The following is a 139,756-nucleotide window of genomic DNA, read 5'->3' on the forward strand; positions in this document are numbered from 1 at the left end:
AGCCATGTGGATTCTGGATCCTCCTGAAACCAGTCTCGAATATATCTGCACTGACATGCCAATTGGTATAACTTAATGTCGGGAACAGCTAATCCACCCTTCCCTACTGGGAGTTGTAATCTTGCCAATTTCAATCTTGAGCCTTTGTTGCGCCATAAAAAAGATATGAGTGCACTATTTAACTCTTTATAGGATGTGCGTGTCAGTAGTATTGGAACCATTTGGAAGGGGTATAATAGACGTGGGAGTATGTTCATTTTGAATAGGTACACCCAACCAAATAGTGACAGTGGGAGACCAGACCAGCGAGCAAGGTCTTGTTTAATACGGCGAATAAGGGGAACAAAATTAGCCTTGTACAGATCGGGTAAGAGAGGAGTGATGTGAATGCCTAAATATGTAAGCCCTGAGGGGGACCATCTAAACGGGGAGGCATCAGCAGATACACAGGGATTCTGCCTGGAAAGAGACATTGCCTCTGATTTGAGGTAGTTGATCTTTTATCCAGAAAATGTAGAAAACAAATCGATGAGTTCAATAATGTGACGGATGGAGTTTACAGGTTTGCTTATATATAATAAAATGTTATCAGCATAGAGTGAAATTGTATGCTGTTTCATTTGTGTCTGGATACCTTTAATGCAATCGTCTGTGCGGATAGCCTCTGCTAATGGCTCTATGGCTAGTGCGAAGAGGAGGGGAGGCAATGGGCATCCTTGAGCAGTACCAGCCCAAGTGGAAAGACATTAGAACGTTTGCCGTTAGTTAGCACACATGCTTTTGGCGCAGCATACAATACTTTTACCCATTGTATAAAATTATTACCAAGCCCAAAACTCTCTAGAATATGAAATAAATAAGGCATTTCTATTCTGTCGAAGGCCTTTTCTGCGTCTAGTGACACTACCAATGCTTTGTCAGTCATCCTACTACCATACTGTATTAAATTTAAAAGCCTCCTCACATTATTACAAGAGTTGCGACCCTTTATAAACCCTGTCTGGTCAGCAGACACTAGCTGTGGCATCACAGTCTCAAGTCGCATTGCTAATATTTTAGCTAACAGTTTCCTATCTAAATTTAGCAGGGAAATTGGGCGGAAAGATGCACATTCATCTGCTGGTCTACCCCTTCTTGTGAATCAGAGAGATGCAAGCCTCATATGCAGAGCTTGGCAAAGTACCATCTTCAAAGGACTGTCCCAGTGCAGAGAGTAGTGGCTCCACCAAGCAGTCTTTAAATTCTTTATACAATTCTGCTGTTAGGCCATCAGGCCCTGGAGCCTTATTATTATTGAGCTGGCCTATTGCAATAAGGAGTTCTTCCTTACTAATTGGGTCGTTGAGTGATTTGCTCTCGTCTGAGGAAAGACAGGGCAACTCAATGGTAGACAGAAAGCGCAGCATATGTTGTCTGGACTCGTGTGTTGTCTCTGATTTATATAAATTCTTGTAAAAGGACTAGAAGATAGCATTAATGTCCTTGTTATGATATTGTCTATTGCCGTGTTTGTCTTTTATAGCTGGTATAGCCTGCGTTTGTCTTTTTTCTCGTACTAAGTTTGCAAGGTATCTACTAGGCTTGTTCCTATGCTCATACATCCTCTGCTTACAAAAAAGTAAAGATTTCTCAGCTTCTGAAGTAAGAAGGGTCTCAAGGGCTGTTTTAGTTGCATCAAGCTGTAACCGTATTTCAGGTGATGGACTGACATTGAACTTCCTCTGTAAATCTGATAACTGATTTTCCAGCTCCAATCGCTTATTGGCTTGAGTCTTTTTTTGGTGTGCCATGTATGAGATAATGCCCCGTATGAACGCTTTAGCTGTGTCCCATAACAGTTGAGGTCTTACCTCAGGTGTTTTATTGACTGCCATAAAATATTGGAACTGTGCCCTGACAAATATTTTGAAATAAGGGTCTTTCAACAGATAATTTTTAAATCTCCATTCACCATATTGTCTCTCAGCAGAACATGAAATTTCAAGAAATATTGGTGCATGGTCAGATATCAAAATATTTCCAATTGAGCATGAAATAACATTCCCCATTGACACTTTGGGTGTAAAGAAATAATCAATTCTAGAGGAGGTCTTGTGTACATTTTAATAAAATGTATACTCTTTAGCATTGGGGTGTAATGTTCTCCAGGTGTCAAGCAGACCTAATTCAGAAAGGCATTGCAAGATAGATTGACTGAAGCTAGAATTAAGTTGCAGCTTATGGGACTTATCTAGGCGATGTAGACAGCAGTTGAAGTCTCCACCCAGTAAAAAGGATTTGTGAACCCGTAGCCCCTATTTTGTGTTAACAAAAAAAAATATGTAGGCTACAACTTCAACTTTACTGTTACACATTTATGACTTTACTGTTACACATTTATGACTTTAGTGTGCACATGCAAAATCTGCAGTTAAATGTGCTCGCCACTTTTGCACCCAATATACCTTCATAGAAGTGTCGCTTTCCGTGATTGACACAGCTGCGCTAGTGCGTGGATATCTCAATTGCAAAATTAAACAATATTTCTATCGGGCGCCTACAATGGACTAGGCTGGGTGAACTCAGCCTGATCTGCCGGCGATTCCTTTTCGATTTCTTAAAAGATTGAGCTTGGTCTGGCGAAAGCCAGACTAACCATGGACCTCATAGTTGCAAAATGCAAGGGAACATGAATCAGCATATTATTTGCACAAACAATAACGGACAGTAGCTCTTCAACTTGGCCCGTTAAAATGTGTATGAACAGTCTAGCACATACCTGTCAACATTTAGCTTTCCAAAAACGGGAGATTTTTTTTCGGGGGGGGGGGTCAGTGTTTATACCGGATCTGTGTTTGCATATTTAATACGTTTCATACACGTGTTTCAACACTGCATTTCGGTCGTTGCTTTTACCTTACGCATGCCAGTTATCACCAGCTGCCTGCCTGTGCAGCCTACTTCCAAAACTCCAAAGCTGCTTGCTGTCAGATTTGGTTCCGAGGGCACAAGTTCCGTGTATCAACAACACTCAATAACAGTTTATGTGATGTGTTAATCAATTAAATTAACAACAGCTAGTTCTGGAGTAGGCCATTCAACTATAGCCTGACGTAGTCATACTCAATTCTAGTCAGAATTTGAGTCTGATACTGCTCCATAGAGCTGTGATTATGGGGCGTGTTTCAAACGAACCAGGAAAAAAAATGCCTCTGCACTCAATTGGATAGACCTACAACCAATCAGAGCAACGGAGTGTGTGACGTATGTTAAGCGACGCATAGTTGATGTCAACAGAACTCAACTGCACGCTAGAAGAAGAAAATGTGAGCGATTTTCGCAGGTGTTGTAAAAATAATGTAAGGATACACGGAGTTCTTCAACACACGAACCTCATTTTTGAGAGAAACAGTAAAGGTGAATGCATATACGATCAAGTTATCCGTTTAGGATTACAACTCCACAACACTGCAAACAAATCGCATCGCATTTGTCGGTCCTGTCAGAACTTTATAACACGGTTGGAACGCGACATGCCCGTGTTTAAAAAATGGACAGAAGACGAAGGAGACCAGCCTGAAGAACCGTGTTCATCTGAGGCATCAGAGACGCCCCGGACTCTGAAGACGTTCTGCCCCAATCCGTCAACTCCAACCGGTACAAAAACGCGAAGAAGCATTACAGAGGTAAGCTTGTTAATACATTTCTACTTCTTATGATATGACTATGAGAATAACCTCCATTGCCACGTTTCACATGAGTTAATAGTGAGTCGTGATTATTGTCCAATGTGATAAACACTGTGCATTCCCACACTCCTCATTTCCGTGAAATCTATCTATGATTAAATCATCTAGTCATATTTTGACATGCCTAGTATTCTGGAAGCCAGCCCGAATTTCAGTGTAGTGTGAGCAAATGTTACCAGGATAAACTTGTACCTGATGTGTAAGTTGGCCTCTGTCACTTTGTCAATATGTAGAAACTTCATTTTGTAATGGACTAGCATGTTATCCAACCCCCACTTCTGTGCTCTGCACCTCTGTGGGGGGTGGGCAGTGTTTCTCTGACCTGCTCAGCAATTGCATCTGGTGTCACCATATTTAACAGTCTGTATTTTCCAATGTATTGTCAATGCACGTTATACTTATTAGGCTATACTGTAATTCTTCACACTGATGTGTTCACTTATATTTCAGGTTGTCACCCATTTTCCATCCACTTGACCTCCACCTGGAACACCTAAACAATTTACTCAAATCATTTATGAGAGGATTGGGACCAAACATGTCAGAAATGTCAGCAGCCAGAATCAGTAGGTCCATTGGCATCGTCAAAGAGCTAATGGACAAAACGGACACAGAGCTGGAGCTGACAAGGCCGGCTGGCATTCATCATGTGGCCCGAGAACAGGACATTTTAACACTGGTAAACGTTTTCACAACTTTCCCAGCAAAAATCACCCAGGCAGGCAGTCTCATGCATTCCCGAATTTCAAGAGAAACTTATTGGCAAAGCTGAATTACCAGGAGAAAATAATGGACTGGCAAAATGTGCCTATTTAAATAATTAAGTAAATGTGAAATGTAAATGGTGATGGTAATTTGTAAATATTGTTTTCGTAAATGACAATGTAAATAATTGTTTTCATATAATAGTTTAGTAGTATCCACATTCTTGAAAACATTTTTGTGTTTTCTTATTGGTTGTATGTTCAAAGTTCAGCGTATATCTTCAAACATTACCTATTTTGTGTAGATATTAAAAATCTTTATTGACATGTCTTATTGTTTGTCTTTAAATGCAGAAACATCACCAACCAGTAGAGAAGTATAAACCATTTTAATTTTATTCAAAAATATTAATGTAACAGAGGTAAAAAAAAAAGGCATTTGCACAACAACAGGACCCTGAAGCTACAAATTTGAGCCTGAATTTGAAGCTAGCCTGAGATCTTCAACATTGACAAGCCTGATTCCAAGTTACTTGGGGATGATTGTATCTTATCATCCTCATCCTCGTCATCAAAGTAACCAGTGTAATCCATGTCAACCTGAACACGGTCATCCTGAACAACACAGTCATCAAACAAATTAGTTTGACTCTGTTCGATGTCATCAAAAACCTCATGCATAATTCATAGTATCTCTTTTGCATGTTCCAGCTTGTATGTAGGGAGATTATGGATAATGAAGTCCAGGTCAAATATCTGTGTGCACTGTTCTAAAACTGATCAATGAGTTCATCTCCAAAACCAGTGCAGGCTGTGTCGACTGTGTAAAGTGGTATGTTTTTATGGTCCTGAAGTAAACTACTCCTGTAAGTTTGTAACAGTTCCCTGATCAAAAGTGTGCCCTTAGGTGTGACTATTCTGTGTTTGTGGTGTGATGAAACCTCCCCTTGAAAGTGTTCATATTTGGGGATTAGCTCCCCACAACCTTCAGGTTCACAAGAACAAACAGAATGGCAGTGAGTGCAGCACAGATGTCCTAGATCAACAGATGTGGTGTGTTCCTCAAAATGGCAGTACAAAGCTTTCCGCAGACAACTAGTGACTCCATTAAAGTACCGTCTTAACTGCTGGGTCAAGCTTTGTACTAACATCCCTCACAATCCAGTGTAGGCACTCCAGTGTATAGCCAGGTACTTTAATCAGACCCACTCTGATGTTTGTTCTGATTGGGCTCAGGGCCAAATTTATTGGATTGTCCATCTGAAGCTGTTTCATAACCCTGGCTCTGGATTCCCGATCAGCAGAAGCGGTCAATGTCAGCACAGGTGTACCTGGAATATATAGCAGTACAAAAAGCAACCAATAAGTAACAGTAAAAATAAGAAATTATGAGTAGTATCATTTAGTACTTTTTAATGACTGTACTGACATCTAAAAAGAATACATCACTTATAAGGGGTACAGTGACTAGCCTACCAATATGGATATGGTGCTTGAGTACATAAAGCAACACCCAAATGCCCTTCTGCCCTTTTGCAGCCTGACCACTGATAGAAATAAAACAGTAACCTACATTAGAATGTTTTAACAGCTAGTTCGCTACAATCACACTAACGTTATGATTGTACCAAGTCTGAGTTAGCGAACGTACAACGATACCTAGGCTACTATGTTTACAACATGGGATTCATATCACGACATTGGGAGTTATTTACTAAGTCAGACAGTTAGACTCTCTTACCATTTGTAAGTTAGATGAACTTCGTCCACGACGATACCCATTGCGTTGGCTTAAAAACATCGGAGCCTAGCATGTCCCTCCACTTGTTGTTCAGCAGCCAGGATTCCGGGCTTCAAAAAAGGATCTGGCAACGACCGCTGGCTATATCCACCTCGTCGTGCACGCCGAGTTGCATCGCCGTGATGCCCATTTCAGTTGCTTCGGCAAAAAACATCTTTCTTATCAACAAATGCCTTGATCCCGTTACTCTGTTCCTCTTTTAAAATTAATTCGCTGTCGATATCTTCTAGAACAGACCTGATAGCAGAATCTACACATCTCAATTCTCCAGCAGCAGCCATCGTTGTTGTAAACGAATTCAACCCAAGCGCTCTTTGGTGACGTGGTGGATTACGTTACTGTTGAGCATCTGTCCATCATCGTATAAAGCCCGCCCTGACAATTTGATTGGCCCGCCAGTATTTGGGCGAGCATACTCGCGCCACTATTGATCAATGCCAGACCGAACTTCCCGACCTCAAACGTTGTGGGCGGGACTAAGTTCGGAATGGCACCCAGGCTAATTCAACTAGCCCGCTTGCTTACGATGAGACTCAGGCTGCGCATGATCAGTCGGCACCCGCTTCCTTATTTGGGTTTTGGGTTGCCAGGTTTTAGCCTATGACAAAACGGTTGAAATTGAAACTAAGTGATCGTGTATGTGTAAGGTGCATTTCATACACAATCTGGCAACCTGAATGGATCAATGATTTTAAAATGAAGTTTGCTGGCCATGCAAATTACGGGAGTTTCCCGGGAGAAATAACAAAACGGGAGGGTGCTGGGAGATGACCTTGAAATACGGGAGAAACCCGGGAAAAACGGGAGTGTTGACAGGTATGGTCTAGCAACGCATTTCATGAAGGCCCTTTTGGACATGTCAGTTATTTGCACAACTGGGTAAAACGGCATTTTGTTTTAGACTACTGATATTTACATTGTGCATTGACAATAAAGCTGAATATCATATGAACTAGACTAAACTAACTGACTAAACTTATGCATATGTAGAAGAAGAAACATTCACAAAAATCCATGACATGACCTCTCTTCTTGATAGCTGTTGAAAAGTGCATGGAACTGACAGGGATTGTTTTGTTTAATAATAAATAAATAAATACATTATGCTGCTACCTTCTGCTTTTCCCAAATACAATGTAGCCTACAGGTGTACCTTTCATCAGTCCAGTTGCAATGGATGGACTGTGATGAACTGCCCTTGTGATTGTTTAGATATTTTAAAGGTTTTATAACAATGCTACAATTTTTTTTTGGCAAGTGCTACAAATCTATTCACCTTTGCAGCGCCAGTAGGCTACTTTGTGTGCGGCCCGCAAACACACATTCCAAACAAGCATACACAAAAGTTTCAAGAGTGGGGGATGGAGTAGAAGATGGAGACAAATTAATTTATATGATTTATTTTCGCGGAATGGATGTACAGGACTGAGCGGGGGTCATATTTTGTACCGCTTTGCCTATAGCAAAGTCCTTTTAGGCAAGTCCCTCCACTCGGCAGCCATATTTGCAACGCATTTTGGGCACTTATTTTGGGCATCTATTTCCGGGAAGAACTGTGCGTGCGCAAGGCTTCACCAACCACCGACACAAACTTGGCTTCAGCTGTAAGATCACAACACACGATTGGCATAACGTATTCAGGACATAGGCCTACCACATGATTGGCACGATGTATTCACATGTCAACTTTTGGCGGCGGAAGGGGTGCAATATAATAATATTATATATATTTATTACACGGCTCTTCACAATGCTAGTAGAACGCTCCATTGACTTGAATGGGATTTCCCAAAGTTCTATAGAACGCCGGTCATTATCCCAATGGAGCGTTCTACTAGCATTGTGAAGAGCCGTATAATCACTGGCGCCTTAATGCAGGGGCTTACCTGGGATTCAGCCCAGGGGCCTCGACCAATGAGGGGCCTCCTAATAATAATAATGATAATCAATAATAATAAACGGCGTGTCCGTATTCGCGGCGTCATAAGCCTATGGAGCTAGCCTAAATAATTGAGCACATCGTACTGCTCTTACATCCATGCAGAGGCCCCCTTTGTCTTCTCCAATTCTAAAGTGTAACAAAATGTAACAAAACGTAATAGAGGGGCTAGAGGAGAGGCTGAAACTGACTGACAAACTTATCAAACAAACTCTGGAGATAACGTGGGTAGGATTGAAGCAACGATAAACGAATGACGTGGATTCCTGTAACTGTCCATGAAAACAGAAGGCATAGCAGGTAAATATCGTAGCAAATAGCCTGGAAATGAAATGACTTTAAAGGGACACCAGGCAAGCCCGGTGCTTTTTCTCTACAAAACTCTCCCTCGTTTGGTCTGAAGCTCTTTTCCTTTTCTTTGCGTCTTCTGGTTTTCGCTGCTTCTTCGCCGACTCTGCCATTATACACACGTTTGCAACAATCTCTAGCGTGTCGTTAGCCTGCCTCTGTGCTGTAAACTGATCCTGCTTCGGTCGGCGGGTAGGATACACCGAACTTGCAAGTGGTATTCTTCCTACAGGCAGTTGGGGCGGGCGAGAGAGCCTTCATTCGCCCCGTAATGAGTCATTTAACCATATACCGACTTACGAAGATGATTAATTAACACGAAAACGTTGCCTGGTGTCCCTTTAAAAACATGTATTTCACTTGTCTCATTGGAGTGAACGCAGAACATGGGCTGTGGCGCAAAGACATGAATTAGTGATCTGCATCTCCGTTCACCAACAGCTAAGTTTGTGCTAACCCATTCGCACATATAATAGTCTATGTAATGTTTTCTCCCTTGTTAACGTGAGATATGTCTCCATGTAGTGTAGTGATAATGCATAAGGTAGCCATGTTCACGTCACATGAGCCAGCTTGTTATAGGCTAAAAGTATTTCTGTCCCTCCCAAACTGTGTTAAACTGGTGTGTTAAGTAGACAGCATTTAAAAAAAAAAAGTCCTGGGGAAATATTATTAACCAAAAGCGCACGCTATGTGTCGGGTCAGATCGCGGGCCGGGTATAATTTAATCATAATTAATATTTGCGGTTGGGGGGGGGCTTAAAAAACATATAGCCCAGGGGCCTCGGGTCGTATTAAGGCGCCCCTGCCTATAATAAGGGGAAAATAAGTCCCGACAGGGCGAACCGGACCCCGACGCGCCAGCGAAGGGGTCTTGTTTCGCCCTGAAGGCATTTTTTTTTCCCATAATGACCGGCGTTCTATACTTTATCACGCTTATTACACTGTAAAAAATAACATTACATCTTACTGCAGTAACACAAGTATACTTTACTTACTATAGGCTGACCTAGTGTTCTTACTAGAGTAACATTAGTAATGTGCCGAACTTCCATCAATGGGGTCTAAAACTTGAGATACACGAGTAAGCTTCACAACTCAGACCTGAGTAAACTGGACTCACGCAGTGCACACGCGCACAGTCAGCAGAGGGAGCGTTCTGGATTCCACAGCCAACGGTCGGCAGTGTTACGGTGTGGCTGACTTTTGGGATGGGAGTGTAACGCAGCTTCGCCAGTGACTTGCTCTGTCCGGTAAGTTTACAGTATGTATTAATGTGTCAAATGTTTACAGTATAGGTTGAACTAACAGCATTTGTGCAAAACTGTACATTCGGTTTCATTAACAGCTGGGGTAATGTTAAGTTCAACTTGCTAAGTGGCCGATATATGCGCTAGCTGCTAACAGTTTGCAGCTAACTGATAGCAGCTATGCGAGTTAACATTGCCTCAGACCATGCAGAGCAGAAAACAAATATTCTAGGTATTCAAGCCCTTTGATATTTTTTGTTATCGAAGTTATGAGGAAGTGGTGGCGCCTGGGGTCTAGAACTAGGCTGTATAAATTTGCCAATAGCAGTTGTCTTCATGAGCTCTTAATGAAGTTTAGTTCTAACGCTTGCTAGCATGCTAAGTTGATTTAAAACGTGTAAAGATTAAACTGTGTAGCTGCTATGGTTTACGTCGATATTCCTACTGTATTGATAAAACATTGATAATTGGACTCATAACCTTACTGACTGAGAAAGCCATGGTCTTTTATCTAAAATCTTTCGTTGTGATTTAGCAAGAGGACTTAGGTTGCAGTGTGTGGAATTTAAACGAATGTGCCGTTATTGAGGTGCAAAATGGCGTCATATAATTCCAACGTATGATTGACATTTTAAATTATATTGTGATAAATGTACTAGGCCTGAAGCAATAGAGAAAATTCAGTTGCCAAATCATAATATTTTTAGCTTAACAGTATTAATTAGGTCTCTGGAGAAATAATTTAAATGAACATTTAATGTGATAAACTTAATCAGCTGTTTTAGTTAAACATGGCCAATAGATGCATATTGATAATAATTTTGCCCTCTTTTTCTTTTTGCAGTTGGAAAACTGAAAATGCAGAGCAATGAACTGGACATGTAAGTTGTGCTTGTTTGGATGTGAAGTCAGAGGTCAGTTGCTCAAACACTACAGATTGAAACATGGAGGTTACACCAGAATACGACCGAAAAAAATTGCAGAGGGTGGTGAAAACTGGCCAACGCATCACCGGTTCCTCACTCCCCTCCATCAAGGTAATCCAGGGCAAGTGATGCTTGCGTAAGGCGCGCAGCATCATCAAAGACTGTTCTCACCTCAACCACAGACTGTTCACCCCACTCCCCTCTAGGAAGCGTTACAGGTCTCTCTGCACCCGAACCAGCAGGTTCAGAGGAAGCTTCTTCCCTGCGGCTGTCACCCTACTGAACTCTAGCTCTGCATCCCGGTGACAACCAACCAACTAAGCCCCCGCCCGATGCCTCCTTGCCTGTGCCTGTTGAGGTGTCCACCATGACCATGGAAACCTTGACGGGGGACACCCACCCCCGCGGACAATTGCACTACTCTATCCCACCCATAGTGTTCTATTTATTTACAAATGTACATACTGTAATTACACTTATACATGGCATTTTCTACTGCTCTTCATACTATTCATCCTGCACATACACATATTCTTACTACTCTTATAATGTTACTGTTTCTGCACTACAATGTTACCCCACTGCACATAGCTGTATACTGTACATATATGTCTATATGGTTCATACCGAATATCCATATTTATTCTGCTAATACACTGCACATATTTATACCTAATTTATATTACTCTAAACCACCTTCTGTAAACCAACTGTATACTACTGTTTATACCGCATATTTCTTATCCTGTCTATGCACCACCTGTCTTTGTATATCACATTGCATTTTTCTGCTTTTTTTGCACTTCTAGTTAGACGCAAACTGCATTTTGTTGTCTTTGTACTTGTACTCTGCAAAATGACAATAAAGTTATCTAATCTAATAGTGCCAACTATTTGTGTACATTCTGCAAGTAAACTTTACTATCCAACATAAAGTACCCTTTACAACTCAAAGTAAGGGTAACTCATTTAACAGTAGTAAATACAACTTTGTTTTTAAGTAAGCTTTACTCGAGGGCATGAAGTAAACTTTACTAGTTGGAAGTAAGTAACCAGAACTTTAAAGTCTTAAGTAAGGATAACTTCTTCTAAGTAAGCATTACTTGTAGACATCAAGTAAACATAACTTGGAAGAGAAAAGTTTTGTTTACTTAACTTATTTAAGGCAACGAGTTTCCACCCTTTTTTCAAGTAACCATTACTTATTATTTTTTACAGTGTATATGGCTACTTGCCAAAACGAAAAAATAAACTCCACGATATGTCTCTTTACACTTAATTGTTACCGTTTCCTCATGGATTTTGCTGAGAAACAAATAGTTCGCAACACACGCTGAACTTGATTCAAACATTCTTTAGAACACAGCTGATCAACCGTCTGCTTTCACTTTTGAACGAAGTTCCAATGCAAGAAGTGCCCGGAATACTTGCAGAGTGATATGATCAGCAGCACAAAACCCGTTGCCATTGACAGCGGTAATTATATGTTTGCAGCGGTAATTACATGAATTTATTTTACTGTAGAACGTTGGGAAATCCCATTCAAGTCAATGGAGCGTTCTACTAGCATTGTAAAGAGCCGTATAATAAGTAAGGGATAATGTATAGAACGCCGGTCATTACTGGGAAAATAAGTCCCGACAGGGCGAACCGGACTTGTTCCGCCCTGAAGGGACTTATTTTCACAGTAATGACCGGCGTTCTATACATTATCCCGCTTATTATACGGCTACTTGCCAAAACGAAATAATAAACTCCCCACGATATGACTTTAGCCTACATAACCTAGCCTATTTGTTACCGTTCATCGTGGCATTTGCTGTGAAACAAATAATTCGCAACAACACACGCTGCTGAACTTGAATCAAACATTCTTTAGAACACAGCTGATCAACCGTCTGCTTTCACGTTTGAATGAAGTTCCAGTCCTTGCGTAGTGATATGAAAGACGTATCAGAAGCACAAAACCCGTTGCCATTGACAGCGGTAATTACATTAATTTATTTACCGCTAGAACTTTGGGAAATCCCATTCAAGTCAATGGAGCGTTCTACTAGCATTGTGAAGAGCCGTATAATATATATATATATATATATATATATATATATATATTCCAGGTTCTCAAGATTGAGATCAGGGGATGATGGCGGCCACACCATTATTTTTTCTCCCTTTATGCTCACAGTAGCCAAGGCTTCAATGGTATTTTTTGCAGCATGGGATGGTGCGTTGTCTTGCATTAAAAAATGATTTACTCCGGAAGGCACGGTTCTTCTTTTTATACCATGGCAGGAAATTGGCAATTAGGAATTCCACATATTTTGCCGAGGTCATTTTCACACCTTCAGACACGCTAAAGGGGCCTACCAACTCGCTTCCCATGATTCCAGCTCTGAACATCACTCCGCCACCTCCTTGCTGACGTCACAGCCTTGTTATAGAAATACAGCTTTATGCACATCAGCAAGCCTCTGGAGGATGCTGCATCGAGAGGATTTTCTGGCTCTAGAGGCACCACCAGCTTCAAATACCTGTTTACTACTCATCAGTTGTTTTTTTACAGCTGCTCTCTTAATACGATGAATTTGCTTACTTTCCTTAATACGTCGGGGCGGAATCTCTTGGAATTTTCGTTTATGTTTTGAACAATTAATTCTAGAATAGCGTATTAATAATGGGCTAGCCCTATTTGGTTTGCCAAATTAGCAAAGGCCAACTGTCAACAGCTGTCAGTTGTAGTCATGAACGCCTACGAGAGGCAGGCAAATTTCCAAAATGAAAACAAGAAACAAATTAAGTGGACATCGGAGGAGCTTCCTGAGATGGTGACGTCTGACGCAGAGCTGGCCATTACTCCACAACAGGTAGCCTAGGCTAAACTTCATCTGCATCGCTAACTTCAGCTAAATAAGTTACGTTGGTTAGAGAGGTATTTTTTGTTTTCACTGTTTCCGTAATGTGTAGCTGGGTCATGGTTGGAGAAACGTTAAAGCAGCTGCAGGTCAACTAACGTTAGCTAAGTCTTCATTACATCTGGCAACCCAGAAGAGGCTCGCGTCTGGTAGTCTTGAGAACATTCACCAGTGTTTTGATTTTGGCCTACAGAACGTTCGGTAACAATCCTACAAATCGCACCTTTAATTTTTCATGAAATATTTAATGTTTTCATACCCAGTATGTTCCCTATTCTAAAGTTGGGTCTAAAATCGATTGCTTCTTGTGTGCGCTGTAATACACTTAAAACGTGTGAATAGGAGGCAACTTTAGTTTAGGGAACACATGGGGGTTAATAAGTGCCAAATTAATTGTGAATTAAATGGGAACAAAGACCCAACTTTAGAATAGGGAACATATTCTGCATTACGAAGACTTAATTATGAGTTATTTGTACACAATAGCACTTGTGGTTTAGTGCCTAGTTCCATTTCCAAAAGAGCATCTTTGATAAGTATTAATAGGAGTGAATAACTGTTCTTGTGGTACTACTACCTTACAAGCCCCATACTGTGCCAGGCATATTTAGGTCATAATTCATATGCAACAACTTATTTAATAACTATTAATAAGGGGTAATTAGGAGCTTACATAGGGGAAATTCTTAATTAAGGGTCTAGTAAGGGTAGAATAAGGTCTTGCAGAATAAGGTATTAATTAGTGACTTATAATGACTAACAAATGGCTATGCTACTAATATACATGTTAGTAAGCAGCTAATTAATGGTGAATATGCATGTCTTAATATAAAGTGTTACCGTTTGTGTTTAATTGAAATCATATTTGCATAATAATTTGGAACACAGTGTATTGCAATGCAATGCAAAGGTAGTTTTATTTCTAACATTATTCTTTCAACACAGACATTTACATCGATAGTCTGGCGTTATAATTTATTTGCCTCGGGTGTACTGTGGAGTGGGTAAGACATTCATTTCTTTAAGAAATTAATATTCTACAATTTGCACTCAACTGTAGCCTAGGCCTGCTATTGGTGAGTCCATTATAGCCTATTTACTAGCATATGCAACGCTATGTATATGTACTGTATACTTGAATTTCCCCTTGGGGATCAATAAAGTAGCTATCTATCTATCTATCTATCTATGTATTCTATTAACTGCTGTGTGCTATTATGTAGGCCTTGTCTATTAAACGCTATGTTAGGCTATGACTGCTATCACTACGAAACGTAATGTACTCAAATTTACCTTATATTACCCCTGAAAAAATACCAAAATCAATGAATTTAAATTAAAGTGTAAGTTCAGTGTAAATTGACCCATAGCCATGTTGTATAAGCTCACCACATGCGCCAATAGGCCAAGTTATGGACAGGCAGCTTAAAGCAGACCCATGGGGGCATCAAAACTGAAACTGAAAGTAACACCCCACTGCCCCCATGGGTCTGTTTTAAAGTGCGTATGTCAGGTTAAAAAATATTTTTGACAAATGAAGGGACATGAAGCAAGATAGTAGTGAGTAGTGATTTTTCTTGAAAAATCAACTTTAAATACAATAGAACAATATTTACAGTTATTTTTATAACTGAATTTATGAACATTCCAGACACAGTGATGACCTCATAAGAGGGAGTCCAGCAAAGTTGAGCATAGGGGAGAATGGGTTTTAACTGCATTTTCTTTTACATAAGGCCAAAAATGCTCTCTATGACATACCAGTGGTTCATAAGCATGAGCCTGACTGGCAGGGACAAAGTAAAGATGAATAGGCTACAACATTTTGGTAAATCATGGCCATCAAATCATCAGTGAGAAATTGATTAGGGGTGTGAGTAGGATCGGATCACTATTAGTATATATCATGGCTGTTGTGTCATTTGCCATCACATAGGCTTTCATATACAACAAGTTAAGTACAATCAGTAAGCAAATTAATAGTCTGTCTATAGCTAACATTAGTTGATAAGCAGATGTATATAAAGAGCAAATGAGTGGTAGCACATATACACTGATGGTTTCATAGTCAGGTCTCTAAAGAAAAGCATATATGCCCATGGTTGGCGGAACATAGACTAATGAGTTGCTTACTGATTCTACTTAGTTTAGGCTATATAATGGCCTATATGTGATGGCAAGTGACACAACTGGCATTTTCAAGCATTGCTACTTACCCATATCCTCTTCATCAATAATGGTTGCCAGTAAAGATAAAAAAGTATCAGGATATTTTTACGTCAGGCAGGTAGTAGACTCTAGCATGACATACTGGAATGAAGTCATGTTTTTGGCCTCACCAGTGTAAAAAAACCTACTGTATGATCCCTTATCCCATGTGTTTTAATTGACCAACTTTGCTGGACTCCCTCTTATGAGGTCATCATTGTGTCTGGAATGTTTCCTGGAATGTTCATAAATTCAGTTATTAAAATAACTGTAAATATTGTTCTATTGTATTTATAGTTGATTATTCAAGAAAAATCACTACTCACTACTATCTTGCTTCATGTCCCTTCATTTGTCAAAATTGTTTTTTAACCTGACATACGCACTTTGAGCTGCCTGTCCATAACTTGGCCTATGTGGTCCCAAATTGTCTCATTCTTTTTCCTATGGGCTGCATGTGATGAGCTTGAACAACATGACTATGGGTCAATTTATACTGAACTTACACTTTAAGGGGCCCTTAATTTGTAAAAAAAAAAAGACCATTCATTTTACCTTAAAATGCCACTTTAAAGCGTAAAACCCCTTAATCTTACATTTAAGGTGTCAAGGGGTTCTCTTTATTTGCTGTGATTAAGGGGGTAATTAAGGACAATACTTAATTGTATTTAAGGTGTTAATTCAGGGATTCTTTGATTAAGGAGGGAAATTAAGGGGAAATCGAAAAAGTAAGGGAAAAATTCAGTAGGCTTTTCTCTTTAATTAACCTTAATCTATGCACATTTCTACTTAAAAATTACTTAATTAAAGAAGGGCTTTAAGGTCAAAAGTAAGGCATTTATAAGGGGTGAAATGAAGGGGTTTTGTTTCATAGTGTACTTGCACTTGTGTACTTGCACTTTTTCTCCCATGATCTTAATGCTTCAGTTATGTCATGAGCTCTGAAGCCATGACAAAAATAATAGGATGCAGTTTTAACCCACCAAAAAGTAATTTATTATACTAAAAAACAACACCAGTAAAGAAAACCAATGTAACATAACAACCATGAAGTGTGGAAAGCAGTAAAGTAAGCAGGGTGAGGTGCGTAACAGACGGTCGTAATTCGTCCACTGCTCGCGGCCCTCCAACCCGCCACCTCAACACACACCGGCATTAGAGTCGAACGCTCTAACCACTGAGCTAAAAGCCCAGGCTCCCAACTCAGCGGTTAGAAGCGTTCTTAAGGTTAGGGGTGTGAGGCTTTACACGTGCAACTAGCACGTGTTCGCCTCCGTTACACTTGCATGGTTGAATGAAATGTATGCTGTTGCATGGACAAAGCAATTAATCCGTGGGAGAGAAAGGCTCCCTTGGAACGAAGGGAACGGCAGATTTATGAAGAGGTAGGCGTTGACAAGCTGCGGCCATGCCCACTGCAACTGCAATGTGCTTTATAGGGCTGGGGAATATAGGCCCCTGGAAACATAGGTACACTCCTGCTATTTTCAGTCGCACAGCAGAGAAGTTACTGTATTTGGATAAGACACCAACTTACATGAAAAAGAGCTGTTGGGATAGGTGTAACTTTCAACAAAGTGAAATAATTATTGAAGTTACACATATAAAACTCACGAAATCACAAGCAGCTACACTCAGATGTCAGTTGTTTGTCCGTCTGAAGAATTTTTGGGGCGCTACTACCAGATGAATTACATCTTTCCTGCATAGGATTTTAGCCATCTCTACTCCAGTTGCATCTGTAAAAGGGGAAAAAGTGAACCTTTAACTGACACCATTTCATAACTGAAGAATGATAAAGAACCCACTGCTTGTATACTGTACACTCATTGTTCATCTGATTGTGGACCCAGCTGGTTCTAATGAAATCTCAGATATGAAAAAGATTATAATAAAAAAAAATGCCAAAGGCACAGTGATAAGCAGTGTGGTAGTGTTGAGGCCAGATGGGGGGAAAAGCCAAAGTTGTCAGGAGTTGTCGGCACCTTGGAAAAAAAAGGACCAAACAAATATTATCATGTCTAAAACAAATAATTGTCATTAAACACTGCATAGCACATTTAACCTTAAACTCTGTGTGACCTCCCTTATTTTATGACATCGGGCCTAGGAAAGAAATTAGGTAATATGTAATACACCCTCTTATGTAAACTGCAAGATACTAGCACAGTACTGCAATAGCCAAGAGATAAAGTAGGGCAGGGCTTACATAGCTGAGCAGGTTTCTTGGAAAATGAAACTAAAGACAGGGCATTCACAAGCTGCCACAACCAAAGAGCCTCATCACTTTCCCCATGGCTGACCAACTGAAGGCCAACCTTACCTGCCCAATATGCTGCGACATCTTCAGGGACCCTGTGACATTGAAGTGTAGTCACAGCTTCTGTCAGGAGTGCTTGCAGAAGTACTGGAAGGTTCTGGAAGTTACTGTGTCCCGTCTGCAGGAAGGAGTGTTCGTCTGAGGAGCCAACACTGAGTCTGGCCTTTAAGAGTCTCTGTGAGTCTTTCAAAAGAATAAACAGGGCTGTTCAACCTGACCAGCTATGCCCCTTGCATGAGGAGAAGCTTAAATTGTTCTGTTTCGAAGACAAGCAGCCTATTTGTATCATCTGCCACACATCAAAAAAACATAACAATCATGTGTGTTCCCCCATCGAGGAAGCTGTGGGGAACATAAAGGTGAGGCTTTTTTCTGTGTCACACAATTTGCCACTGAAATGTGTTCTTTGTGAATTATTTAAATTTTTCAGTTAATGTATATCAGGTAAAGTCACAGTGTTTGTCTGAGATGTTGTCACGAAAATGGGCATGGCACTGTGGGACTGTGATTAACTCGTAATCGTAAGCTTAGTGTATAGCTGCCTGATGCTAACATTCTTTTCCAGTCAATCCCATGATGCATTGTGCACTGATCTATTTTGATTAACTCTGACACGTTGTTATCGTATTCATTTTTGCCATGCATTATTCATCTGTGATTTATTTTGTGATTTAAGTGCAGAAGGAAATGGAAGACGGGATTTCTAATTTTAATCAAAGCCTCAACATCCTGAAGAAAACAAAACATGATCTTGAAAACATGGCCACTCACATAGAGGTAGGATATTATATGGATGATAAACAAAACTAGACAGGATTAACTAGACAAATTATCTCTCTTTAACAGTGTCATCTTGATCTATGTTTCCAGACTCAGGCACAATCGGCAGAGCTGCAGGTTATTCAGGACTTTGAAAAATTTTATCAGTTCCTCCGCAAGGAAGAAGAAGCCAAGCTTGTGGCCCTGAGAGAGGAAAAGGAGCAGAAACACAGAGACATGGAGAGCAGAATAGAAAGGGTGCATGGAGAGATTACTACTTTGTCAGAAACTATCGACAGAGTAAAACTTCAAATGGAATCCGATGACATCCTGTTTCTACAGGTAGACTTTTATTCAACTGGCTGGCGACCAAAATCAGATGTTAATATTGGATTATTGTATTGGTCATACAAAGAAAAGGCTGATTTTACCTGTCAAAATTGTTCTAGATCTGACAAGACTGAGCATTCTAGAATACATATGTCTGATTTTCTTTTTTCAGAACTACTATTCAAATCCCGAGAGGTATGTCTTGTTCATTCCCCTGACAACTTTTACTGCCTTAAGGTAATACACAGACTCAGTGTGCATGATGAACTATCTTTTAGACTCAAATGCTCAACACCAAAATCAGAGGATTTGTCAGGTGCACTGATCAACATGGCTAAATACGTCTACCCTCTCAATCATGAGTTGTGGTTGCAGTCATTTCATCCAGTCTGTGAGTATGTTTCATATGCATTAATGATCATTTTTTAAACATCAGAATGGTTAAGTGTAGAAAGTCCTGTGGTTCTATGCAATCAAATGTTAGGATTCAGTTATTTACAATTACAAAATCCTCTCTGCATTATAAATTACTTTCAATAAAGCACCTGATTTACACTGTATAGGAATACAACTGTAAACATTTTGTTATACCAGTCCAATTGTTGTAGTCAACTGTAAGCAACTTCCTGTGGGAATTGTTTTAGACAAAATACTGGCATATGGCTCAAAAACAGAGGAGGCTGTTCCCTCAATGTATGGCTGAATGTGTTTGCCATAAATTGATTATGATTTCCTCCCTTAAGGCTCAATGACTCTGGACCCAAACACGGCTTCACCCAAGCTAATCATCGCAGATAATCTTACTTCACTTACATACACAGAAGAGAAGCAAACAGTACCTGATAACCCAGAACGATTTCACATTGGCGTGCTGGGATCAAAGGGCTTCACTGCTGGTCGTCACAGCTGGGATGTTGAGGTCGGTGACAATGACAATTGGACCCTTGGAGTGGTGAGGCAGTCAATCAAGCGGAAGCAGTACCTGGCAATGCAGCCAGATACTGGATTGTGGAGCATACGCTTCACAAGAGGGAAGCACCGGGCTGGTGTCAAGGCTTCAACTGAACTCAATGTAGCCAAAAGACCTACAGTCATCAGAGTCCTACTGGATTACGAGCGTGGGGAGGTGTCATTCTCAGATCCATCTGCAAATATGACTTTGTATAGCTTCACTGATGTGTTTACCGAGAAACTGTTCCCCTACTTCAACACTACAAGTTTGAAATGTCCACTGCGCCTGTTTCCCCTAACAGTCGGAAAGAGTTAATAGAGATTGTGTCACTACTGCAATAAATTATTGGATAGACTTACAGAATGCTCGGTCTCTTGTCACTTTTAAAGCAAAGTAGGCATTCTCTACAGAATTATGCCTCTCAGTTTACCCATGATGAGGAACTGGCCACAGCTGACACTCAAGGATTTGAGGGACCTTCTGGTTGTAGAGCGGCTCCTCTAGCCCTTGAACCACTACCGTACAGACAGTTATAGTTGACTAACTTAAATGAATGAGTTGACAGTATGGTGAGATATGACTGGTTGCATCATTCTAAAAACACATTAGAAGAATAACTAAACAAGCCCCTGGGAATGGAAAGCAAACTGCTAAAAAGAACTAAACAAACAGATATACCATTAATGAAACTAGAAGCATAAATGAATATCCAAATCATTTTCAATAAACACTGCACCACATATAACTTTAAATTATGTGTAACCTGTTACAAAGTCGTTGAGTGGGAGAAGGGAGTGAAAAAGTGTTTGTACATATTAATCAACCTTGTGCAATATCTCATCTTGCATAAACACTTGGGAGTTAATTTAGAGATGACGTATCCAAACAGATTATTCTGTTTCTACAAGTACTACAACTGTATTAACATTTCAATGACAGTGGGCAAAAAAATAGGCAGGGCCTGTTACTCACAAAATGAGCTAGTTTCTGTATAAATTAAATCTAAACTGTGACACAGTTTTACCGACAGCCACAATCAAACCAAGAAACTATTAAGCTGATCAATTTTTTGTGTTAAAAAATCATTTACTAATCAAATTTTCTTGCTTGCCCAATATGTTGTGACATCTTCAGAGACCTTGTGGCAACTGAAATGCAGCCACAGCTTCTGTCAGGAGTGCCTTCTGCAGTGCCGGGACCTGGATGTGTCCCTGTGTCCCATTTACAGGAAAGGGTGCATATCTGAGGAGCCCACACTGAGCCTGGCCTTCAAGAGCCTCCTATCTATCCCCCGCATCAGACTCTCCACCCTGGGTCGCAGGTCACTCAGTGCCTTGGCCCCCAAACTCTGGAACTCCCTCCCCCAACCTCTTTGTGACTGTCCACCTCTTCCCTTCTTCAAAGCACATCTCAAGACTTTTTGTTTAATGATCACTTCTCCTCTACACCCAACACATAGCTCCACACATAGCTTGTCTTGTTATTGTTATTGTTTTGCTTTGTTATTGTTATTATTTTGCTTTGTTATTGTTATTGTTATTGTTTTGCTTTGTTATTGTTATTGTTTTGCTTTGTTATTGTTATTGTTTGTCTGTCTGTTGTTTTCCTTCAACTATGTTAAGCGACCTTGGGTTTGAGAAAGGCGCTATATAAAATAAACGTATTATTATATTATTATTAAGAGTCTCTCTGAGTCTGTCAAAAGACATAAGAGAGCTGGTCAACCAGTCCAGCCATGCCCAGGGCCGTATTGACCCAAAGGGCTATAGGGGCTGTGGCCCAGGGCCTCGGCCATATGGGGGGCCTCGTGTGAGTCAAGTGAAGTGTAAGAAAAATGGTCAAATGTCAAATGTTTGGCCATAGGAGACATGAGAGTGGGGCCCAAAAAAGAAAAATGTATGCACAAGAAAGCAAGCTTCAGAACTAAAGAAGACACCCAAATTAACAAATCTACCTTAAAAAGCCAGCATGCAGCTGCCAGGACTATCCAGTCTGGCGTTATTGCTAGTACATGTAATGTTACATCTGCTGCCATGAATAAGTGCAGAAAAAGGGCTGTTTAGTCTTCTGATTCTACAATGTCTTGTAAATAAACCCTGTTTAATTATGTCTATATAATTCAACCAGTTGGCCTACAAATACCCATGCCCAGTGCTATTAGTGTCAATATACTTGTTGTGTTTAATAAACGGCACAAGCGCCGAAGATTCAAGTTGTGTGATCGCTACTTTGGTAAAACTGCTTGTCTAGTAGGCTAGTCTATTAAAACACACCTTTGTATGAAATGTGCTCTATAAATAAACGTACCCGGTCTGGTCTATGTCATAAAGGAAGTGAGGGGAGGAGGTAATATGGTCACTATGTAATACATCCTCTTACGTAAACTGCAAGATCCTAGAGCCTGTATGACTAGCTGTGCAGGTTTCTTAGTAAATGAAACTAAAGCCATGACAGAGCATTCACCAGCTGCCACAACCAAAGAGCCTCATCAAACTGTCCCCATGGCTGACCAACTTATTTTGTCAGAGATAACCCTTGCCTGCCCAATATGCTGTGACATCTTCAGGGACCCTGTGACATTGAAGTGTAGTCACAGCTTCTGTCAGGAGTGCTTGCAGAAGTACTGGAAGGTTCTGGAAGTTCTACTGTGTCCCGTCTGCAGGAAGGAGTGTTCGTCTGAGGAGCCAACACTGAGTCTGGCCTTCAAGAGTCTCTGTGAGTCTTTAAAAAGTGTGAATATAACCACAGGACGGGATGATGTGTGCTCCTTGCATGGAGAGAAATTGAAACTGTTCTGCTATGAGGAAAATCAGCCCATTTGTGTCACCTGTTATGTTTCCGAGCAACATAAAAACCACAAATGCTCTCCTATTCAAGAGGCAGCTCAAGATCTGAAGGTAAGTTTGAGGATTCTGCAGCAGCCATCTGACCTCTCTAATATGCCGTAAACATTATTTCTTCCAAATCACCAAAATGTATTGTCTCACTTTCAGATAAAGTTAAGAACAGGAATTGAAGTATTAGAGGAGAGTCTGCTTGTGTTAAATAAGGCAAAGGAAGATAATGAAAAAGTTACCAACATGGTAAAGGTATGTAGACACCTTTGCAGACTGCAGAGGCTAAATGGATCACATTTCTCCAGGAAATGGAGAAACAAAAATGCAGTGGTGTGGAAAAAAATCTTGCCAAATTACACCAGAAGATTACAAGACTTTCAGATACCATTCAAGTGATGAAACAGGAAATAGAAGAGGAAAACAGTGCATTCCTGAAGGTGGAGTGACAATCCAGAATTTTTATTGTTTATGTAATGAGGAGTCCTTCCAGATTTTTTAAAATGTATTTTTGTAGCCTGTTTATATAAGAATTTGCTTGTATGGGATGATTTTCTAATATTTATACTTGACATTTTTTCAGAACTATAGTATGAACAATGAAAGGTGAGGCGGTGTATCTCAATGCACATTTTTATTAATTTTATTTATTCATGCTATCAGTGAATGACACAAATATTATTTACCCCAGAATTAAAAAATAGTGCTGTGGAGCCTATAGTCAAAGTGCCAAAGGTTCATTGTGAAGACATAACACTCCCTGGCTCACTGTTCACGGTGTGGGCACAAATGAAGGATCTTATCCAAAAATGTATGTTTTGCTTATTAACCTCTATATTGTCAATAATGATGATATTAGCATGCTTTATGGATGTTAAATTTGTCATCTCCAAGTCATGGCTTAACTTATTATTGAATTCAAAGACATCCTATGCTTCATGTCAGTCATAAAACATGTTTATTGATTAAATGATCCATGGTCAATTTGTAAAATAACATTTAACCAAAGACTTGATACTTTGCCTGTTTTCATACCTTTCCTTTCTCTCATCAAAGCTCCTGTTATGCTCGACCCACTCACTGCATCCAACCAGCTGATCATCTCGGAGGGCTGCACAACTATCACATATTCAAAACAGAGACTGTCGGTTCCAGATAACCCTGAGAGATTGTATGTTGGTGTCCTCGGCTCGCAGGGTTATACTGCGGGCCTACACTGCTGGGATGTTGGGGTTGGGAACAGTAATAAATGGACTCTTGGGGTGATTGAAGAGAATGTGGACCGGAAGGAACTTCTCAAGATGGAGCCCAGTGGTAGATTTTGGAGCATACGTTTCAGTGACGGTGTATACAGAGTGGGCGTGAGAGGACAGCCACAAATAGCTGTGCGTTATCTTCCATTGATAAGAATATGGCTAGACTATGACAAGGGACTGGTCAAATTCTGTGACCCACATAGAAACTGCACCTTGTACAGCTACACCTGCAAATTCAAAGAGAAAGTATTTCCATACTTTTGTAGTGGAGATCCCAATTGCCCAACGAGTCTCTTTCCAGGAAAAAGCACAAAGTGACTTTTTGTCTCAATATTGTTAGCCGGACGATAGTAAAACTGATTTAATAAGGAAGTGTTTAGAAACATAATTGTATTGTGACACAAATTGCAAAATAATTTATATTGTCATGGTCAGGGTGTCTGATCACACATTTAGGGCTGTCAATCTAAAATTAACTGACTAAGACATTGTTTGCTGTGATAAAATCGCTGTGATAAAATGCAATTCAGCTTTTAATAATGAATGAAATAATGTTTTAATGTAAATCACAGAATAAATGTAGTTGAAAGGAAACATATGCAAAGAAGTAGGCCTACATTATACTAAAAGTCAATGTTACCTTTTTGAACACAGATTGTTTCCTGTGAACTTGCCAACAAGTTTCCAATAAAACCATTTAGGCCATTGACTGTTTGCTTGCAATGCATGTTTCCTATGAGCACTTAAAGAAACACTAATAAAATCCATGATATTAATACATTAGATATCAGCTTAGATGATATTCATTTTTTTTAAGAAATCATTTTTTTCTCATGCGTTTTGATAAACTGATGAAAAATTAGCTTTTTGTCCACCAGGTGGGGACAGAAAGCTATATGCATTATCTTTATGGTCCATTACGGAGCATGCGAAGCGCTATGGTGGGAATTATTTTTTTAGAGCTCCTTTTACGTTCCCTCGCAATGTTTTTGTATTTTCTCGCAGTAAGTTTTGTGTTCCCACTAAAATACTACTTTTGCATTCATCCTTAAACACTGCGAAAGAAGCAAAACTATAGCGAGAGAGATCAAAAACATAAATTAAGGATAAATTCCCACCATGTCCCATTGGGCGCTCCGTAGGCTACATATGACTCGGGTAGTTTTTTTTTTACATGCCCAGAAGCTTGTCCCAGAACTTGTCAATTCTTACATTTAATGAAAGCCGGAACTTTACAATTAACATCACACTTATTTATTTTTAAACATGAAACAATAGCCTACGGACTTTTTTCTTTCTCCGGTCCTAGCGCAAAGACAACCCTTTTGGGGAGGTCTCTTGAACAGGAAATAGGAAGTCTGTTGGACTTCACCTAATGACGTTTTTGTAAACATTGTGAACGGAGACAATTAGGTAAGTAAGTAGGCTACAAACGACAGATGAATTATGAGAGAAAATAACTAGATTTAAGTCGATACAGCGGACAGCAAAATTCCCACGAAGTGAACTGTCAGTGCTGTTGAAGTATGATAGCCTAAACGTTGGAGAAAGAAAGTGTCCAAATCGGGCTAAGTAGCTTTGTTTGATGGTTGTTTTGACCTGCTGACGTTAACCTTTACTGCTCATTTTCACAACAGAATCCACCGCCGTGCCTAGTATTATGGCAAGCAGACTACCCCTGTCAGAAGAGGACCTCTCCTGTCCAATCTGCTGTGACATATTCAGAGACCCCGTTGTGTTAAAATGCAGCCATAGTTTCTGCTCCACTTGCTTGCAGCAGTACTGGGGTCAAAAGCACGCAGCAAGAAGCTGCCCTCTCTGTCGAACGGAGTCCTTGGATGAACCAGTGGCCAGTCTCACCTTGAAAAACCTGTGCGATTCGTTGATTGAAGAAGGTATCTCCATGCCCCCAGATACTCGCGAGGAATGTGAGCCAGGGGAGCTATGCCGATATCACGGAGAACGACTGAAACTCTTCTGCTTGCTCGACCGAGAGCCAATCTGTGTTATTTGTCACACTTCAAGAAAACACAAAAATCACGAGTGTTGCCCCGTTGAAGAGGCCGTTGTTGACGTAAAGGTATGGGAATGATGTTCCCCCTCAGTTTTTGTAGACGCAAATATATTTATATATAGGCCTATATAAAAAAAAGACATTTCTAATAGGCTAATGGTTTTCAGGAAGAGATGAGGTCTGCTCTGAACGCACTACAAGAGAAGTTGGAGGTGTTTGACAAAATGAAACGAAGCTTTGAAAGCACAGCCGAACACATAAAGGTCAGTCTTCTTAAGCGACATGTTTCATTCATACATAGCACTAGCACTAAAACAAAAACACATATTTGCTGTTTCTGGGTTTCTTTTAGGCCCAGGCCCAGCAAACAGCCACGAGCATCCAGGAGGAGTTCGAGAAGCTGCATCACTTTCTGCGCGTGGAGGAGGCGGCGCGAATTGCAGCGCTAAAAAGAGAGGAGGAGAGAAAGAGCCAACAGATGAGCGAGAAGGTTGCTGAGGTAGCCAGCAACATGGCCGCCCTCTCGGAAACCATTAAGGCCATGGAGGAGGAGATGGAGATGGAAAACTTAACAATCCTTCATGTAAGTACTAGGCAGGCTTTCAAATGTTTTGGAGCTGAAACTAGGCCATGCAAACCATGTTCACTGTCTGAAGTTGCCTATCTTTTTTCTTCAGAAATGCAAGAAAACATTATTGAGGTAAGTACATGTTTACAAGATGGTTACTCTTGTCATGCTCAATCTTTTAGATGACCTTTATGTGTAACACAAAAATTTTAATTTTAGGGCCCAGTGCACTTTTCCAGAGTCGACCATGAACCCAGGGGCACTCATCAATGTGGCCCGCTATCTTGGCTCCCTCAAGTTCAGGGTCTGGGAGAAGATGCTTGGTGTGGTCAAATACAGTGAGTACCTGAAAACTGCTGGGTTCAGATGGCAAAACACCCAGGGTTTGCTCTGTTAATTAAGATGTACCATTGACAGCAATTGTAGAACTGTAGGCCTAGCAGGGGCATCAGTAGCAAGACATTCTAAAGGCAGCAGTGGCAACACCAATACCTGTGAAGCAACAGATCAATTCGAGTTAAATAGCTATTACCAGTTTCACAGTACTATAACTGAAGGGTAGCCCAGAGACACTGTATACCATCATTTCACAGGATGCTTACAGCATTAACCAACCGCACTCTTTTGTCCACTCTCACCAGCTCCAGTCACCCTGGACCCCAACACAGCTGCCCCTTGGCTCATCCTCTCCGACAGCCTGACCAGCGTCAGGGACGGCGAGGCCCGGCAGCCGCTGCCTGATAACCCTGAGCGCTTCTGCCCAGACACGGCCGTGCTGGGGTCCGAGGGCTTCAGCTCGGGCCGCCACTCCTGGGACGTGGAAGTGGGCGAGAACACCGCCTGGGTCTTGGGCGTCGCCAAGGAGTGGGTGCAGCGCAAGGAGAAGGTGTCGTCTGTGCTGAAGAATGGCTACCTGTCGGTGTACTACTACCACAAAATGTACTTTGCCGGCACGTCCCCCCTGACCCGTCTGAACCTGAAGAAGAGGCCCCAGCGGGTGCGCGTGGTGCTGGACTACGACAGGGGCCGCGTGGCTTTCTCAGACGCGGCAGATGGGACGTCCATCTACACCTTCAAGCACAGCTTCGCCGAGAAGGTCTACCCTTACTTCTGGGTGGGCTGTAAGTTGTGTCCACTCAAAATAGAGCAAAGAGAGTTGTGCGTGACCTCAGTGGATCACATGTGAACGTGGCATCTGATGCCCAGAAACCATAAGTGCGCTTACATGTGACAGGCATAGTGTGAGTCACATATGATATTGTGTTTTTTAAAAATTCAATGCCTTAAGACAGACACTTTAAACATTTATATAATTTAATCCTGTTTACATGTTTTTACGTTAGTGTTATTTGTTGTATTCCGCATTAAACATCCTTCCATTTTATGGATAAAATTTAACTATCAATGATGTCTTATGTGTTGCATGCATATATGCCAAATCAAGTTATAGAAATTAAGTAGCTGAATTTTGTGTGAGATGGTATGTGTATGGGTTTTCTCAGGTACCAGTTGCACAGAACATTGTAGTGTTCTTCATCCAGTATCCCATGACAACACATGAAGCTTTATATTCCATGCAGCAACGTTTTGTATTTAAAAAAAAAAAAAACAGTCAGATAAAACAGTTTGGACTTTCAACATGACATAATTCATTATATTTACAAATGACTGTAAAACAATAACATCTTTTAAAAATATAATAAAATTTAGACCTTTGAGCTAAAGCTGACGTTAACTTTAATTTCCCCTGGTTGCTATTCAAGGTTAAATAGGGTATTTTTCCATAATTGTTACTTTGTGCAAATTCCATTTTTAATAACAGTTCATTTAAGTGGAAAAATATGCATTCCTTTGATATCCAGTATATGATTGGCTAATGAGATGCAGCGCGTAAGACAAAATCAACACAAAACACTCACAAAAAAACATTGCTATCCACATTACTGATGCAGCAGGGACTTTTTGATCTTGTGCGTCCACTACACACACAGCACTCTAATGTTTCTGGCTTGTTATGACTCTTATGGAACAAAAGTCCCAAGACATGGTCTGTGCACATACAAGACAACATCCCATTACGATGCAGCTCCCCTTTACATCCATACCATTTCAAACTCATCCACCCTGATGTTAAGCCCTTAATGCAAAGTTCTAAATATTAAGGCAATGCTTAGGAATATCCCTTTCTGGCCCATCTTCACAGAATTCCATTTGTTTTGTGTGTGTTATGGGCTTGGGGTTGTCTTTTAAGTGTCCTTGTGAAGCTAAAAGCCGGCAAGACACACACAGAGAGAAAAAACAAAAGTGCATGCTGGGAAAAAAGGCTACATCACAACTCCACGTAAACCTCACTTTGATAGCTGAACACAGCACACAAAAAGGAAACATTCCCAAAAAAGAAAGGCGAAATAGGAAAGTCACATGGAGTTGCCATGTACAGTGTAAGTCAAAGGCTCCTTTGAAATCGCTGATTCAGCATGATTCAGTTAGTAGTGATCACCGACTCTGTCTTGACTTGAACGGAGTGCTTCTACAAAAGTTTCTGTGGTGGTGCGAAACGTTTCTGAACATTCCGTATCTCATCAGATTTAACAGTTACAGACAAGACAACTGTGCTGTGTCTTATCATGACAAGCAATGCAAAGTGACATAGAGGCTTCACAATAAGCGACAAAAGAAAAGTTTGCAGCACTGGTGGTCCAAAGTCTTGACACAGTTAAAAGGCAAAAAAGAACACACAAGTAACCTAGAATAACATCAATGATTAAACTCCAAGTTTACAAAAGTTGTGTTTTGAATACTATCAAACATCAAAATGAAATGTTGGTAAGAGACCACTAAGACTTTCTCCATGACCAGTTCATTGTCCATTGTCCCTACAGTTGGTTGGTCCAGGCAAGGTACAGCGCTGGTGCACAGTAGAGTACCATTCCCTTTCCTTCCATTGGCTGACCAATTATTGAAGAAATAAAAAACAACATTACAACTACAGCCGTCCACTTAAGTCAGCAACAACAAACACAGATAAACAGTATTAAAGACGTTATGATAATTAGATTTACCCACAGATGTACACAGAGGCAAACTCAGGAAAAAAGTTGTCAGAAGATGACAAGGTTTCCCTTCAAAGAGGCTGTTCTTTTTTTCTCTCATTTTAAAAACGCTGATTGAAATCTGACTCTTCTCCAGTGATTCGATGTCTGGTACCTCTGAATGTAAAATATCACAGAGAGCCTCGCTGGCGCTGGGACAAGGATTTATTTCTTCTGGAGGGTGTAGTGCCGGCCACCGAGACTAAACAGGGCAGGATGGGAGATTATTGTGTAGCAGCAATGAGCTAGGAGGTGAGCGTTTCACACACACACACACACACACACACACACACACACACACACACACACACACACATATATACACACACCGCACACACACACAATAACACGCAGCGGTCCTGAGGGAGAGGGGAGCTCACTTGTTAATGGTGGATGTGTTTGTGTGGGTGAGCGCGTGTGTGACTCTGAATGTGTGAAGGAGGATGGGTGGCTCACTCGCAGGCCAGTTTGCTATCAAAGCTAGAGAGGCCAATGGCAAAGGCCTGCAGAGCACACATAGGGTAGTTAAAGTCCAGAGTGAAGACGTCCTCGGCTACTCTGCCAAACTGCATCACGATGTAGTCCGCTGTAGAGAGAAAAATAGCATGGAGAGGCTCAATAAGAGAACAAATGAGGAAAATGTCTATTAATATTTTATGTTCCCATCTATTGTGTGGCACTGAATCATCATTAACGTGTAGACCAGTATGAACAGATGATACGAATATGGCGAAGGACAGATGGAACTCACGATCATTGTCATGGACAATCTGGAAGTTCTTGACGGAGGCCTGGGTGACCCGACCGTGGAAATTGAGTACGTAGGACTGCGTATCGTCGTTCCACACTGGCGCCTTGTTGTGCAGCTCAATCAGATTGTCCAGAGCGTGGCCCTGCCACTTGCCCAGCAGAGTGTCTTGCTCCTGCAACCACAAAAGGGGAGAGGCGCTCATGGATTTTTCAAGTCTCTTCAGGTTATTCTTGCAGTATTGCTTGTTTCCCTATCCCTATGAATGACTACATACATATTCATACCTAAATGCATCTCAGTGGCTTTTGAGATACAAGTAACACTCACAAGCCTGAACAAACGTCAGAAGAGTGGTCAACACATAGTTCATCTAATATAGAAGCCAAGCCAGGTAGACTCACGCTGGTTGGTCGAACGGGTATCCGCTCAAAGTTCATGTTCATCCCAGGGATGATGACTGTCATCTTACGGGGCCCTTTGAAGCCCAAAACGTTGGTCTCCTATAACAACAGAAATCCAAAAACTCTTTTGTTATAATATAATCAATAAACAAACAATACTTATCTGTTCAGTGTAGTAATGACACAGCTGAATGTATGTGTGAGTGTACATGATGTGTTCATGTGTGTATGTTTTTCAGCATGTTTACACAGGCTATTCTGAATACTTGCCTGCATGGCTATATGTGTTTTTATGGATGTATATTTAAATATATACGATCGTGTGACTCACATAGCATATGACAGCCAGCTCCTGCCTTGTGTTGTATTCATGTTTACACACGCTGTTGTGAATTCTTGCATGACTCTACATGTTTATTGTAGGTCTATTTAAATGTATACATGATCGCATGACTCACATAGCATATGGCGGCCAGCTCCTGCCGTGTGTTGCTTTCCTCAAGGAGTGTACCCGGGTTCTTTGTGGGATTTGTGCCATTGTCGTACACTGTGAACTTTGTCCCCATAAGGTTGGACCTGGAAGTGGACAACAAAAGCCCTTTTTTAATGCTCATGAACAGAGGAAGTCAATATGTGTGTGTGTGCGCGTGCCTGTGTGCGTGCGTGTGTGTGTGTGTGTACATTTGTATGCATTTGTGTGGGTGTAATATCTACCTCAGCTTCCCCACAAAGCTCTCCCCCTCACGGGACAGGTCAGTGGCATCCACAGATATCAAATAGTTGGAAGTCTTACTCTTTTTCCTTTTCCTTCCTGCCAGAAGGAAAAACTAAAACAGAGAAAAAAGACATGAGATAAAATAGAATACGATATAACTAATTTTAGTCCGTATACACCTCTGCAACCAAAAAAATGGTTTTAATCAGAGGGAACAAAAAGTACGGATAGTGTTTTTTTTTTTATTTGCTTATTTGTGTGATAATTAAAGAAACACTGTCTGAGATATCTGACATGATTTTAAGTGTATGTGAAGTTACTTAGAAGCAGATAGTCCTCCAGCCCCTCTGCGCTTCTCTTCCTCCTCCCCACTCCTCCTTTCCCCTCTCTGCTCACCTTCCGGCCGTCTTCCTTCTCCAGGTGCATGAAGTATGTGGGGTAGAGTCCACGGTCCATCCCCTTCTTATCGCGGGTGATGCGACACTTGACAGTCGTGCCGCGAGGAGCGGGCCGTAACACAAACTCCTCCAGGTGGTCTGCGTCAATCGGGGGGATTTCTGAGGAAGGCGAGCCAGGAGCCACGTACTCCTGTAAGGCACATAAGGAATCAGGGGTCAGGGGTCAACTTCATAAAATTGGACTGGTTTGTACTAGAGTTCCCTCTCTCAATCTCACCAAACTGTTCTAAATTTTAACAGCCAAACTATCAACTGAAAATTGATTGCAAAAATAACATATTAGATGGTTATGTTAAAACAGCACAAAGCTTTTAGCCCACTGATTATATCTGAATATAAGGTTGTCATACAGTCACAAATGTTTGACTTACAGATGATACGGTAGTTTCATATTTTGGTACATTCAGAGGGGGAATTACAGCAGAAAGTTTGAAAAATGTGATTCTCACTGTGCTGGAGGCCGATGCTGGACGGTTACACTCTGTGTTGGGTGAGACTGAAAGAGTGTGATCCTCCTCTTCCTCCTCCTCCTCCTCCTCCTCACTTGCCTCATCATAATTCATGCTGTCAGAGAGTCCTGAGACCGAGAGAGAGAGAGAGAGAGAGAGAGAGAGAGAGAGAGAGAGACAAAAATAGAGTAGGAAGAAAAAGAACGAATAGGAAGAAGAAAGAAGTGGGATTTATAAAAAGCATGGGTACATGATTCATCAGTATTCCCAAAGTTTGAATACAAAAAAATTCTGAAACCCTTTCTAATTTAAAATATATATATTTGCAAGGTCTACAGTTTAGCAATTTAGTTCTTGTACAGCCAAAAATGGCCCGGTTATGTATTCTGCAAAGCTTCCTTATGTGAAAAACCAAAACACACTCCCTGACACAATATTTTTTTTTTTGCAACCAATAATGCAATGCAGCATAGCTGGGGCTTGAACTGTAGCTTGAAATATTCAACAGCCAGCTTCCCTTGCCTAAAAAACATCCCCCATATGCATACTGATAGGGCCTGGAAAGGCAGTGACATGGCAAATTTTTATAAGGTAAAGGTGAACAGGTTTCCCTGGCCTGGTTTCCCAGCAACTAAACCGAGGAGAGTGCAGACGCTAATGTTAGCCTCTCATCCGCCTCTGCTAGCCCGCTCAAAAAAGCACTCCAAAAACAAATAGGGTTTTAATCACTTTAATTAGAGTGCACCTTTTCAGTTGCCCTATTTAGAGTGAAAGGGGGTCTTTGTTGACATAATGTGTGCATAGTAGCCACATGTTTAAATCTGGTCATAGGAGCCATGACTCAGTTGAACAGAACCCATCAGCTAACTAACAGCAACCCCTTTATAGCCAGCAGTTTGAGTGGATTTATTTGCAGACAAGGGTGAGGTATGAGTTACTGCATCAAAGGAGCCCAAGCACCAATACAGACATTGGCACACCATACATACACACAATCTGTCTCATGTAGACAGTTAAACAGAAAGACACACACACACACACACACACACACACACAATGGGTCTCTCCGCATTACGGTCAGTTATTGGATTTGTGGTCCATGACTCCCACTCTGTGGATTATATTAATACTTGGCAGCTTGTGAAACAGCCCATTTCTAATAGGAGGGTGCACACTTTTAAAAAAGGTGAGCAAGGTTGTTGAGTTCTGCAGTTTTGTTTTGTTTTGTTTTGTTTTTTCTTGAGAAAGAAGAATGTGTTTTCTTGCCTTGTCAGATTTGTGGCTCTGCAAGTTCTGCAAGTTTTTACTTTTCCGAAATGTAACTTAATTCTTCAAGATTACTTCAGTCCACATGGCAGACCCGAACGTCTGCTTGCACTGCTTTGAAAAGGCAGAGACAGACAGAGACAAGCGTGCAGAACAGAAAAAGAACTTCTTGTGTTCTGTTTGTGCTTCTGCTTCTTGCTCTGCACCACTGTGTCACCCGTCCAAATTCTGCTGGCCGGTCCGTGATTAAATGCAGGCGGAGTGTTGCTGAGCACTTAGGAAAACAGAGTGACTCTGTCCGTGGTCAGTCACATGGGACGGTGTGCGGATGACCGTGTATCCCTGGTCTCCACCATGACCTGAATTGAATGACATCATGGGGTACAGCGTGGAATCATCCCCTGCTATGGAGAATTGACGAGCTGTATATTTCCTTATTATATTTACTGTCTGTCGATCTCTTTCTGTCGGTCTCATCCTCTTTTCTTTATCTTTGTCTGTCACATTGTCTCTGTTTTATTCCTTTGTCCACAGTTCTTTAAAAAAGGCTCTTAAGCTTATGTCATACAAACTAAGGCAAAAATCCTGCTTCCCTTATCACCCAAGGCCTGACAATTTCTTTCTTTTCCAAATTGAGGTGTTCCTTTTCCATTACTTGTTGTGCCATTTCTCAGAAATATGTGACAAGAGGCTGAGGCTGATACGTGTTTCCAGGAAACGGCCCTCCAGTGACTATCCTTGAGACTGGGGGCTTATTAGCACCGGCACTAAAATTACACCCTGATGCCACTCATCATGTTTGTCACCGAGGAGGAGATGAACTGCAATCTCACAGCAGAGGATTATGGACAGAGGTTCTGTCTTGGTCTTAAATGTTGAGTGTATTGACGACATGTAGGTCCACAAAGGTTTATGTCCCCATTAGGCCATTAAACTCATATCAAAATAATTAATAAGCTATTGTTTTTCATGTTCAAGATGCTGAAGCTGTGTCAGCACTTCTTTGTAACACGTGACATACGTCTACTCCGATGTACATTACATTACAAGACCTTTATCTTTTCTTCTGTCAGTGTAATGGGAAAGGAAGTCAGAGTCAAGGACAATTTTACTGCACCAAGATGTCTGCAGAGACTCCCAGTATACAAAAGGTAATAGGCCTACGGGGCAGAAATAAATTGCAATACATTGCAGAATCATTGCAGCAATACTTTCTTGATTGTAAAATTGACAGAATTGCAATAATATCATACTGTGATCTCCCCCAACACTGGATAAATTGCCTCATTTCTCATTGAGACATTAACTTCACATCCATACCCACAAACACACAAAATATTACTGCATGGTAAATGCTGTCCTGGGATTTTTATCCACATTCTTGCAAGGTCACTGAGATGACTTCAAAAGACTGTGTCTGTGTCTGTGTCTGTACGCGCAAAAGAGAAAGAGAATGGCTTTGTCCGAAGCGGAAGGCAGCTGTCTGCTATCTCGCTGCCCCCAGCTCTCTAACTAGTCACTTGCCGTAGCAGGCATCAAGGTACCAGCTACGCACTTTGTTTCGGACAGCCTAGCAAGACAGCAACACAGAATGCCGTTGCCAGGATACCAGAAAGCAGAATAACGTAAAATTCCGCAGCAGCAACAGCTGCTCACAATTAAACAGAATTTTGGACGTTGAAGGCAGCATGAAGGATACATCTATGCTGCCTTCAAAATTCGGCAAGACGAAGGTATCTTAGAACGCAGCATTTCATAGAAATATTTGAATCGGACATGCCTCAATGCCTCGCTGCCACTGAATGCTATCTTAGACGGCAGCATTTTCCCCGTTTCGGACATAGCCACAATGTGTGTTTGTCTGTTTGTATCTTAAGGCCAATTCAAGTTTCATCCAGCCTTATCAGCAATTAGGCTTTGTGGACATGCGGCTGAGGCAACCTCACTAAGATCTAGGTTAGAGCAACTACAGTAGATTAACTGTATTTAATCTCCTGCCAAAGGCAGTGAAAGAACTAAGGAGAGAACAAAGCACAAAGCAACAAAAGGTGTTGGTGCCTTATTGACAATTTCCTTTGTTTCCATTTGTTTACACAATAAAATCTCATGTTTACCATTTTTAAAGCACTGAGTCTTGAGTCCATGACTGAAATGGCTGACTGGTTGATAGCCTGGCCTCTCCTCTGACCCTATTATAGTGGCTGAGTGAGTGAGTGAGTGAGTGTGAGTGTCTGTGTGAGTCAGAGACAGAGAGCGAGAGAGAGTGTGTGTGTGTGTGTGTGCTAGAGAGTGCCACTGCGAGTCTGTTGCCCTTCTGACAGGTCTGCACCAGCCCCTGAGGGCTGCGTTGGGTAAATGGCAGACACACTGAGTAGACTGTCCTTGACTGACTGATTTGCCTTTGGTCTCCGACAATCTACAGTCAGAAAATCAAGTAAACTGGATGTTACGAACCCAACCCTCTTCTCCTTCTCCTCTACAATTCAGACATCTTTTTTTCTAATCAAAGATTGTAATTCTCTCTCAAACAGAAAGATGAACCGGTATGGGATCACAACAAAGGACACAACAAAAAAAAGCAAAAATAAAAAAACACAAACATCTCATTTCAAATAATGACTGTTACAGACACAATTATATCTGGCTCAATCCACCACAGTATTCATTCTCTAATTATAATTATAGAAATTAATTGCGATGTAATAATATATATTCTAGCTGAATGTCTGTGTGTTGTTTATCCAAAATACCGCAGTTACAAGAACTGAGACTCACCTCTCTTCTGAAGCAGCTCATGTATGTCTGTCTTGGGCTCCAGCAACGTCTCTGTGTCCCCGTCCCTGTCCGGCTCCTCAGCGGGCGGGGACTGCGGGGCTTGGCTCACGGACAGGATCTGGACCCTGGAGCCCGTGTCAGGGACTTCAGTGCCAAGGAAGGCTGCAGGGCCATCAATCCCTTCAGGGTCAAAGGTCAAATGTTAGCAACTGATACCACAAATTTACAGACCTACTCATTTCCTACAGCAAGGAGGAACAGGTCTTGGTTTCGATCAGTAGCAAATGAAACATTTGCCATGGATTGCTTTTTTTTTCTGCATCTACTGGTCCACTGTGGAATGCAAAGAGGAGCAACCTTCCTTCACACAGGGTTTCAACACTGATTTTGCAGCTGTGACTGCCTAGGTGGTGAATGCCGAACACTTAAGTCTAGACTATATAGTTGCTGAGCTAGCGTACCCTGGGAGCCCTGGGTTGAGTTTCTTGCCTGTCTCTCTAAGTAGCGCTTTACTGGATCCCTGCTGTTCCTCCAGCAGCCTCAGAGCACCTGTCATTCCACTACAGATCTCCTGCTCCGGGGAAACCCTCTCTGTTCTTGCTAATGGCTCAGGTGAGTTCTTCTGCTGCTGCCGCTGTTCCTGCTGACACCTCTCTCCTCCTCCCTGAGCAGCCTCTCGCACCCACATGACTATCGTCTGAGGTGACGAGTTTCTCCTCTCTAGATCGATCAGGACTGAAATTTTATGCGCAGGCATACACACACACACACACAAATAGATGCATATAGATACACATACATAAAATCACACACACAGGCATCATCACATTAAAAATAATTTATGTTTAGTCACATCTTGCTATTTTACTTTAAGGAGCATGCCAACTTTTAGGGAAATGAGCTCATTTGCCGTGTACTCCAGACTTAGATTAGAGGATACATACCCTTCTCTTATCTGTGCATGAGGAAGTGGAACCCACTCCCCGTGAATTATGCTAAGCTAAGCTAGGCTAACGGGGTCAGACTGGGTTATTGCACACACAGAGAAGAGAAGGGTATGTATCCTCTTATCCTAACTGTGATTAGACAGCAAATAAGCTAATAAGGTAGCCTAGAAATCTAGACGCACCCTAGCGGCAGCAAATTACATTTGCTTCCAGGGCTAGTCTAGCAACTCTCCTTTGGCTTGTGAGCTCGAAAAATTTAACTTCTATCAGGCCAATCAAATCGTGTATAGAGTCGTTAGGTGGGCTTAACATAATGATTTATGGCAGAGTTGCAACGGTTTGGCTTGAATTCCCTGCTACTTGAAAACAAAGAAGATGGATGTTGCTGTTGGCCAACAGTGTGACACGAGTTAAGCTTGTTTTAAAATGGCAAAAGTTTGAACTAGCCAACTAGCTCCGCTGGTGGGAAAACGCATGGGACTCAGCGCTGTCCTATTGCGTGCAGAGGGAATTTGAAAGACAACCGATTATCCCGCCCCTCGGACTGAGCACTGCGAACGGTGAGTGCCCAGACCCTACATTTTAATGTGGGTCTGGCTCGTCAGGCTACTAATAAGGTAATTTTCCAAAAAGTTGGCATGTTCCTTTTTGTCTAGTTTTTGTCTAACTTGCTTGTTGTACTCTAACTTGTTTGAAAGGCATTTGGCCTTGAATGAAGTTCTAAAAGTTCTACTAGCTCCTCTGCTCTCCTGCGTCCTGCTCTACCTTCCTCGGCCAGCCTGATCTGACTGGGCCGGCGTCGGACGGGGGACCTTGGAAGCAGCGGCCGGCGCTCATCATCGTCCCACTGCAGGACATAGCACTCTCTGGGTTCTGGCACAGCACACACACATGCACACACACTCATACGCAAGGGTCGAGGACGCATGCACGCATGCACACACACAAATCCATGCAACCAACCACAGCCACATTCACACAACACATTCACACACACACACACCACACTGATATATTTGGCCACAATTCTCATGCTCTCTAACTTTACAAGTCAACCCTTGACTGTCCCATTTTAAGTGGGCACGGCCACATTCTTTCAAACACACTCCGGCCCAAACAGACGAACAACTCTCTCACCATCCAGGATGACGTCGCTGGTGACGCTGTGGCGGGACTCCACGAGCGGAGCCTGCTCCTCGCTGCGGCGGGGCCGAGACCGCCGAGGCCGGGCCTCCGGATTGGGCTGCACCATCAGGGGCTCCTGCCGCTTCCGCCGCTGCTTCTGTTCTAGCAGGGCCCTCTGTGCAGCGGAGGACACACGGAACACAGACGTCACAAAGAAAACCCTTACACTGCGTTCAAAATTATTATGCAAATTACATTTTTCTCAGATTTTCCTAAATAGTTGATGCGAATGACAGTCAGTATAACTTTCAAGTCATCAACCATTAGATTATACTTCAAATTTGATTGAACAAACCTCCCTATGATAACAGTATTTATTTTTCAAAAATAAAAAACTCAAAATGCACTTTTCCAAATTATTATGCACAACAGAGTTTCAAGACATTTTATAGGTTTAGTTGTAAAGAACTAAAAATGGTCATTGGTTGAATTTGCAGCATTAGGAGGTATTATAAATTAAATCAAAATTTATTTCAATCAAAAACATCCTAACAGGCTAAGTTACATGTTAACATAGGACCCCTTCATTGATATCACCTTCACAATTCTTGCAACCATTAAACTTGTGAGTTCTTGGAGAGTTTCTGCTTTAATGTCTTTGCAGGATGTCAGAATAGCCTCCCAGACCTGCTGCTTGGATGTGAACTGCCTCCCACCCTCATAGATCTTTTGCTTGATGATGCACCAAAGGTTCTCAATAGGGTTGAGGTCAGGGGAAGATGGGGGCCACACAGAATTTCTCTCCTTTTATGCCCAGAGCAGCCAATGACCCAGAGGTATTCTTTGCATGAGATGATGGCCATGCATAAAGATGATTTTGCTACAGAAGGCACGGTTCTTCTTTTTTGTACCACGGAAGAAAGTGGTCAGTCAGAAACTCTACATACTTTGCCGAGGTCATTTTCACACAGTCAGGGACCCTAAAGGGGCCTACCAGCTACCTCTCCATGATTACGGCCCAAAACATCACTACACCACCTCCTTGCTGACGTCTCAGCCTTCTTTGGACATGGTGGCCATTCACCAACCATCCATTACTCCATCCACCTGGACCATCTAGGGTTGCACGGCACTCATCCGTAAACAAAACTGTTTGAAAATTAGTCTTCATGTATTCCTGAGCCCACTGCAACCGTTTCTGCTTGTGAGCATTGTTTAGGGGTGGCCGAATAGTAGGTTTATGCACTTGCAAACTTCTTGAGGATCCTACACCTTGAGGTTCGTGGGACTCCAGAGGCACCAGCAGCTTCAAATACCCGTTTGCTGCTTTGCAATGGCATTTCAGCAGCTGCTCTCTTAATCCTATGAATTTGTCTGGCAGAAACCTTACTTATTATGCCTTTGTCTGCCGCCTGTGCTCTAAATCAGGGACTAATTTCTTCACAGTACGATGATCAAGCATAGGTTTTCGCGAAATATCCAATGTTTTCATACCTTGTATACAAGGTAGTGCACAATTTCACACTTTTCAGCAGCAGAGATATTGCTTGAAACCTGTGGCATGCTTAATAATGTGAAACATCCTTCTTAAGTAGTTTTCCTTTGATTGGGCTCACATGGCAAACTAATTATCACAGGTGTGAGATTGATTTCAATGATTCCTGAGACACAATACCATCCAAGAGTTTAATTGAAAAACAAAAAAATAAATGTTTATGACACTTAAATCAAATTTGCATAATAATTTGGAACATGGTGTATATCTGTAATCACATATTTCTTGAACCGAATTACAGGAAATGTAGGTAGATTAATGTGGTCAGAATTAGATTTTTTAAAAGAAACCAATAGTTTTTGTTCATCTATAATCAGATGCCATTACCTGCAGGAATCTTCTACATTAATTGTGTAATTACAGTTGTCTACACCTACCTTTTTGTCTTGAAACTCACATGTTCTTAGACATTTATAACTAACAGAACTAACTGTTCTAATTCATTTCCACAAATTATGCTTCCAAACTGGCTGTTGTAAATCAAAATGACAGAATACTCCACTGGTTGCTATGGAGACTCCTTTGGTTTATTGTTCAGCTTGTTACCCTTTGCCGATTAAGTGACTATTTTTAATGTAGCCCCTAGTACTTGCAGATTCTTATGTTGATATATGTGGTCTCGTTTCTGCTGTTTCATATTGTGGAGTTGAAAAGTGTATTTGGAACATAAACCAAAGACTACAGACAGTGACAAACACTTCTGCTACTGTTGCAGTAGAATTTAGCATTTAAAATCATGGAAGTGAACATGAACACTTGAAAGGGTAGTCTAGTTGTTGACCACACAGCAATAAAAAGGTGAGAAACTGTAATTTCTTATTATGTTAGTCTATACCAATATATAAGATGTTAATACATCCAGGCCTACAAAGAGTGTCCTGCCTTTGCCAGGACTCTTCAATGAAACTGGAGAGAATGCCATATGTACCCCTGGGACTCTAAAGTTGTATTGAGATATTGAGACTCTCTCACAACCTTCGATACTGCTTCAGGCCTGCTACCATCTGACCTAAAAGATCAAAAGTCTTTTGAGTCACATCGACCACACATTTATACACAGGGTAGGACAGAGATGGTGATTTGGATTCCAAAATTGCCCCCCCCCCCTCCCTCCCTTGCAAGGGCAGCTCCTAAAGTGGGCAGCAGCAGCAGCAACAGCAGCCCCTGCCCCAGGCCTGACAGCTGTGTGTGCAGCTGCTGCTCTCTGGGTGTCTTTGAGCACTGTCTGCAAAACAACACTCTTTGCTATGGGCCATGTGTCCACAATTAGGTAACACTGAAAAGCACAGTCACACTTTTCTTGGGTCTTCTTCAACATGCTTCCTCCTCAAGAGCCAGGAGATGAGGCAGAATGTGGATTTTGAAGGGCTTAGGGCTAATCAATGGGGGCCTCGCTGATATTTTTTTTTCCTCTGAACAAGATCACTCCCGTATTCAAAGACTTTTTTTCTTTTTCCCATCAAAACAACTTTCAGCAGATGCAATCTAAAAGGCCTGAGAGAGACCGACTAAATCCACTGAGAGAGGGAACTTTCCGTTTATTGATGCACACTGTTTCTTTGGAAGTGCCCCAAGCTTCTGCTTGGACCAGCGAGCAACTAAACAGGGGAAGCTGCTCCCCATCCACTGCCTTCACCTTTTGAAAAAGAGAAAGGCAGCAGGGAGAAAGAAGACGTTCCTATGGTAACAGCATGCTGGCGAGTGTATAGTGGCTCCTGTCCTTGAAGTAGCTCTGCTTTATAGTCCTCCCTCTTTTCTCTCATTCAACTTTTTTTTTTCTTTTATTCTCTTTCTTCAGTTTGAGCTTTTGTTTTTGTTTACATCTTTGCTGGTGCTGGTGGCATTTCCTGTCCACCCTCTCTTCATCTAAGGCTTTTCATCCTGAGGATTTGGCTCATGATGGGGAACAAAAGGTGACCCAAAATCCACTACCACATCATTTTCTCTCACACTTTTGACTAATGCCAGCTTTTATGTGGCCGACAGTACAGCAGTTCTGCTCGCAGTGAAACGGCACCCGAGTACTCAACACTCATCAGGACTGCAGCTAAAAGCATTCTTCAAGCAGATGCAATATCTGTTGTACCTCCTCACAAAATATTACACCCCACACACACACACACACACCCCCTCCCCCACACTCCACTCATGTCTCTCTGTTCCAGCTCATTGTTGCATAACTGCATGAATTAGCCGTCAGACAAGGACAAGCTAGCCGGAAACCCATAACAATGCCGCTCCATCCCCACTCTTCTCCTTTTTTGTAACCCACCGAACAATGGTGCAACCTCGCCTGCCGCGGACTCCTTCACTGCTAACGCACACTCTGACGCACACTCTAGCCCTGCCACAGCCCATACGGTAAAATACATATCAGTCACACGGCCAGGTTTTTTGTGTGTGTGTGTGTGTGTGTGTGTGTGTAAATCACTGATTAAATATGTAGATGGGGTGAACAGGAAGTTCAAGCCTGCCGACTGTTTTCAAAAGGATCCGGGGTGACGTACTCTCACTCTAAAGCCTGAATGACTAACTAATTGGTTTCTAATCAAACTCCACACAGCTCTCAGAGCATTAACTGAACTTAAAATGGATTACCATAATTCACATTTCAAATAATAAACAGATTCAAATATTATGAGCAAGGCTGCGAGGGCCCATGGAAACTCTAGTATATGAAAAGTCTAGTATAGTAATATATGGTCAGTGATTCCACAATAAAGAACCCAATCCTTTAATCCACCTTCACTGTATGTTGATCTCATCTTTCCTGCTCGCCCTCCAGGGAAAGCCATACTCTTTTCATCTCTTCTCTTCACAAGACTCCTCAGAGTTACTAGGTTATGGGCTATTTAGGGCAAGCCATTTCAGACATGTTTGTTTCGTGCTGATGAGTGGAAAGGTGTTGTCTCAGCACGGTGGAGATGTGTGCGTCTCTTGGTTGCCGTGGTACTGAAGCTCACAGGGGTATCTGAATGATGCTGTGGCAACTGGTGCTGATGAGGTTGCAAGTGAGAGGAGCTGCCTGAGGGTTCAGGGGTTAGAAAAAGCCTACTGCCACAGGGGAATTCACATCTAGGGAGCCATGAAGAGGAACTCTCAGCTGTTTGGGACAAATTATCTTCACAAAATGCACAAAGCTAAATGAACCCTATTTCATGGTAGGACAATATTTTCATTTTTGAAAGGTAGGAAGAGTGAGAATGTTTTGAAAGGTTGAAGCGAGAAAGACATCCGAGAAAGACAGACTACAAAATCTCTGTTGATCAATGCAAATCAACATTCGCCATTGGCAATCAAAATTTGACTTTGATGCCATGTTACCATGAACATGGCACAATTAAACAAATGTGATCTGACCCAATTACTTCATAGCTTTGAAATAAAATGCAGAACAGGAACAAACATCCAAAAAGGAAGAGCTGGGATGCTAATCACAGAGAGTGTTACCGCTGATAAAAACATCTCCCAGTCTAAAAGGAAACTATGTCAGTTTGGAAACACAATCAAGCTAATGGAAACAACACATGCCTTCTCAAGGCAGACAAGGAGCTACAGTATCTCTTACTCAAGGAAGTGTGTTTCAGACACACCAGCAAAACAATAGTATCATAAGGATAAGCTTGGTGTGAAACAGCCAACACGCCAGCCAAATGCACAGACTTGCACGTTCACACAAGCACGCTCAAAACTCTAAAACCAATGTGCAGGACATGGCAGTCAAAAAGAATGCATCAGTCTAGAAATAAATGACCAAGATACAGTGTGCAAGAGTGTGAATCAACAAGAAAGACACACCCACCCGTTCACTGGACATTCTTGAGTGAGAGCTATCAAACAAAGCCAGGTGCAGAAGTCTTCAAAAGGACACTCGCCGCCCGTCCGTGAATCCGGCTTTCCAGGAGCCACGTGAAGTCAAACTCTAGCCCAGCGACAGGCTCCGCGGGCAGGCATGCCCCTCTCAGCTTCCTCCCCTCTGATCCCTGTCTCCCTCTCTCCCGCTTTCCCTCCCTCGCTATTTGTCCTTCAGAGGCGAGCTCCGGGGGCAGCGAATTAACACGAACGCACAAACAAGCAAAGCGGCAAATGCCACGGAGCAGACACGCAAGGTCTCTCAATCGGTGTGTCCATGTGGATGTGTGTGTGTGTGCGTGTGTGTGTGTGGGAGAGACAAAGAGAGCAAAAGAGAGGTGGGAAGAGAAAAGACTGAGAGAGAGAAAGAAGAGACTGAGGAAAAGAGAAGGACAGAGGTGTGAGCAAGTGTGCGGAGGGGGCTTAAAAAAGGAGAGGGGATTGAGACCGAAGAAAAAGGAGAGAGACACAGACCAACAGGGAGAGACAGTGGAAAGAGATGTGGGAAAGGAGGGAGGAATGAATGAGTGAGAGCGAGAGAGAGAGAGAAAGTGAGAGAGAGAGAGAGAGAGAGAGAGACAGAGCGAGAGAGAGAGAGGGCTTCAGTCATAGACCGGCAGTACCACTGCACACAAGCAGGGGGGGGGCCAAACCAGCCTCCCGCCTCAGACAGACACTGAGGAACTTGCCCCCAGTCTGCATGGCAGGGAACCAACGTCCAGCACTGCGCTCCACACCGGCGGCACCGGCCCTCTTCCTGGGCTTGGTGCTCCCCTGTGCTCTCTGTTTACTAACACAATAGTGCCTTCCACTCCGACTGCCAGTTATGTAAGTGCCAGCTGAAAAAGGCACAGACACTAAGGGCTCTGGAGACCAGGAATACACACACAGACATCAATCAGTGAAAGAGTCAGAGACACACATACTGCACTAGCATATGTTTTTATTCTACTGTACAGTATATACCTACAAGTAAATATACAATTCTCTTGTATCTGATAATGTACCATATGTTCTCAGTAGACTATAAGTAATGACTGCTTAAGCAATGCAACTGCTTATTTGTCATGATTTTTATTTTGAGGAAGAGAGAGCCATCCCCCCTTTTTTACTCTGTCACCACCTTTCTTTCGCTAGTTTCCCCTCCCTGCCTTTGCAAACTTTCAAAAATCAAAGGGGGTTCTGTTGAAGGGAGACGAGCAGCTTTTTTTTCTTGCTGTCAGCACATATCTCGACACTCATCTCCCAGGGCAGAGAACGGTGGCATTTTCACACCAGCTGTCAATCACAAGGCTGAGGCAAAGAGACAACCCGCATGGAGTTGCAGAGAAATAAAGTATGAGGGAGGGAGAGAGAGAGAGAGAAAGAGAGCGAGACTATAATTACAGAGAGCAACACAGACAGACAGGTAGGAGACAGAAAGGGAGGGAGAGAGAAATTCTGTCCTTACCTGCTTCTCCAGCTTCTGCTGCCTGAGACTTATGCTGTCATCGTCCAGGGCACTGCAGACAGACATGATAAAGGATCAAAGCATGGCCCATCATACAAAGTCATCATTGTAGTAGTGTTTAGCTGTTCTGGCCATTCCCTTGAATGTCCACTAGAGGACCCCCCTCAGCAAGTTTTCACAGCTGCCCCAGTGGGCCAAGATAGCAGCAGGCCACCACGTTGTGCTCAAATCTCCATTATTTGAATACTGACGGGAAGCACAACTGAACTCATTGGACAGATGCCAACAGGTCAACACGCAGCTTTAAGGGCAGCTATAGACCATATGCCATCTAAATTCCTGCCAAAGATAGTTCTTTTTCAAAGTAAATGTAAGTATGGCATCTTAAAGATTTCTGCTATCTAGGGGATACAGCTAAGGTCACTCTAACTCAGACTCCACATATACTACAGGGGGAAAAGCTCGCTCATTGTACATTTAAACATCTAGCACACACATGACAAGGAAGTGCACTTGACAGCCCTTGTAGCATGGCTGTCGTTGTGATGATGCTCTGTTCCCCAGTGGCTAATAGTCCAGCAGCCAAATGCCATAATTTAGGTGAACCTGGTTTTGTCGGTTAAAGTTTTTTTTGTTGTTGTTTTTTTCTTTCTTGTTGCCAAGGGGTAACTCAATAAGATTAGAGAGGGTGCCCGGTGATATCCCTTGGGCAATTCTCGATATTAAGCCCTTCTTGTTCAATGTGTTGAATATAAGGCAGGCACTACAGGCGAATAGGGCAAAACTTTCCCAGTTGATTACTTAAATTAATATAAGAAAAAGGGCATTACAAGTTTTCTGTAATTTAATGATTAAATATGTAAATTAGGCACAGTCTATTTAAATATGTGCTAATTTGCATAAACGTACTTGCCTTCTGTGTTGACATACTAGATGAAAAGTCTTTTACACAGGATGTTATGGATATCTCTTTTAGTTATTCAATAAATCAGAAAATACTGCCAATAGCTTTTAAAAAAATAAATTTTCGCTTTTGTAGTAATTTAGTAGTTTTTAGTAATAAAATGCCATATAAATCAGGCTAGAAATATATCAACAAACCCCTCTGTAAAATCCTTCTGAATATAGTTATAAGACTGGAAAGTGTGGTGTATGTAGGTGCTTCTGAAGTGCAAAATTATTCTCAGAGTGGGAGAGGAAATCATATCACTCATATCACTCCGAATACTGTATTTTAGTCAATTTTATTAGAGTTGATTTGAATTTGATATGAATACTAACCTTGAAATTAGAGGTATTTCCTATTTTGTTTTTCATGATTTTGGCACATTGAGCTTTTTCATATTTAAACATTAAATTACAGAAAACTTGTAATACATTTATTTTTCATATTAATGTAAGTAATCAACTGGGGACGTTTAATAGTGATATCTGCTAGTTAAATGTTTTACCCTATTCACCTGTAGAGTCTCGCCTTATATTCAGCACATTGAACAAGAATGGGTTAATAAACAAAATCACCCAAGGGCAGTGTTGGAGAGTAACTGAATACATGTATTCGGGATTACGTATTCAGAATACAAAATATGAGTAACTGTATTTAGTTACAGTTACATTTTCATTGAGTGATATTCAGAATACAGTTACTTTGGCCATTATAAGGGGTTACTTTTAGAATCCTTCTCATGAATTTCTGGGCTTTTTGAACTGAAATTCTAATATTTCTGTGAGATGATCTTGTGCATTAACAAAATGTATAATGTTTCAGTTTATCCTATAAAGTTAAGTTGTGGGTTTTTTGCTGACATCGCCTGTGGGTCTTACAAACTGAAATAGCAGCTTGATTTCCCACTTGATAAAATGTAAAACAGTGCTTATGTAATCCAAGTATTTAGAATACGGTACTTAGATGGAGTAATGTAACGGAATACGTTACAAATTACATTTTAGGGGATGTATTCTGTATTCTGTAACTGATTACATTTTAAAAGTATTCTTCCCAACACTGCCCAAGGGATATATCACTGGGCACCCTCCTAAATCTTAAAGAGGTACCCCTACTCTACAAGATTCTGCAAAAAAAAACTTTAACCGACAAAACCAGGTCTGACCCCATGACTGCCGAATTATAAGCTGTGTATGACGTACATGTTAAAGTGCTAGATGCGAGAACTACACGTGACACCCCAGACTGTCCAGCGCTGGCTCAGACTGTGGCCGGCTGGCTCCGTAGTGTTTGATTCCGGCCTCTCCCCGAGTATCTGCTCTTTGGCCTACCACACACACACACACACACACACACACACACACACACACACACACACACACACAACCGGATAAAAAAAATGGCCGGTGCACGTTGCTTAGTTACGGCAGCTAGCAGCTAGAATCGCAGGAGGGGAGTGACTCAGTAAAACCGAGCTACTCATATCTTTTTCATGCGTGGATGAGTGTGTGTGTTTGCGGGTGTTTGTGCGTGTGTGTCTGCTAATGTTCTGTTCACAAGAAGAGCATCAATCTCTCCCACATGACTGACAAACCCACATGACTGACAAACCTCAATCTGCCTGTTTCAAAGTCCTCTGAGTCATCTTTTACACAAACCCTGTCCAAAAAAGTCCCAACAATCAAGGGGTCATGGAAAAAAACTTGGCGTTTTCCGCATCATTTGAATAAGCATACATTAAGTAAAGTGTAATTACAATGTCTCCAAGGTAAACCTCTAGATCTCAGCAATTGTGGCAAATTATCATCACTTGTGATATCTGTACCCAGTACAATGCAAACAACCGGCTGTGCTATGGGAGATTCCATAACTACATAAGAAACTCTCCTGAGTGGGGGAGTACGATGTGGTCATCATGTTTGCTACGCTTCAGTTGCTTCCTCTCTCTGGTGTCAGTGGTGGCATTTAGCTACCCTGACTCAATAGCCATGTGGCTGGCCTACTGGCCAACACAGCGGCCTCTGCACACCAGCAATACACACTGAAGGACAGCCAATCCCCAAGGACTGTCAGCACAGGACAGCTGGTGGTCAGTTACACACAACGGATATGTGTATGTATGTGCATACAAATGTGTGTGTGAGTGTGAGTGTGAGTGTGAGTGTGAGTGTGTGCACATCTACTTGTGTGAAAAAAAAATCACCACAACATTACCTAGCCACCTCAGTGTTTGTTAGACCTTCACACTTCCTCATTATGGGTCCTGGGCTACAACAAGCGCTTTCTTGCACAAGAGGTGCTTTAAGTGAGCAGCGCCCTTGGATGCAGATCTCACACCCACCGACTTAGCACTCTCCTATTATGAGGCAAGCCCTTATGGTGTTACGGAAAAAAGACCACAGAGGAATATATAGCTGTGGCTCTCCAGCAGCTGTTTCTGACAGATAGAGATAGACAGAGAGCGAGTGAAGGGAAGAAACAAAGAGGGATAGATGGAGGGAGGGATGGAGGGAATTGACGCATGGAGACATCCAGCGAGGGTGACCGAGAGGGGACAGGAGGTGCTAATTGTGCCATGTGGGATTGGTCATCTCTCTTGGGGGATAAGAAGGAGAGAGAGATTAGAGAGAGAGAGAGAGAGAGAGAGAGAGAGAGAGAAAGAAGGAAAGAGAGACAGAGAGAAAGAGGTGACTCTTGTTGCAGCTGCCCAAACAGACAGACCCTGGGGAAGGTTCCAGAAAGTGCCCGGAGGAGCCCAGACAACCTGCGGGCTTGTTTTCCAACGAGGGAATGAGGTGTCACCTCAGAGATCATATTCAGCGGTCTCTCTGTTCTGCAGTACAAAGAATGATGAGAATCACCACCACAGGTCTTTACGAAATGCCTGGCCATCCTGAGCCAAGAATATCATTCTCGAATGATATATACACTATGTTCGACCAAAACAGGTTTTTACTTATCCGGGACTAACTGTATAGAGTGTGCTGAAGTTTGCAGACTTGTTTGCAACAGTTCTGGTGTTGATAAAGTATTGGGTAAAGGATATTAAATATGACAAATAAAATATATACACCTTTTATAGCCTAATTATGAAGAACCTTTTTCACGACTGTTTAAAGTTGTGCTAGTCTATAACCAGTGTTGGGGTCGTTACTCAAAAAGAGTAATGTATTACACATTACTCACTTACTGTAAAAAAATGTAATCCCTTACATTACTTCTTTACTCTTTATGGAAAGTAACGCGTTAACATTACTTTTGCGTTTCTGCATTGAAATGTTTCTATGGACGCTGTTATTGATGTGCCCCCTTTTATTTATTTACAATTAATGACGTTGTATGAAACATTAGGTAGCATAATCAAGTCTACTACACTCTACAACCCAGGTTGCGCTGTTGGCCTGATCATTGCTTTGTCTTACTGAAAGCTGCCTTCAAGTTCACAAACACGGCTTTGTGAACTTGCACAAAAATTGTGCGAATTCAAATTGCTTTATGGAAGCGCTGCTGCCCTGCTCGCGCACCCTCCCTCGCAATGTTGAATGGTAACACACAACTTTGAAAAATTGAATTGAAGTGAGCTTGCGAGTTGCGCACCATCTGTCATTAAGATGCTCTTGTTCACATTGAAAACAGTGGCAGTACTAGCTTGTATAACACCCTGAAATCTTTTTGGAGGCAATTCGTGGTGTGAATGACTTCAGTCTAGGCATTAGTTAGTTGTGCACTGTTCCCCGCTCTCCCGCTCAGTATTAAGCTAACAAATACTCCAATGGGTTTGTCGCCTTCCCAGAAGATGCGCGTGTGCACACACACACACTAATATCGACAACGCAGTTTAACTTAAAATGCCGTCGCTACCGCGACATTTTGTGCAGCAGATTTTTTTAATACAGGAAATATTTAGTCTTTTAGTTTTAGCTCTGATAAACGCCCTGATTGTAAATAGGAAAGCAAAGTATCATCTAAAGCCAAGAAGACAGTCTCATAGGCAGCTGTTGTAGGAGGCGGCCTGATTCCACGCACCCTGCTCATGACAGGGTAAAGCACACCACCGCAACATGCGTCTCCGCGGCTCAAGGGGGAGGATTCCTATTTCCTAATAGGAGAATCTCAAATAGGAGAATAAAGTAGTGTGATTACTGAATGTAGAACAGTAACGCCTTACACTACTCGTTACTGACAAATGTAATGTGATTACAGTAACGCGTTACACCCATTACATTACATTACATTTAGCATACACTTTTTGGACCAAAGTGACTTACATATGTCAACTATATTACAAGGGATTACATTGTCCCCGGAGCACCTTGGAGTTAAGTGCCTTGCTCAAGGACACAACGGTGGAAGCCGGGAATTGAACCAACAACGTTCAGGCTACTGCATGCTAGCCCAGCTCCTTAACCACTACACTAGCACCGCCCCAACGCAGGCTTAATGACAATGTGGTGTCTGGTGAAATGGTGGTGTCGGGCCTGTCCTTACCTTGCAGCTGCGGTGGAAGAGAAGCTGGCAGAGCTGGAGGGCCTTCATGGTCAACGTGATGACAGACAGACAGACAGGAAGGGAGACAGGCCAGTCACGTGGACATGGTGACAAACAAGAGATAAAGACACAAAAGGAAATCAGAAGCTGAATGCAAATCACAAAGGAAAGTCATTCAACTCCAGGTCTGTTTCCAGGATGTGACCTTAACATTTCGCACAATGAATCAACACAAGAGTTTAAGAGTATATTCATTTGAATACAACTATAATAGAGAAGGCAAACATGCCCAAATGAACAGAGATGACTTTGTGGCCCTCTAGGGCTAGGCTATACCTCTTTCATGTGGTTTGTCATGGTCCTACCATGGACTGAACAAGGAACAAAAAGGGGCTAATCTTTTCCAAGAGACGCTGCCCGATGAATGTTTAATATGCGGATGCAGGTAAGGTGTCAGCGCAGTGCAGATGGCATGGTGTAAAAGCTCTCTTAATCTCGGGCCCGACCTTGGTCACGTCAGCAAGCAGCGAGTCACAGCTTTGATTAGAGTGTGCGCGCGCAAAAAAAAAAAAAAACGTTCATGCCAGCTGTCTCACTATCCCCCCTCCCCTTACCCCCCGTGATCCTGAAGATGTGCCAGGCGCCGTCTCAAGTGTGCGGCACACGCATCTCGCTGCACGGTGAGGATGGAGCCGGATGCATCCTAATGATTTGCGTCATCACGTCGGCGGTCTCGGAATAGACGGTAGGAAGGCCAGGGGTGACACAGCGCACCGGCGCAAGTGCGCATTCATCTCGGCTAGCGCTGTAGCCTCGCCTCGCTTTCGCCGCCTGCGTGCTCAAAGCGCACTCAGGAGACAGAGCGGCGAGAGAGAGCGAGGCTCTACATGTGTCTGGAACAAAAAATCAATGTCTGAGATGAATTAAGTCTGAAACTGAGAGACTGAGAGGCAGTGAGACAGGGACAGAGAGAGAGAGAGAGAGAGAGAGAGAGAGAGAGCAAAAGAGAGTGAAAGAGAGAGAGAGAGAGAGAGAGAGAAAGAAAGAAACTTCCTGCAACATATTTCAAAGTTTGTCACTACAAACCCACATATGCAAATCAATTTCAATCCACTCTCCCCTAGGCCTTTTCTCCCCTGGTTTATGAAAGAAAAAAAAAACATCTCTAAACAGCTGAGATATAAAAGTAATTAAGCCTCAGCAACAGGAAGGCCAGCAGAGCAAAATAACCCACAGCCTTCATCACAGAAGTTTGAATATGGATTATCCAAAGCACAGTGGTGACAAGCTTTTGAATGGGAAGCGGTGGTGTTTGTGTTTGCCTACTAAAATCTGTAGGCACCTCACAAAAAGAAGTGAGGTGCAAAGATAGAGCAGAGGGGTATTTCACAAAGGCAGAATTAAGACATTCAAGATAAGTAATAAAGCGAGGTTTGACATAGCGTTGTCTGGTCATCCTAGCTCAACTCGTTTCACTAATGCCAATCCAGGATGAGTAGGAGCGACTATGTCAAGCCAGGTGTAAGTAATTCAGGATGTGTGCACGTTCTCGTTTCTGCTCCAAAGTGCCCAGAAATAGAAATAGCCAATCATGGCTATTTCTGTAAAACAGCAGGAGTAGGCGTGGTAGACCAACTGAATGCAAATTTACGTATGCACCCACGTGTGAGTGCTTCCTTGTCTCGGAACGCAACGTCAATAAGAAAGCGCTTGCCACTGTAAATATGCACATATATGATATACCAATATTAATATTGTAGTTGAAAATACCTTCGAAAACTTGCCCCTCCACTCCCAATCAACTACAGTAGGCCCTAGGCTATTCATCAAACGTCTATCAATAAAATAAGCAAACAATGAGTACCTATAACCTATGTTAATAATTATAAGGCTATCACAATCAAAATAATAACCATATGGTAGTAGGCAGACAATCTGTTTTGTTTTGCGAGCAAATACATTTAGCAAATAGTTTATAAATGGAATAAAGCTCATTAAAAATTAGCATGGAGGTCTGATGTGAATGACAGCTAGCAGAACCAATAAGACGACATAATTACCATTAGAATTAACTTAGCTTGGCTGTTAGCCTGGTCGGGACCAGGCTAGGTGCAGAGAATAAATCCCCATGGTAACTTATGTGCCATCTCTTTTGTGAAACCAAGTCAAGGCTAATTTCATCCAGGATAACCTAAAAATCCCAGCTTAATCCCTTATCTAGGTTTTGTGAAATACCCCTCAGGGGGGAAAGATGACATCAATTATTAACGCTGCGGAGCGCTGGACGTGACATTCAGTTGGAGATAAAACTGGGCCGTACACACACCCCTCAACACACAACACACAACACACACACACACATCAAAGTAGAGTCTGCTCCTCTACTGAGAGATGAAGCAAAAGAGGACAGACAAAAACAGCATATAGCCTGCAACATCACTTTGGGGGAAGAAAATCCTCCTCATCATCATGCATATAGAAAACAATAATGTGGACCTCATGATCACTGTAGAAAACAATAATTTGGACCTCATGATCACTGTAGAAAACAATAATTTGGACCTCATGATCACTGTAGAAAACAATAATGTGGACCTCATGATCACTGTAGACAACTGTAACATTATCCATAGGAAGCAATAGCAAAACTGTTGCTTCACTCTGCACCCAACTCAAACAATAGCCCTCAGGGGTTCAATTACGGAGTCAAATATGGCACATCCTCCTTAGCTACTGCAAATATGCCTGGGCGAGAGAGGGGACAGAGAGAGGCCCTCACTTAGACGATAATCGTTACGGCACCCTCCAGGTCTCTGAATAAGTAAAAAGGCAACTCAAGAAAGAGAAGAGATCTCTTACAGAGGGTGAGTCACAGTGCAGTCAACCTGAGAGGACCGAAGAGGAGGAGGAAGAGGAGGAGGAAGATGAGGAAGAGGAGCTGGAGGGAGTGGAGCCCAATAAAGCAGACCATTATCAGCACACCGTGAAGATCCCTACCTACACCGCACCACATACGTACAAAAAAAAATACAGACTTGTATGTGTGCTTGTGTTTGAGCGTGTCTGTGTGTGAGAGGGAGAGAGAGAGATTGCTGTATAGAGAGCGAAAGATAGAGAAAGATAGATAAATAGAGAGAGAGAGAGAGACAGAGAGACAGAGAGAGAGAGACACACAGAGAGAGACAGAGAGAGAGAGAGAGAGAGAGAGAGAGAGAGACAGAGAGAGAGACAGAGAGAGAGAGAGAGAGAGAGATTGTTTACCTATAAGACCAGCGGCTGTAGACAGGCTGCGACGCACTGCTCTTCACAGCGTCCATGTTGCAAGTGATAGTCCCCCGCTAACGACTGACGCTGGTTGGGGCTGGGTCCAGGCCAACTCTACCTACCCACTACTTCCCTCCCTGCCTGCCTGCCTGCCTGGTTGTTCAGGTCAGAGGGGAGCAGCCCTCTCGGGAGTGTCGGCTCACACAGCTGAGGGTGAGCGCCAAGTGGGGCCGGTTGCTGTGACGACACGCTCAGCACACACCTTGTGGTACTTTGCCGGCCGTGTTGCGATCTCGGGTGCGCGTAGCGGAGGGCCGTGATGAGGCAACCAGTCTCCGACTTCCCGTAACTCATCCATTTCTCTCTTTTTATACTGTTGCAGACGCAGTATGCCCAATGTGCCACTGTGTTTCTGCTGTGAGTCACTCCAGATTCTATCACTCTTAACACCGACTTGCTGATCACCGCTAACAAAACCTCATGGTCATCCACACAGCTCAGTCCATTCGAAACTGCAAATTCTTTTTAAAGAAATGTGAAGAAATCACTGCAGACATTATTTCCTCTGAGTCAGTGGGGGTGATGCAAACTGTGAACCACATCCCACACAAACATCAGCAGGGTGCTACTTCAGGCCACAGCTGAGGTCTGTGAAAAAAGGAATGTGCGGATACATTTTGTGTCCTTTAGTCTTTCTTTTCGGTAAGTCATCGGGCAGGCCAGCCTTTTCTCTTCCAGATTCCTCCCCATTCACCTACAACGAGGAAGTCAAGAGGTTTCTCAATAAGCACTGCCTGGCCGGACGCCCCGAAAAAGCCCACTCTGAACTAAAAAAAGAGTAAGAGGTGGGGGACCTGGCCATGCTGCCAGGAAACCAGGAGGAGCTTTGAGACCTGGTCCTTGCGTGTATGGGGACTTGGGTCTGGCATTCGCTACCCAGCGAGGCCAGCCGAGGTCTACTGGGAGCCTGATCCTTTGGGAGTAATTAGCCCCTGCCAAAACAAATAAGGGAAACAACAGGAAAGTTTCTAGTGGTAATGCCCAGTCCCATGGGGGCCTGGTTCAGCCTAGTATAACAGCAGATCTCTAATCAGAGAGAGGGGAAGAAATCTAGGTTGTTTATAATCAGTCAAACCAGCCTGACCTCCCTCGCACTCTCTCCCTCGATCTATCTCTCTCACTCTCTCTCTTGCTCCCTCTCTCTCAGTCCCTTTGGAACCTATACATCCATCATGTGCATAATGACATCCGGCTAGACTAATGCTTCCATCAAACTTGCCAGTCATGAGCAAAATCACAAGATTGGCCATGATGAACATGCCAGTGACAGATAAGAGCACTATTTCCAGTGGGCAGCACTTTCCAAAGACTTTTATGTCAGCCTTTTCCCACCCAGAGATCACAGAAGAGCTCAACTACATCAAATGAAACATGAAAAGACATGTTGGTAAGTCTAATGCCTTTGGAAAGGAGAGGTCAAGACAATCCATCCGTGCTAGGGACAAGCTGAGTACAATCACTATAATGAGGGGTAAACTGTCTTGCGATTGGGCATTAAGCACAGTGTAGAAATAGATTAGATGCTAATTAAAATAAGGACCCCAACCAACTTACTGAACATAGTATATAAAATAGAGATAGCTTCGAGCCGAGGTATAGCCTAAATGGTTGTCCTTAACACTTTTAATACATATCTATTTACAGAGTGGAAATAACAAAGCTGTTTATGATGGCAGGCACGTCATTACTGTCATTACAGAGCATTTAGCCTATGCTTTTTGTGGTTGTTCCATAGTTTAATATGTCCAAAGTATGCAGGGCTGATTTGATGGGAGATGGGAATTGATCATAAATCACAAGACAAATCGTTCCAAGAACAACGACACATTTACTGATCCTCTCAGCCGCAGGCCTCTGGAGTATGCAGGGAAAATAGTGATGCTTGCCTGACTCAGAGTACATAATGCAGTCCAGATTAAGCAATGGAGAATGCTGCATCAACACCAAGACTGAACAGAAAGGAATAGAGACTATTGACGCTGAACAGAAATGAATAGTATGTGTGTTTAGATAAAAAGTTTGTGTGTGTGTGTGTGTGTGTGTGTGTGTGTGTGTGTGTCTGCTATTGTGAGAAGCAGAACATATAGAACACCCCCGCACATTGATTCCTTAAGCCCTCCCGAAGCTTGCTTTTAACAGCTCCACAGCAAGATGAAAGAGGCTCGAGGCTTCACTCCCAAGCCCTCATCACAACCACCGCCGCTCCTCTCCAATCCCTGGCTCTCGGAGCCAACCAGTGCCTAAATCACTGGTGTGCTCCTCATGAGGTCACTCCAGCCCTCGGAACAGACACAGACGCTTGAAACTGGCACACACTGACCGGAGTGAGTCACCAGCCATACATGGGTCTGAGTGCTGCTGCACAAGAGGGAAGACAGCGAGGAAAAAAGGAGAGTGGCTCAAGAAACAACGGCGTCCCAGACATGTACCACAGTGTAACAGGGCGGAAGCAGCTCATCTAATGCTAATATTTGACAGTGCTTACCCAATTTGAATTTGGTGTAGGCTTCATGGTTTTGCAAATGGCATGTTTGCGCTATTGAAATGATCAGTTACCAAACATGTTGTTGCCTATTGTGAGGACTGTAATTTGCATGGTGATGTGTAAATACTGATGAGTCATATGTGACAGCAGAAGCTGTATGGGATTTCAAGAGAATGTGCAATGACCCTCTGCAGGCCATTGACAGATTGCTCAGTGTGGGGGGGCAGGGTAATGAGACGACCATGAGCGCCACTTTCGCTGGTGTTTGTCTTGCTCTCCTCCATGCCACAGATGGGCTGTCCTGTTGGAGGGACCACACACAGACAACAGGCACGCACGCACGCACACACACACAAACACACACACACACACACACACACACACACAGATGTGTGTCTCCCATCCGTGCACGTCCACATAGCTTGTTACAGCCACTGCTGTCCAGACTTTGCAGTGTGCATGGTTTCACACAAACGTCACCACTATGGTCAATGAGCTGACACATCTTGCTTGGACAGTCTTGCAGATGCTTCAGGATCAGTACAAGCAAAAAAGATGTAGGACACATGAGCTCATATTACAGTGGGGGAGAAAAGCACTTGGTCAACAGAGTCCACAATATCAAAGCCCACTAATATGACACTCAGCTGTCCTTCTAGTGAACATTATGGCTTGCGCCAGAGAGAGTTGCGACACTCTATGATGTTGCTGCCACACAATAAAAACCAGTGCTGGATGGCTGAATCGCTGGAGTGTGGGAAGTATTTCTGGATGCTGAAGGACGTAATCAATTAACTCATTGACTACTGACCAAGTTATTGGCCGTTTTAAGTTCCGAAACTCCCATAATCCGGAAATTGGCATGGAAAAACGCTGCCATTTTTCCCCCCATGGTCTCTTATGGGAGTGTCACCACTCTGTTTTCTCTAGGCTACCACACTGGCTTGCGCTATCTATTCAGACCCATTTAGGATAGGGAGGAAATCCCACCTCCCGCTGCAGCCTCTCAATCACTCAGCACCTGGTGTTCATCGCCAGTCCACCATGTGTTTAATCAGACAACACTGGGAAGGAAAGTGAGTCTCATAATCAGTTCCTCAAACATGCTTGGGAGCGGGAGGACCCTGCTCTCGGTGGAAAGCCAATAGGACATCACCAAGGCATCCAGGCGGGAGATCAACATGCTCCGACATGTAGGCAAACACTGACAGCTAGTTATTACAGTCATGAGTAAACATTGTTTCTTCCTTCCCCAAACCAGCCAGCAGTGAAACAAGAGAGAAGTGCTTTAAATCGCCAGAAAGAGGAAATGACAAAAGAAAGTGCAACAGTCTTACTACTCATATGGCATGCGGTCTTTGCAAGCCAACTTACAAAGTGAGAATTAAAAAACACCCAGTAACAAAAACATAATTGACACTGTGGTAAACCAACTGCTGCCTTGGAATTCAGCTGTTAAAGCTTTTTAACTTGTCCAATCCACAAACTAAGGAGGGGAACTTGACCAATAAGATGGTGGCAGCCTAAACATTGGTTTTACATTTAAAGACACAGGCATGACAACACTTCAAGCTACAGCCATGTTTCAAATGTTTTGGAATGAAAACAGTGCCGATATCATGGTGAGAAAAGAGAACATCTTAAATATTGTGCCGTGCTACAGCCTACCTGCTATTGAAGGCATAACAGCACATTTCTATGAACCTCTCCTTTTACAGACACTTTGAGTGTTTAAGATAAGACAAACTATTGTAGGCTATTATCACTGTCTTCCGTCCACTGGGGCTTTCTGTGCCATGAATTTGCACATGACACGAATTTCAGCTATATTTCCATATTGTGATATTGATATCAAAATGATATTTTTGCACATGTGCAAGGATAAAAACAAAGCCTCATCACTCATCAATTAGAAATCTACCTAACCAATAAAATGAATTAGGTCAATTGCCATTGGCAGGTTGCTGCAGCTTGTATTGCAATGTAGCCTTATTTGTCCATTGTTTTGAAAATAGGCCTTTTTTTTCAAATGTAAGAAATAGCCCTTACTATAAGATATATATTTTTTTCTCATATGGAATTTACAGAAAATGCGCAATATCGTGATATGACACATCACAGACCTACTGTGAACGTCAAGGGAACAATTATCAACACAAGGAATGCATGGTCAACATGTTTCAGTCGTTATACTAACTTTTAATGGTTTTAAAAAATAAATAAAAATCCCCAAGTCTACAATGTAATGTTACACATTATCTAACCCTGGACAATTGCGTAATGAACAGGTTTACTGGCGATTTCCAGGCTCTGTAAAGAGGAACATATATTAAATTATCTTGTGAACATCTTCATGTTTAGATACATTTTAAGTTAGCCACTTGGTTTTGTCTTAAGACAGTAAGTTTTTTCCTTTGGTTGTTTCAGTGAATAACGTTATGGGGTCTACATCAGAAACAAAGGGCGTTTCAGCTGTTTTCTTGGCCAACAAAACATGTCTGAAAAGATCTTACAAAGATCTTACTTTACACACCATTGTGATATGGAAGCACTTATTAGGTTGCATCCAGGGAAATTTCAGAGGCAAACACAACGACGCGTGTTCCGTAAGGTACCGTTATATGTTGTATACAGCAAGTTAGCGTAGAAAAGTTGGTGACCGTTACTTGCCCCATCCCATCAATCGACACAAGTCTCGTTAGCTAGATATTAGGCAGTAATTAAGCCTCTTGCAAAAGACGTATTTTAGAATAATAGCGTAAGCTAGCCGGTTGTTTAAGTTGAACGAAACGGGAGGTAACGTTAAACCTTTTTGTTGTAGGTGGCATGCAGTGTAACTTAACGTTAAAGATCAAGGAAATACGACAAGGCACTCTTCAGAAGTTTTTAATAAGTAACATTCAAATAACAACCCATTAACGCCCCGTTACATCTGTCTCGACAAAGCCACACGTTGACTCAACGTTACGCTGCATAATGCAGGGCAGCTTGTGAGCTTGCCTGATTAGCTAACCAACACTTGCTAGCCATTGTAGCTTGATACATGCAACAGTGTCTCCGGTGAAAACGGATTCCGACAAATTCTTCGCACTACAACATCTTCAACTCTCTCCATTTTGAACCACACACAAGGTAAATTGTATGATACAAATTTGTTGGCAGACCACAATTGCTTACCTGGTGTGGTAACTCATGTTTATCCACGGTTGCTATGGATCCCCCAGCTGTTGGCCTCCCTGTGTGCGAACTTTCGTTGGCAGGGGTGAAAAAAATGCTGCTCAGCCGTAGATACGGCACATGCCTACAACAGACTACGCTATTGGCTGTAGGATATTCCAAAAGTTGTAATTGGCTGTAAATACCGCCAATAATTAACATACAGAGGTTGTGGAAAGCAACACACCCCAGTCAATCTTAAAATATGATACATCAGATTAGTAAATTAAATCATGAATATCACAGCCAATAATGACACACTTCATGTCAACACACTTCATCCATCCATTCATTACATGTCAATCAATTAAATAATGTCTATCATAATGCTTTGTTTTGTAATCGTGTAATACAAAAAAATACCACTCATTAAGAAAACAGATTTAATTTTTTACAGCAGGAGATTTTTTCTAAACGTGTCATGAATTTTGCCATGTAAATCATACAGTGAGTTGCCCTTTAGCTAGCAGTGACCTCAATCTGTTGGTTGGTTAGCCGACCTTGCTTTATTAGTAACCTCATCAGTTCTTTTCTCTTTCTCCAGGTCACTTTCAGCCCATAGTCCCTTTCTGGAGTGTCCTTCACAAGGATGTCTGAGTCATGAGGGTGTGGTGGAGTTGAAGGCAAAAGTAGGTGTAAGAGAGTGCATTTTGATGATGAAGTGACCTTTTGCGGCACCTCCGGGGTATCTATATCTGGAGGAATGAAGTAATTCCCTACATTAGGTGAGCGGAATCCCACAGAGGTACAGACTTCAGATGACCCAGTGTAGTTTGGCATTCCGCTACTCATGTGAGAAACTGGAGGACTAGAGACCTTCCTGTTCTCTGCAGATCCTTCATGGGTTCTGTTCGAAGAGATGGTGCTTTCTACACTTCTTCTCTGGAAAGAGCGTGTCCGTCTTGGCGTTGCTAGGTCCACTTTAGCCAGGGCATTTGAGGGACCTGGCACATAAATTTGGCTTGTTCTTGGTACGATACTATTCTCTGTCTCCTTTCTCAATTCTTTTGTCTTTACGTGCAGTCCTTCAGCAGCATGATTGGCAAAGGATAATGATGGATATTTATTCGTCTTTCTTATATTCGTACATGTTGAATTGTACCTTGTATTTGAAACAGACTGTGATTGTGAGCCTCTTGTCCTCTTTTTCATAACTTCAGGGAGTCTAATCTGGTCAAACTGAGGTGACACCTATGGAGGAATAGTCACATTTCAGCATACAGTGGGTTCCAGTTGTACATGTCTACCGGGATTGAAAGATAACGTGAAGTATTAACAAGTGGAGATCTGCCCCCTAGTGTGGTGATAGACAATTATGTCTCCCTGCAACCTGTAGTGCGATGCAGTTGGATGCTACATGTAAACAATGCCAATTAGAGTGAGAGGTTACCCAAGCCTTGCCATTCTCGCTCCGCTCCTCGGAGATGAGTGTTTTTGGATTAATGGCACTTCGTGGCTGAAGGCCATAGCGATGTATGTCTCCGTTGATGGGTGTTTCAACAAAAGATAGCTGAGTCTGGTTGGGGTTCAGCAACCTCTTCCTTCGAGTGTTACGGGGCATCAGAAGTCATCGTGCCCTGGCTAACGATCATTAGTAGAAAACATTAATGCAAGCTTTGTCTCCGCGTATACATTTCACTAATCGAGGGTAGACACAATCATAGTGCAAATCTAGAATGATAAATAAATGCTAATGAACGTTGCCCCCGCGTAGTAGTGGTAACGTGAGCGCCACCTTCGATATATAGTTACAGACCCAAACTTTTTGGAAATCAAATGTTATGGGCGTGCAATTCGCATTACTTACATTTGGTTACTGGTACTGTTGATTATATCGAATTGGGGATTTCACAATGAAGGAAACAACTATCTTGAGCTATCACATTATGCCATAGCATTATGCACCTTTTCCTGTTCACGTGTAAGCTTTCATTTGATTGGTGTTCACGTGTAAAGGGGAGGGGGTGTCACTGAATACATTGGTTTAGAAGAAATCATGTGACCGGACCTTGTACGACTGCGCCAAAATTCAAAATCCTGCAAGTGTTGAAAGCGAAAGATCCAGCAACTGTTCTTCAATGTGTCATGTAATGATGTGGTCAAGTCTAGCTCATACAATCAAAGGAATAGCTGCTACTACTCTCCTAATATGAAGGTCTGTTCTATGTAATGACTGTAAAATTAATAACCATCTTGAAAGTCGTCATGTGCACAGTAATGCAAACTTAACCATTTCGTTAGCTGCTAGCGATCAACTCGCGTTGTTGTTTTTGTTAGCAACGTAACCTAGCTAAGTTAGCTAATGTATGGCTATCAATATCTAGAGATGGTGTCGCTGGCCCAGCATATGTAACGCAACGTTATATCAATTCCAGTTGGTTAAAACTTTAACAAATATTGATTATTTTGTACAATGATTCAAAAATATGAGCTATTGGTATAAACAAGCGGGCTGATTAGCATTTCTCTGGATATATGACATAGAAGTCAGTGTTGGCTCAAATCTTCACCATCGGTGCACATTGTTAGCCACTTGGGAGCTCATCCGAAGAATGACGTTGCTTGCTAGCTAGTTACAGTCACTCGAAAGAATATTGGGATTCTAAACACTCATGGTTTCTAGTTCTCTGTGCGATGTTACATTGTAGCTTGCATAGACTTGTTAACGACTTTGTTCTAAAATGATGCACGTCACAAGGAAGCCGTACATTTGAAAGATTATATTTTTCATTCGTTATTAGTTAGCCAAATTCAAATAGCTTTTCTTGTAATCCCGCCTAAATATATTTTTTTATGGTCAAAAGATAAACTGTTTATTTAATCTAAACTGTTATTTTATGGTAACGATTAATAACTTTAAGTTGTCTTGTTTTCCGTATTCAAAATGTCATTTGGTGACAGCCACTGTCGGCGAATTAGCAGTTAGCAAGCTAACGAATCTTTGTATTTAACGTTACGATAGCGCACACTAACCAGTCAACTATACGTTCAGGTAATAACATACTACAGAACTGAATGAGTTTTCTAAAGGATTTGCAAGACGTTTGCCGTGCAAACCACATTTTCTTTAAGCAACCTTCATTCTTTAAAACCCCACCCCGTGCATTTTCTTTTCTTCAGAAAACCAATCAACACAAAGGTCCAGCCACAGTGATATGAGCAGAATGAGAGAGAGCCCCAGGAGACCCCTGATCCTGAAGAGGAGGAAACTACCATTTCAAAGAAATGATGTCCCTCATGATGAGCCAGATGGCTTGCGACGCAAAGACATTGTCTCTTCATCCAGTGCTCAGTGCTTTCCGGATGGCATTCGAATCATGGATCACCCGAGCATGCCTGACACTCAAGTGGTTGTTATTCCGAAGACTGCGGACCTTAAGAGTGTCATTGGGGCTCTTACAGCCAAAGGAAAGGAGTGTGGTCCTCAAGGGCCAAACAAATTTATCCTCTTGAGTGGCAGTGGCAGTCTTGAAGAAGCAGCAGAGTCTCTTTGCCAGTCCTCATTGGACACACCAGGGAAATCATGTCAGGGTGGCCTGATCTCTCCATCTCTATCAGAAGAATGCACACTGACAGACTGTCTAGTAGAAAGCAAGTCTCTGACCACTATTAAACCCTGTGAGTGCAATAATTGCATACCCCTGACATTTAACTGTAGACAGATAACATGTCAGTGCAAACAACAAGGCAGAAATCTCAGGTATGGCTTAGATTAGCATGTCATTGACACATTATTGTTTCATTCCTCTCAGTAAACAAAGAGCTCGATTGCAGTCCATTAGATGACAGCTTGACCAACATTCAGTGGCTTGGACGGATGAGCACAGACGGCCTCGGACCTGATCCTTTGAGGAAATCTTCAAACAAAGAGAACCAGGAATCTTGTCAGCAACTTCAACCGGTACAGGTTTTTCTAGTGCTGTACTAGCCTGTCTTATGTAAGCTCATAAATGAAACTCGTAACCTAACAATTTAATTATTCAAGTTGTTTTAAAAGTGCATTCTTATTTGTCCGTATCTACCCTAGCCACCCAGAGACTCTGATGACGCTATCAAAGATCCCCAGTCAGAAAGACCCCCTTACTCGTACATGGCCATGATTCAGTTTGCCATCAACAGTAAAAAGAGCAGGAGGATGACGCTGAAGGAAATCTATACTTGGATAGAGGACCACTTTCCCTATTTCAGAAATGTAGCCAAACCAGGCTGGAAGGTGATTATACTTATACCATGAGATATGAGTGAATTGTTTTGGTTTTGTTGGTAAGCATGTATGGTTAATATGTAACGGTCCTGCTTTCAGGGTTAATTGTTTTCAATTTCTGCAAAACTTCTTAGTATTTTCCTTGCTGACACTTTGTCTTATTTCCCCCTTAGAACTCCATTCGCCACAACCTGTCTTTACATGATATGTTTGTACGTGAGACTGCTCAAGACGGCAAGGTGTCTTATTGGACTATTCGTCCAGAAGCCAACCGATGTCTGACACTGGATCAGGTTTACAAGGTAGAAGTTCAATATATATATATTTTTTATTTTTCCTCACACAACATTTTGCCCTGCAAGAGTTCCTTTACTTTTAGTACTTTAGTAATATCAGCATGGCAAAAGTCTATGTTATCTTAAATATCGTTTAACTCACCTATTCACCATCTTCTTAATTTCTGGCCCACCCTACAGCCTGTGGTGGACTCCACCACCTCCTCCTCCCTACAAACCCTGCAGGTCTGTGACTCACAAGTAAGCCCTTTTCCTTTCCTCTCTGGAACTGCAGTCAGCCAAGAAGGAGTGGACAGGCAGAGTGCATTTATTTGTTTGTCCTGTGAGAGGGCACAGTCTATCTTGTGTTAGCTCTAGTGTAATAACAGACATTTCAATTTGCAGGAAGCAGTCATGTGGAGACAGAGCAGCAGAGAGAGTTCTTTCATTTTGACAGGCCTGTTCCTATCCAGGCTTAGATCAGCTTGTCTTCACCACCTATGCTTGTGAAGCAGTCTAGGCCCATTTGTTATTGTAAATTCTGACACCATATTTTTCATTTCCACAGCAACAGAAGCGGGGTGTCACAGAGCTGAAGAAAACTACAGCATCTGTCACATCAGGTGAGTCAAGATTTCAAAATGTTTGCAGGATATTGACAGCAACAGGCTTAAGCAATCTTTATGTAGGGATGAAAGTATTAGACTAATTGTGTGTGTGTGTGTGTGTGTTTCGGCTTGGTGCTTCCTTAACCCCAGAGAGGAAGATGAAGCCTCTCCTGCCTCGGACAGACTCCTACTTGGTCCCAATCCAGCTGCCCCTGGCATCTCCACTGTTTTTACCCTCATCGGCTCAGCTCTCTCTACCTGCCTTGCAGCAGACCTGCAGCTCATATGGTGCAGGGAAGAGGGTCCGCATCGCCCCAAAGGTAGAAGCCCTAACATGTGGCGTGCAGCTGATGAAAATATATTCCTCTGCTACTGTAATGCTAGTGTGACATTCTCTGATTGGTTGTGGTTGTATCACTTTAAGGTGCTGCAGAGTGAAGGGCCCTCGTATATGATGTGTATGCCTTCCTTGGAGGAGGTGGTGAAGGAGGAATCCCAGAGTATTCCTGTCAGCAGGGAGACCGGAGCTGGAGCCACAACACACAGCACGAGCATGGGCAGACGAGAGTCCAGCAGTTCACGGCGCAAGCAGCGCCTGGTCCTGCCCTCCACCGAGGAGCCTGTGCTCCTCTTCCCCGACAGCACTTTCTTTGATTCGGGCCTGGCCTCCGACAACTCCGCTTTCCAGGACACGCGCGATGCCGAGCTGGAGCAGCAGACACAGCCGCAGCAGCAACAGTCCAGCACTGAGGCCGACAGCCCGTCAAGGGAGTACACCTTCAAGACCCCCATCAAGAGCACTCAGCCGGCCTCGTCCACCCCCAGCAAGCCGCCCACCACCGTCCTCCCCGAGCCCTGGAGGGTAACGCCACTGGGGAAGGGCGGCCGCAGTGTGCTGGACTTCAGCCCCATCCGCACGCCCACCGGGCCGTTGCTCACGCCGCAGCGTTACGACAACACCACGTTCAGCTTCAGCAGCACACCCTTCAAGGAGCTGCCGCTCTTCAACTCCCCCCGGGAGCTACTGACCTCAGCGCGGTCCTCCACCTCCGCTTCCACCCCGGCCTGCTCCCGTGAGCTCCTTCAGATGGGGCTCCCGGCCCTCTCCAACCGCTCCCTGACCGAGGGGCTCGTGCTGGATACCATGAATGACAGCCTGAGTAAGATCCTGGTGGACATCAGCTTCTCATGCCTGGATGATGATGAGCTGGGTGTGGGCAACATCAGCTGGTCACAGTTCATCCCTGACCTCAAGTGAACCCACCCCACCCACCGGCAGATCCTTCAGCCTCTTGTTTTCTGAGCTGCTCACAAATTATTTGTTTTGTAACTATCTTATTTGTACATGTTGTTTCTCGGTTTACCTGCCTTTTTCATTTTTCTCCTGATTTCAAGCTTCTCTCACTGCCTATGTGTACTTACTGTGTTGTATGTTGAATGTTTGTGCGTGTTGTAATGTTATGCCCAGGTCCTTTCTTCACTGCCCTTCAATTTGGCCCTGAAGAATATTTTAAAGGTGCGCTCCACCCCTTCGACCATATCTATTTTTATACCTTTACAGCCTACCTTGCATCAAAAATGTCTTCCATTTTACCATTTTACTTCTTACACAGAACCTTTCTCTCAGTCTTTTGTAGATTTCATATGGGAATAAGCCATATGACTTAAAAGTCCAATCTCTGAGACTAAAGGTTTAAAGCAACGGGTAATCATTCATTCTCTATTCATGATTGAAACTTTCTTCATTTTATGTAAGGAGGAGCATCACATTTATTGGAATGTGTACTCTGCTCCCTGAGTGAAATCTTCCATTGAGCAGTAGTCAAAGAGTGACTGTGTATGGACCTTCTCACTATCTATGTACATGGCTGGAGTGCACCTTTAACACCAACTAAGCATAACAAATGAGAGAATGTCGATAGATAAACGTTGATTTGCACATTTTGTAATATATATGTATCTAGCTGTTGAAATTTAAAATTCACATATTTTGATTTAACTAACTGCCAGAGGAGACACTACTATGCTAGCTAAGAAAAAAAAAAGACATGTATGCTTTAGCTGAGAAGGGAGAACTGCCAGACTTAAAAGTGAAGGAAAAATAGAGACAGTGAAAAAAAACTTGGTTTAGACACAGAAATAAAGGACCATTTTGCAATAGCTGAAATGTTATAACTGCAGCATATTATACGATGGAAACTGAAGGTATAATCTGTTTCGGTGCACTTTTACACTTCAATAACTAGTTTTTGTGTATCTTCACATGAATAATGCTTGGCTTGTCTACCATTTGCTATGAATGATCTTGGCATTCTGCCTTTCAGCAGTCACCTAAGTGGGACATTGTCAAAGTGACTTGCTGCTCTGTTGCTTGTCCTATGTGCCTGGTTATTCTCAATAAATCAGTGTACAGTAAACATCAATCCACGTTTGATAAGCTAATGTGTTTGTTCAGTGTAGATCTCAGTTGAAACCCTTGCATATCATGGGCAGTGATTGGGTGTTACTGGTGGCATTGTTTTATCTTATGTCTACTATTACTGTACATGCAAAGTTGAAAGTAATGCAGTGTTTAGCAGAGGTCTTATGAAAAGCTTAATGTAATGTCCTGTGTGACTATAATAGAAATAGGAATGTGTAAAGACTTGAAGAGATTACACAAGTACCACAAACCTGGATGCACAATGTTGTGATGTAAACAGTACAGCAACACAGGCATATGTAACACAGATATGAAGCCATAAACTACACTCTGAAGTCATCCACAGAGGTAATTCTCTTCAGTTGCATTGCTTTGATTGTTCTTGTGCAGAGATATAATGTTATAGTGATGTTATAGTTATGTTACACTGCATGCATAACAATTTTGTGTTTGAATGGTTTTGAATATTAGCACTTCCTTTTCCCAATGGCTTTAGTTTTTTCACATGTTTTTCTATCTCACTTTTCTTTGAGATGGTGTTGTTATGCTCCCAAAACAAGGTTTGTTTAAGAATGGCAATACAAAAACATGCCCATGTGCATTGTAATTTAGTAAAGCAGCTTTGATTCTTTTAAAAACCAGTGTCATCCTGTGTGATATAATAAAGGGAACATTTTCCTTGGGTAGTATCCTTTTTTATTTATTAAAAAGACAATATGGTTTTAAAATGAATAGAAAATTGAAAGCTCGACAGGTGCTCTGAAGACTTCATTTGCATGGTCATATTGGCCATGAGCTATGCTCTTTGATATCTGGTGCTCCACTGATCTTCTCTGATCTTATCTTCTTCAGTTTCAATCAGGGACCGTCCCTCAGTAGGTTTGGACCTCTTGCTGTGCCACCTCCATGAGGATCTGGAGCTGCCTGCTGATGTAGTCTACAAGGCAACCAACGCAGCAGTAAGACCAACAGCGGTCATACACACATGTACAAACACTTACCAATCCCATTCACTAAGTGACCACTCAGCTACTTTTTAGAGACCTGGAACGGGGGAAGAAAGAGTGAACTCACCAAAGGCACGCCTCAAGCGAGGTGGAAGGCTCTGGCGCTTCACAGTCAGATAATACACGGGAACTCCTGACAGGGTGAGGGCACAGCTGCCCCCCGTGTTCCAGGGGTCAGAGTAGAGAGACAGGCCCACGATGAAGAAGCAAACCAGGGTAAAGACAACTGCAATAGCCAAGGGCACCTTCGGCACAAAAGCAGAAGCACCAGAAGTTTTATGTTTACGTCCAGAGTCACTACATCATTTGGGGAATAAATAAGACGCTGGCACGAATGCACTGCCATGACATATTCAGGGATACAGCCATAGGGTACTCGTAGCTACCTTGAAGGGCCTTGGATGCTGGGGGAAACGATACCGATGAATGAGCATCCCCAAGGTTGCCATGGCAATAAAGAACCAGCGGGAGAAGGAGGCCAAGTTGATGAGCTGGTAGATGTCCCCTGATCTTATCACCATAAACACCACCATTGGATACTGCAAACAAAAGACATACAACAGAACCAGAGTGAGATATACTGTAGTGGCGATTGGAGAGGAAACAGCACTAACACAGATGGGACAAAATGGCTAACCATGAACAGCACAGCTGGTAGCGGTGTCTGTCTGCGGATGTGGATCATGGAGAAGAGAGCCGGCCAGTGGCCCTCCCTGCCCCCAACAAACAGCATCCTTTTGAAAAAAAGGCAGACATGACAGGGAGTTATTTGTTTAAGCAACTGTGTAAAATAAAGTCCTTAAAAGTTAATTGAGAGAGTTAGTTTCGGTGATTCCACCTTGACACTCCAAAGAATCCACCATTTAAAGCCCCAAGGCAGGAGGCTGCCACCAGGATGGGTATCAACGAGGATACACTTTTGATGGCACGGTTGGCAAACGTCTGCAGTTAGGAAACATGGCAGATATATTCACCATTAAATCACAAACTCAGATCTCTTAGATCTTACATTGATGCAAGGTACATCAATTTGCTGTTCTGTTCACTGACCACGGCCACTGCCTCAGACATCAACAGCTCGTCTGCAGACATCATTGTGTAGTAAGCAATGTTGACCAGTACGTATAACACCGTCACTGTCACCATGGAGATGGTGATTGCCAATGGGATGTTTCTGTCCACAACAAACAAGAGTAGGATTAACACTATTTCAACCTTAATAGGCTGTTGTTGATAAGTGTTTTTCTTTTACCTGTTTGGGTTTATCACTTCCTCGGTGACATAGTTTAAGTAAAACCTGTGAGAAACAAAACAATAAAAAGTTTCTGTTTATTTATTTTTTTAAGAAATTCCGGTTATGCTTAAGTTAATGTGACTGCCATACTTACCATCCACCATAAGCATATAAGCCTGAGTAAAATGCTAGAGGCAGTTTGGTGAGGACAAGGGAGTCAGATTCAAATGCATTATGAAAATGTTCTGTCTTTCCTGGGAATGAAACCACAAACAAAAGTCAAACAATGATTATAAAAAATGCTACTGCGCTTATAGGGTATAGCAATTCTATGCAATACACTTTTTTTGTCAAATTCAGAACATTTTGGGAAATCTTAATGTATACAAAAGCAAACATTTTAATTTCAACAATCACTGAGCAACTAAGAGGAGAGCACGTTAGACCTGCGGCTCACAAGGAGTTGCTGGAGTAAGTGTAGGAGAGATGTTGAGGCACATGCTTTATTTTCTTTACATGGTTTCACCAAGCAGCAGTCATGTTATACCACTATGCGATACCTGTAGTTTCATTGGTTGTTGATCTCAAACATCAACAACCCTTCACCAGAATGGTGGACTATATGTCTTTAATCAGTTCATCTCACTGTTGTCTTTGCCCACCTTGTGCAAGTGCCATGACTCCTGGAATGACAATGAGTATCAGCGCGAACGTCTTGATCACGGTCAGTGTGACCTGTGTCCGAGTGGCCAGAGTCACACTCCAGCAGTTAACTGCTACCACAAAGGCTAGCGAGGGAGAGAGACAAGGAAGAAAGAGTCAGGCTATGAATGCAGGAGGTTGTCGCTCATCCAAGTGGACAGGAAAGAAATGTAAAAATTGTGGAACTCACTGATTCCGAGGATGCTAACCAGCATCACCAGTACTGTAGGTGCTGTACATGGAGCAAAGATGGGCTCCACCACATAGCGACCAAACGCTAGTGAGACATAAGATGCAACAGCTGGCCTGGAAGACCCCATGTGGACAGGAAGTATTTGTTTATCATTTTCCCCTTGGATTCAACAGAATACCCCCCCTTCTCTCTCTCGCTCTCTCTTTCTCACTCTCTCACACACACACACACACACAAACACACTTCTAAAACATAACCACGAAGCCACTCTTATCAACACACCTGATGAATATGAACTCAGCCCAGAGTCGTAGAAAGGCAGGTAACGGCCCCAGGGTCTCCAGTAAGTAGGTATAATGCCCTCCAGACTTTGTGAAAGTTGTACCAAGCTCAGCATAACAAAGGGCCCCTGACTCACCAGAAATATGAGGAAAATGTATTATTTTGTCACAATACAGAGAATTATATCACAGGTGAACTTATCTTCATCTTTACCTTACTTTATTTTCACCACGGTGTATGGTTGCAGTAGCACCATGCAACTTGTGGACATTCTTAGCCACTATTATTTTGTTTCAGCTTTTCCATTTGCCAAAATGTATCTGCCATTAACCAGGCACTCTGAATATGAACGGTTTTAGGGAAAGACCTTATTTCATTGCAAGAGGGCAGCTTCCCTGCCTGACGGCACATGTTGTCCCTTTGATCTCTTTATTTTCACAACAGTGGTCTGTCTGGAGGGGAGGGAAGGAACCTTTTGGCCCAGGACCCTGAGAAACAGCTTGTTGGCTTCCACACTTAGACCCCGACTGCATTATTATGCACGTGCCGTTTCAGCCACTACTGAAGTGTACTGGGTCACACACTCAAATGCCAGAGGATTTACAAAAACGTGCTCACATGATGTTCTAGCTTACATTCTTTCACATCTGTCCTTGAACAAACATGTGTAAATTACCCTATGAGAGGCAATATCAGCTTGTCAGTGTACACACATAGCAAGTGAATTCTAAATCCCTTCTCTCCTCTTCTAAATCTCTGTCTAAATCTCCTAGTGTCTCACTCACCGAATGTTGAGAGAACTCCACACAGAGTCCAGACCAGAAGGGAGAGCCCCACACTGCCACTGTTCATCAAAACACCTTTGGGCGCGATGAAGATGCCACTGCCTACCACTGTGCCAAAGATGAAGGAGACGGCTGGCAGAAGGCCGATAGTTCTCCTCAGATGAACCGCCTCTTTTCCATCAGTCTTGTCCTTCTCACCGCCTGCCGCAAACTCGGCTTTGGCTCCCTCCATTACCCAATGGCAGGGAAAAGAGCCAGGCTGGAGTCCACAGCACACACAAACACACATGCATGCAAAGACATTTGGAGAAGGATTCATTTCACCCACAGAAATGTAGTCATGGGCACACATGCATGTAAACACAGTACGTATATGCACACACTTTTGCACACTTATTGATTAAAAAAAACAACAAAATGCAGGCGCTAAGGACGATACACATATTCTGCATTTTTTTATCTTAAGTGTGCTTTAGCATGTGTAGAATTCTGATAAACAATCAGCTGATGTTTTTTTCCTTCCTGACTATGTAAACAAACATGAGAAACAGAACACATGCTCTCTTTCAGGTATTAAATGTTAATGAAGTCACTCACACTACATGGGGCACAGTGGTAAACATTGTTTGCATTATAGAACAAAAGAAGTGACATTATGTAGGCCTATACTCACCAAAATCAACTGGTATCCGACAAGATGTCAGGACAAGCAGAGAGAAGTACTATTGGTCATGGCGAGGAAGAAGTGGAGTACTCCCCTTCTCTCCCACGTGGCCGTCTCTGCTGCACCCCCTTGTTTTGCAGGACCCCCTCCTCCCGTCCCCTCCACTGTGCAAGCACTCTCTGATCAGCACAGTAACCACGGTAACTCACCCATCCTGCATGAACAGATGAACAAAGCAAGCAGTCTTCCCAGGCTTCGTCCACACGCAAGTAATTACACAGTTCAGAGAGAGAACAGCCTGCTGCCTCCATTGAGTTGAGTGTAAGCTGTGTGCAAGCTTACATGTCGTTGTATGTGTGTGTATGTGTGTGTGTTGGAAGGGGGGGGGGGGTTACACCAGCTGCAGGCATGAGGAATAAGTCAACACCACTACAGGAAAAGAGCTCCTCAACAACAACAAACATTTTATATATATAAAATATGCAACAAAATGCACAATTTACTCCATAACGTTGATTACATTTAATAGCAAATTCACAACTTACCCATAAGGTTTGTTGGACTTCACAATATATCCTCTTACGCATAGCAGCGGTGGAGCTTTAGCAAGCATCAGACTGGGGTCAAACAGCAGGAGCCTAACGACAAACTGACAAACAGCCCAGAATACAGTCTCCTTTCTTTCTCCAGGGTCACAACCCGTCTGGATAAATCTCAGTCCTTCAGATGATGGACCTGCTTGTTAACATTCCAGAGTCAATGGGAGAGAACAGGTCCACTGATTCAGGGTCAACTGTTCTATTAATTGCCACAGATGTGTTGACTATGTCATGCTGTAACTTGCAGTGGAGAACATCATCATCCACACTGTCCACTAAAATCTGGACTGTCCACTAAAATCTGGACAAACTTCTAAAAATCTGAATGGCAATTTATTTGAAAGATATTCCTGGTTGATGATGATTCCGTTCAGCAATATCTAAAGCCAACTTATTTTAAACAAGATTCCTTTCTGTGCGAGCTCTTTCTTAAGCTCTCTAACAAGTCCTGAGTTGTTGTTGTAAGGCTATGCCTATTGAAGATATTTAGTGATTGGGCCTAATAATTAGTCTTTCAGAAAACTGCTTCAATTAGTTCATTGGGCTGCTTCAAAAAAATCAGGGTTTTTTCCCCACAGGGAACAGCGAGTGGAGTGAAAATTGGCTTTACCTGTAGGGTCCGTTTAACACTGTAAATAACCTCAACAAAAAGTGCTTCAGAACATTGTAGCTCCACTCCAAACCAGTAGAGGGCAGTACAACATATTTAAAATGTTTAGACGTTTTTTCGTTGTTTGTTTTGATCACGTCAGACATTCTCTGGTCACGTTCAAGGAAGGAGAGTTGGTGATGATCACAGTAACCCAATGTGTAGGCTAAGGTGGAGTTGAATCATTTACGTAGATATTTTCAAGAACATTTATTGCAGTGTATTAGTATGTGTGTTTGAGAAGCACAGTTTCTCAATCGCTAATTCATCGATGCACAGAGGATTTGTTTACGCCATGAAAAGCAGTTCAATGACCTCAATAGCTCCCTGCAACAGTATAAGTTCTTTCCATGCCGCCAGCAGCCCTCCGATCAGCACGGGGCTACTGAAAATTGTAGTCCAGCTGGATGCAGCTGTCGAATACCTGATGGTGCATAAAGATTTCCAGAGTGCCCTTGACACGTGCGAGAAAGGGTTTGAGAACTTGGAAAAAGTTGCAGAAGAGGAGGATAGCAGGTGGGTTCTCATGCAAGCAGCATAAGAATAATGTCGTAATGGCCTGTGTGGATGGAGGGCCCGTGGATATGGTTGTCTAACGAAGTTAAGACAAGTGATTTAATGATAACTTTGAACATGAGGCTGTGTTAAACTGAACATTAATATTCCTGTTCATTCGGCAGGTATGGGGATCTTAAGGCGTCTTTATGTACAGTGGGCATTCAAGCATTGGCTGAACTCAACCAGTGGCGTGGTGTTCTTGGTTGGGTCCTACAGCACTTTGGCAGCGCAGATACAATGCCAACCAAAATAATGCAAATGTGGTAATTTGCTTTTTTTGTTGTCACACAACACTTTATATTAAAGTCACCAGTTTCCTTTCATGAACAAGTTGCCTTTCATGAACAAGTTCACCCTTACCAAGTTTGTACTGTTTTTCCCCCAGCATTCTTCTGTACTCTAAAGTGGGTGAGCATGCTACAATGCAGGAAGTGGGCCATAGCTGGCTTCACTGTCTGGACAATACAGCCCTGTCTGGCTATGGTACTGTGGCAGAGTTGTACCTCCTGCATGTGTTAATCCCACTGGGCCTGACAGCCGAGGCACAGCAGCTGGTGACTGGTGATGTTGGCAGCGCTGCGTTTACAGCAGACCAGAGGCAGGTGGCGCTGGACTTAATAGAGAGCCAGCAAAGTTCTCAGGAGGGACAGACACAGAGTCCAGGTCCAGAGGCCACTCCACAGATGATCACAGATGATACTATGCCTCATGGTGTGTGATTCAATTTAGCACCCATTATGGAAAGAGTGGTGAATTTATGTGGATGATGATGTACTAATTGGAAGGGCTCAATAACATAACACCAGAAACCTTCAGTTTCTGTGCACATAACATTTGCCATTATAGTAGCATTAAGTTAGGGATACCTTTTAGACATACTATGAATCTAGACTGAATTTGCATATGCCGTGTTTGTAATTTGAATGAAAGTGATTAGACAATACTTTGATTAGCCTATCAGTTGTAACTGTGTGTATGTGTTTGTGTGTCAGGTTCTGTGATCCAGAGGCTTCATGGAATGTTGAGGCTGCTACAAAGGGGGGTCTCAATAGCCAGATTAAGATGGAAGCTTATACCTGTGCGACGTTTTGTGCTGACAGTATTCCTGCTCTATTTGCTACTAGTCAGAATGGACCCAGGTAAGTGAGTCTTGCTGTGTTATAACTGGACCAGTTTTGTGAAGTATTTAATCTAATATTTACATCAACGGAAATGTTGTTGATGTTGTTGATGTTTTACAGTGATTATAGTTGATAACTTGTGGAATATTGCAAACCATTGCTGTAGCCTCTGTCTGCTACACATACTACATGCTACAGTTATAAGACAGTTATACTTCTACACAGGTGCATTCACTCATCTGTGTTCTGTTTTGACCTGTTTACCTTCTCAGCTCTTCCGTCATCTTTCCCCTGGGTCCTCAAACTGCTGCGACTGCTGAAGCAGATGTGGTATGCCATGTTTGGTCCGTATTATCGAGCCAATGCTGCAGTGTGAGATCCATCCATGGCTCAAAGATGATGCACTTGAGAGGGTTTTTGAAAAATAAGACCGATGATTTTTTTTAAGTGACCTGATGGGACTGTTGTTTTAAAAATCAGTGGACTGGAACAGGATCTTGGAGGTGGAATTCTGGGTCCTTTTGGGTCTTGTCCTCTGTGAGGGTTGGATGCTGAGGTTGTTATATATGTGAAGTATTTTGTTAGTTATATAGTTATTATATATTGATATTGCAAAATAAATGGCTTTTCTGAAGAATGAGACAGCCTTGGTCTGATATCCAAAAATATTGATTTGGGGTACAGCATATGTGTGAATTATGATCACACCTTAGATCACACGCCTGTAATGATTGTTTCATTCCATATGCACCACCTGGTTAGCCTGATATCACCAGACTAACTCACTTCATTTAGTATCTCAGTGAGATGAAAATGAGCTGAGATACAGGTGGGCGGGGTCAAGCTACCACCCAATAACATTCTATTCTTCCAGTTTAAGACCTTTCAAATTAATATATTAAAATATGTTTTCCTTATTAATATAATTAATTGGGACCCATGTGACCAAAAACAAAAACTATTGAACATTCAATGAGTGTAACTAGTAAAATGTAGGATTTCACAGGCCAGCAATTTTTTATTTGATAAACCATGTAATTGCAGGTGGATTAAAAATGTTTAAACGTTTTTTTGGGTGTGTTGTTTGTTTTGAAAAAAGAAATAACAAGCAGATGTTAGATGTTTGCTGAATTGGCAGCTGCGATTACGTGAAGAACACTTTTTTTTAATCGTCCACGTAGGTTAGGCTAGGTTTCGTTTCCCCGGTAGAGGATGCTGTACCATAGACGAAACAGAACTGAAAGTGAAAGTTGTAGTCGCTTCGCAGCATGTAAACATTAGGCTACACAAACTGAACAATTCTTGAACAATTCTTAATTACTTGAACAATTCCAGCGTTTTTTTAAGGACCTCTCATTAGCTAAGGTGAGTGAATTATATACCATCATTTATTCTTGCCGATTGGGCTATTATATAGACCTAAAATAATTTTGACGTGATGTTCTGAATAACGTCACGTTGTTATTTTCTCAAGGTAGCCTGCTTGCTTAGATGCGTCAAATATAGCCTAACAATATTGAGTGACGGACAGAACAAAGGGATCAAAATGTCAAGGTTGTCTTATTTAGGCATACAATGTTCTAGGCCTACCCGCCGCGACTACGGTAAGTCGAACATTTAAAAACATTACTAGAGACGACTGTTATGTATGGTTTTATTGAAATATACACAGCCTACAATTTAATTTCTTTTCAAGTCTCAAGCATAAGAGGTCTGAGGAATTTTGGCCTATCCTGCTGTGTGAATGCTCTGCTGCAGTCAATATCTGCCACAGAGGAACTACTAAAGCTTCTTGACAGGTATCCCTGCACGTTTTCACCAAGTCATAGTAGGCTTTAGGCTAGCTGTGCTATTGATTCAGTATAGATATTTGCGTTGGTATTGAAGCAAATTGTAAAACTTCTACGACTGTTAAAGAGATGAGATAATGGACTAGTGCTTTACAAAAGCCTGCCTGCCTGCCTGGTGAGTTTTATTAATGGAATTTCTATAATTTTCCTGTAATTTCAGATGGAATCCAAGTGGTAATTATGAGGAAAGAAACAATGTACCCCTGCTGCTAAGGAAGACTTTACATTCCATGCAGGGAGAAAGTCCTCAACCAGCACCTCACTGCGAGTTCCTGGACTGCCTAGATCGCAATTCAATCCCCAGTATGCGCCCACTGCCCACACATGCAAATTAGTGGTCATGTCATGATATCAAGGTCGCGCTGGTTATCACTATCAAGGCATCAAGTGTTCAGTATACATAGAGTTTAATCCAGACCTCTTTGTGTTTTCAAGTTGCCAAAACGTGTTCCTGTGTTTGATGCATCAACCAGGTGTTTGAAGTATGCCCTGGGACTAACAGTTGTTCTGTTGATGGTGTGCCAGGTGTTAACCACTGATGCTTCTTTGTTTCGCTTGTCTTGTCCAGTATTTCCATGAAAGGAAGTTCTGTATGTAAATCCATGCAAATGTGTTTCCCAGGAAATGTGCAGCATGATGCAGACGAAGTCTTTCTCTTAATCCTCAACCTCATTCTGCAAAAGATGACTGACATACAGCTGGTAGATTTTTTTCCATTGTTCAGTTTTCTAAAGAAAGCTGTTTGTTCTCTTGACATTGCCACCAAGGAAACACATCTATAAACAGATATATGTGTGTTGTTACTTCTTTTCTGCAGAAAGAGGAAATCCTTGAGCTGTACAAGGTCAAAGTTGAGGGACATGTGGTGTGTTCGGAGTGCACATTCGATCATAAAGTCAACAGCTATATGCTCAGCCTTCCACTCCCTTTGCAAAAGGGACAGAATAACTTGGTGAGGATGATTAATTGTCTTTGACAATATTCGTTGACAGTCTTCATCTTATGTTAACGTTGCCTTTACTCTAAGTGCATGTGTTTTTTTTTGCCTCCCTAAAAAGTTTCACACCTGTTAGGCTGTATATTTTGAAAAATGGAAATTTGTTTGTGATGTGATTCGCAGGAGGACTGCATACAGACATTCTTCAGGCAACAGGAGCTAAGAGGGGAAGACAAATGCTACTGTGAGAGATGTGGCGAGAAACAACGATCCACTCAGGTCAAAAGGCTATTGTATGAATGGGACATTTATAACTATAAGGAATTGTTAAACTTTATGTAGAAGCAGTTTTCTTGTATGCCATGGTCTTCATTTGTTTTTTCTTGGATGCAGGGGTTCAAACTCTGCTCCCTCCCCCAAATCTTATGTATCCATCTCAAGCGATTCCGATATGAGGGCGGCTTCACTCAAAAATTGCACTGCAAAGTCACTTTCCCTGACACACTCAACTTCAGCAGCATTTTGGATCCAGATTGCATTTCTGACGTTTTTAAAAAGGTAATTTGCACATACTGTTAACCCCCCAAAGTCAATGCGTGACTGGTTGTTAAATCTGGTATATATATGATAGGGCCCCCTAAACATCAGCATATACTGTACTGACTGAGTGTTAGGGCCACACATGAAGAAAAAAATATTTTTGCCATGACGCGATATCTCACCTGCATAAAATATAGTATAAACACAGACATTCAGCAATAGCCTAGGCTGTTATGCATCCATTACAAACAAACATGCAATGTGAAAGTCTGTGACTGAGGAGAGCACTGAGTAGGCCTAGTCTAGGCTAATAAGCCTGAAGTCGAACCTTTAGATGAAAAACAGTCTTTAATTAGCCGGGCGGGATAATCGGTAGTCTTTCAAATTCCCTCTGCACGCAATAGGACAGCGCTATGAGTCCGCCGAGCGTTTTGCCACCAGCGGAGCTAGTTGGCTAGTTCAAACTTTTGCCAACTTAAAAAAAGCTTAACTCGTGTCACACTGTTGGCCAACAGCAACATCCATCTTCTTTTTTCAAGTAGCAGGGAATTCAAGCCAAACCGTTGCAACTCTGCCATCAATCATTATGTTAAGCCCACCTAATGACTCTATGCACGATTTGATTGGCCTGATAGAAGTTAAATTTTTCGAGCTCACAAGCCAACGGAGAGTTGATAGACTAGCCCTGGAAGCAAATGTAATTTGCTGTCGCTAGGGTGCGTCTAGATTTCTTGGCTAGTCTTTAATAATAAATTAAAGACTAGCCAATGGAGGTTAATATGTTTTATGTTTTGTCCAGATGATGTCTGTCTATCGTTGTTGCACTCGAAGAAAACTGGAATGTTTCATCCCAGATAGCAAAATCAGATTGGCAGATAGCGGACCGCTGGTGGTATGCCGCCGGTGGCTTGCCACTTGTGGTCACCCGTTGCACCACCATTTCTTTAAATTTAACTTGTCATGAATATTTAATAAATATTTATAATAATATTTAATTGAAAAATTAATAAAATTATATATGGACTATAACTGAAGGAATGAAAAAGATTTTAGACCATTAGTGGCAAAATATTGGGCAATTTGTCTGCAACCTGCCAGACAACCGATTAGCAAAATGCCAGCCAGGGGCGCAGCTACCCATTTTTGAGGGGTATGCAACAACAATATTGGAAACTCACTACTCGTAGGCCTATCTGCTCGCCCAGCGTTCACGGCGTCCCCACTCCCTCTTCTATTATGTCAAAATTCTATGATGGAATCTTATGAGATAGGGCACCTACTCTAGCCTGTTAGTCCTCTAAAATATTATAGAACATTGAGAAAATGTTGAAATGATTTAGAAACGGACGCAGTAGCTACATATAGAAAATACCAAATATATAATTGTATTTTTTTTACCATCGCTTTTGCGCCCCTATGCGCCGCATATAGCGCATACCCACTTTTTGCGCCACTGATGCCAGCGGACCGCCAGCTATGCCCCCAATGGACCAAGAATGGTCCGCCAACCTCTTGCTATCTGGGATTCGTCCTCCTTTTCAATCGTCCTGGTTGTAGCCTACCCTACCCTAGTCGTTCTCTCTCCAAACTAGTTCTGATGGACATGTCAAGATGAAATGTCGAGATTAAAGTCAATATGATATGTCAACTTTATTCTCAAAATGTCAAGTTTAATGTCGACGTCGAGATTAAAGTCGACATGATATTTCAACTTTATTCTCGAAATGTCGAGTTTAATGTCGACATGTCGAGTTTAATCTCGTCATTGCAAAAATATTTTTTTTCTTCATTTGTGGCCCTAATACTCCATCGTATATATGCCATGAGGTACTTGCTGTTGGATGTTATATCATAATTACAGCTAATAGGCTGCATTGCTAAGCTTTGACTTCAAAAAGTGAGAAGAACATTTAGTGCACCAGATTTAGCACATCACCAAACCAATCTGTAATCATTATTTGACCAAAGCTGGTCAAATAACCAGAAATTATTAGTGCATATCACAATAATTTGAAAAATACATCATGGTGATAATCTATTTCCCTGGTCACAGGATGATTCACCTTACAGTCTGTATGCAGTTGTGGTGCACTCAGGAACTGCCATGTTTGGGCACTACACAGCCTATATTCAACCCCCAGGAGAGCAGACATGGTATTATGCAAATGATAGTCGGGTACGACAGGTGAGATGGACATGCTGGACATTGGAATCATTGGACATGGAATCATTTCAGTATCAAATTGGTGGATATGCTTAGTCATCCTAAGTGGGCGGGTGACATTGATGTTGTCTTCCCTCTATGCTTTAATGCACAGGTGAACTGGGATGAGGTTCAGAGTTCTTTTGGTGGACAAAATGGGTAAGTATTTAGAATTTACTTTGGCAATATTTTCTTAAAATTCTGTTTATGTTGCATGGTCTTAGTTACATATCTGTTCCTTCAGTGGTGATACAGCATACATGCTGTTATACAGAAGACAGAAAACCAGTGAGGATCAAGGATACTCAGGTTGAAGGACACTCCACTACATTCCTCTCACATAAGAAGGTGCCATAAGACAATATGGATCACCAATGAACATTTAATCTTAAAGAGAAAAACAAAAATAGGAGTACAGTTTGACCCAAGTTTACATTATTCCGTAGTTTTGTACTATTTATCTTATCAATTATGAAATGGCTTTCATTTAAGGTTATATATTATACACATTCCAATGAATCTTTGGTGTAGTAATTGTGGGGAGAGGTTTTCTCAGGTTAAAAGTTTTCCAAAGGAATGTTCTATTTCTTTCCCTGAAACGAAATTTCTCTCAGCAGTTCATTTCTTATTTCTTCAGTAGCATGGTAAGATACTTTAAATCTATGTATGTTACAGCCTGTGTCTTGTGGGAGATTGCTGGCTATCTTATGGATACTATAGTCTTCCACTAGGTGGTAGTCCTTAATCAGAGGAAGACACACTCGCGACACATCGCGTTGTCGAATCAGATTAGACAGTCTTATGTCAGACAGTGTGAGGTGAGGTAGGGTTTGAAAAGAATGCTGACTTCAAGTGTTTGTGTACTGGGGGGAAAAACCTGTACAAGGCCAGAAGTGGAGAGGAGAGTCATGTCTGACCCTGATGCAAAAAAGATGTGACTCATACTTGAGAAAACAAAGCCGTTCCTCTCAGTCTGTACATCTCTTCTCTTAATTTTAGTATTAATTTAGGTCCAGTTTCATGTATTCAATGTGGAGTAAGGTCTCTTTTTTTTTGTAAAACGAGAAGTACTTGCTAGCACTGCTAACTATGACCAGCGACGCTAATTGTTTGATATTGAACAGCAAGTTGAGTTTGCGGGCTTTTGCCCAAAACCTTTTTTCTTTTGTGCTGAATCTATAGATATCATTGTTCTCTTTCACTTTTGTTTAGGAGGTGTGGGGTTGGTGGTGGTGTTGTGGAAAAATACAACTTAGTTGCAATAGACCATTTATCAATCGTCATATATGAAGATTCAAGATAAGAGCTCTAATTATTTTGATTAACGAGAAAATAATTTAACATATATTTTAGTAAAAGTGTTACTTTTTACTACTCAAATGTCATGATAAACGGTTGGGTGTTTTTACACTGATTGTATTACTTGGAGCTTTAATGAATATTAAATTGTTGAATATTTAATGTCTTGTAACATAAACTCTGTTTGTTCCACAACTGTGGTTTACTGTGGTACGATCTCTGCCTGTTCACTTGCTCTTTGTAACGTTGCTTTCAACACTGACCAGATGTCTCGGCACGTGTGACATACAATTGATCCAGACGACTGTTGTGTGTTAATGGCAGACATGCAACTGCCATTCAGTCAAGCATCCTAAAACAACACTAACACACACACACACACACACACACACACACACACACACACACACATGCACCTTACACCACATAGCCCCAGGGCGTAAATGAAGTACAGCTGGACGTTGAGGCGATATTGGAATCGTCTCCGCGTGCCTGGTGTCCCCACCATTAGCTTGTCACCTTGTCTGAAGGGTGTAATTACCCCCTCGACACCTTGCAGAAGGCAGCGAGTCAGTGTGAGTGATTACGCCATTCAGGATTAACTAAGAGGGGCCGTGTTTCGCCAGTAAAAACGCCGGGCACTTGTCTGCCAGGGTATCAATTACCCTCCTAGTCCTGCTCTTAGACTTCTCAGCTCGTGCACCTGTCGCACGGGGCCAGGGGTTGCACCAGAGGGAAACAATAGCAAAAAAAAAAATGAAAGAGTGTGTGGTATGAGGTAAGGCAGAAGGGGAGAGTTGACCTTGCGGGTGTTAAGGGCTCATGTTGCCGTCTCCCCTTGTGATGCTGGGCAGGCGTGTGGGGTGGCACGGCCCCGAGCAGAGTTGATGTTTTCCTTGGACGGCGCCAGAGGTTCCCCGAACGGGCCTTTCTGAGCTTTTGTTGATGTGTGTTTGCTAGTTACTAGGTGAGTATTTGCAGTGATTGTAATGATTCTTTGATGAAATAAGTATTGGGTTTGGATGCAGTGCCCTCTCAGTTTTCCCCATTGTGCTTTGCCCCATTGTGGAGTGGTTTATTTTGGATTCTTTGGTCCCAAATGAGCTTTCCACCTCTCTTGCCAAAGATGCCAGCATTAGAAAATAGTTTCATTACTACAGTCTTTTTTCTGCTTTCCCACATTTTTCTCTTCTCTGCGAACAGTCCTTTGACAGGCAAAAAAGTAAAATAATAATTCCACTGTATTTCTCAAAAACAAATGAATGTCAAGCGTCGTTGGTAACGCATACAGGAAATTCCATGCTGCAGAAAGCCCTCAATTTAGAAAGAAGACCTTTCAGTAATTGTATTCTGCTATTTTACATTCCAAAGGGGACAATATCTCAATGCAATTATTCATTGACTGGGAGTTTCCCCCCACAAAAGACATGCAGCCCCTCACAGCCCACACTGTCTTTTTATAGGTACCGGCATACTTTGAATTAATTATGAAGGTCTCTGCTTGTAAATGTGAAATTGCTTTAAGGAGGGTGACTTGTGTGGTCTGCAGTACCACCTCCCTGTACGGGGTGGCAGTACTGATCTCAGAGTCTCGGTCAGGCCTCTTCCCGCAGTGCTCACACTTTGAAGTCTGAGCCAGTCAATATTGCTATCGCTGGTAGCCAGAGTGAGAGAGAGAGAGAGAGAGCTCCTTAGTCAGATCCCAGCAACCTCCTCTCTGTGTGTCAATCTCTTTCTCTCTCTCTCTCTCTCTATTGCTCTCTCTCTCCCTCTCTCCTCCCCAAAAACTCAGAGAGGCCCTCTCTGTTAGCATGACTTATCTGTCTGAGGTGGTGGTCAATCAATGGAGGTAACAGGACACCCACGTGAGCCATGCGCCTGCCGCTGTGGGTTATGTAATGATTGTGCAGAAAGGAAATGGTTCTTTCTCTTGCAGCTTGTTGAATTTGCACGCCGGTGACCATGGTGAGGGGAGCGCGTAAATAGCAAACAAGAGCTGAAAGCCAACCGCCGCTTCGAGGCTCCTGCTCCTGGCCTCTGCCTCTGCTCAGCTGAAAGAATGGAAAATGAAATGAAATGATGAACCTCTGCTGGAAAACTGTCCGCTTGTTTTTCTCATCGCAGCGAACAAGCCCTAATTTGACACCGGAGTAGCCGGTTGCAGCTCGAGGATGAGACAGAGAGAGAGACGCGTGGCGCTCATTGGGCGCGCAAATGCCATGGCACAATTCCTATCGTGTCTTTGTGTCCCACGCAACACATGCAGTGCACGTGATTACAGTGTGTTCGCGTCTACACCCATCCTCCCATTTATCTAACACTCGCAGAGCTGTTGTAATGCCATGATAATGATGTTTCCTTTTTCCCTTTTCAAAACAGGGTGTTCTGGCCAAAAGAGTTTGTTTGAGGTGCTCTCTCTTTTGGGCCGCTATTGTCTGCGCTTAAAGCCCATACGCTGGTGCTTGAAGTTCGCTGTTCTCATGAGCTAATTCCTGTGGATCTGCGCTCTCAGGAGAGCCCGCCTGGGGCTGCGTTTCAGGAAGTGATCCTCCTTTTTTCACACTGGGTTTTTCTTTTTTTTTTCGTTCCCTCGGAATCCATGTGGCTGAGGAGCCAAAACGAACATAACTCTTTCCTGCGTTTTTCGGGGGCCGAGAGGGCCGTGCTCCCCACGCTGCCATGACTCAGCTAGACACAAAAGATCCGGTCTGTTTCTTTTTTTTGTTTTTTTTTGTGTGCCTGTGTGAGTCTGCGTGTGCGTGTGTGTGTGTGTGTGTGTGTGTGTGTGTGTGTGTGTGTGTGTGTGTGTGTGTGTGTTGGAGAGAGGGTTCACTAGGAGAAAGGGACATCTGCAAGCTTTGGCTTGTTGCTTGTGATCCGGTATTCCCCCTGCAGCCTGCCCCAGTATCGCAGTTCGTTATCAGAGTGACGAGGTTCCAGGGTGGCCTTGCTTGCATCCCACCAACACCCCCCACTCCTCTCCCCATCCCCATCTCCTCCTTCACTCCTGCCCCTATCTCTCCTCCTGTACTCAGGTTTCAATAGGAAACATCCTCTGGCTGCCTTGTCAAGCGTGGGCCTTAGCTCGCTGCTGTTGCCTGTGCATGCCACTGAAAATCCTCCACACAGGCTCCTGCTCTGACATGCAAAGTAGTTATCCATGGTTCCCACGACTGGCGGTTATCACCCTCCACCACCACCATCACCCTACCTTCCCACCTCTCAGCACCTTTAAAGGGAGTGGAGATGGTAACTTCTTTTTACTGTGCAACAGTGCAAATGAAACTGTTGAAATGTAGCATTTCATGTGGCAATGAATGCATCAAATGCATCAAAGATTTCGTTTTTGTTTTGCCCCACCCTCCACCACGGTGCTGTGGAAGTGTTCCAGCAGCAAATGGCGTGGGATTGGAATGATGCCGCTCTACCTGGAGGTAACATTTGTTCCCCAGGGAAATGGAATTTGGGCTATGGCTGTGAAGAGACGGTCTGATGGGAACCTGTCGCCGTGGTCGCACTGTCAGCAGAAAGGCACGTATGGTATGGTAACCTGAAGCAGGGAGAGAGGGAGGGAGCAGCTCCTGCCACTGCAGTCCTGGCTGTAGCTCTGACAGCAGGACTGATAAGCACTTCGTTACACCGAACCCAATCGAATGATATGTCACCTGTTCTGAGGCTAATGCCACTCAACGCCGCTGCTGAAGATCAAGTTGACAGCACGGCAGTCAAGTGCAGTTATGCTGGGAACTTTGGAATTTTTTACACAGTATTTTTTCTTGACTCTAGTCCATCGGAGTTATATAATGCAAATGTCCGAGAGTGCGGCCAGCTAGCTTGCGTTCAAGTGCTAAACTCCAGTGAGAATCCATAGACAGGGTCATGCTCCCTCTGACCTGGTCAGATGGTCAGCCTTTCCACATGCTGGACAAAGCCCCTAATCCCCTTTGCCAGGTAGCCCATGTTGGCATTCCAGCAGCATTCCAGCTCGGGGAAGTTGCTGGGATCTGGATGAAAAATGGCCGACAAAAAACAAAGGCCAGGCTCCCTGTCACTGCATTTAAACTTGTGTGGGAAAATCCAGTTGACATGAAGATGGATGACCCAGGAATGTGTGGCACTGCTCTCACCCCCATCCCACCAGCACCAGCCCCACACTTCTCAGTTACCATGGCAGTCAAGCCCAAAGAACCGCTGAAGTATTACAGACGAATAACTCGATGATGAAGATGAAAGGGCAAAATATAGTGCATAGTTGGAGCCCCACAGGATGAATAACACTCGCCTGGTTAGCCCTAGCAGGCGTATCCCAAAAAGCCTTAATGACAAGACGTGTTTCCCTGTTGCTCGTAAATGTATGTCGCTCGTAATGTTTGCCCGTAGTTTACTCTAGAGAAAGCTCTGTCAGATCTCAGGCAGATTGATTCCCCTTGTGAGGAGCCATTTGCTGTGACTTTCCATCCATCAGCGAGTCGGCGGCAGTTAAAGTCATTACTGTCGTTTGTTCTCATTCAGTTCCATTATCTCTCATTATTGTCAGATACAGCTCTGCTGTCATGCTGGCTGTCAGTAAAATGATCTCAGAGGACATTTTGACTCATTCGCAATACAGGTCATTCGCTAGGGGAATTCACTTAAGTCTGTTTGCCCAAAGATAAGCCTGCCTTCAACACAAATGTTTGATGTTTGTAGCACCTTACTTTGACAGATCTCTGTCCCTATACTTCTAACAAAGGTCTTCCACAAAAAAAAAATAGGCAAATAGAAATGTTTTTTATAACATTTAAAGTGTAAGTAAGACTCACCATCTATTTCACACCTCTCAGGGTATCTTCATATTACATTTCTAGGAAGAAGGTGGCATAGCTATTCTTGCCATTTGTTCCCAGGGAGGAACATATTTACTGTGCCATTCTTGCGGCTGTGTGAATATTGTCACTAACTGAGACATACCCTCACAGTGCCAGGCCACCACAGGAAAAATGGCACCATGGTGATGCCACAGCAACTTCCTCTACCCCGCCTTCACGCCAAGTGACAGCTGTGGCACTTACCAGATAAGATAAATAATGGTGGTGTCAGGTTACACTTTATGCTTATGTTGCTGTGACAGGGACTGAGTAGACGTGCTATTAATAGGCAGCCGGAATTACTGGCCCAGATGAGTTGCGGTTATTTCGAGTCACATGCGACGAGTGTGTTTTAAGGGGGGTTTCTGGCCACTGTGCATCCTTAAACTGTGTGTGTGTGTGTGTGTGCGTGCATGCTGCTGTTTTGTTATGGTTAACAAATATACGCAAATGAGTGCCAGCTGTTTTCTTAAGATTCTCAAACGGTGCCACTCAAACACATGTGTCGAGGGTGTGGCATCGGAACGGCCTTCTTCAACGCTCTAATGTGGCCAGGGCCACATTTCTCAAACCCTTAGGAGAAAGACACACACACACACACACACACACACACACACACACACACACACACACACACACACACACACACGTGCACACAAACATGTGTACACACTCACACTCACACACACACACACTCTCTCTCTCTCACACACACACATACACAACCTCATAAACTGCAGTAACTCAAGCACCTTTTATTTTGCCTGTCTGCCTCCAAGCCCGGGCATTGTCCATCTCTCCTTTGATATTTGAGGAGACACGGACCTTCCTATCTCCATCACAGGGCAAAAAGGAATGCCACTGAAGCCAGTGAAAGGCCCAATAGAACAAACACGCCGTCATAAGACAGGTGACTTCGCCCAGGGATAAAAGAAAGAAAAGAAAAAAAGAGAAGGCCAAGGCCTGAGAGGTCAAAGTTGGTGCCAGAACACTCTTCTGTGCTTTCTGGTTCTCCTTGCTGCCGTCACAGCCGTGCCACCTGCATTCTTCCAGCAGGCCCGTTCCACACCCTCTGCCGCCACTGGTTATACTGCCGCCGTTAATACCCTCTTAGGGTAGGGCTTGTTTTTACTTCTTCCTGGCACCGTTCTCTGCAGCCGTATCAAGCTTTTCAGACACGGGCCAACCGACACTGTGTAAGAGGTGCGCCCTTTTCTCCCCTTTCTTCTTTTCTTTTCTTGTTCTTTTTTCCCCTTTCTCTCTCTCTCTCTCTCTCTCTCACTGTTTGGAGAGAAGTCCCTCCATGGCCCTCCGCCCCTGTGCAGTGTGTGGATCGGCCCAGCGTGTGCAGTCTCAGCGCGGCAGCCTCTTCTCTTCATCCCCCTCTCTCTCTCTCTCTCTCTCTTTCACTCTCACTCTGTCTCTCTCTCCCCAGCACTCATCTGCAGCCTGTTAGGCTGGAGCGGGTGGATGACATCATGTGCGTCTCGGAGCTGGCCCCAGTAATTGCGCCTTGGCCTCCTCCAGCAGCACACAGAACACACAAGTGGAGCCAGGCAATGCAAGTCAGATGCACTGGGTTTTTCCAGCGAGCTGAGAGGCCCAGGATTGGGGACGGCTGGGGTGGGGTCGAGCGGTGTGAGTGAGTGAGTGAGTGAGTGAGTGAGTGTGTGTGTGTGTGTGTGTGTGTGTGTGTGTGTGTGTGTGTGTGTGTGTGTGTGTGTGTGTGTGTGTGTGTGTGTGTGTGTAGTGGGTGGTGCGGGGGGTGGGGGGTGGGGGGGTGGGGAAGTGGAGCGGTCGAGCTCACTGTAAATGTCACAAATGAATGAAGGGCCTCAACCCAAAATGAAACCCGATCCAGCCCGCCCTGGGGTCTGCCGCGTTTTGATCTCCCTCTCGCTCCGGCGGCTGCAGCCGAATTATGGAGGGCGAGAGACATTACATATTCCCCATGTTATGACATGGCGAAAAGTATTTTCACATGTTCCGTGGGCATTTCACTTGAAAATTGCACACCGGCGTGCCCCCTTCGCACACACACACACACACACACGGGGCCTCCATTAAAGTTTGCCCTAGGCCCTCAGCATCAGGGACCCCACAAGCCCCAGACCAATAACTGATATTCCAAATGACCCTCTCTAATGCAGAACTGCTTGCGTCTAAATGCTCTCTGACAGGCTGGGTATGCATTCATCACGGGCTCCAATGTGCACATGTTCACAAGGCATTCCTTGTTAGCGTCTCCCTCCAGAAAATGTCTAGCGCAAGTTGGTTGTGGTTATAAAACCCACCATCTGGAACTGGATCTTTCTCTATCTCTCTCCAATTTCCCCTAATCCATACCTTGTATGAGAACGTTGAAAGCGTTTAACTTTGTTTCCAGAAAAAAAAAAGGGCCTCGGACTTTGAGGGGGGAAAGCACAAATGAAACCTTACAGCCATCAGTTTGTACCAATGCCAACCTATTTCTGATGGGGCCCACCAACGGAACGATGAGGGTCTATCATGGCACTTTGAGGAGGAGCTGTTGTTCTGGAAGCCTCTTGATCTGTCGGAATAAGGCAGAACTCAGAAGGATACAAGCCCACACTCTGGCATGTTTGCTCAGTAGCGCATGGATCAGATAACACTGGGTGGGTAAGTGTGGGTGGTATGGGGCCTGTGCCTCCAAACTCCAGCTCATTGGTACACTTAGGGATGGTACGAATATGCTGCCCTACTTATGTGTGTGTGTGTGTGTGTTTCAGAGAGATAGTGAAAGCAACTGGCAGTGTGTGTGTGTGTCAAAGGGCCACAGGAACTGGCGGTTCAAAGATGTGCCGCCAAGGTCAGAGTTCCCGTCAGTGCCAAAGTGCAATTCAGCGTCTTGTGGGCTGTGAGAGGTAGCGGTGGGTCTGCAGAATATGTGTGTGTGTGTGTGTGTGTGTGTGCGTGCGTGCGTGCGTGCGCATTTGAACGAGCACTGTCAGGTGTGTGAGTGCGGAGGTTGTTGTGGAACTCTTTGCTCCTCACCAGGCATGCATCCCTCTGGGGGAAACGGGCCCTGAGGAGACAACTTACTGAACCGTTTCTAAGCCACCAGCGCGCAGACACTGGGGACATCTGACGTACGTGACCTTGGCTCATGCAGCTTTTCATCAGTCACACAGTGGAAGCACACGTGAGGCGTCTAGCTGGGCTGCAGCTTCAGGTTTTCTTGCAGCGTCTGAAGGTCACCACAGATATTTTGACTGCGCATGATCTTCACATCCGGCTGTGGTGGGTGGAGGTGTTGGGGTTGGGGGTGGGTTGGGGGGATAGTGGAAACATGAGATTGCAAAAAAAAAAAACATTTGCACCATGTCACCATGAGAGAGTGATGCTGGTGTGTCACAGCTCTCCGGAAACAGGAAGTGAGGCATGTGCAGGTTAATAAGTTCACCAGAAAAAAAAAAGAAAAAAAATCTCAAGAGCAGTTAAAAGAAAAAGTGAAAGTATTTTCATCTGCTTTGAAAACTGACTTGTCACTCCCCCTTCCACCTCCTAGCTCCTCACCACCACCCCCTCCATCCCCCAATGTGGCGGCATATTTTCCAGCAGTCTATCCTTACTCAGCTGGTGAGCCAGTCGCTGGAGAGGCAGTGGCGCTGGAGGCAGGAAATGCTTTCTGCATGAGGGAGTGTGTTAATATTGTGGTCCAGTGAATCAATCATATGACACAACTGACGCCTAGTCAATTAGAAAAGGGGGGGGGGGGGGGGACTAGTTTCGACCCGAATACTGTCAGCCCTGAAATGTAGTCCAGTGTAGCGGCTTGGGATGTGTTTGAATTGCTTGCACACCTGCGCACCTACCCTGCTTGTTGAACTTGTTGTAATAGCAAACATCTGTCACTGTGGGCCATAGGCCAGTCTTAGCATTTAAATGGTGGGGTGGTGGTGGTGGGGTGGGTTGCGGGGGGTAGACGGTGGTAGCAGAAGCATCAGATCTGAAGGCTGGGGAATTTTTTCTCGTTGGGAGCGCAAGGACTTTGGCCCCCTCGCCCAGACATGCAAACTTCACACTTACCAGCATACACCACATTTTTGTCATTAGTCAGCATCCACTTCAGTTCAGTTCAGCAAACTCCAATGCATCAGTCCAGGTTTACAATTTTTGCCATTCCTATCATTACATCATTTCTTTTTCTCGATAGTTTTTTCTTGCTATTTCCTGCATAGACAGCTGTTGCATAGCAGCCCTTGCTCTGGTCCCTCTTTTCCTTTAAATCCCATAGAGGGCGCAAACTGGTCAGAGGCCATCCCCCCCCCTCCCCGCCGACACACACACACACACACACACACACACACACACACACACACAGAGGACATGAATGAGGCTTGCTGGATATCCGGTATGTGACCCCCATGAACTTTACCTGCAGAATGTAAACACTTTTAATGGTAGAAAGTGAAAAAAAAGTGAGCAAGCCTCAAAGGGAGGAAAGGGATGCAGTGCTATGACAGTCCTCTGAGAGGATGCGAGAGTGGCGATGTTAGGGTGTCTGTGTTTATACAGCGCTGCATTAGTCGCCTAATCTCTCAAATGGAGGGAAAAACACTCACGCTGTGGATAGGAGCTGATGGATCGGGAGGGACGGAGGGGAACTGAACTCAACACCCACGTCGTCTCCAGTTTCTGTTTAAAAGAGCATGTCAATCACAAGAGTGGTTCAGGCGGTTCCATAACACCTTCACATCTATAAGCACCTTGACATGCTGAAAAGGGAAAAGTCTGAAATATGGGCAAAGGGATAACATTGTAAAAGAAAAGCCAGCATTTTATTGAAGTCCCTGAACTTGTAGATCAAGGGCACACATGCTTCAACAGGCTGTGTTTTGTAGATCTTTTGTAGTCACCCACTGTGTTGTAATGTGCAGTGTGTGTGTGTGTGTGTGTGTGTGTGTGTGTGTGTGTGTGTGTGTGTGTGTGTGTGTGTGTGTGTGTGTGTGTGTGTGTGTGTGTGTGTGTGTGTGTGTGTGTGTGTGTGTGTGTGTGTGTGTGTGTGTGTGTGTGTGTGTGTGTGTGTGTGTGTGTGTGTGTGTGTGTGTGTGTGTGTGTGTGTGTGTGTGTGTGTGTGTGTGTGTGTGTGTGTGTGAGTGAGTGAGTGAGTGAATGTGTATGTGTGTGTGTGTGTGTGTGTGTGTATGTGTGTGTGTGTGTGTGTGTGTGTGAGAGTGAGTGAGTGAGTGAGTGAGTGAGTGAGTGAGTGAGTGAGTGAGTGAGTGAGTGAGTGAGTGAGTGTGTGTGTGTGTGTGTGTTTGTAGAGGGTTGTGGTATGCACACATTGTCTTGCTTTCAACGAAAGTTGCTCAAATCCAAGATGGCGGCGTCCATGCTGCCTGGGTCCACAGCAGCCCTGTGTCCCTTAGTCATCACTTTCTTCCTTCTCTCACCATGTATTTATATCCAGCAGTGGTGAGAGGCACCCTTCGGTTTCATTTCCTCACTCACTGAGGATTCCAGTCCAAAAAGACAGCACTCAGCTCGAGCAGTCGACTCCAACCAAAACATATGCCTCGCGACTTCCTGTTGAGGGCAGTTACATAAGGGTCAGAATCATGGACAACCAGGGCCTGGAGAGGAGCAGACCCCACTGGGGAGTGACAAAAGAGTGACCTCAGACAGGGATTTTATCGACAGGATCGCAGCACCCCCCACCTCCTACCTATTACTACCTCCTGCTCCTCCCACATCACCGTCGTTTGTTTTTCGCTTTGAAATTGAAACGCGTAGACACCGCCGAAGGAAGCATCTGCATCCTTATCCAGGCTAAGACGATTGTTGAGGAACAGGCTCAGCCCTGAAGATGACACAGAGCGCGTGGCCCCACGCCCTATTTTTCCTTAACGGGATGGAGGGGGGCGGGTTGGGGTGTTTATCACCAGAAGTGGTGTGAAGGCCACAGACGGTTGGACTGAGCGCAAAAAGGGGGAGAGGAAGAGCGTGAGCGGGGTGATGGACGCCGTCTGATGAACCTATGCACCGGAACCATATCTAGGCCAGAGTGTGCAGGACTTCCTGATTTGGAAGCCGAGGACGCGCACCGCTGCAGCCGGAACAGGGAGACGGTTCCCTGGGGAGGCAGCCTTGGTCCTGGGAAGTGCTGACTAGAGTTCAGTGGGACCTTTCTCCCTCCTCTCTCTAACTCCCTCACTCTCCCCCTCTCTCTCTCTCCTATTGCACTGCCTTTCTCTCCCTCTCTTTATCTCTCTGCCCTCCCTCTCTCTTGCTCTCTCTCTCTCTCTCTCTCTCCCTTTCTCTCATTCTTACTCTCACTGGCTCGCTCTCTCTTCTCCCTCTCACTCCCCCTCTGTCTCCTTCCTCTCCCCTCTTTCCGCGCCCCCTGCTCCCCTCTCTCCCTTTTCTCTCTCTCTCCTCTCACACGAGTGGGCCAGTGCAGGCCGGCTCTGTGCAGACCTTTAAATAATAATAATGTTAACAAAAGTGGAAACTGGTCTCAGGGCTCTTCCCAGAGTTCTTTCAGTGGGAAGGCTTCGCGACTTCCTCTCGGGTCGACCCCTAGGGAAGCGGACAAAAGGGGCTCTTCGGGATGTATCTGTTATTAGCAGTCCCAATACAGCCAATAGCCAGGGGACTGGCTTTTTCGCTTGTGGGAATGCTGTAGCTTTTACAGTACAGTAGTAGTAGTAGAGTACAGTAATGTACATTGCAGAGTAGTCTCGAGAGATGTGTCTGGAGCAGCCAACAGAACTTCCTGTGTGTTTTCACATACCTGAAATGTAGTCCCATGTAGTCACAAAGCCCCAGTGTTTAGCTTGCTCGGTGTGTTATGGCTTTGAAGAAAGGCCCAGGGGTTGAATTTCTTTGAGATTGACAGTGAAACTGCACAGCCATTGTATATCTGCATATAGACGTTGACTCTCAGCTAAACTGGATTAACTGCAGATAGTTCTCGGATGAAGGGGGGGAAAAAACGTTCTGACATGTTCCCTTAAGTAATGCTCCATGGGAAAAAAGAAAGTGCCCGCAACACTCTGAGAAAGTGCTGCTGGCTATTTCTGGCGGGTTGGGTAGGCCATGCTTGGAAAAAAAAAATCACATATCTGAGCGTCATAAGTGCATAATTTTGAGAAAATCGGCTGATACCAAGGGCCGTGGATTTATCCCGAGATCAGAGAGGGACAGCTTTAAGCCAAAGCTTCATTCCGTGCGTGTTTGCGCCTGGGTTTGCCCCTAATGTTGTCTCAGATGAGAAGATTTGTTGTGTCGGGTCAGAGGGAGGATCAGTGTTAACACACACCCACTCCCACACACACTCACTCATTTACACACACACACACTCACCCACCCAGACGCACACCGACATACCAGCCTGGGTGTACAACCTCCCAGGGAGACCTGGTGGAGCTGCGCTAGCCCACCCAGGCCCTTAACCTCCCAAGCTAGCGCAGGATCAAAGCCGGGCACCGTGCCAGGGGGGACGGGGGTATGGTCACCCTGTCCTCACCACCACTGCTCCCATTCATCTAGCGGCATTTCCTGCTGATAACCGTGGTACGTCTCCTGTTTTTTTCCTGGGGTTTGGTGGGGGTTAAGTGGAATGGAAGATTGTGCAATTCCGGCTTGGAAATGAAATGTTTGATTGGCGCGCCGCTGAAAGCTATGGGGCGAGTTTGTTTGTTTTGTTAGCTGTAGCGAAATGTGCCCATTCATCCCGTACGTGCTGCCGGACCAGTGGCTGGTCATTTGGGGGTTTGTGGTCAATTGCAGGGCATGGCGTCTGCCAGGCTAACGGCTCCGTCCACTAGCAGAGCCAAGCTCCTGGACTTTGAGCTTATGTCTCTGTCCGCCTATTAAACAGCCCCAGAAAACAAGCCCTGCACTTCAAGCAAGAGACTCGATGCTGAACGCAGAGACCTCCAAGGAAATTACTCCAATCAGTGGCCCTCTGGTTCCATTGGATGGATATAACCTGTGGCGGTGTGTCACTTTTGAGAGAGCAAAAGCTCAACGTGAATTTGGATGTGGGGTGGTGGAAGCGGTGGGGTCAAAGATTCTGGATAAGGCTCTGCTAACCTCAATCCTTTATGGTAGGGTGGTATGTAGACTGTGGTATAGAGGGTTGTCCACAAACCTAGTGATGCTGTCATGGCTGCTTTGATTTAGTCAATTTCACAGCATATTGCACATCAGTAATATTTGCCTGTGAATTATAACGTTATAAGGAGAATACATTTCAAAGTTATTGCGCTGTCCATATTGGAATCTAATTGGAATCTAAATATCTCGCTTCTCTAGAGATAGCCTTTTTGTTGTAAACAAAAATCAACTCAAGCGCCCTTAGGTTGATGTCGATGACTATGTCACGTTTGTGCATCTGTCCATCCTTGTATAAAGCCCACCCAAACGATTTGATTGACCAGAACAGGGGTGCGTTTCTACAAAAGTTAGCTTCGTCATTGCTAAACCACAATGGTACGACGGAACTTTTGCCCTTTCAAAGACCTTGTAAAACCTGTGTCTAGAAAGTGTTGTTTGGTCGAAAATAGCCAAATCTGTTGTCCAAAACACTGTCCAGTGTTAATGAAGTTGATGGTAACACATTTACCCTCACATCCTGAACTTTTACTAGAGCATCTGTAGAGCTACGTCATACATAGAAATTATTGAGAATGCACAAACAACTTATAGTGAATAGAAGAAAATGTCTCAATATTTTCTTAATGACAGTCTCTGCTCACGTGACTGGGTGGATGTTGTGGATGCAGTTGTGTCTAACCTCCGTCGTTCCACCCCTGCACTCAAGATGAATTAATGTAAATTTAAAACATTATGATCAGTTATCACTCTGTTGGAGGGTGTTCAGGGATGAATATAGAAGGTCAATCTAGTCAAACGAATGCAACTAAAACGTTGACAACCGCAAAACATCTATGAACAATGCTTCAACGACTATTCTCCAGCTGTCATTCCAACCACCGAACTTTCTGCCAATGTTTGCGATTGATCATTGGAACTCCCTACCCTTCTAGAAACACCAAATCCAAGAACCACGGTTCTAACTACAAAGATTGCAACAGCGGTTGGCTAACAACCCTGTCTAGAAACACAGCCCTGATCCTGCCTGGGCATAGACTTCTCTATGGAGCAACTCCAGGCCGAATTTCCTGAACTCCAATTTTGAGAGCAGGGTAAATTCGACTGGCTTCCAGGCTAAGTATACTGTATTTTATGATCTTAATGACCTTTCATGGTTATGGGCCACGGAAAAGCTTATGTGTAATGTTTTTATTCTATTTGACACAGCTGTTATGTTCAAGCCTATCCTACTGTAAGGCAACAACGAAATGACATAACAGTTTGCCCTTTCACCATAGTCATTGTAAAAACAAACAGTAGCCCACATAATCAAAATTGGAATATAATGATGTGAATTGTTTTATTAACGTTTATCTCACTTGTGTTACAGACATTTTTGATATCTCAAGTCATTTAATTCTGAGAAAGCCTGGTTTCCATGCTAAGAGTCCCTGCTGGATACATTCTTCTTAAACCCCTAGAAAAAACGCAGTGCCATAGCTGATGAGGAGGGGCAGCTGCTCCCCGGGTGATTTGTGCCCACTTGTTGGACATGGTCCGTACTGGTGACGGCAAAGTTCAGTCATGACATGTCCTTCCCCCTTCCCTATGAATCCAATAAAGCAATGAAAGCCAATCAGGTGAATTAAGGCCGTAGCGGAGCTGAGTCAGCTCCACAGAGGGCTCTTTATGCTTTGTTGAGACCGAAAGGCATGCGAGGCGCGCACAGGAAAGGCATGTGGCCATCGCCCAGCAGACTTGCAGGCACTGCAAGCCCCCAGTGTGTGTGCGCGACCAAAGTTCAGCAAGCGGCAGAGCACAAAGGGCCCCGAAACCTGGGCCGGCACAGTCATTTTCAGACGCTTTTGACGCCCCGGCATTCGGCGGCTCACTTCCTCCTCTGTCTCTGTGGGGAAATGCAAGCGTGCCAGAGGGAAATGGGGCAAAGTCTACATCCATGTCAGGGACAGGAAAGGAGGGGGCTATTTACAGAGTAACAAAGCCAAATGGTTTGAGTAAATATTGCTTGTTTTACTGTTACTTTGGCGGCATTTGCTTTTATGTCGCCGGGGCCGGTCGATGTGCGGCAGCGATCACAGAGAGATGGGCTCTCTGGCAACATATGCACACAAACACAGACACAGACATGGACACACACACTCAGAGTAATCTGACCAGGAGTACATTTCCCATACCACCATGGAAGTTAGCATTGAACTAACATGCTACAATGCATTGTTCAGCTAACCAACATACAGTATAGTTAACAACGGTTTCCCATAGGACCAGCAACATCCAAGATTTTGGAAGGATAGTATCCAGGATTTTGCTAGGGGACAGTGTCCAAAATGTTCAGAATCTTAAGTTGATTAAATTTCACCAGAGCGGGTTGAAATGGAGCAAAAAATCAAGGATGTTTGAGTGCACCATGTAAAGGGTTTTCCTAGATTACATCACTAATGTGGTTAATGACGTATAATAGCATGTGAACTGCCTCACCTGCAAACCATGGAGACTCATGATCGCCTACCTCAGTTTCAACTGTTAATCATCTCGTTTTTTAATTACTTGGTCATCAAATGTATTTAATTGCTCATATTGGCTGACCTCATAAATTAATTACTTTTTTAATTCATTTTAAATATTATATTTTCTGCTTATGGCAATTCAGAATATGGTTGTGTGGTGGTTAGAAGTGTAAAATACCAACCAGATAGCCTACCCAAATGCATTTATACTTATTCATTTTAACACACCAGCATGATGGTCCCGGAACTATGCTTCAACCACAGGTAGAGAGCTGTTAGAACTATACAGTGTTTGAGAACATTTGTTTTCATTTTGTCATTTTAACGATGCATCAGACTATGTAAGTAGAACCACCATAGTTCAAACTATAGTTTTAAGGAACACTTGTATCTCAACTGTGTAAGTTGCTAACATAGTTAGCAGCTCTCCTTTTGGGGAAAGCACTCCAGATGTATTGTGTCCTGTTACTTCAGTCTGTTTTTCTCACTGAACTCCAAGCCCTTGATGATTCGCCTCTCCTCTCATTCAGGCCTTGACAGCAGCGGCAGCAGCTGGCTGCCAGTGAGGCGACGCCCCTCCTCCCGCGTCCCCGGGAGCCAATCAGGTGGCTCCAGCTGTCCCGCATCCTTCCCATTCAGAACGTGGCTGCGCTGCTGACAGAAGCTCCTTCGGCCGGACCTGCTGTTTCTGTCCTTCCTTCCTAAACGACTTTGACGGCTCGGCGCTTGCCGCTCTGACAGACAGGCCCTGCCTTCTTGGCTCGTCCCCAACCCACTTCCCCCTGTTGCTCTGGGCCTTTGCAAGAGGTCTGTGGTAAGAGGAGCGGAGAACTGTGGGACAGATAAAAGTGAAGGCTGGCGGGGGGGGGGTTAGAGGCTGGCTAAAGGAAAGACCCCCCCAACACACACACACACACACTTTCCCAAGACTTGCTTGAAATGAGAGTCACTCTGACTCTCCTGCAGTTAGATACAGCCAGTGTGAACTCAAACACCCACACCCATGTGTGTGCACACAGAGGCAAATACACATGCACGCACACACACACACACACACATACACACATATTTGTGTGCACATTGAAAACACACCCATAGCTACACACATGCACAAACAGTCGTTCATGCATGCACACAAAAACATAAAACAGCAGTCAAACAAACACACACACACACACACATAGCCAGCAGACACACCCATTGCCAGCCCACAGGAGATGTCCTCCTGGCTGTGTCTGTGTGTGTGTGTGTGTGTGTGTGTGTGTGTGCGTGCGTGCGTGCGTGTGTGTGTCTGTGTCTGGACAGCCTGAGGATGAGTTCCTCCTCTGTTCAGAGGAGAGGATGTGATCTCACTCACAAAAAATCCAACCTATGTCGCTTGCTGCTCATGACTAAACCCAGGCTTCCCCTTTGTGCTCAGCACCCTCTACGGCACCCCCACCCCTTCCTCTTCCTCCCTCCCCCATCTCTCTCTCCCTCTCTCTCTCTCTCTCTCTCTCTCTCTCTCTCTCCTCCTCCTCCTCTGTCCCCTGCTCCTGAGGCCTATGAAACAGAGGGGAGCAATGTTCTCCAGAAGGACTGGTAGGAGTGAGAGACGCAAGCTGCCAGACGTCAGAGAGTGAGGGAAGAGGGGCCGCCGCTGGGTGGGAGTCCAGGGGAGGGGAGAGGGAGGCACACTCACGCACGCACACACACACGCATGCTTGCTCACACATGCACACACACACACACACACACACACACACACACATACACACACAAGCACATACCCACACACATGCACTCATGCACAAAAGCTCCCAATAATGAGGAAGGTGCTCACACTCACACAAGGACCAAAGAAACGACCCAATACCGATTTTGCTGGCTGTTATAACATTGTTTCCTTAAATGTTAGCCTTTCTGGGATGAATGAGTGCTTTCATTTGCTGCAGTGGAAAACGCCCCCCTCTTCCCCTCTTTTCCTCCAGTTTATGACTTTTTCCATCGTTCTTCTCGCGGTTCTGCAAAAAGGAGTGCAGACCTGCAGTGACTGTTGTGTGTGTGTGTTGTTTTTATTGTGCGTGCTGCTTCATGCTGAGGTGAAGATGTTAAGCCGGAGGGTGGGGGGGGGGTGTCCCTCTTATGTGGACGCCACTGGAGTTCCCTTCACCACCTTTACTCTGACGCTTCCCCTCCACCCCCAGCCCCCATCCGTATACATATAACCCACTGAACCCTGCTGAGGTATTAACCAATTTGCTGCAAACATCAGGACTCTTTTAACGATTTAGTGCAAGTAATAAGGTTATTTCAATTATTGGAGGATTTTTTGAGAACTTTGATGGAACATGTGAGAACAGTTTCAGGAAATAATCACCAAGTCCTCAGCCAAGGTAACACTGAAAAGCACAGCATCTCAATCCACTCTCTGTCATCTGAAAACTGGCTGGCAAAGGACCTGGCCTTGTGTGCAAAATGAACTATAGTGGGCTCAAATCTTGCCAGCCTACCTCAGTGCAGTGCAGTGCTTCTAGTGTGGAGAATCCAGTGTAACAAGTTTGGTGGTAATTAACATGCCCACGCGTTTATTCCATTCCTTTTTTGGGGTGGGGTTGAGGGGGTGTCTATATGTCCGATGCTTTGGATGTTTGTGTTGTCACCGAAATTGCATTTAGAGCCCACATGTTCAAGGCAATCACATTAAAATTATTTTTGGGTGTTGGAAAGCTCCCAAGTCACATTTCATCAGGAAGCAAGATGGCCTCACAGAGAGCAGCCAGTGATAAGTCCCTGCTTTGCATTTGACATGGTTGATAAGAGGCGAAAAGCTAATGAATGACACAGCATGTGTGTTTGTTGCCTGGCAGATTCCAGAATTCCCCACTGTGCACCACTCTGACAGCGAATAGGAAGTAAAGCCATTAGCTATACAGTTAATGTAACTTAACTCTGCAGGAATTCTATAGAGCGCACAGCACATTTCCTCCATATCTCTTCCTTCTGAACATATCCTTATTTGAAAGAATGTGAGTGTTGTTCTCTGTGTGTGTGTGTGTGTGTCTGTGTGTTTGTGTGTGTGCTTGTGAGTGTATTTTTTGCCCTGGAGTCCTTGGCCGGAGAGCCGACGGTAATCAGACAGCACGGAGAGATCACACTGCTATTCACACAGTACTGCATTCCAGTCATAGTGAGCACATCAGGCCCTGCAAATAAACCCAAACACAGTCACAAGCCACGGGCGGGTGAGCAGAGGCTCCTGAAATCTTAACTGACCTATCCTGACCAATCATTAACTAAGCCGACTTCCTCAAAGGGCCTCGCTTTCAGAATGGGAGTAATAGTGACCTTAAAAAAAATCTGTGAATGAATTAATGTAGGAAATTCTTCCTTCCACCTCACCCCTCCACACGCACACACACATACCCGCACACAGACTCTCTCTCTGTCTCTCTCTCTGTTTCTTCTGGTCAACTCTGCATTGGCGTCCTGCCTGGTTCGTATGTCCTCCTGTGGTCTGAGTGTCTGTGTCACTGCCTGTGCTTTCATGGGTTCAATGGGCTGGTATGCAGCAGGAATCTTTGGATCAAGGTGATTTCACGCTCCCACACATTTTCCCAGGCTGTTAAGCATTCCCTTTTACCTTTGTGCGACTTGGAGAAGGTGATAGCAGCTGACATGTGTTGTCATTAGACACACACACACACACACACACAGAGAGACACACACTCCCATACACACATTGCGCACACACACACACACACACACACACACCTTTTTTCTGAGGCATTGGATTATCTCTGCGATCTCAGGGTTTGACTTTAGATAGCATGGGTTTCACACCTTTGTTAGAGATCATTATTGACACTAGGAAGTTCATTTAAACTTCACATGCATAGATGAGAGTGACTTACATTACATTACATTTGACTTAGATAGATAGATAGATAGATAGATAGATACTTTATTGATCCCCAGGTGACTTTATGCTCAGAGGATGTGTGCTTTTCCCGATGTGGGGTTAGTAACATTTGAGCACGAAAGACAACAACTCTCTGTCCTCAAAGCCTACATTACCCTGTGTGTTGTGATGTGATTGCAGAAAATTATGAATGAAACTGCTTACCTTCCGCTCCGTGGACAATGTTAACTTCCTGAATGATGCTGGATTCATAGATTTGATGATGATCAAATAATGCTGTTACACTCCTCAGAACTGCTACAGACAGTCCTGTAGCACAAAATGTTTGACACAGTTCTATACAATACACAGTTATGACAGAGTCCCAGATGTTAACAACTCAAACTATTACCGTTTATTACATTTGTATGTCTTGATAAACTCTTCACCTGTCAGAATAATCACTTGGAAGCAAATATACTATTCATTGTTACCATTTCCCCCCTTTTCTGGGTCTGGATTTGCCCCCCTGAGACAATCCTCCAGCCTCGCAGGGTTAGCTGTGCTTCTCCAGTTTCAGGGAAGGCCCACTGGACTCATAGCACTTGGCTGAGAATTAAAACCCTGCATTGTTCTGTGCATGCATTGTTTTTCACTTTGATCTGTAAGGGGAGGTGGGAGCAACAGTGGTGTCTGTGGCACACTTTTTTTGTTTTTGCATCTGTGATTGGGTGGTTTACAATAGTTTGTTTCATTTTGTATTAAAATTACCCTTGAATTATGCATTCACGACTTGATTAGATGCTGTTTTGTTATTGTCTACACTGATTGTGTATACTACTGAGTGAATGTCTGCCTGAGAGGAGAAATATAGCCTATAGGCACATGCCAACATTTTTGTGCGCCTTTACACTCACCAAGTAAATATTTCATTAAAGTAAGTATGATATTCAACCTCTGACAACTGAATGTTGTTAGTGTGAAAAAAGAACCCATAAGTGGACCTAGCAGACGCAGCCAGTCACTTTCACACCTGCTTCTGACAGACTGTAAGCTAGCCTAAACTGTAGCCTATTTGGTGCTCATGACAAGACACGTGAAGCAGAGCGCATGAGCACGTGAGGTGGAAGTGAGCAAAATGGCTTTTCGGAAATTATTAAATGCTCACTAAGGGTTTGAGCTGCCCAAAAGATTTGCCTGACGAAAGTCAAACTTTTGTTAAAAGGATTGTACTCAGTGTTAAAATGTGGAACGTTACAAACTTGACCAAATAAAACGGGAAATGCTCAGCGAATATAAGTTTAATATTGTCATTTGGAATACTGTAGGCTACAGGAAGCGAGAGGTGAACAAATAGATGTAGTCTCATGCACATTCGGCTATTCCAATCCAGAGGTAAAGGGGGAGAGATAAAACTGTGGCCAGTCAGAACAAGAAATGTCGTCAGCCATTGCCTACCAAGCGCGCAGCAGCAGAGAATCCACTTGCGTCATAGGCCTTTTGACTAGCCTACCCCATTTACATGCTTCAAATGTAATAAGAGAAAAGTGAGAGCGCGGCGGTAGGAAGAGAACGAGGGAGGGAGAGAGCGAGGAAAAAAGTTAGCATAGAGAGGCAAGACAGTACTGGCGACTGCTGCAGTCTCACTAATGTTTGCTATAAAAGTATTTTCCTCGAGTTTATTTCTCCCCTCCCTCATGTCATCATTATTTTGAAGATAAATTGTCTTCGCAAAGGAGAGACCTGAACACAACATGGAGCTCCTCTGCCTCGAGAAGGACACAGTCGTCAGAGCTCAGCAGGACCCAAACCTTTTCTTTGATGACAGAGTATTGCAAAGTCTGCTAACTATTGAAGACAGGTTTCTACCCCAGTGTCCATACTTTAAACACTTTCAGCAGGATATTAAGCCGTTTATGAGGCGGATGGTTGCCACTTGGATGCTGGAGGTTTGTGGGACTTTCCAAGACACATTTCTCGTGCTGTTCGTCTCTTGTCAGAGACGCTGCTGTCGTCAAAGTGTGATATTACATTGGCATTACCTGCTAGTCTAGGAGTATTTGTCGCCAATTCCTTTAAATGTAGGCTAGCATATGTGTAAAGTCTCTTCGTGAAACTTTAAAACCAAGGTGTGTCCCGTGAATTGCTTGGCTGGACATGTTGAGTAGCTTAGTCAGTAGGCTAAATATTGCAAGAACTCGACGTTTTGCATATAAATTGTACTAAAATGAAAAGGCCATTTGCAACTTGCTTAGCTATAATTAACACGGTTCGTTTGTATTGCATTCTTAGTGCAATATCGTGACAAAAGAAATGGACGCACAGAAGGAGACACAGTGTGGGTTTTTGGCGTACCGTATTGTCGAATAATTAATGTCATTAATTTTGTTGTTGTTAGTTGGACTTAAGGCCTTTCATTCATCAAGTTAAATGCTAATTTTGGCCATTACTGTAAGTTAGTAAAATTATTAGAAGGCGCAGAGTCCACGAAGTTCCTGTAGGGTGCTCGCCCACAATTAAGCTCTTAGCATTTTTAGAGATTTAAGTTCCATAACCGCTGTTGCATGCGCAATTTTACAATAAAAATGATCTAGTTCGGTTGTACAGACACTGGGTGTCATTTTCATACCAAATTTGTGCATTTCTCTCAATCTGAATAATTTTAAGCGATTTTTAAAGAGGAGTCGGCTATTGCAAACTGGTAACTCCTCGGCTATGACACGAAAGCGAAATCAATTTTCAAAGTTTATTCGGTTAAAACTGTTGTTTGCAATCTTCACAATTGTCGGGAATGATAAAGTACTCGTATGGCAACAATGTCAGATGAAAAAATAATCTCTACACAATTTATTTCTATTTTAAATTATTTTTTGAAAACGTGACGAACAAAGTAACGTCCTTGTGGGGGTGGTGTTTTTTGCGTGGGTGTCATGGACTTCCTACAAAGAGTAATGAATGAATGAATTTTATTGACGACATTAAGCACACTATAGTCTTTCATCAATTTATACTGATTATTTTACTTTTATACATTGCATTTTGGAGTTGCCAAAACTCTTTAATGCTCACATAACATTTCTCTCCCTACAGGTTTGTGAAGAAGAGAGCTGCGAGGAAGAGGTTTTCCCTTTGGCAATCAACTATTTGGATAGATATTTAGCAGTGGTTAAGACGAAAAAGGGCTGTTTGCAGCTTCTTGGAGCTGTATGCCTGTTTCTTGCATCGAAATTAAAAGAGTCTCGGCCATTAACTGCAGAAAAACTCTGCCTCTACACAGACAATTCAATCACATCACAAGAGCTCCTGGTAAGCATGCGTTTCTTCAATTTATAATTCAGACGTATCAATGAAATAATTACATTTATAGTTATTTTCCTTTCAAAACAGTCATTCAATTACCCCCTCACTTTGTGAAACATCATTGAACATCTGTGTTTCATTGGATGCCTGAGGCGGATTGGGGAAAAAATGTAGCCTGGAATGGAGTGTGCGCAAATTACTGCTGTGTTCTTTTCCGCCATCTAGTGGCAATTTCCTAACAGGCGCACTGAACTGTGGGAGAAAGATTCCGCTCAAAGCAAGGAGTTGAAATGAGTCAGCGACTGTGATCTGGGCCTGCTCAACCCAAAACATTGTTTCTCTATAAGGTCATAGAACACTCATAATGAAACACACCAACGAGCACAACATGAAAAAGAGCTTTTTAGTGGAAAAGTTAAAGTCTCTCACAGACTTTTTAAATACATTTAAACTGTGTTGCTAATGCTGCTATTACACATTCAGCTGTCAATGTAGCAAATGACAACATTTTGTTTTCCTTAATGCTTAGTCAGTCGCTCGAATGCATCCAGGTATGATGGCAACAGCCCCTGTCAGACAGCACCTCATCCACTCCACCTCAGCTCTTAGCTTAGTTCCCTTCTGTTTCTCATTGCCTTCTCTCTCTCTCTATCTCTATCTCTCTATCTCTCTCCCTCTCTCTCTCTCTCTCTACTGTATCTCTCTCCCTCTCTCTCTGCATCTCTATTGCTCCAGACCTCCTCTGGCTTTAGTTAGACCCTTGTGGCTTTCTTTCCCCTTGAGTGGGTGCCTTCAGTCAGTCATGCAGGCAGGGCAGGGTAAACTGCAGGGGGAATACCAGCTGCTGGAGACATCAGTCCCCTCACTGCAGCCAAGCGAAGTGTGCTGCTCACCCAGCATCTGATAAACATTTCCTCTCTTGCTGCTGCATGAATGACTAAATAAATAAATATGTTGTTTTTTCGTTGGTGGTATCTGAAGGGCCTGTGGAAGAGAAAGGGGGGGGGGGGCGGCAGGCATTCATTCATTCTGTGTACTGTGTACTGTGTTGCAAAATTGGCTTAACGTGACTCATTGAGGGTAGACAGTGGTTTGAGTTCCACATCCTCTTTGCACCCCCCTCCCCACACCACCCCTCCCTTTTTAGTCCTACCACTGTGCTGGCACTCTGGTCACCAGCTGCTTGGACTCTCTATGTTGCATTACAAGGCATTTTGTTGAGAGACAACATTTGACAGTAGAGAGCCGTACAGAAGTGGGAGCTACAGTGTGCAGTTGGCTTTTGCGAGGCTGTTCAGACGACCTGCTGCTTTTGGCACCAGCAGGGGAATTCAGTGGGGATTCCGCAGGGGTTGACTTCCTGACAGGGAGAGGGAGACCGAGTGACAAAAGAAAGAGGGAGAGAACGACACGCTGCTTTTGGCTCGTACACGCCCACGTTTTCGGGCTTGTGGTTACCGGTCACACTCGAGCAGAATAGTGGTGCCATGGACCGGGCTGTCCCCACCTAGTGAACAGCTCCCGGGGCTGTCCCTGTCCTTGTATAACTTTCGGTACAAGAATGGGGTCGACGTTAGCAGTAAAAGAAGCAATACGCAACAGGGAGGGTGTGCATACAATATTAACGGGGGGCCTACACAGGATTTTAAAAACAGTACCATTGCAGTTTTTATGTATAAGCTACTGTAGCTGTAGCTTTTGAAGGGGTATCCCTTTTCACTACATTTGTATTAGCTGCCTGATAGGTGAAGAGAACAAGAAAAGGAGAAACATCAACGCGATGCCTTGGTATGCTTTAACACCCTCGTATCTATGAAACTGGAAACAATTGAACCAGGAGACTTTGTCACAAGACAAAACAGAACAGATGTCTCAAAGCCCATTAGATAACATTACTGTAGTTTAGCTTTGTATGGCAGTAACTGTATAGCCAAATATTTGTTTATGGTTAGACTAGGCTAGCTAACGTTACGCTGAACTGACACAACGTAACTTAATGCTCTGAATTTGCGGCCAACATGAAATCTATAACTTTTTGATCACCAAGTTGGTAATTTCCACAAATAATACCGCTACTTTTTAATATCATCCGATACCTAATTCAATGTTGATTTATTGCTTAGCCTACTTACCACTTCAACACCATTGACTGTACCTCAAACTTCAACAAAGATGAGTTGCCATTGCTGCTGCTGTGCTGAAGAGATGTGGAGGACACATCAGGGCACGCCCAATGAAAATAAATTAAAGCAACACAACACAGACCCCGCGTCTCTCGCGTCAGTCACTGAAATGAACGTAACACAGAGCCCGCGTCTCTCGCGTCAGTCACTGAAATGAACACAACACAGACCCCGCGTCTCTCGTGTCAGTCACTGAAATGAACGTAACACAGCCCCCGCTTCTCTCGCGTCAGTCACTGACAGTAGAATAAATGCATCGGGAAAAACACTTGTCTCAGACCTACGACCGAATTAGGCTGGGATCACATTAGCCAGCGGCAAGCGGCAGGTTTCAAATTGTTCTCTATGGTTCGGCAGCGGAACGCTGGCAACGCTGGTGTAACGCTAGGGTTGAGCAATCTGAGCGTTGAACTTGGTTCAACTTTCAAAGCGCAACGCGAGCATATTCAATTGTCAGTTAAGGCAAACCGTTAGTGTTACCATAGGAACGAGATAGAACTTATTATGGTCTGAGCGTTGCGTTACGCTTGCCGCTGGCTAATGTGATCTCCGCCTTACAGCCGTGGCAATAACCTCATGTCACTCGTGTCATATTGCTTAATTATTAGTGTAACCTCATGTCACTCGTGTCATATTGCTTAATTATTAGTGTAACCTCATGTCACTCGTGTCATATTGCTTAATTATTAGTGTAACCTCATGTCACTCGTGTCATATTGCTTAATTATTAGTGTAACTTCATGTATGAAAACTAGTATTGCCAGGCAATACTACTTTGAAAACTAGTATTACAGTGGCAATACTGGTAACGGCGGCCATGGGCTCAGGGCGTGAAACTTTTGGTTGACATGTACAGCAGCGTAGAGGAGTGACAGTGTGTGTGTGTGAGAGAGAGAAAAAAAACCAAGTGAGAAGGAAACTGGAGATCAGCTGAATTTGGTTTTGCTCTTCCTCTTCTTGGAAGGACCTCATGCAGTACTTACCGCAATCACCAAAATGGTGCAAACATTGCAGTATATGCTGCGAGATCGTGACAGGAAGCAAGCCGGAAGAGTGTTGCATGAAACCGTCTGGTTGGCTGTGGTCTATGCATGGGGTGTAACCTAGGTGGTGCCAGCGAATAAGTGCAGTTTGAATGACACGGGGGGCGGATCCAACAATGCAATTAAAAATGGAGGCCACAGCTGTATGCCTTTGATACTTATCATCCAACCGATTCCCAATGCAGGTTCAGATAAATAGAAAACAGTTGCACTCCATCTGTATGTACAGTAAATGCTGAAACTCTTTTGAAATGATCTTTGCTGGCTTGTTTATTGGCAGACATGCCATAAACATGACCATGACTCTGGAGCTTGACTTACAGCAGTTTGAAATGGCCAATGTGCCAGTTGTCTGGCTGCTTGTCCATTGTGCGTGTGCCCTCTCGCTTCTTAGTAGAGCTCAATGTATTTCTGTATGAATTACAACATTTGGCTCTGGGATGTAAACAGGTGGTGCTTTGGAATTGTAGTCACTTGACCTGAGTGTTTTTTTCCCCCCTGCCGTCTGTCTCTCCCCTAACCCCCCATACCCCTGCAGGACTGGGAGCTGGTAGTGCTGGGGAAGTTGAAGTGGAACATGGCAGCTGTCACCCCACACGACTTTATCGAGCACATCTTACACAAGCTGCCCCTCCCCGAGGACAAGCTGTCGCTCATCCGGAAGCACGCACAAACCTTCATCGCTCTCTGCGCGACAGGTAGGACAGGAAATGTGCTTGACAGCTGCAAAAACCCTCTTGACTAAAGACGCTCTTTGTTTTAGGCTTTTGCAGAATCCACAACCCACCCACACCCTCCTCTCCCCAACCCTACCCCCACACTCCTCTCCTTTGTTTTTTTTTGTTTTTTTTTTTCAATTCTTTCTCCACTTCTTTCTCTCTCTCTCTCTAGCCCCTCTTTTCCCTTTGCTCCACTCTAAAGTTCCATCAGCTGCTGCGCGGCAGTTGTGCTCATTTTCCCATGGCATGACTCATGCGATTCCTCGATCCGCTGACCTTATTCAGCTGGAGCCGCTGCATTCCCTCTGCATTCTCCAGTTGTAGGGCCAGACGCCTTTCAGGAAAGAGCCCTTATATGTATATTCGGCGCCTCAGAATAACCTTGCTTTTCAAGCTCAGAGGGGGTCAGTCTGCGTGAAGAAGGCTTTTGTTCACTATTCGCAAAAAAAAAAAAATTTGCCCCCCCTTTTCCTCTTTGTCATTGATTTGTAACAGAGTGCCTAAATTAAAGTATGGGGCCGTCTGTCATGAGAGACTGTATTGCTTCTGGCTGAAATGGAGGGGGAAGTTGGTTCAGTGTTTGAAGTGTAGCCTCCCCCTCCGCCGCACGGTGACGGCACGTGAAAGGGAGTCTTCCTCTCCTCTGGGCTGGTGACTCAGGTGCAGCTGCTGCCGCTGCTTGTTGACAGATGGGCTTCCAGGTTTGATTGGTTGGGCCTGGCAATGCCATGGTCTTTTCCTTCCTGTCCTCGCCTCTCTCTCCCTCTCTCTCTCCACATCTCCAAAATAAATGTGCGTTTGGCCTTGCAGAACGACGGAAAGCCTGTCCACCGCTTGCTCTCCCTTCACCCCCCCCCCACCCTGCACCAATGCTTATGCCCTTCTCCCAAAATGCCCTCGTGCAGACAGCCGGAGACGACGGCCGCCCTCGTGTGTGGGTTACACTGGGCCACGGATTCATCCCACCATTTCCAAACTGTCTTGGACACACTGCTGTGTGCCTCTCCGCACTAGCGGTGCGGGCGCTATTTATGCCACTTTACGCTGCCTTTGCCTTTTTAGCATTTTTTTCCCTCCTCTGGGTGTGTTTCCGTGGTCTCCCTCTCTTCGTAAGCCGACAGTTATATCTGAGCTCAAAACAACCACATGAAAACGCAGCGCGTTGGCGGCTCTGGAGTAATCTAAATGTTTGGGGTTTTATTTGCACTTGAAAATGTTGTTCTCATGACACAAGAGCTCGTCCTGTGTGCAGCTGGCCTTGTCTAAAAAAAAAGAGAGAGAGAGGGAGAGAGAGAAAGAGAGGGAAGGGAATGGGGCCCCGGTTACTCCCCGGGTGTTTATTCAAGGCTGTCTGTCGCATCCTTGTTTGTCCAAGAGCAGGAAGATAAAAAAAAAAGCCCCTCAACAAAAGGCCAGGGACGGAACCTAAAGTCTGCAATGAAGCCCTCCCGCACGACGACTGAAAAGCTAGTTTCCTCCCACATCTGGCAGATTGTTGCTCAGGTCGTTTGAGCCATAATGGAGTACCAAGGGGAGCAGTTTCTGGAACTCATAGCCCGCCGAAGAGGAGGAGGTGGAGGAGGAGGAAGCTGGTTCCTATTCCTCCCCTGTTTCTCTAATCACAGTTGGGCCATGCTGAGGGAAATCATACAGCCTGAGAGGAAAAGAACGGGGAGGGGGGGGGGGAGAAGCGGCTCGCCAGTTAGCCTGAAACCTTAACCCATGTGAGAGTCAGGTTGAAAATCTTTAGTGTGTTTTTTAAGTCCAATGGACAACAGATGTGGCGTTGGAGGGGGAAGTAAAAAAAAAAAAGGGACCTTTTTTGGTTTGTAGCTGGTTCTTGTGTTTGGGTGTTTGCTGGTGGGTTTGTGGTCGCTCTGAAATAGGTTGGTCACATTCTTGCTCCAGTCTCTCGCCCAGTCATCTCCTCCCTCTTTTCCCCCCTCCTGTGCTCTTCCTATCTTGTCATCTACCATCTTTCCTCCTGTCCTGTCTTGTCTTGTCACCTTTCCTCGTACTCCTTTTAAATCCCTCCATCCCCCCTCTTCTTTTCTCTTCTCCTTTGCTCCATAATGTCCTCCTCACCTTTTTTGCTCCCTTTTCTCTCCAGATTTCAGCTTTGCTATGTACCCACCCTCCATGATCGCCACGGGCAGCGTGGGCGCTGCTGTCTGTGGCCTCCAGCTGGACCGGACCGACCGGATGCTGCACGGCGACAACCTGTCCGAGTTGCTGGCCAAGATCACTAACACGGAGGTGGTGAGTAACCCCCCTCGACGCCTCCCTCGTGTATTCTTACACAAAGAACAACACAGACACACCGCAACGAGATGTGCGCCCACTCTGGTGCAATTAGGTTGGTTTAGATGGCTGTGGCATGGTGGCATTTCTGAGCTGCATCAAGGCAGAGGCTCTGCATTACAGTCTGGGACGCCATTGTCCGTCAGCAAGGAAGTCGCTGTGTTCTGCAAACACTTCAGCTCTGTTGCCATAGTGGTGTAGACGGTATTGGGGTCTTTGGTGCAGATTGAAAAAAGATGTACATGGTCTGGCTGTTATGAAGACAAAGACTCAATCAAGCTGTCTGCAGACAACTGTAGTCTGCTGACACTAGTGAAGTAGATTAACAAGATGTTGGCATCAACTCTCATGAGGCGTCTCTTGAGGATTTTATTGGAAACTAAGTGAACGCCGTGATTCAAAAAGGCAACCCCTCCCCTAGCTCTTTACCTCCTTCTTTTTCTGGGACTGTGTGTTTGAGGGGGGGGGGGGCAGAGTTGGGGGAGTAGTTTGGAGAAGCTTCCAGAAAACAGTTCCATGCGACTCCAGTAGTTGCACATTGAAACTATTTCAGTTCCATGAAAAGAGAGCCTGTGGGTTCTGGCGAGGGATCCAGACTGCTGCTATAAAGAGGCGCGGCGAGGGAACGTCTTCTCAGAAGCCGGGGCCCGCATTCTTGTGGCGGGACGCAAGACGTCCCCCTTGCATGCGTCCCCGCCACGGCTCACATCTCCACGGCGATCGTGTTTTGAATGCCTAATGCAGGACGTCCCGCTTTGGGAAGAAGGCACAGGAAGACATTTAACACCTCCTTCAATCTCAACCACTCCTCTCTCTGACACATACATGAACACACCACCTTCACTCAGACATACAGTAACCTCCCTTCCCAGGTTTTCAGTTGTGTTTTTTTTATTATTATTCAAGGCCCCCCGTTAAACTTGGGCTTTACACAAACAGCAGGGCTGAACTGGAGACGGAGATGTGCTTATCTTCTCAGGGCTTTTGCTTCCGTCGCTGGTGAACAGGGGTCAGTCTGCCCAGCGGCGGCAAGTCTGAAGGGGTTTCAGGTTGCAAGCGCTTCAACTTTTCCTCCCCTCACAACGCCCCCCCCCCCACCCCCATCCCCCGTCTCTTGTTTTACCACCACCATCATCTCCCCTACCCCCATCAACCCCCCCCCTTCAACCATCGCCCAAGTAAAAGGGAACAACCTGCTCCCAATGGTGCCTTAGTTATGGTGTCGTCATGGCAACGCCAGCCATGGGCAGCCGTCACAACAGGCGCCCCAACTGCGGCCCATCGGGTTTTAATTAGCCGTACGTCTGAGCGGAATGTTGGCCTCTCAGAAAGTGGTGTGTGTGTGTGTGTGTGTGTGTGTTCGTTCGTGCATTCTTCAGGGCCCCCATGGCTCTCTCCGGCAGACCTCCCACACGCTCCCAGCAGCGTCTGTCTCTCCAGACCTCAGAGAAAGCGAGAGAGAGGAAGAAAGGAAAGGAAAGAGAGGAGAGAAAACTGATCCCGAGTGAGTGAGTTAGGCAGCAGCAGCAGCAGCAGAGAGAGCGAGAGGGGAGGGGTGGGGGGACAAAGACAGACGGAGTGGAGAGACATGATGAGGGAGGGGGACTGGGGGAAGTGCCAACTGATCCGAAGACCAAAGAGAATATCAGAGTAAGGAGAGAGAATTGATCCAAAGCGTGTGGGCTTTCGGGGGCCTGCAGTGGGCTAATGTAGCCAGCAGGGGCCCTCGTAACACTAATATCACATTTACAGGCTGCTGAGATCATAGTGCCTTGATCGTGGGAAACTTTTCTCGCAGAGGGGAGTAAATTGTGCAATCGCAGGGACTATAGTGATTTGTCTGCTCTTATCATCACAGCAGATCTTGTTCTGAAGAAGAGTGAAGCTTCTATCTGTCCTAGTTGTCCTTCAAAGGCCTTCTATGCAACATTTTCAACTTAATAACACAGTTTAGAAATCATTGTGATGATTAAATGACCTGTTGAGGCGAGAATGGCAGCTTTCCCTGCTCCCCCCCTTACTGTCTCCTAGTGGAAAATCAGCCTTGCAAGATCTGCACTAGCGTCCCGGTAGTGTCTGAATCAGGAAGTCCTGTTAGGAGCGAGAAACACAAAATGCTTAAAATTCTTGCACATGTTCCCTCACATGTTCCCTCTTAAGCACCGGTTAGCCATGCTGGCTATCTACAAAAGATGGTTTAATTTTTTTGATGTTCATCATGTCAGGGCCAGCGAAAAGACCAAAGAGACGGTTGTGAAATATGCACCCCAAAGCTGTAGGGGGAGCTCCATAGAGAAGAATGTGACAACAAAAGTGAGAAATCGGCAAAGAAATGATTGGAGTTACAGAACTGTATCTACATTGGAAGGTTATAAATAAATTATATGTATTTGTTTGTATTAGTACAGTATGTGTCTTGGGTGTATTTTATTTAATTAAATGTTATCTCTCTCTCTCTCCCTCCCTCTCTCTCCCTCACTCCCTCCCTCCCTCTCTCTCCCTCACTCCCTCTTAGGACTGTCTGAAGTCCTGTCAGGAGCAGATTGAGCAGCTGTTGCGGAGCAGCCTGCGGGAGAGCCAGGAGAGGCAGCAGCGTCAGCAGCAGGAGGCCCTCAACCGGGCAGCCAGCAAAGGTGTGGACCCCCAGAGTCAGTCCAGCACCCCCACAGACGTCCGCGACATCAACCTCTGAGCCCCCCCCCCCCCCCCCCCCCTCTCCAGTTCTCTTCCCATCCAGCATTGCAATCCAGCAGCTGGAGTGTTTTCTCTTAATGAAAGAGAATAGCTTTAATTTAGGTTATTTTATTTTATTTTATTTTTTTAAGAACCCGCATATTAAGCCTGTGACTCACAATAGCAGTGCAAGTAATCAGAATTTTGGATAAGACATCAATTTCACATATATACTTCTATATATATTTTTGAATGAAATCTGAAGACTTGATTGCACCTCAGGTGAACAGACAGGAAAGCTACCGACGGCATACTTGAAATTACATGGAAACTGTATGAAAAGAGTCAAATATGAAATATGTATAGCGACAAAAGAAAACTGGGGCAAACATTGGTGGGGTGTCCAATGGTAATAGATTTTATTTTATTTCCATAATGTATTGTGAAAACAAATGTGTTATGATTATTATTATTACTATTAGAATTATTATTGCTAATATAAGAATTATTATCATTTAATATTATTATTATTATTATTATTATTAGCGCTAACATATATTCTGAAGTAATGTGATGCATGCATTCAGCTATGCAAATGCCTTGGAGCAGCATTTATGAGCAGGCGTATACAGCAAGGGCTCACCCAGCTGCAGAGCTGACTCTTATTTAAGCTGTTTAGTGCTGGACAGGGGAGGGCTGGGCCCTCTCAGATAAGAGAGGGATAGAGAGCAAGTGTGAAAGAAAGAGGAGTGGGAGGCTAACTGGTGGAAAGGAACGAGATGGTGTGAGAAATGAGTAGTGGAGGAAGGTGGATGAGTGACTAAACAGCCCTTACGTTAGGTTTGAAACAATCAATCTATTTGTTATATATATACGATTGATTGAATTTGAGTTATTTTTTATGGGGTTTTTTTCTCTTTCTCTGTGTAATCATATTGTAGTGCCTGTCATGGGTGTGCTACACACAGGGGATATATGCAATTCGTACAGCTCTGTTAATGTTTAGCGTACGCCCAGTGATGTTGCGCTATTGAAATGAAGGCCTATGCTAGGTTGGACGAGGGAATGGGCAGGTGACTACACAGGCTCAAGAGTGGGATAGAGGATTGTGGCTTTGATTGTGGCTTTGTTCTGGACATCAGAACACTGAACTTGAAGATGATTGACAGGGTGTGAGCATGTAAGCATTTAAGGACTGAGAACGACTTCTTTTTTCTTTTTTGAGGAGGAGGAAGTAGGGTTCATTTCCAGTCCTTGTTAGTTATATGAGGATTATTCATTTTGTTTCATGAACGCAGATGAATCCGGAGAACAGTAACCGATAGCTGTGCGCTAGCTCCTGCATAGTTGGGCTGCTGTTTTTTTTATTTTTAAGTTTCTGTTTGTGGCAGTGATTACGAGGGAACCATAATAAGTGTGCTGGATCATTTATTCCCTAGTTTTCTTCATGTTTGCAGTTGATCCTTCAGTCACAGGCCAAATGCGGAAAATGTATCAACACAAATGCACTTTTAAAGAAAAAAAACAAAAAAAAACAACACATTCCCTAAGGGGCCAAGGAATAGTTTGAATTTTAAAAAGGTTTTGGAGGGGTGTTTGTTTTTTTATATTTTCATTATTCTTTCTTTCTTTTAAATTATGCTCTTTTTCTGGGCTGGTATCCCACCTAAGGCATTCCCAGGCAGAGTAGAGTGCGGGTAAACCACAGCATAGGTATTCAAATTTCTAGACCAAAATCAATTTTAGAACAAGCTTTCCTTGCGATGTATGTCTGTGTTGCGCATTGTTCATTGTTAAAAGTGTTCATTGACTTGAATGTTAGTTTTGCCTGCTTCTCAGCAGATTTGACCAATTTAAGGCTGACTTGTTGCCCATTTTCCCGCTTATTTTTTCTTTCTTCCTCTGTGAAATTGAGGCTTTGTCTACCATAAAAAAAATCCCTTTATTTGAACAATGTGGTTCAGTGGTGGCATGCACTGCCTTACCTTTTCTATGTGCGCTATGTAATCTTAAGTAATACAAGGAAGGAAAATCAAAATACAGCTAGCTGCCATTGCTTTAAAAGAACCAAGCGCGTGGACATGCTTTTGTGACGTCTTCACACTGCCAGCTCAGGTTGTGTCTTCCATACAAAAGGGGCATGCTTATGGTTTTTTTGTGTATGTTTGTGTGTGTATGTGGGTGTGTAAGTGTGTGTGTGTGTGTATTTCTTCTGGACATGTCGGTGTGTGTTAGCATGCTCGTGCAGTTGAGTTCTACCACATGATCAGCTGTAGTGTCTTTACTTTGCTTTGCTAAAGACCAAAGGCTATGAGTGAAAAGTCTCTTTCTCTTCCTTTCTCTTTTGTATTACTCTGTATTGATACTCTGTATTTTGTATTTAATTTTCCTCCCTACGCTGCTAAAACTGAAAAGCTATTCTTTGTCCAATAACACACACATACACTCACACAGACACCAACACACACTCACACATATACACCGGCATTTAACTTAACACAGGTAGACCTAAATATGTCCACATACTCAGACACATAACATTTCCTACCTGTAATATTTCACTTTTATGTGTGCTGCTATTTTATACATATATGTATATAGTTTTTTTGTTTGTTTCTTTAGCTTTTATTGGTTGCTGTCAGTGGAAGCAGAGAAGGTTTTAAGGGTGCGGAGCAGACCTTGACTGGAAGTGCTTTGCTCACGTGGCTTATTGGAAGGAGGCATGTTTCTTTTCTGCTCCTGCTGTCCCCTGCCGTCTTTGTCCTTCTTCCCTTCGGTCCTCACTGTGTCCAAGCGAGTGTTCCAGACACCACCGCTGGTCACATGGACATGAGAAAAAAAAAGACAAAACAAACAAAAAAAACAAAAAAAAAAAACAAACAATGTTAGACAGAAGCTTAGAATGCTTAGAAAGCTCTCTGTCGCCGCCATACCTCACAAATCTCAGTCTGTTTGTTTCATTTTTATTATTTTGCTGAGAGCAGGGACTGTTGGGAAACCTCCATTTCCCAGGTAATTGTTCTATGTTAGAGAGCAATAGTCACTCACATGTCATGCTTCTAATCAGGTTTGCATCAAGAATCAGTGTGGGTAGAGGGACCAGCACTGTCACCCCCCCTACTTCAACGAACCTGTACTGGCGGCAGAGGCTTGCTAGTCCTGTCTATACTTTACCAGGTGCTAAGTGCGAGTCTGGGGCAACGGAAATCATAATTATTATATATATTATATTTTTTTATTTTGGATTTTTTTTCCTTCGTAATTGGTTTCAGAGAACAGTGTTGGTTTCACCCTGATCCCCCTCACCCCACCCCACCCCACCACCACTGTAAACATCATGTACCTCAATAGTGTATGTTCTCTGTTCAATAAAAATTTTCCAAAAATCCAAATTTTACCTGTGTAGTTGTGCGTGGTCTGTACATGCAATTGGATTCAACATGCTTTAGCATTCTGGACTGGACTGGACTCTTGGTAGAAGTCTCTTCAATCCAAGTTTTATTGAGAATAGCTTATTAGAGGAATAGGAGAACACATTTGTTAAAATAGCAGACATTGTGTAAACTGTTGTAGGCCCAGATGATCCACTACCTGTAAGTTAGTTTTCACTTTTTGAACACAATGGTTTCATTTGTATGTGCTCTCTAATTATTGCTGAGAAGCACTAAAAGGACTACATGAAATAATATGAAGGGTGTATTAACAATATGGTAATGACAAATCCATTGATAAAGAAATAATACTAATAAAATCTGTCACTGCATAATGTACCCAACCCTAGAGAAGCCTTAAGCTGCTATCACCATCTAACACTCTTGTCTTGCCAACATCAACAGCATTATAGCATATCTGAGCACTATGCTGTAAAAGCTGTTCTTATGACAGCAGGTGTTTTTTTTTATCTTACTTTCTATTGGCTGGGTACCTTCAAAATGGATTTTTACATGGTTTTCAAGTGATGGATAGATAGATACAGTAGATAGATAGATAGTTACTTTATTGATCCCCAAGGGGAAATTAAAGCGATGAGGCAAATTATGTGGTTACTATACTCTTGTGGTTACCCCCTTTCTTTATTTTTTGATCTCGCCTAGATGAGAATTGGCCCATCATACAGTCACACAAGAATGTATGAGCTTTACGGTAGGATACCTATGTCCCTTGTCCTTTGTTTATTTGTGCAATACCACCGATTTGTAGATTTTACTGATTCAAATGCAAGGGGAGGTTGTCACTCTCTTTCCTTCATCTCCAATGGTGAGTGAATCGTGATTTGGTCTAGAGTCTAGAGTGAATTGTGATTTGGTCCATTTGCTTATTACTGAAGGTGGTGTGGCTGGTATTGGTGGAAGTTAGCTGTTGTTTTTGTAGAGAGAAATTGTTAAGAGCAGATTAAGACATGACATCAGAAAGCTTAATGGATGGGCCCATGGCGCCGACACCAACCTTGTAAAAATGGGGGGATTTGAAGGAAAGGACACTAACAGAAAGGGGGGATTATATGGCTTATCACATGGGATGGCACTAGCAGGGAGACTGCCTTATTTCAAGGACCCTTTCCTTGGCCTAATGCTGGCCTCTTCTGGTAAAAGTTATAATAGTATTACGTCCCAAGCTCACCACAGGAGGGCAGCCTTTTGCCATTCATCTGGTAGCCTACTCGAGTCGCCCATAGACAGTAAAAGGAGTCACCAAGTGACGTCAAGACGCCGCAGCGGCTCATAAACCAGGAAGCGTTTGTTTAGATATCTTTCACACAGTAAACCACGTTATGCTGACATTCGCTGTAACATTCGTTCGACAGTAAGTGCCCACGTCCCCCATAATTATATGCATGTCAATGGTATTTGTAAGTAGTATAATTAAGTATCAACTAATGTAGCCTTATATTAGTGTGGATTTGTTCTCAAACAATATCTATTATAGGCTACATGGAAGAAGAGGGCACAATAACCTGACAGCGTTTCCCATATCAGTTGCTCTCCGTTCATATGATATATACCCATATGAATGTGTCATACATTACGGATGTTAAATTGTGGCTTTGTTAATGGCGGATATCATTCAGGTGACCTGTTCTCAATCAAGGGCGTTTTGCTTATTCTGAGCCTGAGGCACCGACGCCTGCCAAAAACTTTCAGAACTATTCAACGTTTTGCATATGCACTTCATGCAAAACACTTGCGTCACACCAAATTTAGGACACAATTGAACCTGAAGCAATATCGGTATGGCGTAGTGGAACCTTGGTAGCCTATATATTGGTTTAGCGTTGTGAACATTCAGACACGTTGTGCCTAACATCTCATAGTATGCAACCCTCTTGTCTTTCTGTAGTGGTGAGACACAGTACAATAAGGACAAGCTGTTGCAAGGTACAGTAGTAGCCTAATCTTTCTAAACTGCATGACTGTTGATTGCATCACTGATTATGTCTCTCTGTCCTCATATCAGAGATATCATGAGCTGATATTTTTATTGTATTGAATAAACCCAACCTTTAGGTGCAGGTGCAACTACTATAGTAGCTATAGTGACATTGTATAATGAGGAACCAGATATTTGTATTGAAAACATCTAAAGTGGCACAATGTTGCACCAATAACAACTGTACAGTACATACCTTCCCACTTGAATCAAATACTTGACTTTGACCGCTGTGGTGTGCTAGTCTCATTGAAGGAACATGGTTGAAGCCTCTCATCAGGTCTGGTCCTTATCATTACAGGACAGGGGATCGACACACCGCTCTCAGAGGTGGGCCTCCAACAAGCGGAGGAGGCGGGACAGTACCTCAGAGAGCTGCACTTCACTAAGGCTTTCTCCAGCAACCTGCAGCGAGCCCAGCAGGTCAGTGGTGTGGGCCACCACACAACCCAGCGACCTTTCACCCACAATGTTAGAGTAGTAGGCCTAAAGTGATCAACACAATAGACTCGTCAGTTATTTAACCTGATACATGCAGGTTTAAAGCTCCCAGTGTACAAAATGTGTTAATTATCAGCTTTGAGTATCATGTATTCAGTATTTTACATCTACTACACCCAATTCAAGACAACTCCAATTACGTTATTTCACTTTTGGGGCATTCTGTTTAATTATGCCTTTGTCTTTGAAGACATATTTGTGTCATATTGTAAATTATGCGTTTTTGGTTTCACTTTGGTTTTGGTTCGTTCAACATCCTTTTTCTCTGTCTATTTATCTCTTCAGACAGCTGAAATCATTTTGAGGAATAACATTCATTCCCCTGGCATAGGGCTGATCTCCGAAGCCTTACTTCGCGAAAGGGTGAGTTGGTCTCATGCCAATGGCTTTGCTTCAAACTAGCTTAGACTTGGCACTTCTGTTTTGTTTTCATTAACACATTGCTCCTTCACTGTGCATGTGTGTGTATGTGTGTGTGCATGAATTGAGTGTGTCCACTGTTGTGAACTTGCTACCGCAGGGTTTCGGTATCGCAGAGGGACAACCAAAGGAGGCCCTGAAGAACATGGCCAATGCAGCTGGCCAGTCCTGCCGAGATTTCACACCTCCAGGTGGAGAGACCTTAGATCAGGTGGGTTGGGGTTCTCAGTGAGATGTGGTGTCCTCTGATATGAACCCTTGGTCTCATCAGTGCCCCCTTGTGGATGTCAAAGACACATACATTAGTTTTGTAGAGAGGTATTGGAAAAATAAACTTATCTGAACCGCACAGGGTTCATTCATGCACAGTCACACACTATAGTGTGTATATAACTCTACCCAGGTCCGAACAAGGTTCAGGAAGTTCCTCGCGGGCCTGTTCCAGAGCATGATGTCCGATCATGGCTACCCAGACCGAAGCACCTTGGCTGACAAGCCAGATGCGGGAGAGTCCTCAGCCGCGGTCGGCCGCGACGGTCCATTCATCAGCCTTCCGGACGACGGTCTCGCTGGCGTGCCCCTTCACGTGTTGGTGGTCAGCCATGGCGCCTACATCCGCGTGGCAGTGCGCCACCTTGTGGAGGAGCTGGAGAGTGCGCTGCCCTCTGGCCTCAAGGCCTCGCAGGTCTTCTCGGCCTGTCCCAACACGGGCATGTGTCGCTTCGTGGTGACGCTGCGGAGCGGTGAGACCGGCCCGGCACTCTCAGCCCTCCGCTGCATCTTCATCAACCGCAAAGACCACCTGAGTGCCAGCAAAGAGACCGGAGAGTAGCACAGGTATGCACGGAGGAGAAGGGACAGTGGGTGGGCAGGATGAGCTGGGTGATGGATGGATGGATGGATGGGTGGGAGGGAGGGCAGAGTGCTGTTCCAAAATGGCCGAAATTCAGAGATTTTAGTTTCTGCTCACTCCTCTTGTTTATGGCTCATAGTATATGGGACAATGGGGCCAGAACTCTACCCAGGGGGATAAACATTTCTGACATGAAATGCTATGCTATGTGTTTACTTTTACAGGGTATATCTGTATAGTAATGATGATTATTACTCCTATTATTGTAATTATGGTTATTGTTGATTTTATTCTGTCACTCCCAAAGTATTTACACTTAAAACTTGAAACACTGTACTGTACACACCGACAGTCATGCTGACAAAAACGTATCTATTCCAAAACTGAAGCAGGCAAATACACTGACCATGTCCTTTAGCCTACTTCATGACGTAACCATCACAGGTCTTTTCAGAGGAAGGGGTTGTGTGTGTCAGTGATGTAGTACAGTGCAATCTTCAGAGACCTCTAAAGGGGTAAGAAGCACAGCACAATTTCTCTGTGACACTGACCTTTCATATGTCAGTCATAATCGTTTGTCTATTACCAAATAAATAAGATGTACCTGTCAACAAGTAGTCACTGAAAAAGGAAATCTTGTCAATTTTGCTGCATGCGTTTCAAATAATGTACCTCAGCTCACCTTGTGTGTAAGAATGTACCAATGGAACAGTCTCTTGAAGTGTCCTGTGGCTCATTATTAACTACCTCCACAGATATAAACAATCTCTTATCCTCTCTGAGAAGAAACAATACATATTTCCGTGAATCACAAAATCTGTCTTTGTTTATGTTCTACCTTGAGAGTAGTTTCTCTGACATCCACATGAGAGCGAGAAGTGACAAGTCAAGTCATCCATTAATCTTAAACTGAATTGGTGAACATCCCAATGGCGTCACCTGTGAGAAAGATTAACTATATTTCTCTAATGAGGATTGCACATTGACAAATCTTTTTTTAGATTATGAGTTTTAAAGCATAACCTTTGTTATGGTTCCGCTCGTGAGCAAATGCTGAGTCATTTCATAGTCTGTGAAATACTGTAACAGTGTCTGTCTTTGTTTATTGTTCACAAGGTTACTTCGTTACTTCTGTAATACAATTAACAGTCCCAGTGGGGGTAATCTTCAGGTACTCGATTAGATTGGAATTGAACTCCCATCAGCAGAGAACAGAGATTTGGTCATGCTGATGTTCAGACACTTCTAGAATGGAAAGGAAAAGTTTAAAATATATATATATATATATATATTATATACAAATTCATGAACACATAGGGTGATGTTTATTTATGTTTTTTTTAAACAATAATGTCTAATAGTAGCTTACTGCTTTTCCCGTTTTCATTTGTCATTCATTCTATGTAATAGCTACCAGTGAGGGTTGAACAAATGACTAACTTATAGCTTCATAGCGTTATAGTTGATTTATAGCAGTGGCAGATCGACCCACTTTCACCATAAATGTTTGTTTCTCGTCCTCATGCAATTACTGACAGACACATTTAGCAAAATATTGTTTGTCTCCACAGATCCAGCGTAAAATGGCTACAGTTGACTGGAACATTAACAGATCCTAACATTATGGGCTTTTGAAATATTACCGGTAGAATGTGTTATAGTAAACTATTGTTAAGTTCAGCAGCAGGTCCTGGGCCACTTCAGAAGACTGAACCCAGGGAACCGGAGCACACAAATAATTCTAAAAGTCTTTAATGCTGCTAGTGACTAACGTTTTTTACGCAACACCGTCTTCATTCTGTGGTCCTGTCCATGAGCACTGACGGGCTAGAGCGCAAGTGTCCCCCATTTTATTGTTAAGTTCAGTTTGAAGTACCAAGTAGTTAAGCACTTGGACTTAAAGTCCTAACTTAACCTGATGGGCTTTTGAATAGTTAAGTTCAGTTTGAAGTACCAAGTAGTTAAGTAAGTATAAGTATATATACTTTTTTGATCCAGTGAGGGGAAATTTGGTCTCTGCATTTATCCCAATCCGTGAATTAGTGAAACACACAGTGCACAGTGAGCACACAGTGAGGTGAAGCACACACTAATCCCAGCGCAGTGAGCTGCCTGCAACAACAGCGGCGCTCGGGGAGCAGTGAGGGGTTAGGTGCCTTGCTCAAGGGCACTTCAGCCGTGCCTACTGGTCGGGGTTCGAACCGGCAACCCTCCGGTTACAAGTCCGAAGCGCTAACCAGTAGGCCGGCTGCCCCCACTTAACCTGATTTAACTAACTTAACCTGATGGGCTTTTGGATAGTTCAGTTTGTAGTAGTAATGAAGCACTACCCTAGTTCAAATTAAAAAGAGTAGCCATCAAAAGCTACTGGCGATGAAGGGTGGAGAGAGAAAACAGTGAGTAATTTCGAAATAACCAACCACTTTTCTTCAGTTGGTATTTCCCATTTGTTCTTTCACATTTGCACTTTTTCACATACAGTAAGTGATGGCTCAAGAGAGGATTACTGTGCAAGGCAAGCCAGTGTTATCCTGGTAATGATCTGTAATCAGGTTTCTTCATTTAACTAAGATCATCTCACCTCTACACATTTCTCTGTCAGTTTTTGATAGTATATAATATTATGATTACTGTTATGAATATGGGTCTTTGGGACAGCTGTGTTCTGCATCTACTTTGTGTGTGTGCTAGTAGTACTTTGCTCTATCAGAGGACCTTTGTTAGTTGTGCTAAATTCAGTTAGCTTGGCTGAAGTTGGTTTAAGCAAAATTACATTCTTATTATTCTCATACTTATTATAGGGTACATTTGGAATTGAATAGGGAGGTTAAAGTTTTCCTGAGAATTAGTACTGTGCATTAATTGTATTCCAGTGCATGTCCCCCAAACAGGACACAGGTTAGTTAAGTGTTTCCTTTCTAAAAATAGCTCTCGACTGTTGTCCGGTTGGGGGTAAAACCGAAATAGAATGTGGAAATGTTTATTTTTAGTGAAGCTTTTGTGGTCAAACGTGGCTAAATGAAGTTTAAATTAGAGTCGGAAGACATGAGCTTCTGATGAAATGGTCAATGGTAAATGTAGGTGTTCAATGAGTGACAGAATCCTTTCGCATGAGTCACTTTTTGGGTGTCAGAGGTACCGCTCATGAGTAGTGTGCTAGAGTGTCTCGGAAAAAGTGAAGAAACAGAGAAACGAGAAGGTAGCGATGATTTTTTTTATATAGATTTTTTATTATTAATAGACAGAAAAGACACGCAGCCACACACACATACACACGGAACAAAATATGCAACGATTCATTCATATCACATCGAGGCATCCGTTAGATTTGTTTTGGACAGCATCCATATAAATACGATAAATAAAATGAATGAGCGCGTTTAAATAAATAAATACTTCCTTGGTTTCCTTTGGTTGGTCGCAGGAGGTGTCCAGCACCAAGAGCAAATGTTGTGTTGAATGGCCGTTTAAAGTGCCTGTATTTTGCATAGAAAATCTTGTAAATAACAAGGTCAGGACAGACAAATTAACAACTTAGCTTACACAGAATTATATGTCATTACAATAAAATTACGTAACAATGAAATACAATAAATATTATTGGCCATATTTGTAAAGGAATGTTGTGAACTGTTATGTGACAGGTGAAGCTTGGCTATGACTGGAATGGTTAGCGTAAAAGTTTGTGAGTCCATGGAAGATGCGCGCGATGCGCTGGAAAAGTGCGAAGGTATGAGTGAATGGAGTGATTTTACATGACAATCACCGGGGTTATCCTTCATCTCTTGGTCGGAAAGTTTCAGTTTGGCTTGCTCGGGCATGTCTGGCCGCATCCTTAATGGAGCCTGCAAACTATCATTTCATCCCATAACCATACCTGCCAACACTCCCGTTTCCCCCGGCTTTCCCCCGTATTTTGAAAGCTAAATGTTGGCAGGTATGCCCATAACACCCCCATTAACACGGGGGCTGACATTCCCATGTGAGACGTGAACATTAAATGGGTCCTCATCATTTAGGGAGGTCGGATTCTCAATGGAGGCGTAGTTCGCTTCTCCATCGTCGTGTTCCTGTTGAGAGTCTTCAGAGCCCACTACTGTGTTGTATGGGTCCCCTGGATTGGGTGGTCGGTTCCTCTTCCCTCTGTGTAAAAGACGCTCAAGTGGTATGGTATTTGTTTCTGGCAAGAAGAGCGCAGACGGAGGCAGGTTTTGCCCAGCGACATAAACCTGCTTGGCCCGGTCTAGGTTGACCAGCATACCGTTTCTGGCTGAGTAGTACACGTCGTAGCGGTTTTCCAGAAGCGTGTGGTTGAAAATGCAATCTTCCTCCTTGCAGATGGGCTGAAAAAAAGAAACACGTGTTAAAAACCGTGCTCAGCCTGTGATAAAAGCGCTCACTAACTTGCGTAAAATGGTGCGTAAAGTAATAACATAAAAGGTGAATTGTTAATGGTCTATCCTTACTTTTCAATTTTCGATAGGAGTTAACTATAGAAAAGTATTAAAAGAAAGGTAAGCTGTGCACCGTATAAATCGGCTAGTTTGTTTAGAGTTAGATTCTAAAGCCTCAGATGATGGAAAAACGTACCGAGCTGAAGAGATTCCCCTCTGTATCCATGCACAAGAAGCGGTTACTTTTCACCCCTAGGATGGCTACACTTTGTCTTGTTTGAGCCTTTAATAAAATCACACCTGTACAAAAAATTAAACAAAATTAGCACAAGCAAATATATTAAAACACTATATAATATAGAAGAGGAGCTACGCTTAGCCCATGTGTACCTCAGTCACAATAACAAACATTTGTCCTAAGAAAGCTTTACTTACTGTAGGAACCTCTGCTTGTCGTTTTTCGCACTTGTCCATTTAAACTGATCTCCAGATAGAAGTTGTTCATGTCCGAAGTGGTCTGGAGGTGAATGTATCTCCTCGGGTTTCCCCAGTTGGAGCCCAGCAAAGGTGAATGGTTCGGTGCGCCGTCCACAGGTGGCAGCCCATGAAGCGCCGCCAGGCAGAGTGCGAAGAAGGACGAGTGCATGTTCAGGACGGAGGAAGCTCTGCGCATCATCTCGGCAAGTGCTGCGAGGGACGTTCTAGCAGCAGATGATGTCTTCTACAAGAGATGCTGAAGACTGGTGCGTCTGGAGCTATGATGTCCCTCAACTTTGCGCGCCGCTATTTAAGGCCTCCAGTCGCCACTCCTCGCTCCCATCTTTTACGCAATGCTCGCCCCCAGCAGCAGATTTTGGGATCGCTATGATAGACAAGCGGAAGGGGGGTGTGGTGGGGTGGGGGGGGGGGGGGGTCCAATGCACTTCCACCTCTGGCCGTTTATAACGAATGTGCATTGGCCGTTAGAAGTCTGTGGTTTGTCAGTGTGCAATCACTGTCGCCCACACGTCGCTTACGTTTGCCATGTTGCAACATATCAGGTTGAACTATTGAAACCTCAAAAGAATGTGTTTCTCATAGGTTGATGAAGATATGTTGGTAGGGCTGTAGGTAATTACATGTTTCCCTTCTAATCAATATTGTAAAATTCATACATAAAGCTAATATTTCACAAATTAAGTATGATTGGGTCAGGTTGGATGTTCACCTGGGTTTGTTTTACATCATTATGCAGAGTGCATAGATTATAGACACATGCTACAGTTATCTGCTGTTGTAAATTGTCCGTCAAGGTATTATGTCTCGTTAGAAAGTGACTCGTTAGAAAAGAAAGTGCTGCTAATACCATCTCAATGTGAGTCATTGTCGGCCCACTGAACGTTTAAGAACTCTTCGTACTGCAGTTAAATATTTAAACCAGCAGAGGGTGTCCGCGTCGCATACAAAATGCGTTTCAATTTTGGCTAAAGCAGCCTTGCGACCAATAAATAACTGTGTATACGAAGTACAAATACCTTTTCTATAACCGACTTGACACTGAATATATATATAAACAATGTATACAAATTGGTGTCTTAGGTACACACATTTGTGCAATAACGTTTGATAATATATTTTTTGCCATAAACTACTTCTTGGCAAAGCAGCATTAAACTTTAATCTACTTATCTCCCATTCACCCCCTGCAATACGACCTTCATAGTTTGCTGTTAATTTTTGTGTCTTTCTCTCAAAAGTCAGCAAGCTACTTATCTTCAGTTTGATAATCTAATCAATGTAACATATGTTCTCTCATGCTTAAAGGAGACTCTTAATCATCAGTTCAAGGATAGGACTCTGAAACTTAAGACCCACCTGATATAGCCTATTTTTATGATCTCCATGTCTTCACAATGTGTCACAAATATTTTTATGCAGTGGCAGTTAATCCTCCTCTGTAAAAAGAAAGTTTCGGGTCAGGAGCGGTGGCAGTTGTGAATGGTGTTTGGAAACGGGATACTTCTTGAGAACCATCAAAATAATGACAAATGAGGGGTGTCTGCTTTCACAATTGCCAACCATATAATCTACCAAAAGACAGGCTGCTATATAAGCAGCTGATGTCACAGCAGCTTACTTATTAGCTAGCTTCTCAGCAAGGGTATGGAGACTATGTATTTTATGGGGTACAGGTTAGAATGCCCAAAACAGCTTCCAACGCATGCTTTTAGAAACACATCTGTGTCTACACACACAAACTCTCACACATTTCTTCTTCCATTAGTGTAGAGACACCATTTCATAAGGTGAATATAAGTTGTTGTAGTTATGGTAAGACGTGGTAAATGACTGCATTGCTATATTTTACCTGACATACGAAAACATATCTTGAATGTATTACCAGCATATTATGTTTTTCTTAAGATAGACAGGAAGGTCTGACAGCTCTTAAAAAAGACAAACTTTTATTGGTATTTCAGGAATAATGGTTAGACAGCTGTGCACAGCACATACGTACAAAAATAAAAGGAAAATCACTTTTTTTTTCTTCAATATATCAGTATTCATACTTAGCATCGTCTGTTTTCAGAAACAAATGATTGGAGAAGTTTGTTGTTTCCTACTATTTTACAATCATTGTAACAAATCAAAACTAAGGCAGAAGGTGAGGTATATGTCAACAGAGAGGAGGGGAATGGGAAGGAGCTCACTCCCCACAGTGCACGGATACAAAACCAGGGGGAGAGAATGACAGGGGGACAAAGAGAGAGAGAGAAAGAGAGTAGAAAGAAACAAAAAGTTCTGCCGATACACACGCACGTGCTAAAGCACGCACACTCACACACACACAGACACGCATGCATGCATGCATACATACATACATACATACATACATACATACACGCAGGAAACATCAAAACCCCTCAGAGAAAGGATTTCTCTTTCACAGCAAGAGTCATGAGTGAACCAAACTGAACAAAGTTTTCACAGGGTTGTTCTTTGGAAAACTAGAAAGACAACTGACTGATAAACCCCCACATTTTAAAGTAGTAATGTTGTGTAAGATGCTACGGATGTCTAATTTCAGTCAAAGACCAAGAGTGATAAAGTCTACAACATTTTGGTGTCTAGCCAGTTTAGTTGTCAAGTGGTATTCCGTGAACCTTCTTTCTTTCTCTGGGCAAATAGTGTCATTCTAGAACATTCTAGAACCTTCCAGAACTCTTGTTGATTTATGTGGGAAATCTTGATGGAACACACAAACAGGTCAATGTCAGTGTATATATACCCTGTTAAGTGTGTGCTTACATGAGGGTGTTGTCCTGTCACCCACATGGATTGACAAAACATGAACTCAAATAAATGAACAGTGTGTTTGATCACCTTCATTAATAATCACTTTGTACTACTTCTGAAGTATCTTCCATTCAGAAAGAGAGCCCTCAGACATTTTCCAAAGTGGCACTCAAAAAAAGAAAAAAAAATCCCTATTTTGTACCAAGTGCAGTCACATTACAAAATAGCAAGCTGTTTCTCAGACCAGAGAATGTCTACTGCTCGTAGCTGTTACAGACAAGTTTGAAAGCTTAGTGTGTCATGGACACCCCCAACCCCTCCCCTGCAATGACTATAGGTAGTGCTCAGAGACCTTCGTGTGGTATGGACGCCACACCAAAAAACCGAGCGGTCCCCACTTCTCTGAAGCCGCGGCCGTTCCCGACTTACTCAGGAAACAAGCCTTCTATTTCATGCCCAATAAACATTTTTACAGCTGTTGCGATAAATCTATGAGCCAGACTCATCAACACTTGGGATCGCATTCATTCCCCAAGGTTCACATATTCATTCTCCAATGTTTCAGATGCCTTTGCCATGGCGAAATTGGCTCCGCTGAAGTGTATCTGGTGCCCGTATTTTAGGACACAAGTCACAGTTTTCTCTGCTGTCCCACCGTTTCCCTTTAGCATAATCACATTGTTTGAAAAGGCATTCGTAGAAAGAAAAACAAAATTAAGCAGCATAGCCTTTGCCCGACAATGTAACGTGATGATTCATCTGGCTATCCCTCTCTTTGTTGTCTCCACGCAGGCTGGAATTAGAGATTCTTAACCTAGAGACTGTCCTTCAGCTGTAAGGCAGTGGAATCTAAAGCAGTGCTTTGCTAGTCCTACCATATGTGCCTGTGGGGTATCATTGCCAGTAGTTAAACAAATCCTGGCACTACGGAGCTCGCTGCTGATGCTCATACCAAGGGAGAAAGCTACAAGTTTAGCACATCATTTAGCTACGGGAGACGGGTTAACCTTGTTAATAAACTTAGCTCTGTTCTCCCGGCTCTAAAATGCTCCAAGGGGACGGACTTTGGTTAGTGCCAAAATGCCTGGTCAGCTCTCATTATGTGTGGAGCAGTAGCTTCAGATCGTGCTAGGCTGCAGACACGACACATTTTGAAGAGGCTCAGGATGATTCAGCTTTTTTTTTTAAAAAAGAAAAAAAGTATTCTCATCTATGTTCTGCATCAGTTGTCCTCTTCAAATTCATTCACGGCTGGGATGGGAGAGGATGACATTAACATTTCCCAACCATGTCAAGAATGTGCACCAGCCTGAAGCCTAGCCACGCAGTTAAAATGTGTGGAAAGACCAGTAGCAGTTCTGCTGATTTCCCTCTTGCATACAGTATCACGACCGAAGACCCTATGGGAAAGTCCTGCCAGAAGAAATCAACAGCCACGGGCCAAATGCTATCACAGTGCAACCAGAAACCTAAAGCAGCCCTGCCTTGATCATCAAATAAATCTATATCCATCTACCCCAGTTACTCTTCAAGTACTCTCGCCCACACTAGTTTCCAACTCTTGCTTGTCATCCAAAATTCAAGCATCACTATATGTATTGATGTAAAGGCAAGCAGATGGCTTGTTGAGGAGGGTTTGGGTGGGTTGGCTGGGGGTGGGAGGGGGGAGAGGAGATGCGACCCGGGACAACATGAATTGCACAGACAGTCCTGCTCGCAAGTCAGGGTCGGGGCTTGCCCATGGCTCTGACCTTGAACTAAAAATGGATTAAACCAGGAAAGGACACTCCTGGGTTACTGCTGGAATTTCAAGGCCTCAGCCGACTGTGGCACTTTACAGAAGCAAGTGACTGGATGGTTGATAGTGGCGGTGGCGGAGGGCTCAGGTATTTCAGAGGCGGCTTGTCCACCCTCGACACCCTCCTGGCAGGACCCGCATTCTTCCCGGGGGATTGAACAAACAAGCAGGCAGCAGACAGCGTCCCATAAGTCTTTTTCCAGATTAAAATAGTCCCATTCCTTCTGTGTTTCTCTACGGAGAACTATTCTGCAGGGTGGGAGTGGGAGGGGGGGTGTACAGGGGACAGAGAAGGGGTAAAGGGACGGGCGAGGTCGGACAGAGTTTGGGGGATGGAATGGGTGGCCTTTGGATTCAAGTAGACAGCGGTAGCCGAAAAAACCACAAGTATCTATGAGGAGCGGTGCTGTCCCTCCTTCCGATACCATGCATGCGCATACACTCATGTTACAATTACATTTTGAAAATGCTCAGCTACACCCTCAAGCGCGATAGCCTCTCCAGCCACTGTCCTGAATTTGTGCTGCTTCGCTACAGGCTTTGCTCCAAGCATCAGAAACAACGCCTAAAAATGCAGTGTTACCCCGCTGACACTTGGACTTGGCTTCAGTTTAAATGCTCTGTCAAGACCAATACACAATACACGCTATGAAAACACGCGTCCAGCACACATTTCCCATCCAGATACAGTATCTACAACCATTGTGGTGGCTACATTGTGCAACCTGATACATGGTTTTGCCATTTCCAATCAATTGAAAAATGCAATTGCACAGTATATATTTTGTCAGAGTGGTGTTATCATCAATATTTACATGGTTTTCTTTGCTTCGGAAGACACTCTCATCCACAGCGATGCACAAAGCTTGCAGTGTTACATTTTACCCATCAATTCAGCCAAACATTTAAGAAGCTTTAGGGTACAATGCCAGCAGTGGTTCCATTTATGGGATAGATAAATATATATGTAGATTCTTTTTTTTTTATGTGCGCTTGCATAAAATCCTTGTTTTTCTCTTCGTTTCTTTTACAAAAAAAAAAAAAAAAACAGACGGCAAGTGGTAAAACTTCAAAGCAAGTCTTGCCCAAGCTCAGTAGAAAAGAGAGACCGTCCCACCATATCTAGTGGCCTTCTTTGGAGACGACTGGACGAGAGTGTAAGACTGGCCTCTTGGAAGCTTCTCTTCAGCTGCCCCCCTGGGGGCCTTTACCAGTCAGCACCCATGGCTGAAGACCCCTCTGGTCTTTGTCCAAGCTAGAGTCTCAATGATCAAATCAATCTAATTAGAGGAAAATAGAAAATAGACCAGAGATACTTTGCCCACAAACCACCCCACCCACACAACCCCCAACCGTTCCCTTCCCTTGTCCCTACCCCCACCCCACCCCCTTTAACCCACCCTGGAGAGTCCCCAGTGAGCGCTGGCTTGCATGTCAGCCCTATTTCTGACTGCCTGGGGCGTTTCGTGCATGCAAGTTAAAGGGAATGCCAAGGCACCTTCTCAGCATGCAGCAAAAAAGGGGGCTCTGCATGTAAGTGCTCTCACGTCTCCCGTCCGCTTCCACAAAAAAAAAAAAAAGAACTTCAATCAGTCACAAAAACGAAACCGCCACGAGGCGCAGAGGCGTCGACACGCCGCCGTACGGTTTTAGCCACGAGGAGACAAAAACTAAACAGGCATTCCTTATCTGCAAAAACAACATCATGCATCCTCTTTATCCGGACGTGTGGCTCTTCTTTTTTTCCCTTTTTTTCTGAGGTAATAAAAAGTATCACTTCACTTCTAAAAGCTGAGGGAACATCAGTCATCTCAATGTCAAGGGTAAAGTCTCTGACTCTGACAGTTTTGGCAAGCACCCAAGTGAAGTCAAGAGGCTGGCACAACCTCCAAAAAAATCTATAATCAATCGATAACAATAACAAAATAAAAGAGAAAAGAAGCAGCAAAGGATGGCATATACATAAGTTCTAATACAAATTTAGCTATACAAATATACATATATAAAGAGAGAATAAATACCAATAATTATAGTGTTGCTTCCAGTCCATCCATAGTCGTGTGTATATATGCATTCTGGTATGTAGCTATTACCTGGGAGAACATCCACATGTGCAAATCAGTGAGTTATTGCAAAGCTTGTTTATGTCCACTCATATTCGGGGGAGGAAGTGGGTGACAGTCATGGCGGTGGTGGCTTTGTTGCCTCTCTTCACTCGGCCATGCTTACTGAGGGCAACATAGAAACCCTTGTAAACGGAGGACTCATAGGCATTGTAGTTGTTTGGCAGCAAGATCTCGTTGAACTTGCACTCATCCCGAAAGACGGTCTGAGACACAGAGGAAGAGAGAGAGAGAGAGAGAAATTGTTAATTGACAAAAGTGGTGAATAACAGTGTGTACTGCGCTGTTAGGATGAGGAACAAGCTTGGTGAAAAATGATAGCAGTGATCAACCAGTGAGCAAAGGAGAGGAAAAAGCCCTTTCATCACTTTTGCCCCCTTCTGAGTCTTGCCATGCAGGAATACCTCATGCTGCATGCCTGCTGAGAGGTGATGCATCAAAATTGTTCAATTTGGCAGGGCCATTAGGGACAGAACACCCCTTTGGATAGAAATGGGCAAACCCGAAAGCTCAGTGAACAGCAGATATTTTCACTGGGCCCTCACTGGACTCATGATATATGGACCTACACTGGCCTTGGTTATAAGTGGCACATTAAATATTAGAGGCACTTAAACAGCTGAAATCGTTTTCAGCTATAAGAAATACAATATAGACCTTACTGTGTCCTTAAATTCCTTTATGTGGGCACCATTTGTTAATGATGCTGTTGACCTATGATTTGCTCTGTGACCCGTTCTTTATGGCGTGAATTAGCACGTCATCTTCACATATCAATTCAGCATGTCAGTGCCTCTCAACAGCCCATGTACAATGTATCTCTCAATGAGTGGCGCTTCACGTTTACTGCAGCCGCGGTCCCTTAATGTTACACGCCCAGCTCAAGAATGGGAACACTACTGGCACCTGCCGCTCGTCACTGTCGCACAGCTCACTACGCAGGTGAGGGAACAATAGTGGACTTGGCGTGCGTGTCATACCGCGCAACACTTTGAACAAGTGGACGCATCTGAGTACTCTGATTGCGTTGCAATAAAACGGCAATAGAGTAAAAAAGCGCGACTCAGCAAATCAGTCTTACCACTACACACCACCCATGCATCACAATCACCCCGAGAACACTTGAACAAGGCAAAATTATTCTGGGTATCACGGTGCCATGATTAAGCATTTTCCTCTTCCCGTAAGACATTTCTCTAAGGTGTGTCATGTGGTACGTTAAAATGCAGCAATATATTATTTAACTTTCCATGCAAGAGTTCCACGATTACAGTAATATTTTTAGATATATGTTCCATGAGATCAGCAATGTATTATTTATAAATATGAATTATTTACAGTAGAACACTTCCATGCTTTCCATGCAAGCTTACATTGCCATTGTATTTTTAGGCTTATCATTGGCTACACATACAGAACTCCTTGGCCTCGTTAAATATAGACACAACCTGGACAACTAATTTATAATTGCCTTATTTTTATTGCAGATGTGTTATTTCATGCATGTAGCTGCAACCTATTATAATTGTGCAGGTCTTCGCGGGGGGGAGATGCGAACAACATAAAAAGCAATACAATTGCGCACACCTACCGTTCCGTATAACCTTCCTTTGCTATTCATTGCGAAAAACAGCTCACTTTTCACGCCATACAGGCTAACCACTCCTCGCTCCACGGTAGAGATCTCTATTAGACCTGATTAAACAAAATATCATGTTATGCAGAGGAAGTCCAACTGACACTGTATCATTTTGACTGATACTGGAAACAAAGGCATGCTGTGTGCAGTGGTGGGTGTAACCTTGCAGGTGGCGATTCTGGAGGCATAGTCTTTGTTTAGAATAATTGTCTGCCTCGATATTTACTTGTATTGCTCAGATGAATATCTCTATTTAACTGCACTTTCAGACGTGCATGGCCAACCGTTTCTGGGCCGCAGAAGGAGCCAGTGTAAAAATAAGTTGGCGTCTATATCCGTCCAAGCATTCATGTCATGTTTTAGCCTGGAAAGATATTTAGCACTAACGGATACTGGTTTTTTTAATAGATTTATCTTTGCTTTAGGAGACATTCAATTCTGCCGACACGACGGTATTAAATATCATGCCAAACGCCAAGGATATAGATGCCTTCTCAAGTCGCCTTTACTTGCGACCGGCGATATTATGTGACATCTATTACATTACATTTCTGGATGCAACTCACTGTACTGGTTTTCATTATGTACACCGTTTATACTGCCGTCTGGGAGGATCTGAAGGTGAAACCCGATGCCCACGTTGCAGTACAGCCTCCGCACTCTCTTGATGCCCAGCAAATAGTCACTCTCCCAGTTCATGTCCGATTTCTCTCCCGAGATACCCAGAATGGACCGGGAGAATAGAGTCTCCCATCTTTTCTCCAATAAAGTTGCATTAGTCCTGCTTGGAATCGGATATGATGACACAATCCCAACTAGGAATCCTAGGAGAACAATCGCAGTCAACGTCCAGTGCGTGCTGGCCTCGTAGGACATACTGATGAGAAACCTTTGCGCAATGGCCATCCGGTTTACCTTCGGGGCACGTGGTCAAAATTAATGGCCCTAAAAATACCACTCTTCTTGTTTTTCTTCCTTCGGCATGGTGGTAGAGGCTTATTTTTGGAAGGCAGATCAGGGCTTCGGGCATGAAACGGTATCCCGAGATCAGAGGAGTAGAAAAAGGAGAGAGCGCGACAGAACTTGTGGTGGTGGTGGTGGTGATGATGACCATGTTTTGTAGCTCCGCGCCTCTCTCGCTGGGCAACGCTGGCCGTGGAGGATAGCCTACCACTCACCAAAAAGCCTATCTCACCTTGCAAGGAACCGCATCCTTATAGTGACATCACTCTGACTTCACCGCTGCCCCGTCAAACAAAGTATCCTAAGGGAGGGGAAAGAGAGAGAGATAGAGATAGCGAGCGAGAGAGAAAGTTGCAAGCCAGCAAGTACTGTCTGTACTGCAAGCGCTGAAACTGCAGTCGCAAGTCTGATGGGAGTAGGGTCGGACGCTGTCACTCTACATGCGAGATGGGGGTCGCAGAGTCCCATTGGATGGCTTTGAGCGATCATGGGATGCGATGGGGTACTTTGGCAGAGCCCAAAATGGGACGGTGGTCATATGTCTGACAAGCTGCTTCCTTATTTAGAGGGAAGGTGTAAAAACAGTCCTGTAGTCACCGGAGAGCAATGGTAATCTTGTCCGCCACTTCCTTCGCTGTTTGTTCAGGAAGTTCACTCAATATGATTTCGAAAGACTGTAAAATGTATGTTTTATGGACAATTCAATATACTACAGTTAATCGCTATACATAGTAAGCTTTCTCTGCGCTCGGTGTTCGACTCGATTGGTACCTGCAAATGATGCGCAGAAAACGCTGTGTTTTGGCTGGCCCTGTGCAGAATGCATGCACCGCCGGGAATGCCTGTACGTCAGCGCATACCATGCTTAGTTACGTGGTTCCCCAGGTGCTTCGAGCGTTAAGGAAGTGAAACTGAACCGTAGTAACACTTTGGGAGGCGCTGTTGCGGACAGATGAATTATGGCTGAATAATGATTTAAGATATTTAGAGCTCAGGCCAAAAGATTATGCCAACAGGAGTTCAGCCTTAAGTTTCGCTGAAACATTTGTATACACACAATGAATAATAGCAGTTAACATTTCCTTGCTGGTAAATTGGAGCACTATATAATGTTTATTTATATATTTTATATCTGTAACTGGAATTAGGCTGTATTATTTATAACACGCGTCATTCATATCGACACAGTAGCTAAACAACGACAGAAGCAAAACACTCTCTGTTGTGCGAATATAATCAGATTAAATACATTTTTAAAGAACATTTCTACAGGTAGGCTACAGCATAATTATGCAATCATAAACTGTCATAGCGCCAATTAACAGAATTGATCACATAGGCTATATTTTTACAGTATTTCTGACTTTACTGAGCAAACCCATGGAAATGGAATGATATCAGCACTTAACACACTTAACAAGTGGTCCAGGGGCCAATAGTCTTGACTGCATCAATTGAAATCTCCATGGACAGAGTGTTGCATAAATCAATTCAAAGCGTGCACATGTGCAGAGACTTCAAAAAGTCCCCCTTAGCAGTGCTGATATGTCAGAACTCAGATGGAGTGAGAGACACACGCACACGTCTGTGGGGAGAGTAAAAACTGCAGTGCCAGGACTGCTGTGTCAGAGGAAGTGATTGTTTGTGTCGATTAAACATCCTTGGTCTAGCGAGCAAAAATCACTTGAATGTTTTGAACATATTAACTGGACATCACCTCAACCCAGTGAAGACATGATGCTCTCATAGTCTAGCCTCCTGAGTCAGGTCTGACACTTATTGGCCTCATTTTTGTTAAGTGTCCGGTCATATTGGAGGACTGACAGACAGGCCTACATTTTGATGAATGGGTCTCTCACAAAGAGCTTGCAAAGAAGAGTGCCCTTGACCTATTGACTGCTTCTCTCCACCTCAATATCAGGAGATGAGACCATTTCACACAGCTGCACAAATACAACTACTAAACAGGTCAAAAGCTTTTGCCTTTGTTCTGCTCACTGTAACGTAAATATGTGTTTGAGTTAACCGGATTGAAAGAAAGCCAGTCAGCCGAATGCTGTAAGCCAAATATTATCACTTATTCTTGAGAGATCACATTTGGAGATCCCTTTAGGCTCATAAAGCCATCATATTTTCCCTTGCCACTAAACACTCCATACCACAATGTCTCAGCTGCTGAATCATTTATTATACTGTTATGTCTCCTGTCAGCTCACACACACACACACACTCTTTCTCTCTCCCTCTCTCTGTCTCTCTCACACACTCTCTCTCACACATTCATTTTCAAACACATTATCCAGGTACAAAGGAGGCCTCTGAAAGGTTAATAGCTAGGTAGATAGCAATTGGAAAGAGCACCAATATAAGCTTTGTTTCTGTCAGGTCAACTGCTTGCCTGTCAATCAGTGAGCACATGGACACACACACACACACACACACACACACACATTAAGTCACAATTGTTGTGAAACATCAAGACATACAGGCAGGCTTTGTACAGTGTAAGTAACTGGATATACTTGAGTATCAAGCCCTTTCAATTAGGGTTTTATTAACATGAGGGTTAGGCGGTATTGAGACAACAGCTGGGGCGTTCCAGCAGAGGCCGGGAGAGAATTGCTCCGGCATGACATCAGAAGTGTGAGTGGTCATATAGCAGTGTGTCCATTCCTTGGAATTGAATGCGGCTCTCAGTGCAAAGTCATTCTCAAAAGTCTGCATCCATCTCAGAATACTACAGAGAGAGAGAGGCCAGATCAATTTTACTTTTGCCTGATTTTTTGAAAATTATTTTTGGAATCGGTTAAAAATCCTATAAATATCCATATAAAACACTCTGAAATCATCCCATTGACTCCTGTGTATTTGTGCAAGGGTGACTTACAGAATTGGTTATGCTGCTATAAACCATGTGATTTCCACAACCATTGGCAAAAATTACTAGAATACTATACAATGCATTTTGGAATTATAGGCCAGTTGAATAAACGGCTAAGGGGAGGAATAAGGCTAGGGGACAATGTTCTTGCTGACAAAGCTGATCCATAATTCAGCAGATAGGAGAAAGAGCTACTGGCCCGGCCTAACTGACTTTTGCTGCTCTGAAATGGCAAAGAGCTGAAAAGAGCTTTGCTCTGGAAATGGAAGAATGGAATATTGTAACGTATATTTACGACATATTGCATATATTGCATATTTTCAAATGTATGTGTGTGTTAGTAGAAAAATAAAGGTAGGTAGGCCTAGTAGGTTCCGTACACATTATAGTAGCTTTTGGCTGCTATGCGGCTCAGCTGTGGAACCAACTTTCGGATGACATCAAAAAGGCCCCAACTGTAGCCAGTTTTAAATCTAGACTTAAGAGCAAACTGTTCTCAGATGCTTTCTGCTAACAGTGCCGAGTTACATATTTTGAATCTGCCTTGATAATTATTCTACCTTGTCTTTTATTACTTTTTTTTACTACTTTTGCCTTTGTTTTTGCTTACTAATTATTCTTTATTTTTAAATGATTTTACCTTGTGTTTTATGCTTTCTTTTTATTATGATCTTTACCTTTTAACTATTCTTTGACTATATTGCCCTTCTATGCTTTTATTTGTTTTTATTGTTTGGTTTTGTTTATGTAAAGCACATTGAATGACCTCTGTGTATGAAATGTGCTATATAAATAAACTTGACTTGACTTGACTTGACTAGTACAGCAGCTGATGGCTATGCAGAGAGAAGCCTGCCACTGGTAACAATGTCTCTGCATGCATGTGTGTGTAAGAGAGACTCAAGTTGGCAAATTTATAGTAGCAAAGTACTTAGGTTGGCTTATCCACATTAGCACAAATTAAATGATTTAAGCTGTACACTAACGCCAAGAAGCTTGTTACTAAATATTACAAATGTGATTCACTTATTATCAATGGCATCTTGAAATATAATGCTGATAACATGCTATTATGTAAGACTGATGAATGAAAAAAAAAGCTAATGTAAATTTTGCTCTTCCTTGTGTGAAACTAGCAGAAGGATAACAACACTGAAATGGGATAAGATTACATAATGTAATGTATAATGCACAAATGCATTTGTTTCTTGGCATTTTCAAAGCTGTAATCTTTTGCTGATGGTTTCCATGGCACCATCATATTGGGTGACAGGTAGAGCTCTCTATCACATCACCGTCTGGGATGCGGGGCCAGTAGGACAATGGCACCTCAATGCCCCCGCTAATATGAAGCAGGACTCCCATCACCTACTCTTAAGCTGTGCATTTACTCCGGCCCTCCCCAGTTTGGTGTGTAAATAATACAATCACCTAATCTCTGTTCATATTGACCACCCACATATTGCAAGCCCTCTCATGTCTTACTGCCAATTTGAGAAATTACTTTATTTGTAGTGCTTATGTGACAAAAATGTGTGCAGCCATACAGTACTTGAGTTATTATATTCCATTCTTTCAGTCAAGTCATAGTTGATGGGACATTTCATTTCATCTATTTATTTCTTTTGTATTTTAGCCATTAGTCATTTAGTCATTCAATCAAATTT

At 43.4% G+C, this 139,756-nt stretch overlaps 12 protein-coding genes, 2 long non-coding RNA genes and 1 pseudogene across 23 annotated transcripts; 9 read left to right on the forward strand and 6 right to left on the reverse strand.

Annotated features, from left to right (window-relative positions):
• Positions 1–3,177: 3,177 nt before the first annotated feature.
• LOC143136587 (uncharacterized) lies at positions 3,178–4,873 on the forward strand. Of its 2 annotated transcripts, XR_012989356.1 has the most exons (3): positions 3,186–3,665; positions 4,179–4,407; positions 4,787–4,873. It is a non-coding gene; the product is annotated as an uncharacterized LOC143136587 (long non-coding RNA). The 2 variants fall into 2 exon arrangements; XR_012989355.1 differs by lacking the exon at positions 4,787–4,873 and having other exon boundaries at positions 3,178–3,665; positions 4,179–4,762.
• On the reverse strand, positions 4,807–6,727 carry LOC143136588 (uncharacterized). Its single transcript, XR_012989357.1, has 2 exons — positions 6,174–6,727; positions 4,807–5,763 (listed from the first exon to the last, which is right to left on the reverse strand). It is a non-coding gene; the product is annotated as an uncharacterized LOC143136588 (long non-coding RNA).
• An 11,323-nt stretch (positions 6,728–18,050) lies between these two features.
• Positions 18,051–22,389, forward strand: LOC143136043 (zinc-binding protein A33-like; annotated as a pseudogene).
• Positions 22,390–22,630: 241 nt separating this feature from the next.
• Positions 22,631–24,976, forward strand: LOC143136044 (nuclear factor 7, brain-like). 5 transcript variants are annotated; one of them, XM_076296496.1, is made up of 5 exons: positions 22,631–23,074; positions 23,171–23,451; positions 23,595–23,617; positions 23,703–23,822; positions 24,068–24,976. In XM_076296496.1, exons 3-5 carry the CDS (start codon positions 23,611–23,613, stop codon positions 24,583–24,585), a joined length of 645 nt encoding a protein of 214 aa, XP_076152611.1. In that variant the 5' UTR covers positions 22,631–23,074; positions 23,171–23,451; positions 23,595–23,610; the 3' UTR covers positions 24,586–24,976. The 5 variants fall into 5 exon arrangements, with proteins under 5 accessions (XP_076152611.1, XP_076152612.1, XP_076152607.1 ...); XM_076296497.1 differs by having other exon boundaries at positions 23,171–23,617; XM_076296492.1 differs by having other exon boundaries at positions 23,595–23,822.
• Positions 24,977–25,486: 510 nt separating this feature from the next.
• On the forward strand, positions 25,487–28,247 carry LOC143136046 (zinc-binding protein A33-like). 2 transcript variants are annotated; one of them, XM_076296502.1, is made up of 7 exons: positions 25,487–25,680; positions 25,905–26,347; positions 26,449–26,544; positions 26,634–26,864; positions 26,959–26,981; positions 27,069–27,187; positions 27,491–28,247. In XM_076296502.1, the coding sequence occupies exons 2-7, from the start codon at positions 25,928–25,930 to the stop codon at positions 28,033–28,035; spliced, it is 1,434 nt and encodes a 477-aa protein (XP_076152617.1). In that variant the 5' UTR covers positions 25,487–25,680; positions 25,905–25,927; the 3' UTR covers positions 28,036–28,247. The 2 variants fall into 2 exon arrangements, with proteins under 2 accessions (XP_076152617.1, XP_076152616.1); XM_076296501.1 differs by lacking the exon at positions 25,487–25,680 and having other exon boundaries at positions 25,688–26,347.
• A 54-nt stretch (positions 28,248–28,301) lies between these two features.
• Positions 28,302–60,368, reverse strand: tulp3 (TUB like protein 3). 3 transcript variants are annotated; one of them, XM_076296499.1, is made up of 12 exons: positions 60,106–60,368; positions 51,120–51,161; positions 45,686–45,737; positions 38,841–39,003; positions 36,757–36,936; positions 32,716–32,843; positions 32,205–32,396; positions 31,808–31,920; positions 31,552–31,669; positions 31,094–31,192; positions 30,693–30,864; positions 28,302–30,527 (listed from the first exon to the last, which is right to left on the reverse strand). In XM_076296499.1, the coding sequence occupies exons 1-12, from the start codon at positions 60,120–60,122 to the stop codon at positions 30,394–30,396; spliced, it is 1,410 nt and encodes a 469-aa protein (XP_076152614.1). In that variant the 5' UTR covers positions 60,123–60,368; the 3' UTR covers positions 28,302–30,393. The 3 variants fall into 3 exon arrangements, with proteins under 3 accessions (XP_076152614.1, XP_076152613.1, XP_076152615.1); XM_076296498.1 differs by lacking the exon at positions 60,106–60,368 and adding an exon at positions 54,381–54,665; XM_076296500.1 differs by lacking the exons at positions 45,686–45,737; positions 51,120–51,161; positions 60,106–60,368 and adding an exon at positions 44,186–44,767.
• A 64-nt stretch (positions 60,369–60,432) lies between these two features.
• rhno1 (RAD9-HUS1-RAD1 interacting nuclear orphan 1) lies at positions 60,433–62,055 on the reverse strand. The gene is made up of 3 exons (XM_076296503.1): positions 61,952–62,055; positions 61,535–61,725; positions 60,433–61,335 (listed from the first exon to the last, which is right to left on the reverse strand). The coding sequence occupies exons 2-3, from the start codon at positions 61,703–61,705 to the stop codon at positions 60,604–60,606; spliced, it is 903 nt and encodes a 300-aa protein (XP_076152618.1). The 5' UTR covers positions 61,706–61,725; positions 61,952–62,055; the 3' UTR covers positions 60,433–60,603.
• A 151-nt stretch (positions 62,056–62,206) lies between these two features.
• On the forward strand, positions 62,207–68,335 carry foxm1 (forkhead box M1). The gene is made up of 9 exons (XM_076296504.1): positions 62,207–62,299; positions 63,265–63,762; positions 63,897–64,045; positions 64,172–64,357; positions 64,522–64,650; positions 64,825–64,884; positions 65,192–65,246; positions 65,382–65,551; positions 65,656–68,335. The coding sequence occupies exons 2-9, from the start codon at positions 63,300–63,302 to the stop codon at positions 66,487–66,489; spliced, it is 2,046 nt and encodes a 681-aa protein (XP_076152619.1). The 5' UTR covers positions 62,207–62,299; positions 63,265–63,299; the 3' UTR covers positions 66,490–68,335.
• Positions 68,336–68,395: 60 nt separating this feature from the next.
• On the reverse strand, positions 68,396–72,615 carry LOC143136589 (cystine/glutamate transporter). Its single transcript, XM_076297296.1, has 13 exons — positions 72,530–72,615; positions 71,857–72,115; positions 71,072–71,198; positions 70,787–70,902; positions 70,557–70,682; positions 70,049–70,148; positions 69,913–69,957; positions 69,711–69,834; positions 69,499–69,602; positions 69,298–69,394; positions 69,047–69,199; positions 68,728–68,905; positions 68,396–68,590 (listed from the first exon to the last, which is right to left on the reverse strand). Exons 2-13 carry the CDS (start codon positions 72,086–72,088, stop codon positions 68,526–68,528), a joined length of 1,467 nt encoding a protein of 488 aa, XP_076153411.1. The 5' UTR covers positions 72,089–72,115; positions 72,530–72,615; the 3' UTR covers positions 68,396–68,525.
• Positions 72,616–73,887: 1,272 nt separating this feature from the next.
• Positions 73,888–76,515, forward strand: pex26 (peroxisomal biogenesis factor 26). The gene is made up of 5 exons (XM_076297298.1): positions 73,888–74,284; positions 74,449–74,589; positions 74,712–75,037; positions 75,319–75,465; positions 75,720–76,515. Exons 1-5 carry the CDS (start codon positions 74,040–74,042, stop codon positions 75,821–75,823), a joined length of 963 nt encoding a protein of 320 aa, XP_076153413.1. The 5' UTR covers positions 73,888–74,039; the 3' UTR covers positions 75,824–76,515.
• Positions 76,516–76,674: 159 nt separating this feature from the next.
• usp18 (ubiquitin specific peptidase 18) lies at positions 76,675–82,486 on the forward strand. 2 transcript variants are annotated; one of them, XM_076296506.1, is made up of 11 exons: positions 76,675–76,812; positions 76,922–77,051; positions 77,144–77,246; positions 77,458–77,600; positions 77,919–77,998; positions 78,115–78,249; positions 78,418–78,513; positions 78,628–78,792; positions 80,828–80,959; positions 81,093–81,136; positions 81,222–82,486. In XM_076296506.1, the coding sequence occupies exons 2-11, from the start codon at positions 76,994–76,996 to the stop codon at positions 81,289–81,291; spliced, it is 1,026 nt and encodes a 341-aa protein (XP_076152621.1). In that variant the 5' UTR covers positions 76,675–76,812; positions 76,922–76,993; the 3' UTR covers positions 81,292–82,486. The 2 variants fall into 2 exon arrangements, with proteins under 2 accessions (XP_076152621.1, XP_076152620.1); XM_076296505.1 differs by having other exon boundaries at positions 76,926–77,051.
• A 20,552-nt stretch (positions 82,487–103,038) lies between these two features.
• On the forward strand, positions 103,039–117,206 carry ccnd2b (cyclin D2, b). The gene is made up of 5 exons (XM_076296507.1): positions 103,039–103,544; positions 104,686–104,901; positions 108,660–108,819; positions 110,951–111,099; positions 113,657–117,206. The coding sequence occupies exons 1-5, from the start codon at positions 103,350–103,352 to the stop codon at positions 113,831–113,833; spliced, it is 897 nt and encodes a 298-aa protein (XP_076152622.1). The 5' UTR covers positions 103,039–103,349; the 3' UTR covers positions 113,834–117,206.
• A 1,328-nt stretch (positions 117,207–118,534) lies between these two features.
• Positions 118,535–121,831, forward strand: tigarb (TP53 induced glycolysis regulatory phosphatase b). The gene is made up of 6 exons (XM_076296509.1): positions 118,535–118,617; positions 119,152–119,189; positions 119,543–119,664; positions 120,028–120,105; positions 120,263–120,373; positions 120,566–121,831. The coding sequence occupies exons 1-6, from the start codon at positions 118,586–118,588 to the stop codon at positions 120,992–120,994; spliced, it is 810 nt and encodes a 269-aa protein (XP_076152624.1). The 5' UTR covers positions 118,535–118,585; the 3' UTR covers positions 120,995–121,831.
• A 2,447-nt stretch (positions 121,832–124,278) lies between these two features.
• Positions 124,279–126,120, reverse strand: fgf23 (fibroblast growth factor 23). The gene is made up of 3 exons (XM_076297299.1): positions 125,845–126,120; positions 125,606–125,709; positions 124,279–125,358 (listed from the first exon to the last, which is right to left on the reverse strand). The coding sequence occupies exons 1-3, from the start codon at positions 126,083–126,085 to the stop codon at positions 124,939–124,941; spliced, it is 765 nt and encodes a 254-aa protein (XP_076153414.1). The 5' UTR covers positions 126,086–126,120; the 3' UTR covers positions 124,279–124,938.
• Positions 126,121–131,858: 5,738 nt separating this feature from the next.
• On the reverse strand, positions 131,859–135,521 carry LOC143136053 (fibroblast growth factor 6-like). Its single transcript, XM_076296510.1, has 3 exons — positions 134,812–135,521; positions 134,198–134,301; positions 131,859–132,812 (listed from the first exon to the last, which is right to left on the reverse strand). The coding sequence occupies exons 1-3, from the start codon at positions 135,149–135,151 to the stop codon at positions 132,636–132,638; spliced, it is 621 nt and encodes a 206-aa protein (XP_076152625.1). The 5' UTR covers positions 135,152–135,521; the 3' UTR covers positions 131,859–132,635.
• Between the last annotated feature and the right edge of the window lie 4,235 nt (positions 135,522–139,756).

The sequence above is a fragment of the Alosa pseudoharengus genome, unplaced genomic scaffold (genome assembly GCF_046254945.1).
Source record: "Alosa pseudoharengus isolate Yale_2024_CS ecotype anadromous, Long Island Sound unplaced genomic scaffold, YU_APseudo_1.1 YU_APseudo_1.1_scf_20, whole genome shotgun sequence".
In the NCBI taxonomy this organism is placed as follows: domain Eukaryota; kingdom Metazoa; phylum Chordata; class Actinopteri; order Clupeiformes; family Clupeidae; genus Alosa; species Alosa pseudoharengus.

Bases quoted from the DNA above. Each gene is read 5' to 3' on its own strand.
- LOC143136044 (XM_076296492.1), top strand. From the start codon at position 23,678: ATGACACAAATATTATTTACCCCAGAATTAAAAAATAGTGCTGTGGAG. The intron at 23,823-24,067 runs GTATGTTTTGCT...CTCTCATCAAAG, and splicing joins GAAGGATCTTATCCAAAAAT to CTCCTGTTATGCTCGACCCA.
- LOC143136046 (XM_076296502.1), top strand. From the start codon at position 25,928: ATGGCAAGCAGACTACCCCTGTCAGAAGAGGACCTCTCCTGTCCAATC. The intron at 26,348-26,448 runs GTATGGGAATGA...AATGGTTTTCAG, and splicing joins AGGCCGTTGTTGACGTAAAG to GAAGAGATGAGGTCTGCTCT. The intron at 26,982-27,068 runs GTAAGTACATGT...TTTTAATTTTAG, and splicing joins TGCAAGAAAACATTATTGAG to GGCCCAGTGCACTTTTCCAG.
- tulp3 (XM_076296498.1), bottom strand. From the start codon at position 54,436: ATGGACGCTGTGAAGAGCAGTGCGTCGCAGCCTGTCTACAGCCGCTGG. The intron at 31,921-32,204 runs GTGAGCAGAGAG...TCTCTGTTTTAG, and splicing joins AGAAGGAAGACGGCCGGAAG to TTTTTCCTTCTGGCAGGAAG. The intron at 31,193-31,551 runs GTGAGTCATGCG...CTGTTGTTATAG, and splicing joins AGCTGGCCGCCATATGCTAT to GAGACCAACGTTTTGGGCTT.
- rhno1 (XM_076296503.1), bottom strand. From the start codon at position 61,705: ATGCCCCGTAACACTCGAAGGAAGAGGTTGCTGAACCCCAACCAGACT. The intron at 61,336-61,534 runs GTAACCTCTCAC...ATTCCTCCATAG, and splicing joins GCGAGAATGGCAAGGCTTGG to GTGTCACCTCAGTTTGACCA.
- foxm1 (XM_076296504.1), top strand. From the start codon at position 63,300: ATGAGCAGAATGAGAGAGAGCCCCAGGAGACCCCTGATCCTGAAGAGG. The intron at 63,763-63,896 runs GTGAGTGCAATA...CATTCCTCTCAG, and splicing joins TCTGACCACTATTAAACCCT to TAAACAAAGAGCTCGATTGC. The intron at 64,885-65,191 runs GTAAGCCCTTTT...TCATTTCCACAG, and splicing joins TGCAGGTCTGTGACTCACAA to CAACAGAAGCGGGGTGTCAC.
- LOC143136589 (XM_076297296.1), bottom strand. From the start codon at position 72,088: ATGGAGGGAGCCAAAGCCGAGTTTGCGGCAGGCGGTGAGAAGGACAAG. The intron at 70,149-70,556 runs GTGGGCAAAGAC...TTTCATTCCCAG, and splicing joins AGTCATGGCACTTGCACAAG to GAAAGACAGAACATTTTCAT. The intron at 68,591-68,727 runs GTGAGTTCACTC...GTTGCCTTGTAG, and splicing joins TCGCTTGAGGCGTGCCTTTG to ACTACATCAGCAGGCAGCTC.
- pex26 (XM_076297298.1), top strand. From the start codon at position 74,040: ATGCACAGAGGATTTGTTTACGCCATGAAAAGCAGTTCAATGACCTCA. The intron at 74,590-74,711 runs GTAATTTGCTTT...TTTTTCCCCCAG, and splicing joins ACCAAAATAATGCAAATGTG to CATTCTTCTGTACTCTAAAG. The intron at 75,466-75,719 runs GTAAGTGAGTCT...TTACCTTCTCAG, and splicing joins ACTAGTCAGAATGGACCCAG to CTCTTCCGTCATCTTTCCCC.
- usp18 (XM_076296506.1), top strand. From the start codon at position 76,994: ATGTCAAGGTTGTCTTATTTAGGCATACAATGTTCTAGGCCTACCCGC. The intron at 78,793-80,827 runs GTAATTTGCACA...CCCTGGTCACAG, and splicing joins TTTCTGACGTTTTTAAAAAG to GATGATTCACCTTACAGTCT. The intron at 80,960-81,092 runs GTGAGATGGACA...TTTAATGCACAG, and splicing joins ATGATAGTCGGGTACGACAG to GTGAACTGGGATGAGGTTCA.
- ccnd2b (XM_076296507.1), top strand. From the start codon at position 103,350: ATGGAGCTCCTCTGCCTCGAGAAGGACACAGTCGTCAGAGCTCAGCAG. The intron at 108,820-110,950 runs GTAGGACAGGAA...TTTTCTCTCCAG, and splicing joins CATCGCTCTCTGCGCGACAG to ATTTCAGCTTTGCTATGTAC. The intron at 111,100-113,656 runs GTGAGTAACCCC...ACTCCCTCTTAG, and splicing joins AGATCACTAACACGGAGGTG to GACTGTCTGAAGTCCTGTCA.
- tigarb (XM_076296509.1), top strand. From the start codon at position 118,586: ATGCTGACATTCGCTGTAACATTCGTTCGACA. The intron at 120,106-120,262 runs GTGAGTTGGTCT...TTGCTACCGCAG, and splicing joins AAGCCTTACTTCGCGAAAGG to GGTTTCGGTATCGCAGAGGG. The intron at 120,374-120,565 runs GTGGGTTGGGGT...AACTCTACCCAG, and splicing joins GTGGAGAGACCTTAGATCAG to GTCCGAACAAGGTTCAGGAA.
- fgf23 (XM_076297299.1), bottom strand. From the start codon at position 126,085: ATGATGCGCAGAGCTTCCTCCGTCCTGAACATGCACTCGTCCTTCTTC. The intron at 125,710-125,844 runs GTAAGTAAAGCT...TTTTTTGTACAG, and splicing joins GACAAGCAGAGGTTCCTACA to GTGTGATTTTATTAAAGGCT. The intron at 125,359-125,605 runs GTACGTTTTTCC...TCTTTTTTTCAG, and splicing joins AGGGGAATCTCTTCAGCTCG to CCCATCTGCAAGGAGGAAGA.
- LOC143136053 (XM_076296510.1), bottom strand. From the start codon at position 135,151: ATGGCCATTGCGCAAAGGTTTCTCATCAGTATGTCCTACGAGGCCAGC. The intron at 134,302-134,811 runs GTGAGTTGCATC...TTGTTTAATCAG, and splicing joins ACATAATGAAAACCAGTACA to GTCTAATAGAGATCTCTACC. The intron at 132,813-134,197 runs GTAGGTGTGCGC...TCTGTGTCTCAG, and splicing joins AAGGAAGGTTATACGGAACG to ACCGTCTTTCGGGATGAGTG.